The 130,010-nt window shown below is 45.4% G+C and overlaps 8 protein-coding genes across 9 annotated transcripts; 2 read left to right on the forward strand and 6 right to left on the reverse strand.

Moving 5' to 3' along the window:
• Positions 1 to 5,459: 5,459 nt before the first annotated feature.
• Positions 5,460 to 11,216, reverse strand: ints15 (integrator complex subunit 15). Its single transcript, XM_076020739.1, has 8 exons — positions 11,108 to 11,216; positions 10,082 to 10,282; positions 9,779 to 10,000; positions 8,803 to 8,968; positions 8,433 to 8,710; positions 8,096 to 8,333; positions 7,290 to 7,329; positions 5,460 to 5,896 (listed from the first exon to the last, which is right to left on the reverse strand). Exons 2-8 carry the CDS (start codon positions 10,274 to 10,276, stop codon positions 5,671 to 5,673), a joined length of 1,365 nt encoding a protein of 454 aa, XP_075876854.1. The 5' UTR covers positions 10,277 to 10,282; positions 11,108 to 11,216; the 3' UTR covers positions 5,460 to 5,670.
• Positions 11,217 to 11,305: 89 nt separating this feature from the next.
• Positions 11,306 to 21,549, forward strand: rgs11 (regulator of G protein signaling 11). Its single transcript, XM_076020738.1, has 17 exons — positions 11,306 to 11,954; positions 12,216 to 12,312; positions 12,589 to 12,639; positions 13,511 to 13,617; positions 13,800 to 13,851; positions 13,984 to 14,042; positions 14,178 to 14,254; positions 14,328 to 14,409; positions 15,544 to 15,612; positions 16,078 to 16,101; positions 16,842 to 16,903; positions 17,229 to 17,342; positions 17,431 to 17,546; positions 18,219 to 18,306; positions 18,460 to 18,598; positions 20,228 to 20,310; positions 20,409 to 21,549. Exons 1-17 carry the CDS (start codon positions 11,793 to 11,795, stop codon positions 20,545 to 20,547), a joined length of 1,521 nt encoding a protein of 506 aa, XP_075876853.1. The 5' UTR covers positions 11,306 to 11,792; the 3' UTR covers positions 20,548 to 21,549.
• Positions 21,550 to 22,609: 1,060 nt separating this feature from the next.
• pgap6 (post-glycosylphosphatidylinositol attachment to proteins 6) lies at positions 22,610 to 30,285 on the reverse strand. Its single transcript, XM_076020740.1, has 13 exons — positions 30,074 to 30,285; positions 29,216 to 29,399; positions 28,925 to 29,126; positions 28,251 to 28,378; positions 27,921 to 28,177; positions 27,173 to 27,504; positions 26,991 to 27,087; positions 26,647 to 26,761; positions 26,345 to 26,487; positions 25,785 to 25,963; positions 25,395 to 25,541; positions 25,144 to 25,260; positions 22,610 to 24,606 (listed from the first exon to the last, which is right to left on the reverse strand). Exons 1-13 carry the CDS (start codon positions 30,135 to 30,137, stop codon positions 24,289 to 24,291), a joined length of 2,283 nt encoding a protein of 760 aa, XP_075876855.1. The 5' UTR covers positions 30,138 to 30,285; the 3' UTR covers positions 22,610 to 24,288.
• Positions 30,286 to 34,461: 4,176 nt separating this feature from the next.
• Positions 34,462 to 37,486, reverse strand: LOC142884821 (uncharacterized). The gene is made up of 3 exons (XM_076020741.1): positions 37,022 to 37,486; positions 36,344 to 36,528; positions 34,462 to 35,413 (listed from the first exon to the last, which is right to left on the reverse strand). The coding sequence occupies exons 1-3, from the start codon at positions 37,229 to 37,231 to the stop codon at positions 34,948 to 34,950; spliced, it is 861 nt and encodes a 286-aa protein (XP_075876856.1). The 5' UTR covers positions 37,232 to 37,486; the 3' UTR covers positions 34,462 to 34,947.
• A 16,125-nt stretch (positions 37,487 to 53,611) lies between these two features.
• On the reverse strand, positions 53,612 to 63,916 carry LOC142884822 (phospholipid phosphatase 3-like). 2 transcript variants are annotated; one of them, XM_076020742.1, is made up of 6 exons: positions 63,418 to 63,916; positions 58,395 to 58,552; positions 55,411 to 55,691; positions 55,268 to 55,325; positions 55,003 to 55,179; positions 53,612 to 54,879 (listed from the first exon to the last, which is right to left on the reverse strand). In XM_076020742.1, the coding sequence occupies exons 1-6, from the start codon at positions 63,554 to 63,556 to the stop codon at positions 54,751 to 54,753; spliced, it is 942 nt and encodes a 313-aa protein (XP_075876857.1). In that variant the 5' UTR covers positions 63,557 to 63,916; the 3' UTR covers positions 53,612 to 54,750. The 2 variants fall into 2 exon arrangements, with proteins under 2 accessions (XP_075876857.1, XP_075876858.1); XM_076020743.1 differs by lacking the exon at positions 58,395 to 58,552 and adding an exon at positions 58,920 to 59,074 and having other exon boundaries at positions 63,418 to 63,909.
• Positions 63,917 to 65,184: 1,268 nt separating this feature from the next.
• LOC142884280 (uncharacterized) lies at positions 65,185 to 72,822 on the reverse strand. The gene is made up of 19 exons (XM_076019793.1): positions 72,575 to 72,822; positions 71,174 to 72,098; positions 70,590 to 70,784; positions 69,962 to 70,478; positions 69,738 to 69,853; positions 69,616 to 69,639; positions 69,404 to 69,479; positions 69,244 to 69,294; positions 68,982 to 69,114; positions 68,350 to 68,509; positions 67,946 to 68,069; positions 67,824 to 67,855; positions 67,391 to 67,454; positions 67,252 to 67,289; positions 66,930 to 66,993; positions 66,372 to 66,470; positions 66,216 to 66,229; positions 65,927 to 65,960; positions 65,185 to 65,643 (listed from the first exon to the last, which is right to left on the reverse strand). The coding sequence occupies exons 1-19, from the start codon at positions 72,581 to 72,583 to the stop codon at positions 65,574 to 65,576; spliced, it is 2,745 nt and encodes a 914-aa protein (XP_075875908.1). The 5' UTR covers positions 72,584 to 72,822; the 3' UTR covers positions 65,185 to 65,573.
• Positions 72,823 to 73,647: 825 nt separating this feature from the next.
• On the forward strand, positions 73,648 to 78,218 carry c8a (complement component 8, alpha polypeptide). The gene is made up of 11 exons (XM_076020744.1): positions 73,648 to 73,827; positions 73,957 to 74,059; positions 74,572 to 74,719; positions 74,801 to 74,948; positions 75,222 to 75,411; positions 75,488 to 75,670; positions 75,790 to 76,030; positions 76,105 to 76,236; positions 76,970 to 77,127; positions 77,209 to 77,434; positions 77,926 to 78,218. Exons 1-11 carry the CDS (start codon positions 73,718 to 73,720, stop codon positions 78,072 to 78,074), a joined length of 1,788 nt encoding a protein of 595 aa, XP_075876859.1. The 5' UTR covers positions 73,648 to 73,717; the 3' UTR covers positions 78,075 to 78,218.
• A 429-nt stretch (positions 78,219 to 78,647) lies between these two features.
• Positions 78,648 to 114,915, reverse strand: c8b (complement component 8, beta polypeptide). The gene is made up of 25 exons (XM_076019795.1): positions 114,831 to 114,915; positions 107,007 to 107,146; positions 102,460 to 102,558; positions 100,010 to 100,141; positions 99,523 to 99,642; positions 98,414 to 98,452; positions 96,232 to 96,297; positions 94,146 to 94,205; positions 92,471 to 92,518; positions 92,155 to 92,272; positions 90,317 to 90,961; positions 88,891 to 89,018; positions 88,001 to 88,088; positions 84,391 to 84,529; positions 83,996 to 84,146; positions 82,859 to 83,006; positions 82,247 to 82,388; positions 82,010 to 82,142; positions 81,613 to 81,810; positions 80,870 to 81,110; positions 80,573 to 80,701; positions 80,299 to 80,462; positions 79,711 to 79,864; positions 79,045 to 79,116; positions 78,648 to 78,917 (listed from the first exon to the last, which is right to left on the reverse strand). The coding sequence occupies exons 1-25, from the start codon at positions 114,898 to 114,900 to the stop codon at positions 78,763 to 78,765; spliced, it is 3,579 nt and encodes a 1,192-aa protein (XP_075875910.1). The 5' UTR covers positions 114,901 to 114,915; the 3' UTR covers positions 78,648 to 78,762.
• Between the last annotated feature and the right edge of the window lie 15,095 nt (positions 114,916 to 130,010).

A 130,010-nucleotide genomic window follows, 5' to 3' on the forward strand; every position in this document is an offset into this window, starting at 1 on the left:
TCACCTTGGATGACCCTCCACAGCGTCAAACCCACGTTTATCTGCCACTTGGTCGTATCCTTCACCTTGAATGAAGAACAGACAGAGCACCATTGTGCTCAAGGCTGTGAAAATGTCAGACCTCACTTTGCATTTTCTTTTTTAATACACGATGCAGCTGTATAAATATCGGTTTAAGGCTAAGGAAAGGAAGCACAGGCTTATTGAGTCTGGTCACCGGTGTGCTGACTAAGTCAGGCAGTGATTCTTTTTTTCCAGGACCAGTTTGGCTTCTTCCTTTCGCAGTGCAAAGTTGAAGAGCTGGAAGGCCTTTGGCAATATCAAATTAAAGTAAAATATTGACCATTTGGTGACAATATTCTGCAATGTTTTTTTTTTGTCCAGACATGACAGATAAACTCTACCACATGATTGGACATCTGTGGTGGGCAGCAGCACAGCAGTCGCCACTGATGGTCAATTATTTGCAGAGTGTCGGCAAATGTCTCGCATTTATGGATTTTCCTTTTGATAAGACAGTTTTCCCATTTATTTACCACCTGTCCTAGTATTTACCGTGTAAGCAAAACAGGCGTTATTGTACCCTATAATTACTCTTTTGGGTGTCCTCACTGATTACATGTTTATGTCTATCACCAGGTTGTCAACATATATTTTGTGCAAAGAGGTCATTATTGGATAAGAGCTCAGGTCTTAATACTTCTCACACAAGATTGTTTTCCCACATCTTGGGCCATTTGCCAACATCCCACTGACATTTTTTAGGAACCTATGTCAGATGAGAGAAAAAGTCACGACTTGCACGAGGGGCGGCATCTAAGAATGTACGTCTAATGGTTTTGTACTGTATATCTCCTGTGGACAATGCTGGAGACAGGATGGGGAATCATTTCTGCCCCCTTTTGTAAAGAGCATTGTCGCAGTCAAGAATTTAATGTTTATAAAGTTCAGCACCATTCGTTCCCGTAGTTTCATGTTGTTATAGGCCAAGAATTCAAAGTCACTGCAGAGACTGTCTGCAGATTTAAACGTCTGGGTTTTTTTTTTTTCTTCCTCACTCGGCAGGATCATTCCAAGACTGCCAACCAGTCGCTTCCATGGCCATGCTGTTGTGAGGCAACACACGGTAATCTCTCAGCCATGTGATCTCCTGGTTAAAATGTTGTTCTTGGGGTCAAATGTATTGGAGGTGAGCGGCACGGCCAGTTAACAGGTTCCCACGGTGTAACATCCCTCCAAGGTTGCAAAAGCAATAGATTAAATGTTTTTGCAGAGAATAATGTGAAATGTTATGAAGCGGTGGGGGTCAAACACTGCAGAGTTGTACATGTACAAGGAAATCATAACCGTTTTCAGTTGTGTGAGCACACACACACACAGAGGCAAGACCAGACCACTATGTTGAAAGACACAGTGGTTTTTATGTTGTTAAGAAAGTCCCCCTGCAACATTTTGTGTTTTTTTTTTTTTTAAGTTAGATCCTTCTTAAGTAATGAAATGTTGTCGAGTTAATAGAATAACGCATTCATTGTTCAGAATTATTAACTGAACTTGTGTTTGTGTGAAAGCTTATAAAGTGAAGCTCGGTTAGAACGTGATTAAAACAACTTCACGGAAGCAAAAAGGCATAAAGCCTGTTTCACTCGGTGTTGACACATGACTGAGACATCAGATCATCATCCATGAAGAAGTTCAAATGTTAAATTTAAACTCCTTCAAGGAAATGTTTAGGACTTCCTCCTCCTCCTTTGTGTGGTAGCTGCAAATGACTTCAGGGCAGAGCTGTGCCCAACAAACAATTGAACCAGTGGAAATAGATAAGTGCAGTGCTCCCTGCATTCTCTTTTAAATTCTTGACCTTCAGAAGATGAACTCTACTCTCGGTTGACTTAACTAAACATATCTGACTTTAAAAGTGCACTTTATCGTTGTTGTCATGCTCCAGGTTTCTGCAGTCAACAAAATGTAGCAGCGTATTTAGAATATAGTCATCTGAACTGTTTATGATCCACGCAAAAAACATTGGTTTGATACCTAAAGGACAATTAAATGATCCTCCACCTGCAGCCGCTCTGTGTGTGACTGAGGTTGAGGCTGAAGTGCAGCTTAGCGTGCATCAACACTGCTGCAAAGCCAACACCAGCCACGTCTATGTTCTGTGTGCCTACATCGAGCTTCAAAAGACAAGGGATAAATGCTGTTTGCTTTGCTTATTGCATATCGGGTCATAAACCCTTAATCATTACACTGGCGGCACACAGAGCTTTTGCCTTTACAGAAGAATACCGTCCTTAGCATCCCACCATGCTGAGAAAGCCGGTTAGGTAAAGAAAAATGAAAAAATTACCAACACACACATCTGTTTTGTGTCTCTGTGAAGTCAATTACACCACCAGGCTTTACAGGATGTCAACTCGACACTGTGTTTTTTTTGTTTGACTAAAGCCAATGAGGCCACTCTGGGTGAAACCACAGCCGGATTTAAGAGGTTTTGCAGGTAAAGTCCTCTGTTGTCCGCTCTGACAAAACAAGTTCTTCATAATGATACCTTACGCTGTGTGTGTCGCATTAACAGTATTTAATCAACTTGAGAGTCACAGGATAATGAAAGCTGCTCTCATTCATTGGCCCTTCACTTTCAAGGACACGGGTGTTTGGTTTTTTGATTCTGAAACTTCACGAAATGTCAGTGACAAAAAGAGAAGAAGGTAAACCGCCAAACACCTGCAGCCACCCAAAACACATAGAGGGGACATTGTTTCTGCTTTTATGTTTTGGTAGGCATTACTCAGTTTTGCCAGTTTAGTCAATTCTTGCATTTCTTGCTTTGAAACCAAAAGTAACATTCTGAGTTGATCTTTATTTCCACCTACTTTACTTTACTTTCTAGTTTATGGCTAGCTCTGCAAAATGGTTTCTTTGTAATTCTCTTTGGGTGTTTGACCTTGTGAGTTTCTCTTTTTTTCTGTGGAGGAATTCGGCAGCTGCTGACACAAAAAGTCCCACAAAACCGCAGCACACCTGCAGATGTGGAGCTACGTCCTCCAAAAGAAACATACATTTCTAGGGTTCTAACTAGTCGGTTTTGCACAAACGGTACCTGCAAAACCATGAGGGGAAAATTGGAGATTTGACATAATAAATACACCCACCATTGTAGATTCTGAAACTGCTGGTGTCTGGAAGCCTGATTGCATCCAGATAATTAGCCAAAGCCTTGAACACGCATCGGTTCACGCACACTTTCGGCTCCAACCAGCCATTTCAATTGAATATTATCTGCCGGGACCTTCCTGCAGGCTAACAGTAACTCACCGCTGCCCCAGAACAGATACCCTTATCGCTGTCCCACCCATGAGCTCAGCAGTGAGGAGCACCACTGACACGATGATATGACCTGCAGCTGAGCAAAAACAGAACAATGAGCTCTCAGCTCACTTGGAGACAGCGAGAGGACGGCGGCTGAAATCCAAAGATGCCGCAAGACCAGGTGCCTCGTCCGAGCTCACCCTGGCAGTTGGTGTTCCAAGATGTTTCCAATTACATCCGCACCACTGAAATATTGCACATCAAAACAGAAGCATGGGGAAGTTAGTCCCGCGTACACTTAATGCACATAGAATCTGGCTTTTGTACTTTGAATCTTGACATAATGGACTGGATTGGTGTCGGGGCTCCACCGAAAGGATGATGCAATAGCCCTCCTGGACGAGGACAGCTGGAGTTGCGGGGAGTGCCAAAAAAAAAATTCTGCCGCGTTGCAGATGAGCGATAACACTTATCTGTCCTGAAACAGAGGCCCAGCATGCGCACAGAGGGCTTCGCTGCAACATCTTCAGTTACATAATGAGCCGAGGTGGTTGAAGACAGGGCCCTCAGTGAAGCTACTCCGCGGCGCCCTCTAACCCCCTCTCTCTGCAGCACAATTGGGTGATGACCGCCGCCTGAAATATTACAACAGGATAACAATTAAAAAAAAAAAAAAGAATCACATCACAACAGTGACATAAGAAGGATTTTTCCTGATGCTTGACCTCCGACGCGCAGAAGAGCCCCCCAAAAAAACATTTGGCTCACTTCAGCAAGTGACAAACACCTTTACTTATTTTTTTAGTTATTTGATGTGATATGATGTGATCACATACAAAGAAAAATTACATTAAGATTTTATTCTAACAAGAGCACGCAACATCCTTTGAACACAGACCACAAAGAGTCTCAGCGTCTTTCTTCAATCACCTTTTCCCAAAGAACTCTGACCACCAACACACCAAGCCAGAAATGTCCTTAGGTCAATTGGTGGAGCCAAACTACAGATCTGATGGAGAATCTTTGAGTGAAGCTTTGCTCGCCCTGTCACCGTCTCCGAAACACACAAGGCCTTCTTTTGTTATTGACGGTTTTGTATCTCACGGTTCACGAAATGTAAAAATGTCTTAATGTTTAAAAGAACTGCTACAAAACCACACCTGTTGATTCCTGAGAAAAGGTTGTCACCCTCCGATAACTCGAATGGCAACAACACAAGCCAGAAAACATTTAAATGTGAAAACGAACTTCACACCTTTTCCGGAGAAGTGCAGTGCCGCCATCTTCTCGGGAAGACAGGTGCGGCAGATTGGGTTGTGCAACAAATGTCCCATCTCTGTGAGGCGGCAGCGGCATTCAGCCCCAGAGCACCAAAAGCTGTTAACACACCCAATAAACCGTCAAGGTTTTATTTTAACAATGATATCCAACATAATACCTGTTCAGGTGACTGCTTAGTTATAAGTTTTGCTATTTAGCATTCATTCAAAGCAAAGTAAATGTGTTATTTTCAGTCAGAACACAAAGGGAGACGCCGTTGTATTACTTATTTACTTTCCTGAAGAGGGTGCTGGCGAGCAGTACCTCTCCAGCAGGTGGCACCCCAGGTGTCTGACTATCTATGCCAAGACCTACAGTAGTTCTTGTTGATAAGATACAGCTCCTAATTTGAGCCACTTTACTGATTAACTCAGGCATGGCCAAACTACGGCCCGCAGGCCACATCCAGCCTGCTGCGTGTCTCTGTCTGGCCCGTGTGAAGGCAGTCATAAACCCCCCCCCCCAACGCAATTTCCAACCAGCACCCCCACCCCCGTCAGCAAAACTTTCGTGGCCCGCCGAAACCACGCAGTTCTGTCATGTGTCCCATTGTAAATAAAGTTTGGCCACCCTGGATTAACTAATTCAAAATGAAGCAGCCCAGAGCACCATATTTGCACTTTGCGTTTTGTATCTCCTAATTTAATTTTCCCACATTTACATGTCGGATATCATCACCTCTGTTTTGTTCCATCAATAATTCATTTCTTATACAATACATTTCACCCTGTTAAAACATATTGAAATTGCATTCCCGCCGCACTGTACCTTCAGTAGGGAAGAGGGGCATAAGTGGCCTCATGTGGTCAAAATAAGGAACAACAACTAGGTTGAGGTAAAAAAATATTTATTGAACGGACCTCTCAGTCTCACAGTACTTGTAGCAAAAAGCAAATCAATCTTCTCAACATCACATCACATTACACACGTCCACCTGCACACACACACACACACACACACACACACACACACACACACACACACACACACACACACACACACACACACACACACACACACCCCTGCTGCCCCAAGTTTGTCTCAGTGGCTCGGGCGGAAAGGGAACGGCATCCCCGTCATGAACGGCTGAGCTGGGTACTGAGGGTGAGAGGCAGCGTGGGTGGCCAGAGGTGTGTGAGGGGTGTGCACTGGGTGTGTGGCGTGCGACGCGAGGGGGGAGTGAGCTGCATGTGGGCTGAAGGCCAGAGGAGGCGTGTGGATGTTGTTGTAGAACATGACAGGACCGGACAAGACCAACTGCAGCAGGCTAGAGACACAAAGGGTGGGGGAAAAAAAAGTTAATTATATTGTATGTGCATAGAACCAATTTAGACGTGTGCACGCTATCAAAGTGGTTTTCTGCATCACATTTGGGTAGTTGTTGGTTAGCTTTTCAACTTCCTGTTGGAAACAATTCTGAATTGCTACTTGCCCAAATTTCATACTTTTTAGCAGAATGCGAGGCTTGCAGTGTTGTTTTGATGTTTATGGTTCTAAAACTGTGACACTGTTCAACCATGTGAAAGACAAGGCTTTCATCTATGACACTAGTGCTATAGAACTAAAACCAATTTGTTATAAAAGTCCTTTGTATTATGCAAAACTTACCTTTGCATTTTTGTCTAATAATAATTTGTCTTTTAAGCTGCCAGTGAACCTCCCAGCGATGAGAGAAGTCTAACATTTATTCCTCTTGCTTTCCCCATTTTCTCACATGGGGAAAGGTTGGCGGTAGGGATGGGCGAAATGGACTAAAGATTTTATCATGATAATTTGTGCCATTTATTGCGATAACGATAAAAGTGACAATAAAAAATTTAAAACAATTCAACTCCATCTTTTGGGATTTTTTTTAAACCGCACTCGAAAAAACACGTGTATAACAGGATCAAATGTAAAACAGGATGTTTGCAAATCGTTTTCGTGGTGTTTATTTTCACTATGCACACAATCCATGATCGATTCTTGAGTGCAGTGGGTACGCTATCAGTCCCGTGCTTGTTATTGCGCAACACATGAGCTGCCGGCTGCCAGCAGCAAGTGCGTTGCGCACATATTTACGTCTTAGACAGGAGTCTATCGTTCTTACCGCGATATGACATATTCTAACCGCAGTGAATTTTTTTGACGATATATCGCGAACGCCGATATATCGCCCATCCCTAGTTGGCGGATCAAATCCCGCTCCATCCTAGTCCGTCGTTGTGTCCTTGGGCAAGACACTTAACCCTAAATTGCTCCCAATTGGCCTGGCAGCGCCTTGCATGGCAGCAGCCACCGATTGGTGTGTGAATGTGTGTGTGAATGGGTGAATGAGAGGCCTTTGTAAAGCGCTTTGGGGTACTGTGAAGGTGCTGGAAAAGCGCAATATAAATGCAGTCCATTTACCATTTACCATTTTTCAGAAACAGTGATCAATATTAACATCCCCTCCAAACATGTGGAAGCTCCACCAAACATCAGGGTTTTTTTTTGTTTTTTTTGAAAATCAGTCATGAACGCATATGATGAAAAATAAGGCTTCAATATGGGATCTTTCATGTGCTGATTCAGAGTATTTAACTGACAAGTTTATCTTCACATTGACACCTGTGGTTGCCACAGATGATAGCTGTGAAAAACAAAGACTAAAATAAGTGACATCAGCCGCTGGTTCTCACTTGTTGTGCGGGAGGCGGGAACAGATGGCTCGGAGGTCCTCTATGGGGACAGGAGAGAAAAGAATTACACATTTGACTGAATTAAACAGTACAAACGACTGGAAATAACACAAAACAATATAACTATATAAAAGGAGGACGGTGGGTCAACTTCAAGAATCTGGATTTGCTCTTATTACCTTCTGACATAAAGGAGTAAAGGAGGTGGGAAAGTGATTGCGCAATAATTAAACAACGTGCCAGGTGGGCGAATGTAATAAAATTGTCTAAAACTCATCTGGTGTACTTGGAGGTTAATTCATTTGGAAAAAATAAAATAAAGTATACCAAATCAATTGGGGTTTTATAAATGAATAAATAGATTTTTTTTATATAACTCAGTTTTCACCAAGCAAGAAAAACAAACAAACTGACAGGTCAATTGCAGTCACTAGAAACATGTGAAGATCTTGAAAGGTTGCATTTTTGGAGAGAGAAAAATACTTTTCTGTCGGGAAAAGTCGCATGTGAAAACACCTGGTGGAAATTTGACAGCTAGGGTGATGGTGTTGTGTGAACCCGGCGTGTAGCCAAGTAGGAAGTGAGTTGAGCAAAATGAGCTAAACATGTGTAATGTGCGAGCTGCAGCAGTGTGTCATTTACAGTCATTCCCTGTTTCGCTTGGTCTCGCATGGCTACCGTTAGGACAGCATGTGAAAACGCTACTATTTTTCTTAGATGGCAATTTACAGGGATTGTAATGAAAACATGGCTTATGAGAACTCAGCTTTAGGTAATCATGGTGTGTTCACCTTTCACCAGCTTACCTCTGGAGCACAGCAGGGCTCCGTTGGCCATGGCCACCTGCAGGGCCTGTGCCAGTCGGTCCAGGGTCAGCTGGGACAGCGTCTGTGTGTCGGCGGACGACTTGTGTGTCTGTTTGTCTGCCAAGTCTAATAGTCTGGAAAGTTCAGAAGTCAGAGTGGCCAGAGAGTCCATCTGCAGAAGCGACAGGCGACCAAACAGCCCCTTCTCATTCAGAATGGTCGGCAGCAGCAAGAAGACCTGGACGTGGAAGGAAAGGAACAACGCCAGTGGTATCTTTGCTTTGCATGTCGACAGGAGTTTGGGGGACACACACACTCCTATAGGAAGCAGACATACCTGAAGAACACTGAGGTGGAGCGTAGAGAAAAGAGGCCCCACTTCCGACTCACTCTCGGTGGCGCCGTTGGTCAAAGCCAACTTTTTGTCTCCCCTGTAGGCCAGCGGCGCTTTTACACACCAGCGCACCAAACCACCTAGTGGCGTGACATCAAGGGAGTTGATGGGCTGGTTGCCGGAGAGGGGCGTGTTCAGGAAGGTGATGAGGACGAGGCGGAGGTCATCTTGGATCCACGACACGATGATCTGGAGCAGCTCTAATGGAGGAGTCAGTTCCTCTAAAAGAAAGAAACTGTTCAGGTTACTTTCAGCCCATTACATTTATTTTATTCGCAGACTAATCCGACATCACGCTGGTCCTAAAACACACCTGTGCTGAGGTCATACAGGGTGGTGACGGCAGTGATGAACTGGCAACAGAAGCGTGGGCTGGCGCTGTGGATGTTCTGCAGGGTGGAAACTGACCCTGGCACCATGCTGCAGTAGTCGTCCACCAGCACCTGCGCCAGGCGCACACAGTACACACGGTGGGTTCTCTGCAGGGACACATACACACCCAGATACAAACGTTTAGTGCACTGCACCACATGTAAACATTTTGAAATACAAGCCGAAACCCAAAGCAGGGCTGTACGCTTACTTTTTAAAGTGGTAGCAGCAGTGCTAGCAAGTTGAAAATATTAGTAGCACAAAGAAAAATTCAGTAGCACATCCAGGTGGAGTTAGTTAACATTTTTATTGTGAAATTAATTTGAACCAGAAAATGTAGTTCTTAAATAGTTGAATTGAGACAGATAGTATACACGGAGAACTACGACTACACCTCCCATGGAGCAGTTTTCCCACTTCATGATCATGTTCATGATGCCTGCCTGCGCAAGTCATTCACACATGTGCGAGTGGATACACATTTCTCTCGGCACAGGATGATTTTTATTTGCAAATGCGACGAAAACTGCCGCACTGTACAGCCCTGCAAAGGCACATATGAATAAATGAAAAAAAATTAAAAATGAAATAAAATAACAAAAAAACAATCTACCGAACTCCAGTAAATATAGTGAGGTGTGTTGGACATTCTGCGTGCTGGTTAAGGCACAAAAACCAAGCTCAGGTGTTGTAATTGGATGAGTGAGGCAACAGTGTGTTATCTATGCTCTCTGTGACATCACAGAGGGTTGGCCTCTTGAACTGTGTGCTTCAGCAAGGAAAAACACTAAACAAAGGACTTTTTTCACTAACGGGTGTTCACTGACATGCTGGAGATTCAGATTATTGTTAGAAAACATTAGTGAAGTGTGTACTGTATAATAAGATACATTTAAGCAGAAACAGTTTTACTCCACCTGCAACCAGGTTGCAGCACATTCCAAGATAGGAACCCTGCCCACAGCGATCGCCATGGACACCAGCTTGCTCAACAGAGACATGCGACTTTCATCCGCCTGGTTGCGTTGGAGACTGAAGAGGGCGGAGAACATGAGCTGGCGGACAGCGTCCCGACTCTGCTCCTGGAAGCAGCTGCACATGATCTCCAACAGCTGGAGCTCCTGAAGAGCACTCATCCTCTGTCAGACACACAAACACATCACTGGTTGCACTCATTTTAACAGAGCGTGCGCACAAAAGCCTTCTATGGCACGCCATACCCTTGATGGCGTGTTTCTGTCTTTAGGCGAGTGCAGAATGAACTCCTCCACCAGCTCCAGGGTTTTGCCGTCAACCTGAGGTGGCTGCCTCCCGGACTGCACCAGGTTACAGATGTAGATGTCCAGGTGGTACAACAGCTCCTTAGCTGCACTAAGCACATCGCGAGGCAGCAGCGACTGACGGATGTCACCCATCTCCTCCTGCCAGGAGATAAAAAAGATTTTTTTTTTTTTAGAGAAAATCAGCAAAGCCATCAGATGTTAATCTCAAGTGGCCAAGTGATATGAGCCAAATATTATGACTACATTTGATAACAATGCTTTCAGTAAGTTTTAACTTTATAATAATGACGTAGAACACTTCAAGCATTTATATTGTTAGGAGAATTCATGATATGAGGAGCTAGAGTCCAAAGCAAGAATAATTAACAAGAAAGAACATTTTGTATCAGATGGATTCAATAGATTTTCAATGTATATATATATTTTTATATTATCATTATTTTTCGGCAGATGGCGCCACTATATTTGAATGAATGATGTTTCGTGTCAATTAAAAATGTATTGATAAGGAAGAGATTGTCGAATAATTCGAATTGATTAATATATATATATATATATATATATATATATATATATATATATATATATATATATATATATACATATATATATATATATAAAAACTTCGCCGCATCTGAATCTTACGTTCACATTTTCTAGCGATATACATGAAAAAAAAGAAAAAGAAAAAAAAGGAAGCGACGCATATTTTACTTAAGACCGTGGTTCCGAACAGCTTAAACGTTATAGCGTTTCTTCATCACAACCCTGATGTAGCCTGTATATTTACAGACCCAAATAACACTTTCCAGGTGGACCAAAGCGCCCTGCTGATTCGGTCATCGCCAGAGCTACAGCTAGTTAGCATGGTTGTCGATAGGGCTATTTAATACTACCCAGTAAAATAAGTTACTCGCAGGACCTATGTTTAAGATAAAACTATTTATTTAAGCGCATTCCTACCTTTGAAAAAGCCCCAATAATCACTAAACAAGGTTGTGCTCAGACCAGTGAATGATCGCTTAGCATTGATGAAACACTTCCGGGTACTACGGAAGCCAGTGTGGGATAAAGTTGACATTTGTCGTGATGCATGTGCCCTGTTGCAAACGTAAACAAATTTTAGTTTAGATATACCCGGCAAGCATTTAGCGATTGTGAACCCAATAGCAGAATGACCTGGCAGTAATGTTAAATTAAGAAACAAAAGAGAGATAGAAAACAGAACGACAATTTTTTTTTTCTTTGAGGAATTAATCAAATTCCTGAAGAAAACATACTAATTGTATCCCCTACGGCCGTAACGACACTGGAAACATCTTTACAATATGAAATAAATTATTTAACGGAAAAAAGATGCCGTGTGTCTTTTTTTCCGTTCATTGAACGGTTCGTTGAACGGTTCGTTGAATAACCCTATCAAGAAGATCTGATTAAGCGGTTTAAAATAAATACAGCATATATATGTAAGAAACCGTAACGTCAAAATGTGTGCACATTTTTTTTTTTATATGGTATTTTTTTATTTGAATATCATGATTAATCCTTTCAGATATGTAAAGTATAAACTCGCCTCACCCAGACACATTGTATCCGGCATAAATCACTTTGGCAACGCCTTCCTTGGTTACGCACGGGGGCGCGCCTCATGCCAACAGCGGTGCACTCCTCTCTGCTGGCGCGCTCCCGATATCACTCCGCTTTTGCACTTTGCCGTCCCGTCGTGAGATCTCGAGTAGCCCGCAACATGACCATCAACTCGCTGGCCAAAGGTGGCTGGAACCGGGAACAAATGACATGCTTTCGAAAAGTAAGAGCGAAACAACGCGTTTTTTTTTTAATCTTATTTTTAAATAAATACAAATTAAAAAAAAAAAAAATGTTTGCCATTGCGATCATGGACCACGGAATGATTGCATTGCATTAATCTGTACAAAATATATTAATATACGAAAAGGACCCCAAAGTGTTAACATATATCTTTTTTTTTTCTTTTTTTTCCCCCAAACGGTGTTATTTGTGTGTGTGTGTGTGTGTGTGTGTGTGTGTGTGTGTGTGTGTGTGTGTGTAGATGGAGAAAGTGATTGTGGCCATGCAGGACCCCGACATGGGCATGAAGATGAGAAATCAAAGGCTCCTCATCACTGTCATCCCGCACGCAATGACAGGTGTGTGTGTGTGTGTGTGTGTGTGTGTGTGTGTGTGTGTGTGTGTGTGTGTGTGTGTATACAGTACATATATATTATATATATATAAATATAGATATTCCTTGTGTGCACGTGTAGGCGAGGCACTCCGCAGCCTAACTGGTTTTGTCCCTGTGCTCATGCATAATGCAGCAGTGAATTTTGTGCGCTTTGCAGAGCAGAGGAAGTTTGTCTTCTCTCTGTTTTATTCACTGGTAATATTTTTTGTGGTGGTGGGGGGGAATCCTTTCTCCCTAGGCCGTGACATCATCGACTGGCTGATCCAGAAGTACAGCATCTGCGAAGAGGGTGAGCCTCACTTAATTCACTGTGTGCAAGAGAAATGTTGTCTAAGGTGGTTGAATATGACTGGCCTGCTGTGTGTTGTTGTGGCGTTTTCTTCCTTCAAGCAGATGTACTAGAGGTGTGTGTGCGTGCGTAAGTGCGTGTGTGTTGGGAGTTGCTGTTTCCAGTAAACAGGAACGGAGTGAGTCCCCAGAGAATCCAGGTGTAATTAACTCACCTGATGGCCTTGGTTTGATTAGTGCCCCAGCGATGGTTCTCCTCCCCAGGGGACCGTACCTTAAATTAGAGGCTGGAATAAAAGTAGCTCCGAGTTAGGTCCCATCATCCCCACAGCAGACTGAAGGAAGAGACAGCACCGTCAGCAAGGGAGGGAGAGACAGCTAAATAGGATGATCAAAATGCTTTGCACAGCTTTTTCAGCAGAAAGGAGGTTAGCTGTCAGTAAAAAGGTGCTTTTTATAATGAAACGGAGGAAGAATTAATGATGCATCACATCCGATGAATAACGGCTTGCTCTTTAGATGTACACGTCAAATGATAGAGCAAGGACAGCCTGCAGCAGTTTGCAATCAGTTCATGTTAAGCCCGTATGGAATTCTGCAATAGTAAAAAAATAGTAAATAATTGTATAGTTTCCTAATGTGGGTTCAATAAAGTACATCTATTCTAATTGAAACAGTAAAATTTAAAGAATTATTACAAGAATCTCATGTAAAAAAAAATGAAAACAGCACCCTTAGCTGGCCTGAGGCAAGACTACATCCCCTTTGGTTGCCTGGCCAGCGCCCTCCATTATCTTCTCTGACCTCTGCAGCATACAAACATAACAGTCAACTCAAGGAGCACTGATGTGTTTTTTTTCTTTCACCAACAGAAGCTCTGCACATTGGTGGCATGCTGGTGAAGTACGGGTACATTTACCCTCTGAAGGAGCCAAGGTCTCTGGTGCTGCGTCCCGATGAGTCACCCTACCGCTTCCAGGTGAGTGTCTTAAGTGCACTGGGTTCACGTCACGTCCAACCTTTCAGTACTTTTCCCCTTTTTCCTCTTGCTCCATTAGCACACCTCCTAATCCTCCGTCCATCTGTCGCCCTCTGCTGCCATTCATCATTTCCATTAGAAATGTTAAAAAGTGGGACATGTTCTTTCCCCCCCGCTCCCAGACACCGTATTTCTGGACCAGCACCCGGTGGCCTGCTTCCGAGCTGGACTACGGTAAGGTCAAAGACAAGGTGCATCTGTCAATGGATTAAAAATGCAAACATATAAGAATTTGTGTTTGCTTGCACGCCCACATCATATGTCCCGGCCTTGTCTTTGCCCCTTCTGTTTCCTGTGTCCAAATAGCAATCTATTTGGCCAAAAAGAACATCCGAAAACAAGGGGAACTGATGGAATATGAAAAGGTACAGAATGTGTCATTAATTATTCAGCTGTGAGTTTGTGGTATCAGCTCACATAACGTCTGTGCTACTTGTCTAAAACTCCAGTCACTTTTACAGTAACTCCTGCCTTCAGTCCTTGTTGTTGTCGTTTATTAGGAGAGGTACAGCATACTGCACAAAAGGATCAACCACACCTGGGACTTTGTGGTGATGCAAGCCAGAGAGCAACTCAGGTAAACGCCCCATCACCCCCACCCCGAAACACACAGGCACGTGCACACACTCACTGCCGTTTCCTGTGTTCAGAGCGTCCAAACAGAGGAGGAAGGCTGACCGGATTGTTCTGGAGTGTCAGGAGCAGGCGTACTGGCTCATCAACAGGCCCCCGGTACGACTCCATCACTGATACTAGCTGTGTGATACTGTATATTACATTTCTATGCAATTGAATTCTATGCAGATACGCTAATTTGAGTTATATATATATATATATATATATATATATATATGTATATATATATATATATATGCTATATGTATATATATATACATATAGCATGTATATATACATATATATATATGTATATACACACACACACACACACCTATATTCATATATATGTATGTAAATATACATATGTGTGTATACATATGTATATATGTACATATATAAATGTACACTTATTTAGACCATGCTGTGCTATATTGTTCTATGTCATTACCATTCCCACGCTAACCTTTATTATAATAACCGTCTATTTTAAACTACTGTCAACCTCATCATACTTTGCTATTTTCTGTATAGCATCTTTCTATGCTACACATGCTATTCTGTGCTATGATATATAGGAAAATTTGATTCTTTTCTCTGCTATGCTTTGCAATAGCTTTGAATTTACAGTAGAGTGACTGTGTTGATATTACTCACACTTCCCTCCGTCTCCTGCATGAAATATTTAGCCCGTCTGGCAAAAGCCTCAGCTGACAGCCAAGGGAGGAAGACAGTCAGAGAGGGAGACAGAGTGAAAGAGAGAGAGAGAGAGAGAGAGAGAGAGAGAGAGAGAGAGAGAGAGAGAGAGAGAGAGAGAGAGAGAGAGAGAGTAATGATAAAAGTGTATTAGCGTGTTTTCACTGCACTGCACGCGCAGGGAAGGAGGCGAAGGGTGGCAGGAAGTGGAAGTAGGAAGCAGGTGCTGAGAGGTGTGGAGACACAGTGAGGGAGGGTTGAAGATGAGGACAAGCGTTTGGAGGCGGGGCTCTATCTTATGAATTAGGGACGAGGACATGGAGAAAAAGAAAGGAACCTGAAAATAAAAGTCAGAGCGAGTGAAGTGGAAGGAAGGATAAGTGCCCACTCATCTCTCTCTCTTTCTCTCTCTCTCTCTCTCTCGCACACACACACACACACACACACACACACACACACGCACACACACACAGTTAGCCATTGACACATACCTTTCATTTCAATAACATCTATACTAGTAACAGTAATTGGTGTGCATATTAATATTTTTTGCAGCCTGGTGTGGCAAACGTGTTGGACATGGGTCTGGAGAGGCCAAATAGCTTCAGCTCCTGGATCACCCTGGTCAGTGAAGGCATCACATTGCTCCAATTCCTTGTTTCCATGTTTATTCCCCATGTGAGACTCTAGCGTGGCAACATGTCTGACAGCACTCATAACGTGTCCACCGTCCTGTTTCCCCCCGGTCGACTGCTTTCGCTGCCTCTTGCTGCTGGGCTCGTTTCCAAGTAAGTACTCTGAGTAAAGCTGTTGAAATGCAAGCTTGGGATGCTATTTTGTTTTTTGTTTTTTTTTCCTTTCAAATTTTTGCAGCGCTTCAGTACAATTTCCAGACAGCAGTCCAGAAGATAATCTGTGTTGGTCTGTTATAATAGTTTGCGACCATAGACAAACTCTTTATTTGCAGCCAGCACGGCCTGTTTTGATTTTTAAAGCCACTGCATGAGAGAAATGACAAGCTTTGACTGTCAACATGAGTCTGTTTGCATATTTTGATTGGTAACACAGTGTTTCCTTTTCTAGAACCAGAACAGCGACTACTATAAAAGAGAGGTACATTGTATACGATATATTATATATATAATACACAGTAGTGGAAAAAAAGTTTTCGGACACCCTTAAAATTTTACTCAATCTCAATTATTATTAGAGAATTTTCTGAGTGCTTCAAAACAAAGGTGAAGAATAAAGCAAGGTTTGGCTGTATCAGAGGCACGCAAACAAACTGAAATGATTTTGTTGTTTGTTATTGATAAGACAAAATAAGAAAACTAAATTCTTGTAGTTCTTGTGCTCTTGCACTGTGGATGTGTTGCAAGGAACGTCACCTTGCTGAAACATCCAGTTCTGAGCTGGCCCGAACAGTGTTAGTGCATATGTATGTATATATATATATAGTGCATATATATATATATATATATATATATATATATATGTATATATATATATATATATACACACATATATATATATATATATATATATATATATATATATATATATATATATATATATATATATACATATATATATATATGTATGTATATATATACATATATATGTATATATATACATATATATATATATATATATATATATATATATATATATATATATATATATATATATATATATATATATATTATATAGTGCATATATATATATATATTTATATCGGGCCAGCTCAGACGTGCATGACGTGTCCAAAAACCCTTTTTCCACCACTGTAATATGATAATATGATCTTTTACAGTTTCTTAGCATTAACAGGATTTTTACACTTTTATTTTTAGATCGATACCAGCAGAAGGGCCCTTGGAAGGAACCGTGTAAAGTCATCCATTTGCCTTGAAAGGTATGTCGCAGTATAATGACACTCGCCGACATGCACACACACACACACACACACACACACACGCATGCACAAGGACTAATGGACTTGATGGTGCCCTGAACGAACTCTGTGGTGTTTCGTCTTTACACGCACATAAGGCTTAATGCTCGGGCAGCAAGGCTCACTAATGGATTCTTCCTGAGGGGAGCTGGAATTAAGGGCCATTAACTCTTATGATCTGCAGCACTAATACAATAATGCCGTGTGTGTGTCTGTGTGTGTGTGTGTGTGTGTGTGTGTGTGTGTGTGTGTGTGTGTGTGTGCACGCGCGTGCGTGCAAGTGCAGTTTTGTGAAATTCAGCGAGCAGTACTTGTACCACGATCCCATCATGCAAGGCTGCCTTCCCAGTAACCCCTGGATCTCCGACGACACGGCACACTGGACCATGAACGCGGAGAGGTGAGAGAAGCGACACGCAGATGGTCCAGAGTTCGCACAAGTACAGGTGTGCTCAGTGTGCCTTTGTGTGTGTGTGGTTGCGCCGCAGTGTACCCACACCGACGCGCCTCCGGGTGGAGTGCTGGAGCTTCAGCTTCATGAGTCTTCTCAACGATGTCATGGGGAGGCGCGAGTTCATGACCTACCTGGAGAAAGAGTTCAGCGGTAAGAAAGTGCCACGGTGTTACACTGAACCTGCTCAAAAGGTCCCATAATATGGGAAAAAAAACACTGTCTCTACTCATTACTACCCCATTCCTGGAAAAAACTAAAAGTCCATCCTTTACTTCTTCTTCAAGCTCAGGTGAGGAAAACAGCCCTTTGTGATGTCACACAGGGCACTGACACCTCTCAGAGGATGATGATAACGCTCCTCATCTTATAGGCTCCTCTTAACCAAAATTTCAGTTTTAGAAGGTGGCTAAAAGCCACCCTTTTTCTGCAGGAGGCTGTGAACAGAGGGCTAAATATACTTGTTTTGGATGAGTCTGGTCCAAGGCCAATCTAAAAAAAAATACAGACGTAATAAGGGCAGACTATCAGATCTTTTAATATTTCACAATTTGACCATAAGAAAGAAAACCATCTTAGACTCTTTAGTGCTTAATGGTGTTTTTGACGTTTTTTGAATGTAAAACATTGCTCCTATTAGAATTTCACGGCCATCCCTAATAAAAGTCTCTCTTTGCCACCATGATGAAAATGAAATGGCTGATGTTACTCAAATGATTTCATTAACTTCCTGTCGTAACTGGTGAGGAAGTGAAAAAAAGTCAGTCAGGATAAAAACAACAAGGTCTGACCTTTATTCCTCGCCATGCTCTGCCTCTCCTCCAGCGGAGAACCTGTGTTTCTGGCAGGCCTGTGAGGATATTCGACATGGAGAAAGTTCCAGGATTGTGGAGAAGGTGGAGGAGATCTATAAGTACGTGCAAAGTCCTTTGACGCACCAGCAGAAGCGCACAGACTCACATGCGTGCACGATACCCAGACAAGTTAGCATGGCAACACTTTGTATTTTGTGTTTGTGTGTGTGTGTGTGTGTGTGTGTGTGTGTGTGTGTGTGCGTGTGTCTCAGAAACTTCCTGGCTCCCGGAGCTGCCCGCTGGGTCAACATCGACAGTAAGACGATGGATAAAACCCTGGAGGGGATCAGGCGCCCGCATCGCTTTGTCATGGATGACGCCCAGCTGCACATCTACTTTCTCATGAAGAAGGTTGGAAGAATAGCAGTTTACCAGAAACCTGCTCCTGCACTTCAGAAAGACTAAATTACAGTCACGGGTTTGAAAATGTGGCTTTGGAGTGTAAATGTGAATCAAAAGGGTTGAAAGTGACTCGAGAACAGAGTTGGCAAAAGTATTCACATTGTGTACTTAAGTAAAAGTACAGAGACGTGAGTAAAAAAAATGCTGTAGTAAAAAAAGAAAAATATTGATTAGACTCCTTTACTCAAGTAAAAGTAAGAAGATACAGGTTCTGAAATTTATTTAAGTTAAAATATATTTTGTAATTAATGAAACAATACTTTTTTTTTGACAATTTTCCAAAAATGAAAAAGTACTCTCAATTCTAGCAATATGATCTGAAATAATTATGACCACTGAGCCATTATTGAATGTACACACTTATAATAACAATAACCAATGTTGTTTTGTACATTTTTATTTGTCCTTGTACTGAAAACACACTGAACAGTGACTAAGTAGAGATACTCTAAAATAATAAGTAAAGTAGCGATACCTGAAGAATCTACTTGAGTACAGTAACAAAGTAATAATAATAATGATAATAGTAATAATAATGATAATAATGCTTTTCATTTATAAGGCGCCTTTCAAAGCACTCAAGGTCGCCGAACAACAGTTAAAAAACAATTAAATAAAAGTCAACATGATAAAACAGTACAAAACAGAGCAAAACACTGACAATCAGGTATATGCCTGCCTGAAAAGGTGGGTCTGGAGGAGGGATTTAAATATGGAGATGGAGTCTAAGTTTCTGATGTCGGGAGGGAGAGAGTTCCAGAGGTGGGGGGCAGAGTGGCTGAAGGCTGTAGCCCCCATGGTGGACAGACGGAAAGAGGGAATGGAGAGGTTGATAGTGGAGGCAGACCTGAGAGACCGAGAGGCAATACTGCTGTGGAGAAGGTCGGAGAAGTATGGGGGGCCTGGGGGGCGGGGGGCGGAGGCGGTTAATGTTACGAAGGTGGAAGTAGGCAGACTTGATGGTGTTGTTAATGTGGGTTTGGAATGATAAGGTGCTGTCGAGGACGACACCCAGAATCTTGACCTGAGAGGCAGGTGAAACAGAGGAGTTGTCTACTGTATAGTAAGGGTGAGGCTGGGATGCTTGTTGAGTAAAGATTTGGACGAGATGAGGACTGCTTCAGTTTTACCGCTGTTCCGTTTGAGGAAGTTAGAGGAGAACCAGGATCCGTACTTTGTTACTTCGCACCTCTGCTTGAGACACAATTTGATCTGCAGTCAGTCAAGCAGCTGGGGATTCGGTAGCTCCGTCTGGCAAAGGTGGTGGCTCTGGTGTCTTGTTAGGATGTTCAACTTCAGGGTGTCTAGGTCAGATCTCTCAGGCTGGGAATCGGATTTGCCTGTGCATCATTAGCACAACTGACATGCATGTCAACGTTTTGCGTGCCGAGAAGCCTTTGCATCCTGAGTAGCAGTGCACCAGGCACTGACCCCAGGGGAACGCCAAAAGTAATTCAACATGTCAACTCGAGCTCAGCACTCCAGACTTAGGAAATAATAATTGGCCGACTATGGCTATGACATTGGATCTTTCCGGTGTTACGCCAGTGACTCTTGACTCTCCACCTCTTTTTACAGGACTCTTACCCAAGATATCTGAAGTCGGACCTCTACAAGAACATGTTGGCCAAAGCTATCGTCCCTCAGGAGACAAAGAAAAGGTACCATTCAACACGAGCCGCTTGGTAAATCTTTTGTTTTACCGTCTCCTGACATCGGTGGAGTGATCCCTTGACCTCTCGGTTATTTTCTCTCTCAGCGTTTTCCCCTTTATGAGACGCCAGCGACACGCCAGCCCCTCACCTGCGCAGGCCACAGCCCATCCTGCAGAGGAGGAAGGACAAGCCAAGGGCGCCAAGAAGGCGGGAACCAACTCTTCGGTCCACTCCAACGCCTGATGTCCAGATCAGTTGTCTCGGACTCGCCTTGTCAAAGTCTTTCCCATCCACAACCTGTCCGCTTTCCCCTCTGAGCCTCAGAGGAGCGCCGCTTCACAACTTTAGTTTTCCTCAGCACTTCACACTGTGCATCTAGAACTAAAACTGTTGTGTTCTGTACTTCTCTTTCTTAACACAAAAACAAGGAGTCGGCAGATTGGTCTCATTGCTTTTCACTGACGCTCCAACCTGAACTAGATATATACAAAACAATGATGTCATCTCTCATTTAAATATACAACCAAAAATAATAGTAGCAATGATAGTAATAGTCTGCTCAATACAATACAGCTCCTCCCTGTGTAGACACAAAGTGATGGCAAAAGAAAACTCTTGTCACCTCAGACAACATGTAAATAAATCTCTCTTTTTTTACACCAACTATATACAGTACTATTTACAGTACTGAGATACTTTCTGTCACCGACACTGGCTTGCCCTTTGACCTGGAATTTCCCAGTAAAGCAGAGCAGTCCGTCATTCGCAGAGCAATAGAAATGTCAGCTAATATGTGCAAGCTAGTCAAACTGTTTCCTCAGTGCATCTGTGGTCGTTCCGAGGTTCCCTTGTTTTGTGCCATGAGGTTCTCACGCTGTATCCTGTTTCCTCATGTTCCGTGTGCTGCTTTGACATGTTTGCACCTGAATAATTATAATAATAAAATAATAATAAAATAAATAATAAAAATAATGAATAAAAAAAGATGCCATCAGCACCTCATGTAACGTTCCTCACTCCGCCTGCCGAGTGACTGAAGTGTGTGTAGCTGCATCACTGTTTGTCACCTTGGCCCAGTGATGCGACAACCTCTCGTATTGTTTCCCAGTCTGTTCTTGTACTTCCGCCGCCTGGTGGTCTTTGTGTCTATTTTTGGCTCAGAGCCATCTCAGGGCTATTTTTAACTGATAAATATTGAGCAGCTACTACTACAGCTGAGGGACCAAAGCATTGCAAGCGAGACAAAAAAAAAAAACTATGCTGTAGTATACATATATATATATATACATATATATATACAATATCAGATATATTAAGTTTGTCCTGTTATTACATAGAATGGATATCCCTCTACTGGCCTTATGAGGTCATACCGCTGGGACACAGCTGAGCAAATTGTATTCAATGCTCAAATTAAAAGGATTATCTAGCGTTCTAGTATTATCTATTTTGAAGAAAAAGAAGCAAGCTTTTTTTTTTTTTTGAAGAATTCTTGCAATCTTGCAGCCTTGTTTACTTAAGAACTACCTAGTTTATGTCAGAGCAGCCTGGCCCAGGGGGTCCTGATCTCCAGAGGGAATTACACTTCTAAATATAGCACATAAACCAAATGTCCCAAGGGACGATTACTGCCGGATCACATTATCTGCAGTTTCTGCAACAAGTGTGATGCCGTTCTGCAGATTAGGACTCACAAGATCATCTGTTGGCTGTTGCACTGGAACTTCATTATGCCCACGTTAAGAGCAGCAAGAGTGGACTTGACTTGAAATAATGACTTACAGTTTTGCATACCCTGATTTAGTAATGCCAAATCAAAATTTTGAGGTGTTAAGTTAGCACTGCAAGGTTTCTTAATATATGCAGATTAATTTAAAGATTAGATTTAATAATATCATTTTTTTCTATTACTTTATTCTGGCAGTAGTGGGAATAGGCTTTCTTATTGTTACAAGACAAAAACTGGATGAGGACAATAGAGAAGGGGTAGACTACGGGAAATGCAGCAAATTGGGAAATAAACTGGAGTGGTTTGAATTTCTCAGTATTTGTTGTTTTCACAGGAAAACTAGAGGCAGCAAAGCCTGATGTTACGCTCTATTGCACTGATCTGTGTCGAAACCCATCAAATTTACTAATGGAAGGGAAGGCCTCTCTCTCTCTCTCTCATGCACGCACACACGCACACACTTCGTCCCTGCAAGCACTTCCTATATTCTGCAGGATTACGGTAATCCGTCCGCTTCTATTCCCATCCTCCAGATGAAAGACACACAATGTGAGAGCACAAAAGAAAACAAACCACTCTTTTTATAGAATAAGTTTATTTTTGGTCAGGTAAATGCTCTCTGACTGGGCTTAATGTACAGTACACATGATGGCTGAAGTCCTTTACGACACAATAAAGTGGTGTGTTTGAAGGTTCCAAAAAAGGACAAAGGAAGGCTAAACAAATGCCATAAGTGCAAAGGAACAATCATTCAAAATGGACATTAACTTTAATGTTAAATTACACTTGGTGCCACTGGAGAATTCGGTAAGGTGTGGAACATATTAAGTGGTGTATATACACACACACACACACACCAGGAGGCACTGAAACAAATACACATTCATTAAATAAAGTGCCTGTCCATACGCACGTGGGCGATGACTATCATAAAGCAGCGTGCTGTGTTTATGCTGGCCGCTGCTGTGGAGGAAACGGAATGTTGGATGACAGAGCGGGGCAGGGTGGCCAGTGGTGGGTGACAGGAAAATAAATCAAGTCACCTGATGTGAGTTCAGGTTGCACGTTTAAACGTCGGTGCTCGAGCGTGATGTCCCTCCGTGCAGTGCAGGACTGTGCTGTGCTAGTGAGAGGCTGAGCAGCACTGGCCCCAGTCACTCGACTGACGACTGAAAAAATAAAATAAAATCATCTTCTTCTTTGACTATAAGTGGTTAAATTGAATCTATGATAAATAAAAACCAGATCACAACTAGCTGCTGTAGCTCGGAGCACTCGGGGCTAACGAGCCGATATCCCTGTCAGCTAATGCGGTAAGCAAACGCCTTCAGACCCATTTCACTATGTCACCAATGCTCAGCGATCATTGGGACCGTTTATATGCTTATTGTCAACGCATACTGGACATTTATGCACGCAAAATATCTAGTTTATAACACAGAACTATGCAATCTGGAACACATCTCATTTGTTTGCGTCCTCAGATGTGAGGAGGCATTCAGTCAATTTTCCACCAAAATGAAGTTGGCCGTAAAGTTTGAGAGTGATTATGCCTGCAGTAAATTCTGGGAAGACATCAGAACAGCTTAGTGCATTTCATGGGGTTAAATCTATTACCAGTAGTCAGACGCTCTTGACAACTCTTTTTGGCATTCGGGGCAACATTTTGCAGGTAAACAGCTGATTGTTCAGCCAGAAAGTTGTCATCCGGTCGCCACTGAGCGTTAACAGGTAAAAAGTGTCACACGTGGAAAAAAATAGAATATTATAGTCTGTAAATATGAGGAGCGATTATATTGAGTCTAAATGTAGCTTACTTTATCACAAAGTGCAAATTGCCATTAATATTTCCAACATTTATGTTCTAGACGAGGTAAATATGAACACACACACAATATGTACAGACTTCTGGTCATGAGGTCAAAGGTCAGTCGACGTGATACCTGAAGTTTTTTGTGAGCTCTCACGCGAGCTGGTGCGGCTAGTGGACCACCACCTCGGAGGTTTCAGCAGGTTGGATTTGTGTTGAAACAAAACAAAACAAAAATACAAAAAAACAAAACCCAAAACAAAGAGAAAAAGAGGTGTTTCCTTCTTTACAAGTAAAATTGTTTCACCAAGAACCAGAAATTGAAACCATGAGAACGCAGAAATTTTCTTGTTTTTGATTTATGAAGTTGATTTCTTTCACACTCTCAATCTTTTTTACCTCGGGGGGGAAAAGTCACTGCTTCATTACAGCGTCCAGGTTGTTCTCAGGAGACGGTGTAGAGTTCGTCTGTGCCGCTCTCGCACAGCGTGTAGCCGCACACCCGCGGCCTCCAGCTCCAGCTCCAGCCTCGGCTCCAGCCCAGCGCCTCGCGCTTCCTCTCCTTGGGTGGCAGCAGGAAGACCACGCAGGTGGCCACCAGGATGTGCCACAGCGAGTGCGTGTAGAAGTAGTTGCTTTCCGTCTCGGCAAAAATGTACAGGCACACGCCGATCAGGGCGCACAGCGCTCCGGGCACCAGGTAGAGCACCCAGCGCTTCCACGACGGCGGGTAGCAGTGGCGCCGCTGCACACCTCGCCGCACCTGTTGGCAGTGTTGCAAAGATGACTTTGGTTGCAATTACAAGTCGCACTGTTGAAAAGGTAATAGTCATGAAACTATTTCATGACTTTATCAAGGTAATGTAACAAACAACTTAGTATGAAACCTTGGTCTTGAGGGAAACATAAAAGGACGGTGCTCATGCCAAGCCAGTGCACGAGAAAACCATGCTATGCTGTTGCTTTAAAAATAAAATGATTAAATATAAAGTCTTTTTTGAAAAAATAGTTCAGACGCAATTGAAATTGTAATCATGAATAATTACACAAATAACTTTAATTTAATTACACATTTTTTCCAGTACTGTAACTGATGACAATTATCTTTATTTTGCGAACATAACATAAAATAAAATAAAGACGCCACATGTAACTGGTTAGCGGTTAGGGTTACTGCCTAACACTGCCTGTTGGCACAGAGAGCAGCCAGAGGGGGGTCTGGATGACTGGAGTAGCAGCAGGTGTTCCCTTTAAGACGCGGCTCCTACAGGTACACAGATTAGTGGGGACCTGCACTCACCCAGGTGGAGACCATGAGCAGTATGGCAAAGAGGACAGGACCCAGCAGGTTCCACAGGCCTTTCCGGTCCAGCTGCATGGACATGGCTATCAACAGAGCTCCGAGCATAAACAGGGTCTGCACGCACACGCGCACGCGCACACGCACAAACACACACACAAACAATTATGTGGGAGTAATACACACCTCCTTAGGTCCTCCTTATTAACGGCAACAATTAGTGGGTTCAGGGTTCATAGTCGCCGCCTTACGTATTTGTAGATGTCGCTGATGCGAGCCATACACAGGATGGTCACCCAGATGGAACAGACGGAACCCAGGAAGTCACAGTACTGCAGCGTATCGTAGTCCATGATGCACAAGACAGCCTGACCTGGCTGGTCACAGGCGTGGTAGAACTGCGGACGCAAGAAGGAAAAAATTCTGATTCATCAGTGGCGGGAAATCACAAAAAGCCATCAGTGAAGCCATTTACGATAAGGAAGGCTGGTCGTCCTCGTCTGGCTGGCGGGCCCCTCCGCTAGTACACACTCACTCACACAGCATCGCAGAAGCAACCCAAGGCTACTTTTTGCATTGAGCTGCTACGTCATCGAGGCCCGTCAGCGTGTATGCCGAGTCCTCAGTCGCGGCTGTCTTACCGTGGAGAAGAACATTGTGAAGGCGTAGACGGAGGCCTCGGTGATGTAGCAGCGCGTGGCGGCCACCACGATGGCGGGCAGGAAGGCCAAGTTACTGAGCGTGAGCAGCAGCGTCGCCAACACCTGCCGGCCGTACGACTGAGCGTTGGAGTCATCGGTGCAGCCCCAACCGCTCCACCCTGCGCGCGCGCACACACACACACACACACACACACACACACACACACACACACACACACTTATACATCTCACATTTCGCAGGTAAGGAAGAGCCCAACTTCTAGTGTTCCTTTACCCCATTCAAAAAAATGATGTTTTTTTTAAAATCCAACACTTAGCTCTGATCATCATCATCATCATCATCTCACAAATCTCATCAAGTCTCTTGCAAATCACGACATTGCACAATTTCCAATTTTTGGAACAGTCACCAGGAACTTGAGCTTGCTGGCTACTAAACAACTGTTTCTGATGTTAAAGGCTGTTTGGCATGAATCCTCTAAAGTCCAGTGTAATGTTTAATTGAAGTATTTCAGGCGTGCGGTTGTCATTGGTCTTACCAGCCTTGCAGACGCAGGCAGAGTACAGGTAGCTGTAGGATCTGAGGAGTCGACACTCTCCATACGGGCCGCAATCCTCCACACAGGCGCTGACAAACAGCTCTGGCAGCACGGACACCACTGACGTGTTGCCACATTCACTGCTGCAGAAAAGACACAAACACGCACATTTTAAAAACAGAGCGAACGGAGCAGAATCAGAGTTCATTCGCAGGGATTTTTTCTTTAAATTTGAACAAAGACCCAGGTTCCTATTCTGACGGTGTTTCATGTGGAAAAACTTGCAAACACGCACAACCAACCTGTTACAGACCAGCTGCAGGGTGAGGTACCAAGTTGCTGATGGGGGAAACGGCAGCCGGATGACGGCTTTAGGAACGCTGGTGTTCACCTGGAGGCCGAACCCTCCGAACAAAGCTGCAGACAGACAGACATTAACATCCACTCAAGAGAGAGGAAACAACAAAAGAGAAATTTGTCGCAGCTGCTTCGTGCACCCGCTGTGCCACAACTTGCATTTAGTATGAAGGAACTTTTTATTGTATAGCCATTTGAGTCTTTTCTGAAAAGGGAAAGTTCTGTTGAACTAACTTCATCCAAGCATTAGCGTCTATAAAGCCAAAGTGCGTGCAGTCTGCTGTCCTACCTGTGCCACAGGGTTGTGAGTGGTTGAGTTGGAGCACTGGAGCCCGGGGAGTGAGACAGGCCACCACGCGACTGCTGTTCCCCAAAGTAACGTTAGTCTGTGGACACACACACGCGGTCAATTCAAAGCTCAGGTCCCCGACTAGAGAACATGTACAGGCGCCATGCTGAGAGCTTCCTCACAGTGTTGAGTGTGAGCTGCAGGTTTAGGGTCCCGCCAGTGGCCTGCACATGCAGCGGGTACGCCAGCAGGGTGGGGTGCGTGTCCACCACGCTGACGTTGGGTCCGTTGACAGGGCTGAACCGGTTGGACAGCACGTCCAGCTCTTCGTACAGCACCGGGACGTTCCACACGCACGCCGACGGAGACATCGACGTCGTCGTCAGCGGTGAAGCCGAGCCGTTGGCCGCTGACGAGTTCACCGTGGGAGTGGAGTTTGTGAGGCTGCTGTTGCCGCGGAGCCTTCTGAAGTCTTCGTCCGCTGCAAGGCCCACGCTGGCTGGCTTACACCCCACTGAGGCAAGCCATGAAAGTCAAGAGGTAGAAAGTTCAGGTCAGTTTCAGCAGGAAGCCGAGACAAAGTGTTTTCGCATTAGGCTGTAAACACAGGGATAAATATACCCTTGCATTGTTTGAAATTCCAGGGGCTTTTTTTGGCATAATTAATCATGTGAGGCTGCTGCACTGGAACCTGAATTTTAAAAAAAATGTGAAAAAAATATTTTTCTACAATATCTATTAATGGACTCAAATATTATTCATCTAATGTGAAGGTAAAACGCAGTTCAGAAAAAGCTGCTCACAATGGATTATACCGAGTCAAAATATCAACAAAGAGATTATGGTTATTTACTGTGTTAAAAAAAAGCAACAAGGAAGCATCCGGTTTTATTCACGTGAACGGGATTTGTCTCATGTTTCTGTGTTCACCTGTGTAGTTTGAAACGATACTGAAGGAAACGGTTTGATTGTCTCGGCTGCTCTCCACCTCGACACGCAGCCAGGCGTCCCACGGAGGGTTCAGCAGCGCTGCGGAGCAGCCGCTCCCTGAGCAGTTGACGGTGTGCGGACCGCGCTGCAGAGAGTTGGAGCCGATCCTGAGCACGAGCGAGCAGTCCGCGCCTTCAACCGACAAACAGTTGGCCACGGAGATGGACAACGAAGAGGCAAACTCTGGAACATACAGCCTGCAGTGGTAACAAAAGATTTCAGTCGCAATCCCTCAGTTATGTAGGACACACAACACAGGATGCTTCTTACTTAAGGCGTGCAGGTTTGTCAGGGGCTGCGGCCTGCTGCAGGAGCACTCCCTGCTGCATGGTGGGTGTGTCCACTGATCTCCTGATTGATAACTGAGGCTGGAAGAAGTAGGAGCAGGACGGGAAGCCCTGAAAGACAAAGGCAAAGCCCGTTCAAAATGTCTCACAGGTGGCTGATAATAAACAAGGCCATAATGAAACGTCCCCTAAAGGTCAGCCCTGGCTGCACCACAGGTTCTAATCCTGCTGCATTCAGCAGCAGCCAAGAGGAAGGAGAAGCACAGGAATGTGGCTGAGCTGCTTAGGAGACAAGCCAGCGAGTGGCTGCTCTGGTAGAACAAGTTGAAGCTATTCACCTGTGAGCATATAACTGAAACCTTTCAGCTTTAGCCAAGAGGTGCATGGCGATGGCTAAATTACAAGCGTCTAACGATTTGAATAAGCAGTCTCCAGTTTAAATGACGACAGCCACTAAAATAAACCCAAGCACTCACAGCAGCAATACAGGCAGTAAAAGCTCAGCTATGGAATGAGCCACAGGGTTTTCTTCCTGCAGCACGCTTACTTTAAGGAAGAAATGTAGCATTATATGTAAAAGCGATACCATTTTTGGTTCTATCTGTAAACGGATTAGCGTGTGGGGGAAGCTTACTCGCTTGCGCCTGCCACACTGACCTTCTGCTCTATGCGTCCGTCGTCTTCAGGCAGGTGGGCAGCAATGAACCAATCGCCAGCAGCAGGGTTGGTGAGGTTGAAGGTTGTGTAGCTCTGCGACGTCACCGGCAGGGTCAGCGACAGGCTGGGACTCCAGAGTGTCGCGTTGGGGAACGACGCCCCTGTTGGGTTTATAACAGGAGGGGCTCCCCATCGCATGTGGCTGCATAATTACATTTTAAAAAAGGAGAGGCGCTTTGGTGTAAAGTGGCAGTGCATGGGGGAAAGATGTGCCCGGGTGCGGATATTTACATGGTGACGTTGTGCTGGCCGCAGTGGAAAGTGTGACCCTTGGTGACGGAGAAGAGCCAGCGGGCGACCGCCGTGTCCTCCGGGATGTGGAACTTCTGCAGCCTCACGCTGCCGTACCAGCCGTACTTTGACAGCTTTTGAGCCGGTTTGGATGACAGCTCTGACACAAACACCGCTTGTCCATCTGCGTGGAAAAACATTTGATTTCAAACAACCGGACATACACAGGCCTTCATTACTTGATGGGTATGTATGTACGAGTCATACAGACAGAGCTCAACCTTATGAGGTTATGCTAGCGGTGGTTTATTACCAAATCGTTTTCATTTCCTTAATTGATGTTGAGCAACACTGTCATGTGTTGATGAAGCGAAGGTGGATCGTGTCGCGACAGGAGAGAATGTTTTTGTCAAGAGAATCTAATGAAATATTCCCATAGTCAGAACATGTTTCCTTAACATGTGTCTTCCATTACTGCGTTAAGGGTGGCGAAGAAGCAAACAGTGCATTAACACGGCACAACACCTGCTCTGGCACTAACGCTGCTTAACAATGATTCAAATGTAGACATCTGTATACGCCAAAGCAGCTAACCAAAGTGAAATAAACAGTTTTATGGAATTGATAATGCGCCAGAAATAGATGCGTAGTGGTAGCAAATGTCGTTCGAATGGCTGACAAAATGTTTCTACAAAAAATTGCGCAGGACCAAAGATCGACCTCTGGTTTACTACCTGCAAAAGTTGCCCGAGCTGGCTAGCATAGGGCAGCTAGCCAACATGCTAGCCACCGGCTGCCTGACGCATCCCTCAAGAGTCACATTAAAAACAATAATAATAAAAAATAATAACCACTTGCCGTCTCCAAACGTCGGAGCTGTCAGCGCCACGAGAAGGAGACAACGGAGAAAATACAATTCCATATTGCCTTGGCGGCGCACCGGTACATCACATCGTCTTTTCTCAATTTGTGTTTTCACCCGTCGGGAAATGTGACGGAGACCAGACGCTGGGCTTCCTACCGCTGTACCTGCGCAACACTTCCGGGTGGCAGTGTGGCGTCATCAGAGTAGCACCACGGGTGGCAAAACAAAACAAAACAAAACGTAACAAACAGCAGTCAGTAAACTACAGAAGCGTATTGCATTCACTTGACAAATAAAAATAATTTCTGTTTTTCAGTGTAATTTTTTCTGTTGTTCGTGCTATTTTCCCCCCAGCCCAGTTTTTCGTGCTATTTTCTTTTCTGCCCAGTTTTTCGTGTAAACTTTTTTCCACCCTGTTTTTTTTTTTTTTTTTTTTTTGAAATCCCGCGAGAAAACAGTAGACAGGTGACTCTACGGCATGGATGTGCTCTACGGTGGTGACACATGTCACCACGTAACCAGTCTGATTGCACTTCAAATGCATAATTTCGTATCCATGGAGCATGCCATATTTATCCAATTGATCCCGGAGAAACATTGCGATGTCAAGAATATCTGAATGGGCTTTCCTTCGGAACAACCGCAAAGTCCTCAGATGCCTACGTAAAGTTGATAAACTGATTGTAATGCCATCTATGTCACTTAAAGACAGGACTATTTCCCAGTGTTTTAAACCCATGTCAAAATATAATTTGATTGAACTGAACAAGCTGGCCATGTTTGCTTCCATTATATCTAGCTCTCAATGAAAGAATGGATGCGATTGTTTCCGATGCTCTCTAAACTCGGGAAAATAGGGCGGGAAAAAAATAGAACGAAAAACAGGGCTGGAAAACGAAATAGCACGAAAAACAGACATAATTACAAAATTACAAAAACAGATATTTTTTTTAATTTGCCAAGTGAAAGCAATACGCTTCTGTACTTTTCCAATTGTTTGCGCCAATTGCAAACAAAATGCGTTCGAAACAAAGAATACACACTCAAGAGATCAATTTAAATGCGTAAATGCTTAAATACTTTTTTTTTTTTTTTATTTCACGTCTGAAATGAAGTATGAGGAAGTACGCACCTTTACAATCCTTCATTCTTTCATTATCAAGCTATATTTGATTTCCATAGGCAGAGTATTTCACGGATTGATTGTTTTTAATTTCATCTGATTCATTACCTAAGGTTAAAAAACAAACAAACATTGTTTATATGATAATATTGTAATTTCATCGATAAAGCTTTATTTACTGATCCACCTAGATGGCGATTTCAACATAAATGGTTGCAGGATGAGGAGCTTGTCAGTTATATAGGGAAGCAAATAGACAAGTTATTTTTTTTTCCAGACAAAAACTAATCAAACATCAGCATTGTTGACAAAGGCCAGAGAATAGTTAATCCAAAAGATACCAATGATGCCTTTAGGGAATTACTATCAGAAACTATATGAAGCTGAGAAGAATTGTAGCTTATAGGACATTTATGTTGTGTTAAACATGCAGGCTAAATAGCTTCGTCATTCCAGAAGATGTCAAAGAAGACTTAAAATTATAAAAAAGTAAAGAGGAAATAGCAGAAGCCATTGATGGAATGAAATCAGGGAAACAGGAAATAGATATTTATATAAAAAAAAAGGTAAGGATAAGTTATTAATGCCACTTTTTGACAGGTTTAAAGAAACTTTTAGAAAGGTGGCACTTCCCAAAACCTTAAATCAAGCATTAATCCTTCTCCTTCCAGAATGTAAGGTGGGTATTAAATGTCCTTTACTATAAAAAAGGAGGGGAAAAATACGTCTCTCCTGGTGCTAGATGCTGAAAAGGCCTTCGATCATGTTGAAGGGCCCTATCTTTTTAAGGTTCCTGAGAAATTTGGGATGGGAAACAATTTCATAAAATGGGTTAAGATACTTTATAGAAAGCCTCCAGTAGAACTTTTAACAAACCCTGTTCCACAAAAAACACATTTTAATTTCAAAGTAAATGAACAATTTGAATATTTATGAATACAGAGTGCCAAATTTAGAGCAGACTGTTAAAATTGATTATGAAAAAATAAAAGGGGAAATGAATAACTCAATTGACAGATGGCTGAAGTTGCCTATATCTGTGATGGGAAGAGTTAATGTTCTCAAAATGACCATGCTACCAAAGCTGTTGTACAGTATGTATTCCAAAATATTCCTTTGCCTCCCCCTCCTGATTTGTTTAAATGGATTAAAAAAAGAAAGAAGTTGAAACCAGTTTTATTTGGAACAATGGTAAACCAAAACTCTGTCTCTCCCACCTTTACTTGCCATTTGATCGAGGGGGTTTAAAATGGCCGACTTTGCTCACTGGTATTTTATTTTTCAGAAAGAAATTAATCCACATTAGGTGTTTCAAAGCCTTGCAGGAAGTGTGCTGAGAAACTGGTTAAACTCACATTGTGGGCAAGATGTCAGTTAAAAACTTACAACAATAAAGCTCGCAGAAGAAGTGGAGGAGATTAAGAAATCTCTCAACTTTATGTCGGAGGAAATCAGCAAGATGGTTAAACAACAGGCCACACTCACAGGCCTCAAGGGGGAACAGCGTGAGCTGAGAACCATGATAGAACAAAGAGACCAGAAGATTGAGCTGCTGGAGCAAAGAGTGAAGGATTTGGAGCAGTATATTCGTGCTGGAGATATTACAACTACAGGATTGGAAACCAAACATCGCAGCTACGCTCCGGCTACAGTCCCAGAGACTGCAGGTGAGGATGCACCACCTGAAGAATTACAGACACTGGAGGATCAAGTTTTGGCATTTTTGAACAATAAAAACATCATGATAGAGAAGAAACATATTTCAGCTTGTCACACACTTTCAAACAAGGATAAAGTGAAACCCACACTGGTGGTCTACTTTTCAAACCGAAAGCCTAAAGTGGAAGTGTTGAAACAAACAAGAAAGCTAAAGGGTACTGGAGTCTACATCAATCATTTAACAAAGAAAAATGCAGAAATTGCCAGACAGAGCCGTATACTCAGAACCACAATTGATCATATTGTTTTGCAGCAAAAACTAGCCATACCCATAATGAATAAAGCTGGATGTTATGATCATACTAATTCATTCTTTTTAAATTCTCATGTTTTGAAGTTTAGAGACTTGGTTTATACAGAACAATGCAAATCATGTTTAAAGCAAAAACAAACAAAAACAAAAACAAACAAAAAAACCATTACCAGGCAGTGTGCAGAGGTTCTTCATTGTGTCTGAGGGTAAATATCAGTTGAGAGACGGATGCAAGTTTGTGCTACCTAAAGTTAAGAGAAGATGTATTTCTTTTAAAGGGGTTCAGCTGTGGAATAGTACTGATCTCAAACTTAAGCATTGTGCTTCCTTTGTTGTGTTCAAAAAATCATTCCCATGTACAATAGGAACATACCAAACATATGTATTAAATGTGACTTAAAAGGTACGTTAATACACTGCATGTGGGAATGCAGTCAAATAAAAACTTTTTGGGTTGAAGTGAAAAACTTAATTGAAAAGATAATTTTAGAGCAGATTACGTTGGATTCCAAACTATTCATAATGGCTTTATATCCACACAAACAACTTAAGTAAAGCAGAAAGTATTTTTATTGATTTCAGCTCATCGATAGCAAAAAGATGTATGCTTTAAACTGGAAAAATATGAATGGACTTGGCGTCTCCCAATGGTTAAAACAGATGTTGTATAGCTAACCCTTGGAAAGAATAACATATAGACATAAGTCAAAGCAAAATCAACTTGAAAAGATTTGGGGGCCCTTTGTTGAATTTATTAAGGATGTTAATGTTTCTGATGTCTTGAATCATACTGTACTGTACTGTACTGTATCTTGAGATGATTTAACTCCTAAACTCCAAATGAGAAGCTCTGTTCTTGAAAGGTTCATGTGTTATTCTCATGCTTATTTTATTTATTTTATTTCATTTTTTCTGTTATTGCTTTCGTTTCTATAATTAAATTTGTTCTCTATATTTGTATAAAACATGTGATACTGAAGTACGAGTATAATTGAAAATTGTATCACTAAAAAAAAAAAGAAATAGGCAGAATATCCCCACATAAATTGTGACAAAAAAAAACCAATAAGAGCAACATTTGTTATATGAGGCACTTTACACATCCTAACCCTTATTTCAAAGATTCCATTCATTCATTATGTTTTTTTGAAAGAGTTTCTTGCCTTTTCAAACATAGTCACTATGCTAACACATATTCAGAAACCATGTAAATATGCCTCACAAAGAGCCGTCCTCAACAAACCTGAAGGCTGTAATGATGAATGTAGGGGAGGGGTTGGTTAATACCTAATGTGGAGCAACTCATAACAAGGACAGGTTTATGAATAGTCACAAAATTGACCTCTAAGATCACAAGTAAGATATTGTGTAACATTTGTGTTTGTGCTGTTTACTCATTTGAGAGGCTTTGTCTCGACATAATCACAGGCATTTTGCTGAGGCAAATATCAAAAACAGCTAAAACTGTAATTGTGAAATAAATTTAAAAAAATCCAGTATAATTTCTGAAATTGTCACTTTTTAATGCTGCTTTGTATGCTATACACAACACAGTTAAGAGTGAAACCAAAAAAGGTGATTAACTGCTATTCTTTCCTTGTCAATGTTACAACAGTGACATAAGATTTGGCACGTCAAGTGAAACTAAACAAAGTTTATTATAAAAAACAAAACAAAAAAGAAAAAACTTTTACCTCCATCTGTATGTTCGATCTTCATCCCTGAAAGGTCACAGTTCAGAAAAGTTTCGAAGTGGCTCCTGAATCCCCAAATCACAGAAAGGTGACGTCGTCTTGTGACTCCACCCAGCACCACTGGGCGTCGTAGGCCAGCAGACTGGTGTCCTTCTCGCTGGTCCCAAGCTCTTCCTTTCCTGAGGAGTTCTGACTTGGCGGACCTTTCCGCTCTGCCTCCTTCTCATCTTTGGCCGGGGAGAAAAGTTGCTCCACCGTCACCTTTCTTCTGATCCTGCTGGACCTGAGCAGAGCTCTTGTGATGGTTTTTGCATTGGTTTTGATGTAGGGACTGACCGTGCAGTCATCTGATGTCGGTGAGTGACCACCGGCCAGACGGCTGTCGCCTGTGTGGGGTGAATCCTGAGTGGGTGTGCTGTGTGTGGGAGGAGCACTTTCAGAACCAGAGCATTCTGCTGCAGCATGGAGGTTTGACTCAGTTTCAGGGAGCTTGTCATTATCTTCTGTTTCCTCGCCGGTGGTGTCAGTTGGATTCGGACTCTCTCTGCGGAGGTAGAGGAGGAACTACTCAGTATGCACCTGAGGCCTTAAATTCAACATGCAGCGGTACCAGCGTTCCTAAACTGAGCACTGTGCAGCAGCAACTTTGGTTCAGAGCTCAACATAATACAGACGTTTGGGTCTTGTTTTTGTATTGGTTATCTGAAAAGGAAACACCTATACATCTCCATGAAACAGCATGTTTAGCATTCTGTTAACAGCCCTTTTGCTAAAAAACAGTGCTTTGTTGGACCTTTTTATTGTTCAAATGGGTGCAGCAGGGCAGAGCAAACCTGTTACATACAGCCTAATCAGTTGTCTGAGCTTTGAGGGAGTCACAATGTTTATTTTTGAAATACTTTTGGAGAACCAGTAGCAACAAGATGCAACCGACAACCGATGCAATATTCTCAGAGGTTCCATCCAGTTCAGAGCTTTATTTTTCTCATTTGGATACCAGCGGAGCAGTCTTACTCCATTCCTACTCCTGAAACACTTTCCAGCTCCAGAATGCAGAATATTTAGCCTGCTGTTTACAGCCAAATGTTAAAATACAATGTTTGTTGGCCCTTCCACTTGCTTGAAAGGTGAACAAGCTGGCAGTAACCTGTATCAGTGAGGTATCAGGGCCCTGCCTGACATCACAAAGGGATCACCGATCTATCCATTTTCAATACCCGCTTATTCCTGTACTCAGGGCTCCAGGGGTCTGCTGGAGCCTATCCCGGCTGTCATAGGGCGAAGGCAAGTCGCCAGTTCATCACAGGGCCACATAGAGACGAACAAAGACAAACAACCATTCACACTCACACAGACACACCTACGGTCAATTCAGACTTCCCAAGTCACCTCACACCCGTGTTTTTTGGACTGTGGGAAGAAGCCGGAAACCCGGAGACACAGGGAAAACATACACAGGAAAAACATGATGTACCTGAATGGGGACATGGAGAGTCCGTGTCCCTCCAAGGCCACCAGGCTGCTCAGGCTGCTGGTCAGGCTGCTGCTGTGACTGGTTGAGGCGTCACGCTCCTCCATCAGCCACCTCATGGCCTCGATACCATCGTGCACGGCCACCAGCTGCCGCAGGATCCTCACATCAGCCGAACGCAGGCAGCTCTGCAGGGAGAAAGGTGGAGTTGGACACTTGGATCGGTGACCCCTGACCAGTGGGGTAAAAGTGAGTATAGTCTTTCATCCCCTTTTTCGTAAAGCAACATTGAGAAGTGGGTCTAGTCAATGCTGACTGAAAAATATGTGGGTGTATCTGTGTATACCCTGCACTACACCACTGCCCCCTGACTCCCATTTAGCTGCAACTTCAGGGTAAGAGGCGATGAAAAGTGAAAACAGTGAGCAGAGCTTGTGTTCAGCTGCCAGGTGAGGGGTGTGACGTGACGGTGACAGTGGCTGTCATCAGGCAGGGTCGCAACAAAATGCGCTGACATTTCTCGTGGAGACGAAAAAAAAAACAACCAAACACAACAAAAACAGACAGGCATAGCTGTCAGCGCTGAAACGAGTTGCACCGGTTGAAGGATGCGCCGCAAATATCCAGGAAGGACGAGCAGGGAGACCTGCTGAGAAGAAGAGCGCAGGGGCAAAACTTTACCATCTCCTGTCTCAACATCCTGATCTTGTCGGAGAGGTCTCGGTCCAGCGCGAAGCCGCAGTCTCCCTCCGCATCCGAGCTCCGAGCCGCGTCCTGGCGCTCCGCAGCATCCCGCATCCACATCAGGAGACTCGGCGGCGTCTTTCTGCCGACCTTGTTCTCCAGTTCCCTCAGACAAGGCAGGGAGTCGCCGAGCTGCTCCTCTTCCATCTCGAAGCTCGTGGGCGCCCGCGCGCACACAGACACACACACACACGCAAGGCGACGAGTCCCCTCCAAACTTTGTTAGTTGGCCATATTCCTGAAGCCTCCACGCATGAAGCGACGCGGGCGCACAGCTCGCCGTGAAAGGACTGGAAATGTGCGCGCGCAGCCTGCTGACTGGCTCACCATTGACGCCACACACACACACACACACACACACACACACACACACACACACACACACACACACACACACAGGTATTGCTGGTATGCAGCCGCGCGATGCTGGAAAGAAGAGGCGCGCTTTTGCGTCGGCGACCGCAAACACTGGGCTCAGGTTCCGCGTCAAGCGGCCACGTGTTAGGTGAGGGCTGTGGAGAGGGTGGGTGGGTAGATACACCTGTGCGCGCTCTTGCACGGTGCGAAGCTTCTTGCAGATCGGCGCAACTTTTGCGATCCCGCGTCTCTTCAGCGTTGAAAAACTAACCCTATCCTTCATGGAGGTGTGTATGCAGACACAGAATTTCAGAAAATTGCGATATAGCATTTCACAGTAAAGCTCCAAAATGAAGATTTGTCTGTTCAATAATCTTGAATTCAGATTAAAGTTGGTATATCAGAATTTTCTAAAAATCAGTGAGGCCCTTCCTGGGGTGATGCACTACCACCCTGAAGTGGAATGATGAACTGACAATCAACAATTCTCCAGAAATATTCATCTGAAATAAGGAATATTAAACAGAAAAATCTTAATTTTTGAAGTTTAATTTGAATTTTAAATTTTGCTTCAGAATTCTTTGAATTTGAATGAGGGGCTTCCTCGGGTGATGCACTACCACCATGAAGTGGAATGATGGACCGACAATCAGGAATTTCCACGAAATATTATGTGTGTAGGAACTGCTTTTCACTCTGTTTAAAACAAAACAAGACCTAACAAGCCTCCAGAAAACAGTTTTTTTTTTTTTTTTTTTTTTTTTTAAATACAGCAGCCTGCTAAAACGCTTGGTTTAAGCTTGCTGCTAAAACTATTGTATGTTATTGCTAGAAAACCCTGGTAAAGATTTTGTTGCAACTAAATGGGACCTTAAATGTCACAACTTTATGACATAACTTATCTTGAGATGAATAACATGAAAGATGTGTGTGCAGTAGCTGCTGTGTAAAGTGCTGGGTGGCTGGTGTTGAATTAATAGTACTGCGATGTGCAAATGTGCTTTAAGGTCATAAAAAAAATGAGCCAGACTTGCCAGACCTCTGAGAGCAGAAGTGTGTCACAGTTTCCACCGAGTTGAGAAATCAGGCCTGTGCAGCTGCAGCGAAGCCCACTTTCAGACACAGAAACAGTCCAAAATAAGCACAGAGAAAGTTGACATTTGCCACCCATAGATGATTCATTTTCATTCGTATTGCTCGTATTAATCCCAGCAACCCCCTGCTGCCACCGCGTTATTGAGGTTGAGGTTTTTCCAAACATGGTTTGAGGAGCGGCGGCAGCAGCAGCGGCAGCAGTCAGGGAAAAAGTGAAGAACTGAGAATTAACTGGGTCTCGGCCAGTCTACAGTAAACCTCAACCTCAACAGTAAAGTCTATTTATACAGAAAAGGACAGACTGTGAACGGAAGCATAATGATATACCACAGTCTGCCGCCAGAGGGAGACAAACGTCCAACGCAGGGTGGTGAGGAGGCCTCAAACGTCTGGGGGGAGATGTAAAAATAGAGATGTAAGTGGGTAGCAGAAGCAAATGATGCGAACACAGCCGCACACACACACACACACACACACACACACACACACACACACACACACACACACACACACACACACACACACACACACACTCGTCGGGGCTGGTACAAGAGGGGAAGCTGCAACATTTACATACAAGTGGGTGGAATCTTATTTGAAGGAAAGACTGCAGAATCTCAGGCATGTTGTGATTTAGAAGAGTGACGTGTCAGCGGCCTGCAGCTCTGCCTCCCTCGGCGGCTTCCTCCAAGTGTTAACAGCCTCGTAAAGTTCTCCTCAATCTCAGCGGAGCCTTGGGGTTTCTGTTAGCGGTGCTGCGCTGCGGACAACAGTAAATAACCAAATGGTTAGAGTGGGCAGCTCCCAGGTGGAAATGTGAGGTGCAGCTTTGGGAGCTATGCTGAATTGCACATTTTTATCTTTTCAGTTCAAAATTAAACACCCTGAAGATTTTAAATTAAGTGCACTTTTTTCAGAAAATCCAGGTTTATCGACTATATATGATTATTTATATAGTCACTATAGATCATCATTGGCAATGGCAAACAGCTCCTATGTGTGTTGACAGGTCAAACTTTATTGACCTTTGATGCAGCAAACAAAGAGGATAATATACTGTAAAAGAGTAATCATGGGAACGATAATTAAGTCATGCAGCATTAAAATCAAACTTTGAGATGGTTTTCCACAGAAACAATAGATGATAATAATTTGCTTTGTGCAAACTGAATTCAAATGTATGAACAAAATGTATAAAATACCATGAAAACATCTCCAGCAATTGACCTCCAGTCAACATGAAGCAGCAAACCTTCACAGGATTCTTGGAGAAATTGGTTTAATATAGTGTTAGATTGTGACTTGAAACAGCTCCTTCATGCATCCTCATGTAACACTTGAAACAGGTTCTCCGTTTGCTTTTTCGCAACGTTTTCCTCAGAAATATTTCCCCCCGGCACACTATCTCCGGGCTGCAGCAGGAGAATCCTCGTTAGTCAGAGCAGTGCTCGGCACACGGGCTCAGGCAGCCGAGCTCTCTTGCCGAAACACGCCGCTTCCTCTGATGTGATCTAGTAATTGATGTTTTCTGGAGAGAACGTGCGACAACCGCATTTAAATTGCTGCGCTCCATCGTCGGGGACCTCTAGGTGGCAGCAGACCTTCACATATTTTCTTTTTGTTTTCCTGAACGAAATGCCTGGGTAGTGGGTACAGTTTGCTGTTGCTTTGTACAGCTTGATGTTTGCACCTCTGGGAACTCATTCATCAGGCTGGTGTGCAGGTACAGTTTCACCGATGAGATCAACACTGAGGTCACTGCATCTGCTCAATGATCATTTGGGAAAAAAAGTAGAAAAAACGTTTTTTCTCAAATTTTATGGAAGAGTCTTGCTGTTAATTGTCCAGATTTCTTCACAAAACTCAGAAAATACTGAGACTCATACAAAACGTATAAGGAAAATTAGGAGGTGCACAGCCACAAAGTACATTCAGTGTGTCACACTGAAGAAGACTGTCAAAACTCTGTGTAGCGCCTACCAGTGAAAATTAAAAGTAATTTCCAGAAGGACACTAGCGTTGCTGGCCTTTTCTTGGTGTACAAAAACAGGTGTGCCCGTCCACTGCAAAATGGCCTCATGACTTCATCACGACACAAAAGCAAATTCATCATCTGTGTGACAAAACATTCCAGTGATTTCTGGGAGAGGGAGAAACAAATGGTAAGTTTAAATAATGAGTGGTGATTTGATTTTTTTTTTTTCTAAATCAGGTTAGTGCAGAGCTAGTGGGAAGGAGGGGGGGCCTCCCCCTGTTAGCAAGTGTTTTCAGGTGTTCTGAGCTAAACGTGACCCTGGACCTCAGCATTACAGGAGGTACAGCGAAGCCATAAAAAGTCTTACACACAGGCAGCATTATGTTTTTCACCGGGACAGGGGGCGGGGGGGGGGGCTCACTTCCAGTTTCAGGGAAATCATAAACTTATACAAACACGGCCATGTAGGCGAAACGCTGATGTCACAAAAAGGCCGGCGTTATGAGCAGATAGGGTTTTACAGCATCTGTTAGCATGATTTAATGCCAGCTGTAAAGAGGATGTGGGTTTTTAAATTAGGGGCGGAGCTTTAGGGTCTGCGGAACCACCTGGGAAGTAAAGAGGAAGAACTGGTCACAGCAGCTGGCAATGAGCCCACAAAAAGAGTTTGCAAAGTGGGAGCAAAACATCTTGTTTTGTCTCGTATTCAAGCTGCACGTCACAAACAAAATGGTTTAAAGTCTGGCCAATCAGAGTGGGGCGCAAAGCGATAAACATGCTGTAAAGTGAGGAAAGCCTTCAAAGCTGTTTTTTGGTCTTCTTTCAACAATGGGATGTGGTCCAGTTCTGAACAAACTGCCTCCAAACTTGCTTTTATGCCAATCTTGAGGAAAAAGCAGGGTTTGCAGCCACTTCCTTCTTCTTTATCTTCCTCAGGAGTTTTTTGAGGCAAGCAGGCAGCAGTCAGGTCAGCCCAAAGTTCCCAGCCACCAAAAGTTCCCAGAATCCCATGTCCCCAGATTAACACAGTAGATAATGGGAATATGATGAAATGGTCATGGGCCCTACATTACCAAGTTGTGGGTGCCCATTATTTCAAGTCCCTGTGTTGCTGTCTTACAGTAGATGGTGGAATCATGTCATTGATGATTCCTGGTCCCTACATTCCCAAATGCTGGGATTATTTGATTCCAGAGGCCAAATCCCCATTGCCCTACGTGCCCAGAGTTAGCATTAGAGTCACAGGGACCATCCAAACTTGGGTTCATAGGCAGGGAAAGCATACAGTAGATACCCTGCTGTCGCGGCTGTTTCTTGGCTTTTGTCACCACTGAACCACTGAGAGGAAGATTGACAATGGAATCCTGAAACGCTCTCTGGTGGAGTTTGGCAAAATGGATGAGTACTGAGGTTACAAAATTGTAGGAAGAGCAGATAAAGATAAAACAGGAATGCACACACACACACACACACACACACACACACACACACACGCACATATAGTGATGTAGGCCATCGCAAAGGCTTGTGTGTGCGCACAGGGAGGATGAGGACGTGGAAAAGAGGACATCCTCGCTGTTCAGTTTTAAATCCCCCCAGTGAATAAGCCTGAAACGTGGCGTGTGTGTTTGCCTCCAGTCAGGGGTCAGGAAAACAGCATTACAAACCGAGACCACTGCACCAGGAAATCCCCGAGGTTCACAAGGTCTGTGGAAAGCACATGCAAACAAAGATCATCAGGGGAGCTGCGCGCACTCCCAGCAAGATTATAGGCCATAAAACGAGGGGTGGCGGGGGAGGGGTGGTGGTGGGGTGTAAATAGAGTGCGCTCAAGTTTCCGTGAGATAAATGAGCTTCTCAAGAGTGGGGAAATCTTTACGCACAGATGACACCGCTCATTTTACATTGCAAAACCTGAGCGGCGAAATTCTGGGATTCTGGCACAGACACAGTTTTCCCCTCATGCCAAGTAATAGTCTGGCGCCTAATTGCCAGTTTTACAGTCTAGCATCATACTTGTATGGATTAAACAAACAGGATGCGCCATGTTCATTAGCGAAGCGATAAGGTTGCCGCTGCACGGCCCAGCTTTTCCTTCCAGCTCCGGCGAGGCCGAGCTGTTACTGAGTGTTTATGCAAAGTGAACGAAACGCTGCAGGCACCGGCTTTACATCTCCTGATAAAACGGTGGCGTAAATCTTCTCGGCTGACTCGCAGCAAAAACAAATTAGCAAGTGCATTCTCCAATATGTCAAACAGTTCCTCCAAGGATCCCACTGACATATTTACAACCTAGATTTATACAGGGAAGGGGGTGAAAAGAAATGAAGAACGAAAACCACAGCAGCTACGAGTAAAAGAGGAACACTTTGCAAAGTCTCTGCTCATGAATTCTTAGCTGGATGATCACGCTGTTCCGGGCGCATCTGTTACCATTTAGGAACCTGCAGAGAGATTAAACGAGTGTGCCGAAGTAATAGACCTCATATGGTATGGAGAGGCCCACTTACATCCTGTAATTGTGCCGTATTTATTCAAACCGTGACAACGGAGCACAGATGCTGAAAGCTGAAAGGACACATAAATACAGTTGTTTACGGTGCATGAGAGCAGCGGCGAGAAGTCCATGAATTTCCACCGGGGGGCAGTGAGTATTACAATACGTCATCGTCCACGGCGCGAGCGTCAGATTGAAAAGGGAAATGCACAAACAGTGATGCACATCTGGGCCAGTGTGTGTGTGTGTGTGTGTGTGTACGCTGACTGCAGGGGTCATCAATACATCCCCACGGTGGCACCGGAGATCTCGTGCTGTGCCTGATCAGACGCCCGATAAGGAAAAGCCCGTGTCAGAGGCCACAGGGGCCACTAGATTCTAAGCACATTAACATTCCTGAATAAATAACCCCGGGGAATGTTATTGTGGAGACGTTAAACAGGATTTTCCTCCCAGAGCCCAGGAGAGCGGCCAGGCATCACTCTGGCATCTCCGTCGCCCCGGGTGAGGAGGACGACGGAGAACTCTGTGCCAAAAAGCAGGAGAGCTTCTCAAAGCCCCTCTTATCCCATCCTTAGGAATTATTGAAGTCACCCAGAATTGCAGCAAATTGCAGCACATGAAAGAGCTCCCTGCTGCTTCTGTTCCAGCGTCACCACCACAGCCCCGCAGGTTTCTTTTTTCTCTCGCGTACATCTCTGTCTGTTCAACGTCGGCGTGCACAGAAATCCGGCGAACCAGCGCTGATATTCTCCAAGACAAGAAACACCACAGATACATTTAGGTCGGTTGAAATTTTCATCGCCTGGCTCATCAGTTGCTAACCTTGTCTTGCAACTGCGACGTTCAGACTTCTTCTGCGATCGTCCTGTCCCTGCTTTTCCAGCTGCTCTTAAATGTTCTGCAGAATCCTGAACCAGCTCGCTTTTATTCAGGCATTCTCTGGAAAAACAAAAACAAGCAAACAAAAACAACAACAACAACAACAACAACAACACAAAAGCAGCTTCACCTGCTAATAGATATACTAGCATAAACACTGCACTAGCGACAGTTTTATCATAACTTGGTGCCATTTTCACAATAAACAACACAAAAAAAGCATGGAAGGCTTTTATCAGCAAGGTTTGACTTTACCGGCAACTCTGGAAGTGCTGGTGAGGTTTACACTAAATGCTGCAATTGTAATACCACGCAATAGCAGCTAGCCACAAGTTGGTGTTATCTGTCCGCTCCTCAAATACTCAAAAATGCTCACAAACTGCTTGAATTTGACCGATGTTTTGCTGTATCATTTCCAGTTTAGTCATGCTTTCTATGAGCTTGTTGCCAGACAGAGATACCGGCTAAATCTAAAGGGCTCAGGTTCAATCTGCTGTACCAGGTTAGCGAACTGCAACATATGTGACATGTTTCATCCGCAGCCTTTGTGGAGGTTAAGCGCAGCGATGGACATCCAAAATCTGTGACATTATCCACAACACTGCATTCAAGATCCCATTGTGTCTTTGACTGAATCCTTGAAGATCAAGTGTTTGCTGGGCAATTTTTTTACTCACACGGTGACATTTGGAATATGTCGCTGACCCCGACGGCATCAGACAGCCTCTCGTGTGTGATACGGCAGCAAAGAAACACGGCGGTGCAGCGAGGCTGAAAGGGACGTCGGTCCTTCAGACAGAATAAACCTTCATGTTAAAACAAGTTGGGCCGTACTGGGTTGCATTGAAATTAACAGGGGAGACGTTTTCAATATTCTTAACATTGATATGAGATGGATGGACACTGGCGTCATTGCCCAACCACACGCTTTAAATGCAGCATTTCATTTCAATATTCATGCACTCACTGTGCGTAAGATGGGACCGTTAACAAAAAGCCAAGCCAAAGTTGCACCTCATTTCATGGGACAGCAATGAGTGTATTTTTGACCAACGCATTGGTCAATATTCCTTTACAACACTTTTTTGTAAAGAAGCTTTCTTTCATCTTATCATTTATTGACTGCTTATTTGAATTTTTATTTGTACTACTATCTTGGGATGTTAAAGGTTTAGCATATTGCCCAAAAACACTGAACCAAAGAAGACTTGAGCTCCTGAGCTGCGAGCAAACACAATGACTGAAACAGATGGAGACCATTTATAGCGCCAAGTTTCCCTAAATGACCTACACATACAAGGCAGTCATCCCTTTATGACATCAACTATAAAGTCCACAGCTGGAGCTCCCAGCAGTGGGAGTGTGAAAAATGTCAATTAAATACTAAGCAGGAAAATTGTTTTGTTTGTTGAGCACTATTTGCAGCAGCAACACTGCACATGAGTGAACTCTGGAACGCTGCCCATGTGCACACGAGGACGGTATTTTTTTTGAAAACAACCATTTTCTGAATTGCTCTCCAAAAAAAAAAAAAAAATCTTCGTACTGGCAAAATCACCTCCAAACGTGATTGAAAACAACTGAAACCACTGCAGAACTTCCGCCGGGCCTTATGTGGCACTGTAGGAAGAAAACCTGGGACATGCACGTCAGTTGGCATGCTCAGACTAAAATATTCTTGTTACCAAAAACTGCATGGGGCCGCGTTTTCAAACATTTCCCGCTCTGGAACCTGGTTTGAAAAATTTCCAGTTTCAGGCTCTGAAAACTGCCTCCATTAAGACGGAAAGTCTAGATGATGGACAACCTGGCACAATGCCATCTGTACAACAGCCTACATAGAGAACCATGGGCGAGTTGGGGGAGCCATTTAATGATAAAAAAAGAAAAAACTGGTAGGTGACTGTTTCTTTCATACGAGCCAGTCAGATTTCCCTGCTGCCATTACTGCCACTACGCGGTGACAGCTGACCGCTTCCTGTTTGTAGATTCTTGCTTGACTGGTCCCACCCAAACTAAGCGAAAACCAGATTCACATCCAAGGTTCTTTTCAGAATGGATCTGTAAGATTTCAAAGAAATTAGCGAGACCAAGTAAGAAGCTTCAGGCCAGGCTAACATCCCCCAGGCCGCTAACTGTGTTGTTTTCTGCTCTCCATGAAATGTCAAGCAGCCGCACAATCTATCGCGCCCATCACCACTCAGCTGAGCTGTTCTTGTCAAACTCTCGACAACCTCTGACCTCTCTGTTTTGGTTTCAGACCTGCTCATGGTGTGTTGGCCTGAAGCTGTTGTGGTGCAGCACGTAGCTGCCCAGATATGAGGTAGGAGCCCCCCCCCGCCAGTGAATCACACATTCCACGAGTCGGTATTCAGCATCCAGGGACGACTTCAAGCCTCCAGACAGGTTGATGATGATGATGCGTGAAAAATAGCCGGCCTTGATTGGGCAATTTTTCTCCCAAAATCCCGGCAAAGGCATTCTGAAAAGCGATCCTTCCCCAGAGACAGCTTTTCATTGCCTGAAAGGTCGCAGGCAAGCGCCTGCCGAGCGACATGAGAGTTGAAGAGAGCGGGAGAGCCAGAGGTCAAAGAGCCAGCGGGCCAGCTGCCAAAGGAAACACGGCGCTCAGGGAGAATGAGTGCGGCACCTGAGATTGAAAGTTAATCACAGGGGAAAAGTTATACTCCCCCTTCTTTCCTCGACCGTTCCTCTGCCTGCCATGCTGTTCCTCAGGTTTCTGAAAACAGACCGACGGAGGCCCCGTGGGAAGGGGGTGGGGGCCTCATCTCGGATTTTATTTTCTATTTTTTTCCCCCATCGTACATGCGAAACACTCGCGCTTTTTGACAGAGGCAGCTCTCGTCTTATCTCCAGGTCGGCTTATCGCTCGAGAAGCCCCGCACGAAGCGCAAACACTCCTCCAATGAGGTAACGCTGATAAGTTACCTCATTGGCGATAGCGAAAGAGCGTGACCGACTTCCATCCTCTTTCCTCCTCAGCTCAGACACGGGACAACATGGGGCGATAAGGAACCTGGTGGGTGTCGGCCAAGAGTCACAAGCACCAGGTGGGTACGGGCGGAGTCGTAGAAACTGATGGAGTCCGTGCTTGGACACATCTTCTTCTTCTTCTTCTTCTTCTTCTTCTTCTTCTTCTTCTTCTTCTTCTTCTCCTTCACAGGGATTTTAATGTGGAGGTGCACTTGAAGTCAAGTTCCAGCCGAAGCTGTTTGTGTGAGAGTCGCCTGCTGGTCGGATGAAAACCTGCTGGTCACTTTAGCCATAAAACTATCACAGGGTTGGGTTCATACCCAACGACAGAAGGCCTTTAACACTGTGGTTTAGTGGTCAAAGGTGTCAGTAAACATCCTTGTGCTCCGCGCAGGCTGCCACACAAATGAAGAATCCATGGACCCACCCGTTGTGCTACATGGATCCTGCCGACAACGCCAGAATGTGGCAAGGTGCAGAGGGCCCGGGCGGGCTTCGAACCCCAGACTCCTGGGTAATAGCCATGCGCGCTTAACCATTCGGCCAAAGGGAAATCCCCTTGGCCAAGTGGCCAGGGCGCATGATCAATTGGAGGCATAGTGACAGGACCGCCACTGTCACGCAGAGATTTGGGGGATTTTTTTTGTCTTCATTCAATTGAAAAAATAAAAACGCCAAACTGAAAATAGGCAAAAGGATATGAAACATCAGGGGCTAAAACACAAAAGAAGCAGCGGGAAAAAAAACTGTTGAGTAATCAGTCTTTGTCCCTTTGGGGAGGATGATTAAAAACAGGAGGTCTGTTGCAACTCCATTGATTGTGCTGCACAACGGAGAAAAGTGTGACGTAAACCCGGTCAGATGAAGAGGCCGGGAGATGTGTCAGACTGCCAGCTGTCCGAACGCAATGCAAAACAAACTCGCCTGGACAAAGGAGTGTCCAAAGCGAACGCTGTTTCCCCATGGGAGGAAGGAACGGGCCAAATAAGATCCCTGCCAAACACACAACCCAAGTATTAGAAATTCTCCGTCCACTGCCGTTGAGTCTTAAAAACGAGATCCAGCTCTGGCTAATGCGAGCTGACTGAGGTCTGACGCTGGTACAGAACCAAAAGATGTTGGAGGACCACAACAAAGGTGGTACCAGCGACTGCCCCCTCCACAACCACCCCCCACAGCCGGTGTCGGGACGCTTCTCGACCTGTCAAAGGTCCAGCTGACGTCGGTCGCCCCCAAAGTCCTTTGTCATGAGCCATAAAAGAGGATTCACAGAGTTTTAAGGGTGAGCGCAGGGCAAAGCAGTTGATGTTAAACAGGGAGAACCTCTACTTTGGCCCCAAACTGTCAACAACATGTTTAGAATCTGCGTACATTAGCCTGCTCGGACTCCATATCGGCGACTCAGAAAGGTTGAGATTTGACTTTGCTCTCGCTGTTTACATTCTCCAGACACAAGGGAGGATGATGGGGGGAAAGACGGAACCGGAGAGGGAGTGTGGGGGGGACGGAGATGGAGACGGGAGGAATTATTTCCAGCTGCGGCGCCTCAACTCACAGTCCTGCAGGACTTGAGGGCCTCTGGCCCCCAGAGACAGCCTAATAGGAACTAAGTTCAGGGCCCCCGAGAAGATGTGTGCACCTTGTGGGTGGATGAGGCCAGGCCGAGATAAAGGAGACTTACGTGACACGTTTAAAGTCCGGCTGTCATCGCCCTGCTTTTGTTTCAAGTTCCTCTCCGACTGGAAATTCACAGGGGGCAGAGTGGTTCCTCAAAACAAGTAACGCTGCAGGATTGAAGATTTGAGCTGCGCGTTTCTTGGCTGTGATCCGACGTGTGCGCCAAGCTGGGGGGAGGGAACTTGAGTCGTCGGGGAGGCTGGTGTGGATGGAGTAGCTGAGGTCTCCCGGGGAGACGGCCGTCATCGCGGTGCCCCCTGACTGAGAGCAGCGTGCCCAGTGGAAGCGTAATGAGGTCGCTTATCAGTCAGGGCGCTGGGAGGGTTCGCCTTGCTTCCTCTCAGCAGCTCTCTGTCAGCCAGCGGGAGGACCAGTGACCTTTACACCAACTGCCAATAATGTCATGTGCCATCACAATCTATGACTGACAATCTCAAACTTCCGGGAGTGGAGCCACAACTGAAGCAGATTTTGTTGTTGTTGTTCTCACCCGTTTTAAAAGGGGGCCCATTGTGGCCATTTCTACATTTGATAAATTCAATTTGGTGGTCTACTTCCAACAATAATCAAGGTCTCTTTGGTTAGAAATATTCAGGTCTTGCAACAATCAGCTTGAAGAGGCTGTGTTGGCTCTCTTCCCCTCGCCCCCACCTGCTCTATCTGTGGCTCCACCATGGAACAGCTCACACCCTTCTGATTCGCCAGCCGCTAACTGCCAGTGTTAGCTAGCGGGTAAGATCACTACTAGCAAAGCTGGCTACTAGTCTCCTCATTTAAAAATAAAAGACCCTGCAGAGACTTTACTGTGAAAATAAGCTGGACCTGTGATGTAGAAAGTTGAGCAAAATCCAAACAGCTTGCTTCAGCGCAGTAACACGGAAAAAGCCTGTGCAGCTAGAAATGCACAAGTTGTAATTTTTTGTACTTTGTGTGTCTGTTTAAATGCCAGTAATGCTAAAAGACATGTTAAAGGTTTTCATAATAGGACCACTTTAAAAGTAAATGCTTGGACTTCAGGATAACAGACTTTGTCATGTTACAGAAAGAGTATTGATAATAGCGGGTAGGAATTGATGTCACAGCATCCCGTGTGTGCATGTGTGTGTTTGAGTATTGCTCTCCGGTTCCTTGTTTATTGGCTGGATCCACCGCCTGTTTACATCAGTGCTGGTGAACAACCAAAAGTGTAGGTTTTTTCAACCTTAAAAGCACGTCAGTAAACAACAAACAGCAGTCAACAGACACTGCTAGACGCTAATGATAACCTAGAATGCTAACATGGTAGCCTAGACCACAATTTACAGGAAAAACAAAGCAATAGAGTGAAAACACCACGAAGGAAGGTCTTGGTTGCTCAGTGCTGCTGCACCACTGAGGACCCGCAGGGAGCAGGTTTGTTCTGGTTAGTGTGGTGAAATGATGTTGCATATAGCCTCCTGACACATTTTGCACAAGCTAGTTGTGGGCAAAAAATTAGCTTTTACAAAATCCAGTGGCAGTTATGATGGTAGTATAAATCAATAAACTGTGACTGTAATTCTGATTTTTTTTTGCAATCACAAATTCTAGTTTATAAATAGAAAAGCAAAAAAATCAACCTGAGCTGTCTGCAGGTACGAACAAAGGCCGCAGACCTGATGCTGCCGGCTCAGGCTCTGTGCTCTCACACCTTGATAAACTAGAACAATAAAGGTGCCAGCGCTCCTGTAAACATATCAGTTCAGCCACTTTGTGTGACAACGATCTCGTGGGGGTGGCGGTGCTTTAACTGTGTGTTTGGGGGGTAAACAAGAACGATAATGAGTCCGCAGTTCAGAGCGACCACAACAAGGCCACAGAGTGCGTGAAAAGAATGTGTAAACCCCAGTAGGGTAATTACTTGAAAAATAATTGGGGTTAAATAGCAGTGGGGGGAAAAAAACAACAACACAAGACTTTTTTTTCTCCCCTCTCAAATCACATGAAAAGGATTCCACCATTTGACTGCTAAGGCAGAAAGAGTCTTTGAAACACCACCAGGAAAGTGGGTCCAGCTAAAAACGTGACCGTGCCTCGTGTGGGTCGGGTTAATGGTACTAAAAATATACGAGGATCAGATCCAGCAACAGCCCGAGGAAATCTTGGAGGAAAATCTCGCGGCGCTGATGGTTTACCGGTGTGGGCCAGGCCTGGTTCTCCAAGATAAACCCGAGGCCGAGAGTTCGGCACCGACATGTTGAAGGATTAATAGGTGGTGCCGTTTTTGGTGAAAAGCAGATGAGACAACACCTCAGATCACAAGTGTTTGGGTTCGGAGGGGTGGAGGGAGATGGATGGAAATGAAGCGCTTACAGGAAAAAACAAACCTTTCTGCCAACATTAACAATCACCTAAAGAGCTTTGGAACCTACTAGAACGCTGTAGAGCTGCAAACTATACTACTTGGGCAGACAAAGTGATGTTTCAAGTTTTAGTTTCTATAAAACATCTGACACTGTGAGGAAAACAGACTTAAATGGAATTAGATTCAGAAAGCTAGCGTGTTTATACGTTAAATCAGCGCTCCCAAACCTTTTTTGCACCATGGCCCAGTTCAAAGCGAGACAACATTTTCACGGACCGGCATGAAAACTGTGGTATTTTCTAAATATGATAATAGACGTGAATCCACTGTGTACCTGTTTGGAATTTTATTGGCATCTTCTTCCTCATCCTCTTAACATGGCGACAACAAAATAACACGAGCAACAAATACATTTTTCTATCTCGACACTCCAAAGGCTGCTGGTCTTTTAATGCAGGGTGCTTGGTCTCTGAGCAGCGAAGCAGTTTTGAAGGCTTCATTGCCTCATTGCCGGTCGCCGCATGTTAAGCAGAGTGGGCTTGTTGTGTAGGAATCTTCTTTCGAGACAAAATCCCTGTTAGTGGAAGGACTCCTTCTATTGTCGATTAAACATTGCTTTCTTTTTCTTGGAAGTCGTGGGCTCTTCCGTCTCCTCACTGGCCCTCATCCTCTTTCCCAAGACGTTCTCATGTTGCTAGCTAGCTTGCTGGCTCGTGGGTTTAATCTAGTGCTCACGTATCATGTGACCGAGACAAGCGCCTTGACATGCATGGCATCAAGACTTGAGCCATTGATGGATGTAACAGAGAGAATCCGGTAATTTTTCAAAATAAAATTGTTCAGACTCGCATAATAAACAAAACAGAATTGATTTAAAGGAAGTTAATAATTCCTTCTGTGTGGCCCGGTACCAAATGACCTACGGACCGGAACAAGTCCGCGACTTGGAGGTCAGGGACCGCTGTGTTAAATGTCCTGTCCTGTACAAGCAAGGTAGTATCTTACTGTATACATTTGCAAGTATTTGTAAGTACTGTTTATATTGATTACTTATCCTACCAAAGTTAGTCAAAAATCCAAAGAGATCTGTGGAAGCCGGCGTGATAAAAACGAGTCTATTCACTTTATCATGAGACATTTAACAAGAATTTTACCATAATGTTTGTCAATTTTTTTTCAATGGAAATCAGCTGGACAAATGTTAAGATGAACACTTTTCAACGAACATTCTAAACCTTTGAACCAAAATCTCCATCAGTGTTTTGAAGAATTTGGTAAAAATGTGGAGACATGGCGGGAAGAGACTGTAAAAAACACAATTTGGAACTGCAGCACAATAGTATCATTTCCGATGTTGTGAACAAAGCACATTTGGCAGCTTATTAGTCCAATCAACCTAATCTCCTTCTGGGCAGCGTGCCTGATCCGCGATGAACATGCCGGCCTAGAAACTAAATCAAGATATGGCGGCACACGCACAGGCACGGTTAAACGGTTCAACCTGTTGGCCGGTTTGCTGGGGGGTTAGCGCGGCTAACACGGCTAGCACAGCCTAAAAGCAGAAGACAAGGCTCCAAAGACAAACTGTGAGGGTTCCTAAAGCTTTCTCACATGTGAACACAGTCACGCCACCCCGGCATGTTTTCTATATGGAGGCCATATTATTCCAGGAAGCCGTTGGGGAGTGGGGTTAAAGCCTGGAATGCGCACTATTTCCCAACAGGAAGCCGAGCGCAGAGGTCCACCATCGCCCCACGCCCAGATGTCTCCGTGGCCAGTACAGTCGGCGGTTTCAACTACGCCGAGGGAAACGCAGGAATTCTTCAAAAGGCAGCGGACACAAGCATTTTTTTTGGGGCATTTTTATTAAAGACATTTTCATCTTTGATATGTCTTACAGTTATATTATAAAAAAAAATAATGTTACAAAAATATTGAAAGGCACTTTTTTTTTTTTTTTAAATACAAAGGCGTTCTAGAGCAGTCTGACTGGAGAGCTTTGTTTTGGTTTTCTACTCCGTTTTAAAAAAACAAAAAAAACAAACAACTTTATTATTCACAAGCTGTCAGCTTTACTGGGTGATATCTGCCGAGCATTTTGCCTCTCTGGAGCAGCACGTTTGGACATTTACACAGGTCTCGACACAAAGTCGTAGTGGGCGTTTCTCACGTTATAAACAAGTACATAAACAGGTTGACTTACAGATATTTACAGTTTATGGTTGAAACACAAGTTTGTCTACATGCCTCAGATGAGAGTTTGTCTCGGTCAACTGAGATTGAATGACGTTTCCATTCAGTGGTTTTTCAAAAAATCTACAATGATGATTAATAATAACTGCCTGCGTTACATGGTTTCACACAGACGTGGCGAGTTTTTGGCACAATACAGAGCCTCATCTTCACACACACTTTGAGCATTTTCTTCTCTCCAGTGGAGCAGCATGGTACTATTTATACCCCCTCCAAAAAAACCCTCTAAAAATATTGACAACACAACATGTTTAGCCCTCTGTTTACAGTCTCCCACTGAAACCAAGGTTTTTTTGGGACCTTTCACATGTTTGGAAGGAGACAAAAGCAAGGCAGTCTCCGAGGGTCATGCCAACATGAGAATGGCAGGTATCAGTACCCTTTGTGACATCACACAGGGCTGATTTACAGAGCGGTGCATGTTTAACGCAGCCGGACAGGCCAAAGAGGTAAAAGATGGACTTGTATCTTAGGGTAGGGTTCAATGTCACTGAAGCCGATTTAGCACAATATGGGACCCTTAATAAGAAAAGTAATGAGATTTTTGGTGCCACCTAAAGACTTCCGTGCACACGCTCGCTGGCTCGGTAGCGACAGTAAATCACAGGGTTTTCAGCAGTGCACAACATGCAGTGATGCATTCAGTCTGCAGGAGAGTTTGTCTGAAGAGGCCACACACACACACACACACACACACACACACACACACACACACACACACACACACACACACACACACACACACACACACACACACACACACACACACACACACACACACACACACACACACACACACACACACACACACACACACACACACACACACACAGTTATTATTTCATTAAATGGCTCAATGGGGTCTCGTCCTGCCCAGCAGAAAGAGGCCCACGTCCCACACATATGGTTTCACTGTAACACACATACTCACTCACACACACGCTACTGTAACTTATGTGCACCATTTGAGAAACACTACATTGTGAACATAATAAAAAAGGCAAAAAGTCTTTACAAAGCTTTTTCAAAAGCTTCACTTCAGGTCATTCAAGTGGCGAAAACCAGTACTGGGCTTCAGCTAGATTAGTGCTAATAGTCACACACACTCTACATAGTTAAAACCAAATAAAAACAAGTCATCCTTCGTCCAACTGAGGATTTTGTTTTTTGTCGCGAGGAGTCGTTTGAATTCGTCACACTGAGCGAATGGCAGGAATATTATTTGCTTCCGTTAAAGGAAGTGGCGAGGAAATGGGAGGAAGGCACCAGAGCCCCACCTAGCGGGCCGCTGCCTTTGATTTCCAGACTTGCTGGTGGAGCGGCCTTGACGGAGGAGACATGTTGCAGATCTTCTGAAGAAGAGGAACAAAAGAGCTCCTTTCTATTTTTCCACGTTCGAACCCTCGTGCGACAGTGAGTGGGGGAAGAAACGGGGAATGTTTTTTTCCATCCAGAAAGCAAAAATGTTGCCGGACTTGTTTTCCATCGACTCCTCTCCGGTGGCCGAGCCTCCGCAGTTCGTGCGCATCCAGGAGCTCGCCCAGAGTTTAGCTAGGATCCAGTTTGGACCGCGGTGGCGATCTGGACGGCAGAGCTCCGCGTGACGGCCGCCACTACGCCATGATGAGAGGGTTGTTGCGCTCCCTGATGTCTGCAGGGGGAGCGAGGTCTTTCTTCACAGGGGTTGCGGAGAGAGTCGAACGCCTCCCTTTGGTCCTGAACAAGTCGGACACGTAGAAAACCTGGAAAGAAAAAAAATGGAGAAAGGAAGAGAAAACAAAAACCCTGAGTGACAAACATCGGCAGTGACTTGGAGTTCGAACCATCAGCGCGTGGGGAGCGATTGGGCAGTGCAGTCCACTCACTATGCAGTAGGCCACCAGGGCGCCCTGGATGAAACCCGCTAGCACGTCGGTGGGATGGTGCTTGTGGTCGGACACCCGGGACAGGCCAGTGTAGAAGGACATCATGATGAGGGTGAACTGGGTGAGAGGGCGCAGCAGCCGGGCGCCGTGCCAGGTGAAGCGGGACTGAAGGTAAAACTGAGACAAAGAGGTCGAGTTTGTCAAGCGTTCTCAGGATCGATGGAGGACACGTGGAAAGGGAAGTTTCTAAACGCCAGCAACTCACCACCAGATAGAGCATGGTGTACATGGAGAACGAGGCGTGTCCGGAGAAGAAAGACTTCCTGAGAGGGACCAACACAAGTGTTTGATGTAGAAACGCATAATATATCAAAGAAAACGTGAACATGTCCCAGACTTGCGGCTCACCTGGCCTCCTGCACTTTGCTCTCGGGCCCCTGGCACTGGTAGTCGGTGATGTAGCCCAGGGAGCAGTTGATGGTGGAGAAGTCTGGCTTGCACACGTCCAGGAAGTGCGGGCGCATGCGGCCCACCGACACTTTGGCGATGTCGGTGAACGACTGGCTGATGGCGCAGCCGAAGATGAACACGCCCACCTGCTTGTAGAGGGCCGAGATGTAGGGGTTGCCCACAAAAGACTTGGAGCCCTCGTTCAGGAAGTAGATCCTGTAGCTCTCACCGATGATGATCTGAAAGAGACGTCGGCGTCAGTGACAGCTCTGGGGGCGGCAAGGCACAGGAGTGAGGACATTTAGTGAGAGACAGCAAGGAGAAACAAGTCTTACTCATTTAGTGTGGGGTTAGGGTTTCAGAAGGGCGGAAGGTTTTGCATAGCTTTTCTAATTAACTTTTATTTATTTTCGAAATCCTACCAGTTTAATCTTGTTTGATTTAGTTTTTTTCAGAATAAAAAAGTTTTCATCCCCACCCAGCGGCCTTGAGGGGCTCACTTCTGGGCGCCGTGAACCTCTGTGAACCTGATGGAAATGTGTGCGAGACTGTGTGATTCACGGAGGGTGGATATTCGGGGCGGACTACGACGGTCAGACTTAAGTCATGGGTGCAACTGAAATAACATCTCTGTGGACGGAGGTGTTATTACGAGCAGCTGAAATAGAAGACGGCGATGCTTCCTGAAGTGGCTCTCTCAAGCACTTGGACGGAGGTGTTTACCTGTGCCATTACACTGCGGGGACAAAAAGATTGAGACGTCGTGGGAGGCGAGTCGGCCCTGCGTCTGCTCCGGCTACTTTTCTCCAAGAGGGTAAATAAACCAGCGAGCGAAAAACGGAATGGTTTGCCGTGCGAGGCACTCGCAGCGAGGGCGACGGCCTCATTTAAGTCCCTGCAGCTGTTGGAGCTGCTGAAAAGCCTCCCCAACCCCCGTCGTGCCCTGCTGTCAGGAAAAGAAGACGAAAGAAAGACAGCAGAGGGATGGAAGGTGACAGAGACCCAGCAGAATGCTGAAGAGCAGGAGGAGGAGGAGGAGGAGGAGGGAGAACCGAGGAGGAATGAGGAGTGGGAGGGGGAAGCACTGCTGGTTCTAATCAGCAGAAACGCTGAGCTAGGTCTGATTTCTGGTGGCCAGACATCTCCAGCGCGCACATCGGGGGCCCCGTTTGTTTTTCAGCGCGGGGGCCGACTCTCCGCAGCGGCTCACATTTCACAAGGGCACGTCTGGCTGTTTTGCACGTCGCAGATCTCGGCCTCAAACGACATTCTTTCAAGGGGCTCCGGGGGAAAAAAAAAAAAAAAAAAAAAGTCTCATTCTGGGAAACACGCTCTCCAGAAGATGTGAGGGGCGGGGGGTGGGGCTTTGTGGAGATCTGATGGGCTGAAGGCAGCGTGGGGTATCCACCACCATCCAGGCCTTTGGAGCCGAGCTGACAAAGGCCGGCAGCTTTCACGAAGCTGAGACCTCAGCAGAAAGCCACAAAGAGCAAGATGTTGATTTGTGGCCGATGTTAAATGTCTTGCGTGTCCACAGAGACGGTGTGGTGTTTTCATTTCTTTGGAGGGGAAAAAACGTCTCCGTCTGCGTTGTAAAGACGGAGGCCTCGAGTGTTTGTCAGCTCCACTCTGTGGGAAATGAGGCACTTAATCGCCCAAACATTTTGTGTTCTCCAGCTCACGCACGGCTCATATGAAGTCTCGTTTGGCGAGGGCAAAACGGGACATGTGGCACAGTCTCCTTGTTTGGGGCCGTCGCCACAAATCCGACCCCGTCAATTACAGAATTTCACCAAACAACCATTGCGTCAACCATAATTATATGGGTCCAGTACAACTTCTCACCATGAAAACCATTGCTGCCCCGAGGTCAAAGAGAAGTCTACACTTGAGTAAAAGAGCACTGCGGTTCCCCAGGAGACCCGATGCGGTATCCAGGGCCCGGGCATCGCTTTCTGTGAGCCAATCACGACATCCGTCGCATTTTCAACACCCAAGGGGCTCTCGGTCGGCTGCTAAATATTTGCTCAGCTATTAAGTTTTATATTGTGGCAGCCAGTTGTTAGCTAAATAGTTGCTCAGGTGCTGGATTCAATTTGCTGATTGGATTAAGTCACGACAGACAGAAACAAATAGACACTACTTTAAGTGTCACTTTGCTGTAGTCAAACATAATCATCCATAATTATAATAATTTGGAAAATGGGGTTAAACTGGGCCGCAGACGGGCTCATGTGTGAAGGCAAACAATTAGATGGAGGGAGATGTAAGGGGGCACATTTTTTTCTTCTTTTCCTTTTTTGTAACCAAGTACATTAGACTGATTTTTACGTTGCTGTTCCAATTTTGTGGAAATGCAGGATAGTCATTTTTAAATAGTTTGGGTGGAAAATATTCCCCTCACTTGCCTAATATTCATTACAAAATACAAGGACATTTTTTTTTCTCTTAACATGATAATCTTTAGTGATTATGTGCGTATGTTTAAATATGGCAAACAAAGAACAATAAGCTCAGTTTTAGTGCGACAACATTTTGGGAATATCCATTAATGCAAAACCCAACACTAACTTGCTTTTAACTGTTAAATAAGATTTTAAACCAAGAAAAGAAAGAAAGAAGGGAAAAAGAGTGAGTTGAACTGAGATCAGGAGTAACGTTTTGGATCGTTTCAGCTGCTAAGACAGTTTCATTTCATTTAAGGGAATGTGCATGGATCCTGAAGAATGTATTTTCCCCCTGTAATCAAATACAGTAGTTTTACAGTGCGATTGTTTCATAGTGTTTAAAGCCACGAGAGAAGTCTGGGGGGCACCAAAATGTCCCGTTGATTAGAAATCAGGGTCAAAGCACAGTGTGAGGTGTGAGTGGGTGCTGCTAGTATCGGCGGAGGCTTCACAGGGCGTGAAGATGACATTAGTGATCAAGGTGAGGTGACTTACAGACAGGATGGTGATAAGAATGCCAGCGGCGCTAAGCACACCGTCGCTAATGGTGTCTCCGTTTTTGGCCGGGTACTTGATGGACTCATCGTCGCAGTAAAACCCTCTGCGGTAAGGCTGAACAGCGCTGGTCTCAATGACCAAGAAAGGCAGGCCGGCTAGTGTGGTGAAGCAGTGAGCGAGAGAGACAGGGGGTGGGGGGGTGGGGAGGGAGAAGGCGGGTGGTGGGTTAATGATACACACACAACAAGAGGTCGCAGGTACAAGCCAGAGCCAGCAGGGGAGCATCTGGGAGCGGCTCGGTCCGTTCTGAGGATGTCGCTGCTGCAAGTCTGCTGAACACTCCACTAATTGGAGAGCTACGGCGACAGCCTGGCGGTGCTTACCGGTTCAGCTTGCTCTCTGTGTTTGTCTGACTTCATGTTGAAATAAGGAAATATTCAGATTTCCAACTACTGCTAAACGGACCGAGTGCGTCCCGGCAGATGCTCTCCTGTCGCCTTGCAGTACCTGAGCAGAACTTACTGAGACCACGGGCACAGTGACGCCCATGGCTGTGAGCACCGTGTTGGACACTGTGCTGCCCTTATAGCTCAGCCTGATGCTGTTGTCGTTGCAGAAGAATCCTCTGTGGTAAGGCGGGAAGGGAGACTTGTGCAAGGACACGGCGACAAGCATCACTGCATGGTCGCACACACATTGTCATCATCAGTGGATATTTGTAAACAGGAAAAGCAAACAGAGAAGCACATCAACAGAGTCAATCTGAAGACAAAACCTCCACATCAAACAGGCACTCAACACATACATTGCATCCGGTTTGTGCTTCCATCAGCAGCAAAAATAAAAGGTGACATAACATTCTGACAGAGGTGCAACAAATCAAAGCGGCCTCATTATTTTTTTTTTTTTTAACTTGAATGAACCTTTAGTGCTTAGAATAACACAGACAGATCTGAACAGGATGGGCTGCTGCTAAAAGGGTTTGGTGAGTCATGTTCGGAGAGACCATTGTTGCTAAATGACAAATAGAAAAAAAGAAAAGCACCCACCACAAATGCTATCGGAGCTCCCATTTCATCTAGACGTTGCTTTCAAGTGCACTTGGAAAGGGCCCATTTTAAAATGCCTCCGGTTGGGGGGGGGGGGGGGGGTCTGAGCAATTCTGCATTTATCGTCACTTAAAAGTGTCCAGAAAAAAGAAATCTTGTTTATCTCCTGACAACAAATGTAGAGTGGGTGTTGATGTACACACCCCTCCCTCCCCCTTTCCGCCTCCACTTTACCATTAAGTCTGAATGCAGAGCTTTGAAACTGGAGCGTGACCATGGAACCCCGAGAGACGCCTCAAAAAGCGCCCAGAGAATTCGGAAAACACGCTTTAAATCACTTCAAAGTGGCGTTTGACTAACGGCACGGCTTTCAAGTCGCCCTTTGAATAATTCTGCGATGTGCCGACAAGAGAAAGCAAACACCAGCTCGCCGTCACTCACACGTTCCCCTGCCTTGGCTCTGCATCCCGAGAACCCAACAGCATCGGGGTGCAGAGGTCAGGCAGGCTGACGGTGCCGCGGCTGTGTCTGTGTGTGTGTGATTTCCCAAAGCAAATGTCAACACACCAAGACCCCATTAAATCCTCCGCACCCCCCCCCCCCCTCAGCCCTGGACAGCTGACTCCGGCCCTTTCTAAAGTCCAGCTGGGCGGTGCTCAGGTTACAGCCCGAGCTCCGCCGCCCGGTGGGAACTCCAGAACGACGGCCTTCCCTCAGCGCTCAGAGGGGATTCACGCTATTGACATTTCTCGTTTGGTTCCCGCTCTCCAAACAAACGGCCGAACGGCAACAACGGCGATTTGGGTGGCGAGAGAAAGACCCGAAAGCTCTCTTGACTGCACAAATACACAGAACCTCAAGTGTTAAATCCTCACGGTGGGACCCCTCTCAGTCAGCCCGGCCTGGGAGCAGAAATGAGCCTTCCAGACGCTCCAACAACAACAATATCTAGATGAAGGGAAAGTACTGGATCTGTAATCCAGAGACCTGACCCTGCAAAGGGGATCCAGAGGCCCGAGCAGGGACACAGACAAATAGCTGTCAGATGGAATTAAGTATCTACATGAGCGGCTGATTGGAAATAAAGAACAAGGCTGCAGTCAGACACTTCTGTTTTCCAGACATTTCTCCACCTTCCATTGCCTCCCATCCATCCATCCAAATGGTGCACCATCAGCACTCAGCCAGGATTTTCCCCTCCTTTCCCTGCTCTGACAGCAAGCGGAGGAGAAGGACAAGGAGGAGAGGGAGGAAGAGGAGGTGGGGGTCCAGGTCTTGCCAACAACAACAACATGGGTCAGCAGGATTGTGTACCTCTTTCGCATTAGCTTGACACCGACCCAAAGACAACAGAACACAAAAAAAATGATGCAGTTCCCTTTCGCGGTGTGTTTTCACATCTATTCTGCAGTCTGCTTATAGTGTGGAGACACTTCAAGCCAGGATCACCGTTCCAGCGCACAACCGAGGCGCTGAGGCACATCCCCACACAGGGAAAACTTACTACGAAGGCACACTTGTTGAGTTGTTGCCGGTTCCCCTTTCCCCCAGTTCAGGACCGGCGGGTCCGTGAAGCTGCAGCTTGTGGAAAGTAGAATCACTGTCTAATGCCGCAAAGAAACCCCCACCGTGTTTTGGAGACTTTTTGCCAAAACGCCAGGCGTAACTACTTTAAATAAACAGACACACATTTTCCATTCGTGGCGATCCGTCTCTGTCTGGAGGTCGTTGTAGTGCGTGCAGAGCCATGTTTTTTGCTCTCACTAGCCCTCCACCTCCCCTCCCAACACACCCCTTCACTCTGCCTCGAGTGTGTCTGTCTGTCCATCAATCACTCAATGTAGCTCGCTGCTGAAAACTTGGTCCAAAGTTCTACAACGAGGGAGGAAGCAGTTCTGACTGTAGGTGAGCATCGACACGGCATGAATGGTGGCTACAACTGTTGCTTTTTGACAGCAATTCATTATTTTAAAAAGGAACAGAGCTATTGCAAAGCAGCGTATTGCAAAAATATTCTTCCTATACTACATAATAAATACAAGTTCCACAATGTAAACCATGCCTGACAGATTCAAGCTTAAAAAGCCTGTATTTACAAAACCCAAACTCTACACTCTGAACTCTATTACACATAAAAAACACATGACATTAAAAGAATGACAGACTTGAGAAATTACGCCAGCAGTCAAAAACATAATGTCAAGTCAATTAAATCTGATCCACTTCTCAGAGGCTGACAGAAACAAAACAGGTGGCCTTTGCTTTTCTTTGCATTCGATTCATTTCCTGTCAGGATTCAGTTGGATGGCCACTTAACTGGCCCCGCAGTCGGGCCATGACGGTCTACTGTGGCCTGCAAGGGTTCACGTGCATGTGAGGAGAAATAGAGACATTTTCTTCAACGCAGAAATACAAGAGCAGCAATCAGCGTGGAAGAATGGCGGTGGCAGACCCACGATTTCCTCTCTGTGGCTGCGCTCTGCAGACCACATCTTTAGGCAGAAAAACACTGCTGGTTTGTTGACAAGCATCTCTGTGGGCGACATGTACATAGAGACCATGGTGGGGATTTTACCCACCATGGAGACAAAAATCTAAGTAGCTAGACTAAATATAGCTCAGTGGGAGAAGGAAAAACTGTTTAGCTTGGGATCTTTCATGGGGCTTTGTTTTATCACAATAGCTTTGTGGGGGCTTTTCCCATGCGGTTGCTGACAATTTATTCTATAGCTTTACGCTAGTTTCCTGTTTGCAAATCACACATCACAGAACATACTGGAAACATTACTGACAGACAAGACAAAATAATGACAATGATAAAAACAAGATAATTAGTTAATGGCCAAAGGTCTAGACAATGTACAGTTGCCAAAGTCTTTGCAAGACCAGTGAGTTTTTAACTCCACTGGGGAAAAACTCTCAACCTTAAGGGCCTTTGAGTGGTTTCTGATTCAAAATACACTGGACCAGTGCTTGGTCAGACTATTGGAAGTCTCTAGCCTGTCAGTGAACATCCTAGAGATGAGAAAAGTCCATCATTTTTGTTACCACAAAAGATAGCCAAAGTTTCCAGGACAGTCACAGGGGCCACGGCCAGGCATCGACTTCTGGCCATTTCATTTTTGCTTCCTTCCAAACATGTTGAAAGCAAAGCTTGAACAGAAGGGTTTTAGACCATCCATCGTGTGAAGCTACCCCACTGGGGTCCAAAGTCAAGATCTGAAACATCCCACATTTAAGCAAAAGTCTATTGCACATCACAGGACCCGAGCTGCTGGCCTCTCAGGAATGACCGTCACACCACTTCCCTTCATTACAGCAAACACACACACACATTAGGCCAGATGTTAAGATCAAGAGAATTCCTGGCCGTGTGGAATGTGAGCCATTACGGAAAATATAATGAGTCCAGTGCGCAGACCCCCACCAGTGCAGGTGTGAAGGAACCACAGGACCGTTCCTCCAGGAACCACACATCACTCCCTCCGTTCGGCAGCAAAAACAAAAATCTTTGGATAAGAAAAGTGTTATCCTAGCTGCGAAAATGAACTCGAACTTCATCTCAACGACAACGGCTGGTTAGTTCGGCACTACTTGTTGCTCTTGACTCGTGACAAGTTGGTAACTGAAACGGTTAAAAGCGAACGGCTATTTCTCAGTGTTAAACTGCGAACAGGGTTAGGGCGAATAGAAAAACAACAACAATACTTTCTACAGACACCTTTATCAATTGTCGAAAAACAGAGGCTACAATGACTTACCACGACATTCGACATGCAATTAACAAACTGTGCTCAACATCAATTTAACGTCAGTTGAAACTGCGTCAACGGGCGAGCCAATTAAATTCGAAACTGCATCCTGACGAAGACGGAGGAATTACGACAGGCACGTGATTCATTTTTACGCTGGACACAGAAATGAGTGACTCAATAAAACAAAAGCAGTAAGGATTGGAGTGTGACTCTTACCTAGGAAGAGGCAGAAGAGATCCACGCCGACCAGCAACTTTCTCCGACTGTGGTCTTTGCCATTATTGTTGTTGAGCGAACTCCCGCCGTTCCTCGCTTCGGCTGCCATAGTCTTCTCATATATCAGACAGCGTTGCATTTAAACCGTCTTACGTTGCTCAAGAATTAAAAAAAAAAAAAAGAAAGAAAGAAAAGAAAAGGATATTAAAACGAGCTATCTATGATTAGCTACGAGAGCGGGCAGATCCTCCTTCAACGAAGCGGAGGAACGGTCATGCGAAAGTGTGCGACTCTACGGAAAGTGCTGGAGCTCTAAAGTCCGACCACTACTTCCTGTCTCTGCCTGCCTGCCCCTCAAGCTCCTCACCATCCTTCGCTCCTGGCTTTGGAGGGGCGGTGGGAGTCCTTGTAAAAGGCCCTCCAGGGAAACCACTCCTCCGGCCCCTCCCCCTTTAATTAGAGCCATAAGTTATGCAAGGCGATCCATTCCCACAGTGTATGTGTGTGTGTGTGTGTGTGTGTGTGTGTGTGTGTGTGTGTGTGTGTGTGTGTGTGTGTGTAGAGGGGGGCTCGCTGCCTCACAGCTGCAACATGGGGCTGGTGTGTGTGTGTGTGTGTGTGTGGCGACATTACAAGTTAATTTCAGCTGAGGCGGGAGGTGGTGGGGAGGGGAGGGGACTTCTGGGAAAGGGCAAAGCTTGTGCAGCCACAACCTTTGCCATGCGGCGAGAACTCTGTTACTCACTTAATATGACAAATTAGCTAAAAATGTACATGTGTTAGTTGTCACAAGCAGCAACAGAGTGCAGTTTGTGTTGACTCCTGAAATAGATATGGATTGCTGGAAACTCCAATAGCGCAATCCTGTGCGTACATCTTAACATACATTTGGTCCAAGCTGATTGGCTGTCGTCATGGTCTTACGAACAAAGAGACTCGATGAGACATCATGGCTGTCAAATGTGGGATGAACATCTCAGTGGAACTGCTGCTGCTGCATAACCACATACATTGAAACTAGTGTAAATGAAGATGACACATGGATGCAAGGACTGTTAGATGTTGTAGGCTACAATTTAGTTTCGTGTTTACATCATGCAATTTTCACGTTAACATCCATCTAGAAACAGTTCATTAAAGCCATGTTTACAAAAACTGTACAGTGTCATGAGACTGAGCTCAATCAGTCATACCAAGGAACCAATTAGCTTGCTTATAGCTGCGGCCAGAGTCAGAGGTGCCTGCAGCAAGATGACCTTTAAAACTACAGAAGAACAAGAAGAGTAGCATAGTATGGATTCTGCAATGAAGCAGTTTCCGCATTAAATGAAGAGAAAAAAAAAAAAAAAGCACTCCAAGCCTTTCTCTACTTGCGGCTGGTTTCAGCCATAGTTTAATTAAACGCAGTGTGCACATCACAGCTCGCCACAGGGATGTCACCACCGAGTGTCGCCTTGAGCTGTTGCCCACTGGCATTACTGGCAATAAAACAACCCAATTGTCTACTTTGAAGGGCCATCACTTCATCTAAAACCCTCTTTGTGATTTCTCTTCAATTCCTAAACTATTTTCTTAAGCCTCTTTCTCACATGGGTGCATAAAGAAATCTAAGAAACAACTCATTTTGGAAACATTCCATTGTGTCAGGTTAGGATGGTACCACTATGTGTCGATATTTTAGGATTATTTTACACAATGTGGGCATATAAAAAACCTTTCTTTTTTTTTTCAAATGCCAGATTAAAAAGGTATTTTAAAAAGGCACAATTCCATGGAAGACATTTATTCAATGTAGCAGAGAAAACAAAAAAATCCATATAATACACTTGTAAATAAATCCTTAAAGTTAAGCTCTCTACTTTTCCGTCATTATTATTTACTTTCGAGTGCGTGCAAGGTTCTCAATAGTGCCCCATTAACAGTCAAGGAGAAAATGTGAAGATGTGATGAAAGGTAACAGAAAAAGGTGATATCATATCTTATCTATAGTTACATCAGCAACTCCATGATTTCCCTCCCTGAGAGAACACAGTAAAGACTCATAATCTCCCAACTATTTGGTCCTGTGACAATATTATTGATATAAAATCCTGCCAAAATGAACAGTACAATTCCTGAGTGCACAAGGATATCTCCAGTTTTCTGCAGTGTTGTGATTAGAAGGTGTCAGCGTATAGTGGTGGGGGAGGAAGAAGCTCCAGGTCTGTGAAATCAATGTCTTGCTCACTGGGACACACACACACACACACACACACACACACACACACACACACACACACACACACACACACACACACACACACACACACACACACACACACACACACACACACACACACACACACACACGAAAAAGGGACATCACAACTCTGAACAGAACATCGAAGACTGCAAGATGCTGTATGTGATTTCTTTAGCCAATTTCTATGCGTTTCCATCCGTAGGGATAGAAACAGAGATCAGAGTCTGGCTCCACTTGCCGATTAGAAAGAAAACCAACAACACTTACGGATACGGAGGCTCCTCGACAGCACACAAGAAGTCTGGGAAGAGACGAGCAGATAACATCAAGATAACTTTGAGGCGTCTCTGCAGCCTGTCCTGCACATGTCTCCATGTCTCAGGTATCAGATAAAAAACAACTCCACTTGCTATTTTCCATTCGGAGCGGGCTGCTACAGTCAGGACTGCCGCCGTGTCTTAAATGGAGATTTGTGAGCACCCTCCTCTTAGCCACACCGTTATCAGTGACAGTGACAAGTGATGAGAAAGCAGAGACATGGAAAGAGTGAACTTACTTGGAGGATCAGCACTTTACATTGGGGAGAATAGATTGAAAAAAAAATAATAATAATAAAATTCAGTTCATGTCTTTGACAATTGTTAAGTAAAACTTAAAACGCTGTATATTCACATTGGATAATGAAAATAACACTTAAATCAAACTACGGTACTTTGTAGGTGTTGCTCCTCCACTCTCAGAGATGTCACCAAATTCCTCTTGGTTGTGTTGGAAGAAGATTGCAAGCTTCTGCAGGGCCTCATGTCTGGTCCTAAATCATGAAAAACTAATAAAGACTGGTCTGAATAACACACATATAACCTCTAACACTCTTCATGGATCTCAAAAAGTCAGACAAGAAGCTGTTGTTAAATAAAAATAAAATATTCCTAAAAATATTTAGCATGAGCAGAGTACTCAACCTGACACACACAATACGGGTGTTGGTATTGTGAACACCCGTTCACAAATTGGTATTGTGACCTATAAAATGAATGTAATCCACACTATGCCAGTGATGTTATTCAAGCCTGATGTCAGCAGGAATGAGATCTCCACACATTTTTTCCCCCCACATTCAATATTTAGTTCTTCCTCTCCGTCTCGCTCTCACTCTCTCACTCTCTCACACACAAACACACACACACACGCACGCACACAACCTTAAAGCAGATTTCTGAGGACGTCAACCGGTGAAGTGTGCCAATCCTCTGTGACACATGACACTCACTGTGTGTGTAGCTCCTCCAGGTTGGCATCGCTCAGAGTGTGCTGGGCGCTCACATGTCCACACGCTGTCAGGGCGAAGACGTGCCGGATGGGAGGAGGGCGAGGGATAATAGTGGAAAAACATGCAGGGAAAGAGGTAAGACAGCGGCGAGCGGCAGGGAGAAAACGTTGGAAGGGCACATCAAAGGGAGGTTACACTCTGCAGTATGTCAATGCTGGGGAGAAGAAAAAGAGCACTGAGGCAGAGCTCTGAGGGATGGAAAGAAATGTGTGTTCCCATGTTTTCACTTCAAAAGGACTCGCTGGACATGAAATGTACTCACACGTCTCGGGGATTGAGGCCGTCTGGCGGGAGAAGTTGCTTGATGGAAACACGGGGACAGGAAATAATTACACATTCCGACAGCCAGATAAAAATCACACGTTGGGTGAAGCCGTGCCACGGCAAAGCGTCAGTCTTACTGGCTCTCGTTGGACAGCGACAGGGTCTCGTCTTCACAGGCCCACTCCTCGCTGTCATCGGTGACTGTGGGGATACAAAATCGGTTGGATGAAGCTTTGGTTGCCGGCTAATGGTCGGCGTTTGGCAGGCCGGAAACAAGAGAGAAACCCTCTGGGCGTACACGGAATTCCTTTACAATCACAGAATAACACGTCAGTCGTGAAGCAGGCCAGGTAACTCAGCCCAGGCGTTGCGTTTGTGTGAGTGTGGGGCAGGCTGCTTGGCAACCGCGGTGCATCTGTTCTCTGTCCGTCACCAAGTCTGTACATTAAAGCCTACGAGCCGAGTGCGACCCATCTCCAACGAACCACAGTAACGTTTGAAAAAACACATTGCAATAGTAACGACGCAGCCGGCCAAGCACGTGTGAATGTGTCACGGTGCGATACCTACAGCTGCTTGTTAGCACAGGGTGGCTCGAAGATCTGTGAAAACAGAGAACGTGTGAGAAACTGCCGGCAATGACGCGGTGCTGCAAGTACATTAGCTGATAGCAGAGAGATTATTTACATTACCTGCTCCCGATGCTGATGGTATCTCCCTCTGCGTTGGCCCCTCGTCCCACAGCTTTGGCCTTCTTGCCGAGCTCCAGCATCTCCTTTATGTTGAGTTCTACATTCATAACTGAAATGTAACCGTCTGCAAATATGCAGTGCAGAGTGTTGTTAATCCAAATTTGACTATTTGAAGCATTTCTGAGTAAAAAAAACAAAACAAAACGTTTTTTTCCCCAGTTTTCCTACTGCAAACCTGTCTTTACATTCCCCGGCTGAAGGGGGCAATGTTTGTTCATGAATAAAGTGGCACTAAAATGTACCCAGGACAAAAGATACAAACATGATAAAGCCTCACAGAAGTCCAAATTGCAAACGCTATCACAGCCACCCAAGTAAAAACTGAAGTTAACGGCTGAACTCACACTTGTTGTTGCCGTCTCGGGCCAACCATTTGCCTTTGGGGCAGCTGGCGGTGCGAATGATGCCGACTGTGTCTCCACTCTTTACGGGCAGGTCGTTCTTGCGAACCTTCCTGGTCACCACCACCTTGGCGTGGTACATGGGTTCCTCTTCACCCGTCACCTGGTATAAAACCTCAGCCATGAGAAGACTGCCATGATAGCAAGATGAGGAACTACCGGCATTTCAACGTTTGAGCCACTTTAAACTGCTTTATCCTGGCCGTCATCGTGGGGCTGTTGAAACTGATTACATGCATTGTGCACACTTTAAGGTTTATTGTTGTACTTTTAAGAAACTAAATTATGACAATTCCAAATTCACGTTAAAGTGGAGCAGCCTCACAATTATGCATGTTTTAGAAAAGTGTGGTGCAAGAAAAGTAAATAAAAGTTGGACTTTTTCTCACTTCGGGGGATGGAGACAGAACAAACATAAGAAAGCTGAGCGATGCATAATGCAGGACCTTTAAACAAGTCAATTGCTCCCAACAAAGCAGAGTAAAGAAATTGAAGTTACTTTTCATCGAAAGAGATCAATAATTTATCTCCACCGAAAGAAATACATTGAACAAGGGTGACTTTGAAGAACATACCTTAAACTTCTTTCTCATTTCATTGTCCTTCCTTTCCCTTTCTTTTTGCTCTTTTTTCTCCCTCTCCAGACGCTGCTTCTCCCTTTTCTTCTGCTCCTTATATTCTGCAGTGTTGGGACTTTGCCTGTCTTTACTAATAAAAAAAAAAAAAAAAAAAAAACAGTGACTACTGGGAAGAAAGCAGTTTATGACTTTTGAGGAATAAAAAGAAACAGAATACATTTTGACAAACAGAGTGAAAGAGGGGAGGTGTGTGAAATACCCGAGGACGTGGATATGCACTGGGTGAGCATATTCTCCTGCTGCACTGCTCCTGCATTTTAATTGTGGAGGTAATGGGTTAACAAGAGGAAAAAAAAAACATATCACCGTCTTCGCATTTGGCCAAAGCCTCTGATAAAATACAGAACTCAGTTACGTACCATGGATTCCGATGCCACCTATGACCCCCCTCCTCCTTCTTTAAAGACAACAGTTTAAATATGCAGTTTATTATTTCTCAACAAAGCAAAGCAAAACAATGTGTCAACGTATATATGACCATTCAAACACTGCTTAACTGCAGTATCTTATATTAATTTATTCATTTAGATTTTTCTTAAATTTTAAGAAAAATGCCTTACTGTTGGGTGGCTATCGTGGCTGTCAGCGTACGGGTCTGGAAAAAGAAAGGGGAAAAAAAGGAGTTTGCTCGACAAGAAAACAAATTCCTCGCACATGACATGCAAAAGCCAACAGAAAAAAAATCTCCCTTACTTTTCAGTCCACCTTTACGTTTTCGGGAGTTCTGGCTTGGAATCATTTTGTTGAGGTTTTCAACATCCTCGTACACATTATCACAGGCCTCGTAGTAACTGTCCTGCTGGTGCAAACTGGATGGCAAGAACAACAGATTGCATTAACGAACTAGATAAAATTGAGTGCGTACGTAAGTAAATCAATAGATGATGCAGTATTACTACAGGTGCAACAATATTTGCCTTGAATGTGTCTGAGCCCCATCATCCAATGATACATGGTTACTGCTGTCCATTTCCTGCACGGAGGAGTGAAAAAGGGTTCCCAGATCAGCCTCGTCAGCTTGAGGGTTCGTCTGGGGGTCCAAGCTCACCTCCTCACTCTGGAACCACTGTTCTGCTGCAGGTGGCGGTGGGAACTCTGAAATATTTATTGGTTCAGAAAAGCCCACTAGCTCAAGGGATACTGGGTTCTCAAGGTTCAGATCTTGTATGGTGGTATTCATAAGGGGCTCCCCAGGATCACACAAAGGCAGGGCAGGCAGTGGATCCTCAAAGCCTGCCACTCCACAGCCACCTGGTGCAGGAAGTTCACTGCTGACCAAGTCCAGGGCCTCCAGGTTCAGTGTAGCAAGGTCAACGGCTTCTGTTTCCAACTCTGGATTATCAAAGTCTGGAAACGCTGGAGCGTCGAGCACAGGTGATGTCTGCTCAGACTCAGGCTCTTCACTTGGCGTTTGGCTGTTTGGTGGCGAACCCCCTATGATTCAAAGTAATGAATGTATCAGTTGGCATTTGATGTGTGACCAGCACCACCACAACGAAATCTAATGGAAACTGCAGCAAAAACTTAGGGACTAACTTTACAAACCATTGACAGATGCCAGGTGGTAACAGCTGAGGTCGACCGCAGGAGGTCTGGGGGGCTTTGAGGGAGCTGGTCTCATCCATGTGGATTCAGGTAGAGGCTTCTTTGGAGGAACAGAGGGTGCATGAGGATGAGCCGCTGCCTTGGAGGGAATGCGTTTACCTTTCCCCTTTCCAAAGTGTTTTTCCAATGCTGATTCTAGACAACGAAAATAAACAGAAAGACAGGGTCGTCCAGGCTATTTATGTTATCATATTAATAATTATTGGCTGGATTTTTAGATCGCTGACAATTCCTTCCAATGTGAACTGCTGTAGTAAAGTAAACATAATAATTTCCACATGCATTCAGAAAATGTCAGTTTTTTTGTGGTCACTTTTGTTTGAAGTCATCTTTTGCTTGTTGTGCTAGTTTGTATGACTTAATCTTCTAAAGCAAGAGTGGGAAACAGAGCAACATTTTTTTGTATTATTTGTAGACTTTTGTTTAATTACAATATTCATGCTTTGCAGATTGAGGCTGAATATAATTTTAATATCAACAAACAATTCCTCAATGTCCAATATCTGATGTGGAATTGAACTTACTGGTTGCAGAGCTGTCTGCTTTGAAGAAAGGCCGGGCTGAAATGCAGGCCAGGTGTGGAAGACCTACTGGTGAGGGTGTAGGTGCCTTAGGTTCACTGTCAATATTCTTTGGCGGTGAAAGAAAAATCTTGTCCCTCGAGGCGTAGTCTGGAGAACGCAAGCCCTTAGGTTTGGCAGAAATCAGCATGTGCTTGTATGAAAACTTTTTCTTGGCCCTCTCTAAGGTGCTCATAATCTTGTTGTCCGAGTGAGTGGGAGGAGAGGTGATTGAGAACTCTGGGCTGGCGAGGGCTACCTCGCCTGCGGACTGGTCACTCTGAAGAGACGCCCCATCCTCTGTACTTTGCGTTTCCCCAGAGGGTAAATCAGCGGGGGCGCTGGAAGGTCTGATGGTCAAATCAACATACGTTGGATCGTCTCCATTCTCTGCACTGCCTTTTGTTGCTTTTGATGACTTGAAAGGAAGCAGCAATCCTTTCTTCTTGACTTTAGTTTGTGGCACTGCTTCACTCCCTGGCTCCGGCTCCGGTTTGTGCTCCTTTCTGAGGGGAAGCTCAGCTCTCTGCTCTTTAACAGGCGGAACAGGAAGCACCAGAGGCATGTGTCTGTCTACGAGGGACTGCCTGGCTGTGCAGTTCTCATGACGGCGGTGGCATGTGGGGGAGGTTCGCTGGGGCTGCGGTGGAAAGGAAATTGGCCGCTTGCCCCCAGATGCCCGCAGCCCATCTCGGAAGATGACCCGGGGAACCACGGCTGTCTTGTTTACCACGGCGATGTTAATACTGCTCACCACAGAGCTGCAGTGACCTCCAGAGGGAGTGAGGTGTTTGGGTTTCTCGGCGACAGCTGGCCTCCCAGTTTTGGCCTGCGCAAGAAGGGCCTCTTCCTGAAACTTGGCCCTCAGGGCTTTGAAGTTGATTGATCCCTCATAGGACAAAAAAAGAAATTGTGCATCATTATTGGTCAGACCGTAACTTAGTTTCTCTTTCTTAGAAATATTTTACGTTAATAAATACAACAACACAATCAATGTGTTGATCTACTTATTAGAAATAGTCTTTCAAACTCCTCATTTCCTTCTAGTGATACTCAGGCTCTGACCTTTTTGATCCCTGATAGATAATAATAATAATAATAATAATAATAATAATAATAATAATAATAATAATAATAATACAAATGCTGGAGGACGACACTTCTGAAAACGTTCATTATCATTTTAAAATGCAAAGGTTAACTGACAACAAATACATAATATTATTAAAAGCATGTACAACGAGAACTCCCAGTCAAATTATCAATGACGAGGGTAGCTGGCGCAGCCGCCGTGGTTGGCCCGAGCGACCCTGACGTTAAGCTAATGACAAACAAACGAAGCTAATATGAACGTGACCGAGTTACTTCTTCCATGGCGGGTGTGCTTGATCATCACAACGGAGGTTGAAACGTTCGGAAGGCGCCGACACCAACGCGGAGGCCAACTGGACGGACGCCGGAAAGCGCAGCGACACCAGCCCGACATGCCCGCACCGCCGCGGTGCTGCACCATTTGAAAACGCCGCCGCGCTGCGGCGTGCACGTGACCCAGCGGACGCACACGTGACTCACTCGTCTTTGATTGACAGCTCCTGTGGCGCGATTCTCGCCCCCATGTTGACGACCCCCCCCCCCCCAAAAAAAGGCATCCAAACCATTGTTAGATTAAAGTTAAATCAAAATCGCTAAAATTATGTCTGACAACCTGACATCTTAAAAACAATATGGCATTGTCGCAAAAAGATCTGTGATTGGAGAAAAGTTTTATTTCCTCATCATCATTTGAAAAACAGTCTGTGAAACAGTCAAGTTTAATGACTGTACCAAACCTCAACCACTCCATAAAAAGCTCTAACGATTTTATTCCAACTTCAATGAATTTGTCTGACAGCTCTTGAAAAGCCATTAAGCTTTGGGGCAGCCTGAAGAGAGCAGAAGGCCACTGCTGGAGCAAATTGTAGATGAAGAGATGCCGAAGCAACTGGGAGCCAAGTCGCTGCTGAAGACATTCTGTCACAGTAACATCCGCTGTTAATCAGGCCTCAATGGCGTTATCAGGTTTCAATAAGACCAAAGAACGACTCTGTAGATGTTTCCACATTACTCTATGTCTGTGTCTGGACTTTGACATGTTTGCTTCTCCACCAATAGGAAGCCATACGCTGTTGCTTGTTTCTTCAACTCTTAGGGGGGGAAAAAATGAAGATCCAGATTATCAAGTATAACAAATTTTCGCAACAAACAATTCATGTGTGTCAAGTTTGCGGTGTTCCTGAAATTGTTGAGGGTGTTGAAAAAAAACATTTTTTTTTGTCAATTTAAGGAAGACAGTCCCTGAACATAAAAAAACTTTCAAACTGTTGTAACAGCATGTGTTTACTTTCCATTAATCATTCACTGCACCGCTGTTGGTCAAGATCTGTATTGGCCAATCTTCCCGTGCAGAATCACAACAGCCGTTTTGTGATGATGCATTTTAATGTTGAACGCTAGCCACTGGTCTGCATCATGGGAATATTCATTAATGTACCCCTGATTTTGTGCGCACTATGTTTGTGTGTTGGATTTAGCTCCCTTGCTGTTTCATCAAGAAGGCCATGGACAGCAGAAAATAAAAGGTGCAGTATCCCTTACTTCTCTAACCTCACTCTCAAAATTGTGATCTTGGGTGTTTAATCACAACGTGCATACATTGTTGGTACTACAAGAAAAACAGAGACTATTTCTAACGTTTTCTGTGTGGTTAGTTTGGCAAGGAGTACCAGAGCTGTACAGAGACCCACATCAATCAACTGTCAGCTGGGGAGATGGTCCTCTTGGACACCATGTGATGAGTGCACGGACAAAAAGGTAGGTAGGGCATTTAGTGTGTTTAGTTATTTATTTAGTGTATTAAACAGTATTTTATGTATGTCACATTAAAATATGATTAAACCCTTCCTTGTGACAGTACTAAAAGTATTGTTTAGTAAAATCTTTTTCACTCAAATCAATTTTTTATGGATGGAGTAATCAATAGGAGCAAAGGGAACTCTGAGCAACCAGCAAATGAGCTCCAGGAGGGTTACAAAAATGGCTGTATTTTCAGAATGTTCCCGACATTTATGACTGTCGATAAATATAACCAACTGATGGGTAATACCACATTGCCTTAAATTACAGTAATGTTGATAATGAACTTTACTGGTATGGTACCTTTCAACCAAGTTATTCAGTTCCAAGAGATTTACAGTATCATTTTTAATACCTTACCTGGTATCATTTCATAGACTTTGATTGTCTCATATTAAACGGGAGGCAATGTGCACTAGTGTAGTGCACAGATGTAAAGTTTGATTCCCATCTTGTTTTTGATTTCTTAGTTCCGTTTCCGCTACCTGGAGAGGCCATCGCAGTTTGGTGGGAGCATGTGCTACGAATCACTGTGGGACAAGCTGGCGTGTCCAACAGCAACCAAACAGTGCATGGTGCCCGATTATTGCGGGGAGAGCTTCACCTGCAGCCAATCAGGCCAGTGCCATTGACGGCCAGCGGTTGTAAGCCATGAAAAAGAACACACTGAAGTTTGAACAGCTGTGACTATTTTAACAGGGCGATGCATCAGTCAGTCCCTTCACTGCAACGGAGAGCCAGACTGTGAAGATTTCTCGGATGAAGACGACTGTCAAAGCGTCAATCAGAGGGATGACAAGTGCTCCACCCTAATGTCCATTCCTGGTGCGACTCATGGCGTTCAAGGGTGAATACCCTACAATTTTACAAAATTTTTTAGAGCCTTTTCATGCATTGGGACAGCTTTGCACAATTAATTTTCAGGTGGGGGATCACAGACACCTGTGATCCCCCACAAACAAACCCATCCCATTATCCCTGTGTTAACAGCCTCCTGCCAAAGCTGAATCTTTGTCAGAACTTCCACATATATCTGGGAGGTCCAACGACAGGTCACATTGTTTTACTTGGTCCATGTCTGATAATGTTTAATGACAAATGTGAAACGTTCTCTGCGTAGCTACAACGCCCTAACTGGAGAGTTTGTTGATCGTGTGCTGGACCCAGCGTACTTCGGAGGACTGTGTGAATATGTCTACAATGGGGAATGGAGAAAGTTCACCTACGAAGCATTCTGTGAGAGCCTACAGTACCGAGACGATGAAAAAAACTACAGGAAACCCTACAACTACCACACCTACCAATTTATGGTGCGGCTCGCTACTGCCTTGTATGACTTACCGTCGGGACAGGCATGTTTTTGACATAATCTTTGACCCGTCACAGGCGGAAGCCACGTCTCAAGGCTCTCATGAGTACTATGATAACGTTATGGACCTCCTGAATGCGAGGAAAGAGTCAAGCTCATCCAATGCAGGGGTGACAGTTGGGGTCTTTTATGTGGAAGCGGGACTCAAAGCAAGTCGTGAGAATGAGTTTCTCCAGAACATCACAAAGCATTCGGACGAGGTTAGTTGTGTTGATCCACAAGTTCACCCACTCTCATGTTGTGAAATTGTCATTTGCGCCTCTGACACAAGGATTAATACATGAATGCTTCAAAAAGCTGCCTTTTTTTCTGTCCACAGAACCTTGGGTTTGTTCGCCTTTGGTCCAAAGTGCAGACAGCTCACTTCAAAATTAGAACTGATAAAATGATGCTTCATGAGGATTTCTATGTCACGCTCATGGATCTCCCTGAGGAGTACGACTTTGGGATGTACTCCAGCTTCATTAACACTTTTGGCACCCACTATGTCACAGAGGGAACTATGGGCGGGACCCTGGAATATGTGCTGGTTCTCAACAAAACATCCATGGCTAATTCAAGTACTGTTGACTAAAACTTGCTAATATCTACTTGCAGGTGAATTGTGAATTATATTTGATTATTTCCCTGACAGACATTAGAGGTGAAGAAGCTGGCCGATGCTTTGGTGCCTCTATTGGTCTAAACTATCCTGTCAGCAATGAGGTAACAGCGGGTTTCCATGTTGGCGGAAACGGTTGCACAAAGGATGGATCATTGAATCGCAGTAAGTCATCAAATCTATATGCAGTCCCATACAGCTTTATATGTTTCGTTTAATTTAATAGAATGCATAAAAGTTGTGTGGGGAAAAATGCAGCTTTCAAATTTGTAAGAATAGAAACAAAAAAGGAAAGATTTAGTTCTGCTGAGGAAAAAAGCAGAATGGTGCAATATCAGCAGAATGGCGCAAGTCCCACCGGTCAAACAGCACGAACAACGATAAAACATCAATAGATTTCTCTAGTCCAGTCAAATCAATAGACTACATCATGGACGGGAAATGAGGCATCACATAGAGAAATAGAGAGAATTACAAGAATTGATACACATACATACATATTTAAGGTGTGATTGTTTTATTTGGTGACACGGTGGCGCAGTGGTTGTCGCTGCTGCCTCACAGAAAGAAGGCCATGGGTTTGATTCCGAGCCTGGGACCTTTCTGTGTGGAGTTTGCATGTTTCTCCTGTGACTGCGTGGGTTCTCTCCAGGTTCTCCGGCTTCCTCCCAAGGTCCAAAAACATGCATGTGAGGTCAATTGGAAATTCTAAACTGTCCCTAGGTGTGTTTGTGAGTGTGAATGGTTGTTTGTCTCTATGTGGCCCTGCGATGAACTGGCGACTTGTCTGTTTGTCACCCTGTCTTTGCCCTATGACAGCTGGGATAGGCTCCAGCAGACCCCCGTGACTGAGTGGGTATTGAAAACGGATGGATCTATGTCTTCTTTTGAAACGCAGATGCCGACTCCAGTTCGGTTATGATTGAGGACATCCATACTCTGGTGAAAGGGGGAGTTGTGGAGAGCAGCACCGGCTTGGCGGCTATCAGAAATCCTGACACCTACAGGCGCTGGGGAGCCTCCCTTAAATACAACCCGACACTCATCGAGTACGAGGTGAAACGCAGGAAGAATCTGCCACATTGTGTCGTTCATCGTTTATCTACCAGCTGACTTTTCCCTCTGATGACGTTGCAGACCATGCCAATTTACGAGCTAGTGCGCTTCAGCACAGCCGTCGGACATGCTGGTCCCAGACTGGCCAATCTGCAGAGGGCCTGGGATGAGTATATGCAGCAGTTTGACCCCTGCCGCTGCGCCCCCTGCAGACACAATGGGATCCCCTTCTTCAGTGGCACCTCCTGTAGATGCCTCTGTAAGGAGGGCTACCGCGGAGAGGCCTGCGAAGAGACTCTCAGGAGTGGTGAGAGCGCGTCATTTCATCAAATACAGGAATTATTTTCAATGCTTCCAAGCCACCCATTTTGAGTTTTTTTTGTCAGATATTCTGTATCAGCAAATTATCATAAACAAAACAAATTTTTCACTAAGTCTAACTCCAGTGAAACTGAAACATTACTTTCTGGCTTCTATTTCTCACGGGAAGTTTTTGTGTCTCTCTCCCCTTGATCTGAAACTGTCTGAAATATCTGCCTTTGACCTTTATTTCTATTATAAAAGTGGTCATGTGATCGGAGGGCACGATTGACTAAATAAGAAAGAGCTACATGTGCACACACATGCACAATTGCACTTATTAATTAATTAATTTGACCTGTTTTATGTGCTTACACGTGATGATGTTTTTAATGTGTTTTATTTGAGCTGCTGGATACAACAACTTTCCTACTGGGATAAATAAATGATCTATAATCATTATTATTAACTCAATGCATCCGTACATTTTCCTCGCAGACACCAGGACAGACGGATCGTGGTCCTGCTGGGGGGCGTGGTCATCTTGTTTGTCTGGGAGAAAGACCCGCTCCAGATCCTGCAACAATCCTGCACCCGATGGGGGAGGACCCTGCCTTGGCTCCTCCTCTCAAACTCTCCACTGCTAATGCTGTAAACGCTCTTTACAAGGAGCGTTTACACCCAAGAATAGTTCACACAAATCCCTTTTCTGAAATAAAAATATCAGTGTGGATGACTGTGTGACATACTCGCTCTTGAAGTATGAATAAAACATAAGCCTCTGAATTGTGTGCTTGAGTGTGAGTGTTTTTTTTTTGTCTGCTACATAGGAGCCTAATGAACTTCTTTTGGGTTGGCAGGACTGATTATCCACTAGCGAGTAATCAGTGAGGTTGCGAGGGTGAGCCCAGGCCTGGGGCCTTTTGCTGTGGAGTTTGCATGTTCTTCCTGGGTCTGTGTGGGTTTTTCTCAGGTTCTCCAGTTTCTTCCCACCATCCAAAAACTGAGCTCTAGATTGGCTGCAGGAGTGAGTGCGAGTACGAGTGCCAATGGTTATCTCTCTATGTGGTCCTGTGATAAAGTTGCGGCTTGGGTGTAACCCCACGTTTGCCTGTGGATATATTAAATTGGCTCCAGCACCCCTGGTGACCTTGAGTGCAGGAGAAGCGATGATGGAAAATAGATGGATGATCAAATGATTGGAAAAAGACAATCCCACCTCAAATTTTAGTGTTTTTTATTTCAATGGTGTCAGTGCAAACAACAAAAGACAAACACACTACAGACAGATTATTGCATGGGAATCCTTACATGTCTTTTCTTTTATTTTGACATTCAAAAGCAGTCTGTAGACTCCTGCTGCAGCCCCCTGCACTCCATGCCTCCGTTGCTGGGCAGCGGGTTGTTGCACTGTCGTGTCCTGGTCTTCTTCCTGCCACTGCAGGAGGACCACGTGGCCCAGCAGCTCCAGCTGCCGTCAATGGCGATGGCTGCTGGGCAGAGCCGCACATTAGGTCATTTATGGCAATGTGTCTGACCTTTCAGATTCCCCAAAAATTCAAGGGAGATGACGTCATGAGGCGTGTGCAGTGGTGTGGATGGATGGTGAGTGCGAACCTTTGCGCCTCTGAGTCACCTCGCAGGCCCGCCCACTGTAGCCGATAGGACACACGCAGTCACACCTGGTGCCTGGAGGGAGAGACTGGATGAGCGGATGAACCTTCTCTCCGTAAGATTCAACTCAAATGAAGTCACTGTCACTTTAGTAGTGTTTTTCCCACCAAGAAAATCATCCTCGCTATTTATTTGAATGTGAAAACATTATTGAGTGATCTCATTTGCATCAGCGGAGTTATGTGAAATAGTGATAATGGGATATGTGCGACAGTGTTAAAGGGACTTGGTGCCCCTTCTGTTTACGTGAAATATGTGTTGTTGCATGCATGTTTTTTTTTATTGTGTGTTTTTATACAGTCATAGAATGATGTTATTTGCAATTTTGCAGTTTTATGTGTGGCTGTATGGCTATAATCTCTCTCGTGTTTACATGTTAATGTTCAATAATACAATGTGTCCCATTTTAAAATTCAATCAATCAATCGATCAATCAATTAATCAATGGTGAGTGAAATGATCTGGCAGTGGTGTGACATTACTCGTAATGATCATTAGCATTAAACTGTTTCCTCGAGTTTAGTAACAAAACAGACCAGAGGCAAACAGACAGTGAACCGCATCAGCAACATTCTTCCCAACGATTGGCCCCGCACGCCAGTGTGTTACCTCTTAGAACAGCCACTCCGTTGTTGTGACAGGGAGCACACCGACATGAATTGGCCTCCTCCAGGTACTCGGACAGGGCTCGCTTCAAATTCCGCTTCAGGGTCCCGTCGTGGGTGAAGTCTCTGGAGGTCACCAGCTCATAGATGGGCTTTGTCTGGTGAGAAATACTTTTCACAATAAAAAAAAAACAAAAAACAAAAAACAGAAAAACAGGAGATGTAGTTTTCCTATCTTTTATTTTTCCATTTGTCCAATTTGTGTTCTGCTGGGAACTGTTTGGGGACAGAGCCAACTGGATAGTGGGAAGTCTATAACTTGACAAGTAGCCTATTTTTGTTGGCAGGCTAGTGTTGTTGGGCAAATTATACTGTTTGTTGTTGAACTTGATCAATGCTGCCGCTGCACTTTGCCTCCCTGCCAGTGTGCCAATCCTGGTGGCACTGTGACAAACCCTTTCGTAAATGTTCTTTCCAAAAAACAGTAATTCCCCCAGCTGGGAGTGCAGGAAAGACAGCGCAAGACAGTGAATGTGAATGAAAGTGTGACACACGAGAAGACAGACGTGCGACAAAACACGAGCGGACTCACCGTGGTGCGGATGAAGTCGGGGTTGAAACTCACGGCGTCACCCCACAGGTTCATCAGCTCAGGGGTGGGAAGCTTTTTAGCCACCAGAGCAGTGACGGATTCACTGCTGCCGCCCTTCACCACGGCGAAAAAGTCCTCCACCATGCTGCCGCTCACTGTTTTCTCTGCGGAAAGACAGACTGGCTTCACACCTTCCGCCTCAGCCACCGCCATCACTCCCTCCCATCCCATTCCATCCTCCCAGGCCCTCCAATTCAAATGAGTGAAAGCTCACCTCCTAACTCATTCAGCAGGCCATTGCAGGATCCACCTTCAAAGCCTGCTGACACGTAAACGCCTTGTATGTTGGCCCCGATCTTCAGGCCTGCCTGCGTACAGCGCTTGTAGTCTTCCAAGCTATAAGCTAGAAAAAAAACAAAACCCCTGTCAGGTGGATTTTTTTTAATTGCATATGAATGGATTGTTTCAGTGTCTAATTCCAAACCCCTTGGTTTTTATCCTCTTTAAATTTTTCTTTATTGGTAAAACTATGAAGTTGTAAAGAGGTCGACAGGGCTGTCCGTCCTGGTACCAGAGTTCTCCAGACGCTCCTTGTTCAGGATGATGGTGTAATCATATTGTCCTCCCAGCACTGCCTCCGTGATATAGTGGGTGCCATAGTCCCTGTAGATCTGCCGGTACTCCCCGTACACGTAGGCCTGCGGCAGGGCGCGCAGGCGCTGCAGGAACTCTGGGTGAAGCATCAAACCGTCGGACTTCAGCATGTACTGGGCCAACTCCAACTCTGATTTGGCCCTGACGAAGCTGTTCGTCTGATCAGGATGCAACAGGAAGAGGATTTTCACCGTTTCGCCCACAAAAGTTTTTGCGATTTTAGCGCGAGAGATTGCAAAGAGCAAAGTGATTTCGTCGAAAAGGTTTTTTTTTTCTTTTCTTTTTTTTTTTTTTTACTTTTGGACTGCAAGCAAATACATAATCCAACCATTAACAGTTCCGTAGAACAGATGTGAGGACTCCCATAATAAAAACAATCAATCGTACAAAACTCATGATCGGCACTAAAGACGTCATTTGTAAAAAGCACAACATTCAAGGCAGCATATGAGTATGAGCTGCGCGAGTGGTGACATGGCTCCTGTTCTGTCTCCTCACGTGAGAATGACTTAAAAGTGCTGTTAATTTTTGCACTTCCCAGCTCAAGATTATGCATTAATAAGATGTATTGACAAATGGCCACTGCAATCTTCATCCTAAAGATTATGAGAGCATTTAAATGCCATGAGGGAAAAACATAAAGAAAAAAAAGAATCTCACCGTGCCAGAAGCGCGGCGAATCTTTTTGACTGACTTGCTATATCTGGAATCATCGAAGTTGAAACCAAACTCTGCCACGCCTGGAATGGCAAAGCCAAAGGAAATGGTTGTTCTGCTGGTGCGCTCCTTCAAGGTGTAGTCAATGTAGTCGGAGTAGGACTCAAAGGACTGCAACACGAAATCAAAGGAGCTCTTTGTCTGCAATGTGAAGTAAAGCAGATCTTCATTTAAACTTTGGAGTTTCACAAGGTTGTTGTTACTGACCAGATGGAAAGTTTTAAAGGTTATGGATAAATTTGCTCTTCAGGAGGGACAGCTGATCTCCTACTATTGAACCATACAAACACAAGAGTAAAAGAATAAAACTTCTTGTTTTTAAATCCATGCTCAGTGTCACCTGCAGGGTGTACTGCTGCAGGTTGTGTGGCTTCCGAAAGCGGACATCCTGGATGTAGGTAGGCAGACAGCTGCCTCCGTAGTATCTGTTGTCCAGCACTACTCCCTCCAGGTTGCTGTTCAAGACGTTGATCCTGAAAGAGCAGCAGCAGCAGGGTGACTCAACAGGCAGGCCAGCATGTTAACAAATCCTCTGAAGCATCTCAGGCTCCAGAGGAATGCAAATGCCACTGCTCACCCTTTGGCCAGGTTCTCGATTCCCCAGTACTCCTCAGCCTCCTCCCTGCAGGGCGGCGAAGTCCTCCTGCAGCCGACCTCGTCTGACATGTCGCCGCAGTCGTCCTCCCCGCTGCACTGCAGAGTTCTATGAATGCAGCGACCTGGTTGGAAAGAGGAAGAATGGTGGACGGCCTGGTTTTTTAACTTAAATGAAACTGGAATCACTTTACAGGTTTTTTTGGTGAAGTGCAGGCTCACAGATACAGTTCAGTACAGTTAAACAAGGGCACAAAATGGCTGCTTATTGCGTGGAGTTGTCAATGGGGTGGGTTGTAAATGAACCATTTATACACACAGTTTTGCTTTCATGAGGGCTGCCATGTTCCTACAGAAGCTCAGACAGGACAAACAGAGGAATACCCTCATGCTGAAAAAGCATAATATCAAGATCATTTTTAAATGACTAAACCATTGAAAGTATTTGAAATCTCAGCTGTCTGTCAACCGTCATTGATGATTATTAAGCCATTACTTCTGCTGACTTAAATATGTAAGCATCCCAACACGCCTGACGCATCGTGGTTGTGAATCACAGAATCATCCGGAACGAGTGACTGCCTCCCTCAGATACCTGTGTGGGTGCAGAGGAAGCCCTGGCACAGTGGGACGTTGTCACAGGTGTAGCGGCTTGAGATGGTGCACTCCTCCTCCTCTCTGCCAACGAAATTGCATTGCTGGCCCCCGAACTGAGCTGGCTGCTCCAGTTTAGCGTAGCGATACTGTTTTTTTTTTTTGTTTTTTTTCCAGACGGGTGAGAAAGACACAAGACGGTCAGAGAGTGAAGTCACAGAGGAGAGACGGCACCGCTCAATAAATGTGGTGGAGGAGTCGCCTGAGGGGACTATAAGAGCCATAATCCCATTAGAGGGCTGTTTCCACTTTGTCATGTCAAGGTTATTAATCCCCCGTCTTGGAAAGTGGATGTGATAAAGCACTGCACTTATGTCTGGAGAGACCCTTGTTAGCTTAACATAAAAACTGCCTTTTGCTGAGGAAAGTGTTCTTGTTTCAATTTTTATTTTCAGTAAAAGTCAAGTGAAAAGGTGTTATTTGAAAATCAAATCAACATTTTAGGTAAATCAGGCATTCAAGTGTAGTGAAAAGACTGTTGAAGGATGATGCTATGGCCTAAAGCTAACTTAGCTTAAGCCAGAGATTTAAAAAGAAGGCAAAATGGCTGGTGGTCCACAGGATTCAGACCGTCCCCCAGTACAGTAATAAATTAATGTTTTGTGGAATGATTTTTGAGATGCATGATCCTCACTCAAAGACTAAGATGTTTATCATCACATTGTTCATCATTATGAAGATAAACAAAGACTTCAAAAAACTAAAGTCAGAAACTAAATACATTTAAATTAGCATATCTTTGTCAACAGTTTTTAGTCATGAATTGCAATTGCAGCAAACTGGTGACATCAATCCAATAAAGTTCACTTGTGGCTGCAGCCATTATAATCACCAAACACCTACTGAACTGCAGTGTTCATGCTAATTGAACCCACTGCAGCAGTTGACTGTGCTGTTATTGTGCTGCATTTGCCAGGAATGCGGCAGTTGTTCTTGTTTAGCCTTTGGACGGAAGTTTCAAGTTGCAGGAAAATATTTACTACTCATAATAACGAGCAATCTGGGCACCAGAGTGGGTAAAAACACATTGGCATGTGGACGACGAGACCTTTCCCCCGACCGTTGCCAGCACACTCACTCTCTTTTTCTGACAGGTGTCACAGCGTGACCAGGCGCTCCATTCGGACAGAACGCAGTCCACTGGGTGGGCGAGCGCCTGCTGACCTGCTGCCCGAGCCTGTCGGACTGAGGGCTCCTCCTCATCGCTGGCTGCTGTGTTGCCCACAGCGCTGTGATGAGGAGATGATGATGATGAGGATGGAATTAAAACCATGAACACACAGTGGGTGGTCTGTAGCATAGAGCTGCTAGTTGTTTGTAGAGATTTGACATGAGTAGAACGACATTGTTCACTGTCACATCAACATCCAGCCATTTTCTATACCTGCTTCCTCCGGCACTCAAGGATGCAGGGGTCTGCATGCAATTATGACTTAAAAAAAAGTAACAAACATAAAAAAACAGCCCTCTTACCACAGCAGCAGGAGGTTCAAAGACAGGTGCAGCAGGCGGCTGTGCACACTGTGCACAATCACTCGTGTCCCCATGCAGGCGAGCATGCTAGCGCTGTGTTGGGTCTGACTGGGGACAACTCTGTGACACGGCTCAGCTCACTCTGCAAACAGCGGCTGATCAATACTCGCCAGGATATGGACTCAGCGCTGCCACTCAGGCCTGGAGCTGAATACGCAACGCCGCAGAGTACAGCAGGGACTTACTGTGTTTTGTTTTCTTGTTTGCTGTCATGCTGATATGATACGCAGCTTCTGTTTATAATGAAAGACATTTATATCTGAAGGCAAGGGAAGCAATTTATTTATTTATTTACTTTGAGAAGTCATCCGTCTGGAGCAGCGGAGAGGCCTTGTGATGATGTCAATTCCCGTAAATTCGCAGACCGGTTGGTGTTTGTGTGCACAGATGTGAATCATGTTTGTGTACTGCCGACCTTTGAGCTTTGTTTACCTTCATTTGGAACTTCACAGGGTGACACAATCGGCTGAATCACCTGGATCAGTGGGACAATTTCAAAATAAACCAACATCAGGGAGTCTGTTTTGTGCAACGCTTAGTATATTTGCTCGATAACTCACTTGTACGGAAACATGTTTGGTATTTTCAGATCCAGATATTTTCAGTCCAGACTGCAGTAAAGCAGGGATACCTGGTTTACTATTAAAACAACAACAACAACAACAGAAAAGCAACAAAAAACAAACAAGAAAAGTTCATATTTAGCCCACTGTTTACAGTCTCCTGCTAAAACTGATGCTTTGGCGCACCTCTCACATGGCAACAATCTGGGAGAGTTATCCCTGCCCTTTATGACATCACAAAGCCGGTTTGGTTGGTTTCCAGAGCTGCGTGCCACTTTTGTGTTCAAAGAGGCAGAGTGAGTAATGAAGGGAAAAATGGACTCTTATGTGTGGAGTTCACTGCAGGATACACACACACACACATTTTGTAAGAAATTTTTTGGGGAAATTTTTCTATCTATTTCAGTTGGAAACAAGCTAATTAGCATTTGTTATAACAAATGCTCGAATTTGCTTGTAAAATGTTTTAAAAGAACATGAAGTCAAATAAAATTAAAGTTATGTGTAAATAGTTGTTTTATAGGTTGGATTCTAGATCAACCCGTGCAGCAACCTTGATTTAACTTTAACTGAATTCACTCTTAATTTGAAAACTGTCTTCTATTATCATTGTGTGAATTGAAATAAGTTCCTCTGTTTCGATTTGAACAGTTGTCCTCAGGAAAAGAAAGGCACCAAATGATGAAGCAAATATTACATGCAGAGTCTGGCCAACTGGCAGCAGATGTGAAGAGTGAGTGGTTTGTGTGAAGAGAGCAGCCTCTGTTGGCTGGTCGAGCAAGGAAAGAAAAGGAGAAAAGGCAGGAGAAGTGGGAATCACATGATATTTAATTTGTGACGAAACAGTGGCGAGGGTACAGTGTGTGGGGTGGGGGAGTCGTAGACGTAGAAAAGTCCTTTTTTAAATCCTCTTTTCGTGACATTTCTTAGTTCCATAAATAAAATTTACAAAATATTTTGGACTATTTCTCAGTTTTTCTTTCACAAGCAGGGCGGAATGCGGGGGAGGAAAGGTTTACCATTGTTATTGTTATAAGTGAAGAAGTTAATAGTGATGATCTCTATTCTTCATGTTACATAAACGCCTTTTTCTTTTAAAAAACTGTTTTGTTTTGGGTGGTTCAAACCTATGACACGCCCAAGTGCTTTCTTACAACAATGACCTGTTCACTGTATACAAATGACCAGACGAGAAGAACAATGACTGGACAACCCAAGAGAGAAAACTAAAATAATACACCTGATAAGGCATTAAAAAAAATGCACCCTACTGTCTCTGAGCTTATTAAGCTGTGTCTCCTATAGGGTATAGGTTCATTTTTAGACAGATTTTTTTCTTTCTTTTTTCCTTCTAAGAAACAAAACAGAAAACAATGACTCTAAGGAGCAACTTGTAAACAATTTGACCTCAGCTGGATGCAGAATATGAAGAAACATAGAAAAAAACCTACCCTCTGACTGATATAAAAAGTGTATACTCTTTAGGAAGTTGTAAGACAAATTTTGTTCCTTCCAGTCTGTGGCAATGAAGTGAGACAGCTTCCTTTTAAATGAGCAGATAGCACAGATTCACAGTTCTTATCTCACCAGCAAAAACAAAAAAACAAAGACTTATTTTTTGTGAAAAATAAATGGCATCAGAAGAAAAATAGTGAAATAAAGAAGGGAGGTGCTGGTAGGCGTTGGTTGAGGGGGATCACAGGAAGTTGGTAGCACAGAGCCATGTTTGGCACACAGGCTCAGGTTGTGTTGGGGAGGAGGACTGGGAGAATCTTATTTACAAAATAGATGATTTGGCAAAACTTTATCGTTATTATTATTTTTTTTGTGACGTTGGAGCCATAAAGTCACGGCGGCACGTCCGAGTGACTCTGCTTTGTCTTCAGTGAGAGCACTCACAGCTTTAGAAAATAGGAAAACAACCTTTTTTCTGTTTTGATTTTGTTTGTTTTTCTCAGTGCAGGAGGAAGCTGCAGACAGACAGTTTGGCTCACAGCTGAAGTCCGCTGAATCTAAATTTAGCCTGCTCATGCAAATGTATGGACCGGTGGAACGATGCAACGAGAGTATTTGGCAAATCCGGCTGCTGCTGCTGCTGCTCACAGTCTTGGCTGGTGGCGCCCGGCCAGCTGTGTGCAGCGGGAACTCGGCTCCTCCTTCAATAAGGTTCCACACTATTGTTTTGCATCATCATCATCATCAGCAGCAGCACTGCGTGCACGCACCCTCGCAGGCACAAACCCCTGGCTGACACATCACATCGCCTCCCGGTGCAGGTTTCGCCCAACGGGGAGAGGTCAAAGGTCACTTCCTGGTCCAGGGCTTATTCTATTGGATGACGAGGGCAAAGTCTGGCGACCATGCTGAGGGGTGCAGCGGTGTCTGAGGCCCTCTGCAGGAAAAAATGATCCAGGGACTGCCGGCCTGGTTGCAGGGCTGCCAAAATATCGCGTCAAGGTTCTTTCAAAAAAAAATAAAATAAAATAAAGGAAAAAAATAAAGGCAGAACGAGTCTAACAAGTAAAATCCAGCTGTGTGAGACGCTGCTGATCCCAGTCTCTTGTCTCCTCCGTCTGTCTCAGGAGCTTCGGTCTTGGCCTTGAGAGCTTCCATCCCCTCTGAAACACACGCACACACAGGGCATACGGCTGAATTCACGCACTCATGTCTCCGACCACAAGGTGGCAACATTGAGCCTTCTCCCACCCTCATTTTGGATAATGCGGGGAGGAATAATGAATTGAACAGAAACCAGGGCTCTAATCCAACTGGCAGCCGACCAGCGCGGCATCCACAAGCAGGGAGAGACAAACACGCGGACAAACACAAAATAAAGCCAATACAGGAGCAGCGTGATGAGGAAAATGAGACCGCAGGGAGTTGTTGCAAATTGGAGATGAGAGGCACAGAAAAAAATGATAAACAAATAAAAAATGTGGCCTGGGAGGGACCGTGAGATACCCACTCAGAGTGTGTTGATCTCTAGCTGTCTTCCTGCGGACAGGTTTGATCCTGCGGAGGATCAGAGGCTCCGGTGGGCACAGGAGAGATCGACCTGGCTCCTCCGGCACAGTCCTGTTAGAGAGAGGGGGGGAGGGAGGGACGCAGGGACGGAGGTAGGGAGAGAGGGAAGCTGTGAAATGGTGTGCAAAGTGTGTGTGAAAAAAAACACCTTCCCTTTCATGTCTTTCTCGCACATGTGGCCGATAAAACCATCAGCGCCGAGGCAAATGATCGAGCGTGCGGAGAGAGGCGGATCGATTTCAGGGCTGAAATCTGCCTCGTCTATCTTTAAAAGCTCCGCGAGAAAAGCATTTTCGATCGGCGATCTTAAATTTTTATGGATTACAATCTGTAATCCCTTGTGAGCAGCACGACGGAAGAGAAAGTAAGAGGCCGAGTTGTAATGAAGCCAAGGAAGCAACTCCTGTCCTGTTAGCCGTCCTTCAAAAAGCCCCCGAAGACAAAGGCAGACGATCTGGCAGCGGCGGCTTCATGAGAACTCGATGGCTTTTTAGATTGAAAGAACAGAATTGATTCTATAAGAGTAGTTTCCCCCTTTCAAAGTGCTCCTGTGGGCCCTTTAACAAATCCATCCATCCATCAAATCCACAGGATTTTAAAATGCTGGTTGCCACGTTAGAAAAAAAAAAAATTATAAATGTCGTGGATTTTTTAATTTTGACAAATTACAGTGATTACATACGATATAATAAAGAGACCTAAATCATGGGTGACCTTTAACGCTCAATCGACTCGATATTTTTCTGGGGCTTAAATCAACCTGACACGCTGTGTGACTGCGCGTCGTTCAGTGGAGAGGACTGATGATGAGCGACGGGTTGAACATTATTGACACAGCTGCGACGGAGCTCACCGATTGGTCCTCCCCCTTGGCACCGCCCGGCTGGCCTTCCAGGTCGGGGGAGTGGTCTGTGGGAGCTTCGCTGGCCTGGGAGTGGGGGCAGTCCGAGGACGAGGTCTGCTGTGGTGCTGGCGTGGATGCTGCAGCAAGAGGGAGGAAGAGGAGGAGCGGCGTGAGCGTGGCGATGCCTGAACTCAGGGGCAGCGCGCATCTAAATCCAGATCCTGACCTTTATTACATGTCGCCTCCGCTCGACTCTTGCTGCCTATAATACCTGACATCCTGCATCGTGTAAAGATGTGTATAATGTATAAAGCAGAACTTCCCAACGCCCTCTTCGCAGCCGTCCGATGTCCTTGAACCTGATGTTCCATCTTGCGTATTCTGCTCTACAGGCGCAGCTGCCGTCGGTTTCCAGACTTATTAGGATGCCGGCAGAAGGCAGGAACTTTTATTATCCACCCGCTTCCCCTGAAAACACTTCTCTTCTTGGTTGGAGACTCCAAACTTAGAGTTTCCAATATTACACCCATCTTCAGATCTTTTTTTAAGCAGGGCAGCTTTGCACAGGTAATTATTCCCAAAACACAAAAGATCTCCTCGATATATATATATATATATATATATACATATATATATATGTATATATATATATACATATACATATATACATATATATATATATATACATATATATACATGTATATATATATATATACATATATATATATATACATATACATATATATATATATATATATATATACATATATATATATATATGTATATATATACATATATACATACATATATATATATACGTATATATATGTATATATATATATATATGTATACATACATATATATATATATATATATATATATACATATATATATATATATATACATATATATATATGTATATATATATGTATATATATATATGTATATGTATATATATATATATATATACATATATATATATATGTATATATATATATATATATATATATATATATATATATATGTATGTATACATATATATATATATATATACATATATATACGTATATATATATATGTATATATACATATATATATATATATATGTATACACACATACAGTATATGGAAACAAGACAAGAACAAGGCGGTCTCAGAGGGCAGAACTGTGTATTTTAACAAGTGGAGCAGGCAAAACAGGATTTAATTTAGCAAACCAGTTTCCATAAAACACTTTGCATTACACAGCACTTTGTTCTCTCTAATGAAAACTTCCTTAAGCTACCTTTATTACGGATCACAGTAAACACTTTGGAATTATACTGTTTCCATAAAATGTCTCACTCAAATTCTTATTCGCAGCATTAAAAGGTTTAATGGGCACGCGCCGAGCGAGCCGTGCGCTCTACTCTTGACAATTTGTGGCAGCACTTACGTGATTCAGTTGATGGTGACGTGGACGTGCCGGGGCTCAATGTCATCCGGGAGAGATCCAGGTCGCTGCAGCTCCCTTCCTCTTCCTGGCTCACAGCCGCTGCAGGGGGGAGCAGCTGACAGCAGACCAGCGTGTCCGGCACACCCATGAGGCCCGGGGTCCCGCACCTGCTTGCCGCCGCCGATACCATGCCGGACCCCATACCTGCGGCCGCCGCCGCCATGGAGGGTCCCTCGCCTGCGTCCGAGTCCAGGCCGAGGCCGTCCTTGCCCAGGCTGAGCTGCCTCTGCAGCAGGGCCGGGTCGGCCGTGTGCTGCGGGCTGGTGATGGCGGACGACGGGGCCGAGAGGTCGCAGGCCTGCGGGCACACGGTGGTGATGGGTACCAGGCCTTGCAGCATGGCCGCCGGGATGGCGTGCCCGCCCACGCCCACCGTCTGCGCCGGCATGTAGGCCGCCATGGCCGCCCACTGCTGCTGAGTGGCGGGGAAAATGTTGGCCTGGCTCCAGATGAGCGGCTGACCTCCGGGGAGGACCTGGGCCACCTGCAGTGGCCCCTGCACGGGGAAGGCCAGGGTCTGAGCCTGTGCAGGGAACGGCTGCTGCGCCCACTGGGCCGCCTGCACCGGGCCCATGGTCATGTAACCTGCAGGCAGGAGACACGGCGCAGAGATAAGTTATCGCCACAGATTTATTCATCCTAGCTGCTGGAGCCAGTGGCAGCTGCTGTGGGGTGAAGGTGAGGTTGCACCACGGAAAAGTCACCAACCAACCAAAAGGAAAACACAGTTGCCAATTCGGCAAACGTCCTCGCTTCTCTGGATTGCGGGAGAGGACGGTGGGCAGGTCGTTCTAAAGTTGCAGAGCCAAAGCTGTTGTGTGAAGTCGCAGATTATCACCTCTCTACTCCCACAAATGATGGTCCAGCTTTCCGAGGAAGAGCCCCTGTACCACATCTGTGCAGTGGCGTGCTGAGCATTTTGCGTCTAGACCTTCAGTGACTTTGTGCTTAGTCCAAATTAAATTAATACAACTCTTGATACCATCAACTCAAACTCAAAAATAAATGGCAATTTTAAGACATGATTTGACAAAAACTTAATTAGCCCAGGTGAAAGTAAAGCAATGTGAGCTTGAACGTTGGCCAACCACTGCCACCACCAACAAGATATAATAAACAATTGAGAGAAATAAATACTGTGGATTATTTGCATTTCTTTTTGAGAATATGCAAAACAATTGAACAAGAACATAACACGTATTCACATTATAAATTTCAGATGATTCTGCAATATACCCTCTCTTCCTTTAGCCTTCACATCTCTGGGGTTAGTGAACTCTGCCTGGCTCTCACGAGTGCTTATCCAGTCACAATTCAGTGCAAGGTCTAAAGCCAGCAAGTGACTTAATAGTATGACATGAAGAAAACAGACTATGAACAGTAACTTTATTATCATATTTACAGGAAAAAAGTAACTTTTCCAAGTATGTGTATGCATCGCCGTCAGTGAGCAAGAATGTCGGCACAGAATGCAGTTGTTACATCAGAAACAAACCAGTGGAGAACCTCTACGGTACAATGCTGGTTGTTTCAATTTAAAACAGCTAAAAAACCCTCAAATGATCACTAGTGAAACGAGATAACAGCAACTCTGTGCTTTCCAGCTTGATCCACTCGCTGCGGCTCTCTTACACATGAAGCCCTCATTAAGCAGAGACAGATCCACTTCCTGCCAGACGCTGACAGGGGCTTTCGCAACAGGGCGCATCAAAGAGAAAAAACTACTTTCTGCCAGCACTTTGTTCCCCCCCCTGTTTCCCTCAGTCCGGTGCAGCTACCTGATGGAACCGAGGTGGGGCTGAAGGGGGCGTACATCTCGGCAGGATTGTGCTGCTGCTGCTGCTGCTGGCGGCTGCTCCTGCTTGGGTCCAGCGTGTTGGCAGGTGACGGCGGCATCTGTGGAGCGGAGGAACTACCGTCAAAGTCGGCTGAAAGTCACCCGGCTGCAGGTCGCTGTTATGCAGTCTGATGTTTAGAGTGTTTTTTTTTGTTCTTGTTTTCTTAATAGCCAGGCCTCCTCTGTCTTGTTTTTTTTCCCTCGCATCTCGCATCAATTGGGCTCCTGCATGTGTGCACGTGTGTGTCGTGGCTCACCGAGGGAGGAGTGGACATGTCGCCGAAAAGGTCAAAGTGGTTGATGTTCTGCCGGTGTCGAGCGAGGCGGGGGGAGAAAGGGGAGACAAGGGGGAGAGAGAGAGAGCAGTGACACATCACAATAATGAGTCAATAATGAGTGAACACTCACCCTACCTACTACAAGACAAAAAAAAAAAGAAAAAAAATCTGACTCCAGATGGGTGGGAAGGTGTGTGTGTGTGTGTGTGTGTATGTGTATGGGGCAAAATCTATTCATGAAAACGGGGCCGTTTGTGCTGCGGATGGCAAGAAACAACCATCGTCTCCTTTCGTTATCAGAAAATGGATCTAAAATGAATCTTTCATGGCTCGCCGTAATTGAGTGGGTAAAAGGCTATTCAGTCCTATAAAACAGACTCTGATTAGATATTCTTATGTCTGCCAATCAGGAAGGGGGCGAGGCGGGAGGGTGGTAGTGGGAGGGGCAAAAATCCCGACCACGACGGCATCACCACCGACCGACGGGGAGGAGAGGAAAAGAAAGTATGGGATGGCCAAGTTGCATGAAATGTCTCTCCAGGTGGGGGAGGGGAAGCCATGCACAAGCAGACAGTGAGTCACCAGAAAAGATAAAAAAAAACAACAACCCAGCAATGAACAAAAGCACAGACCACACGGGATTTGCATGCAGTAAATAAACAGATACACAAACAGAGAAAGGAATTTGAACAGTAAACCATAGAGGGGAGGGGGCGGGGCCAAAGCAACCAGTGTTGCTGCTCTGTGACAAGCCCGGGTTTTCCCCGGGATGGTTGTCCCAAAATATTTATAACAAAAATAATTGAAATAAAGAGGGGAGGGGGAGGGTGTGCAGAGGTCTCACTCTCTGGCAGACACACACCCACAGCAGGCGGCTGACGAGTGTCTCAAAAAAAAGCTCCAACTGAATGAACAGACAAGCAGTAACACTCGGACACATGGAAGGTCGCCGGCTGCGTGGCCACGACGCGATGTGCCGAGCAGCCAGCGCTAATGAGAAGGGGGCGGGCGGAGTTTGGGACGTTTTCAAAAGGTGACCAGGTTCAAGGTGACCTGAGTGAGACTGAGATGAGATGAAGCACAGTGAAAATAAAGAAAAATAAATGCGTTTCTCTTTTTTGCGAATCGACTCTGCAGAACAACGCTCTGTGGTTTCATCGGGCTGACTCGGTGACATCACAGGTTGCATGAAGCCGTGGCTACACTTGCATGCAGCTCAACCCGGACACCCCCGTAACTGCCGCCACCACCTACAAACCTCTCGTTCTCATCCCCTGAGGAAGATGGAACAGCCGACCCCCTTGTTCAACATGCCCAGGAACAGATTTCTCAGGTCGTGCACCAGGTTTTGGGACCCAAATCCTGCCTGCCTGCCTCCCTATGGCCCCGTAGTCAGTGCTGCAACATCATCATCATCATCATTTGAGATGTAAGCAACCATTTCCCTCAGTGGCTCAGCGAGTTGCTTTTAGGAGATTTTAGGATGCCTGATTTGAGGACAAACATGGGTAGAAATCAGTGGGAGGGGGTGAGGCTTTGACCGCCTCCCCCAGAGAAGATGGCAGCGAGAGGTTTGCACGTAGGAGCAGAAGAAAAGAAACAAATAATACAGAAATAAACAAAAGAACAAAAACAAACAAAAGAAAACACCTACAGTCATGAAATGGCGTTTTGGGACATCATAGATCCCTTCCTTCTGCTGACTGGTTGGGACCTGCATTGGATTGGAGGTCAATTGTTGTAATTAAATGGAATTAACAGAGCAGCATTAAAAAAACAAACAAAAAAAAAACAAAGGAAGGCTGGTAAGCTTTGACAACTGACACAAGACTGCTGTGGGAAAAATAACACTGTCCACGTCATATTTGTTTTCCCTCCCTCAGTAACGTCTGTAAAAAGATGCTGTTTTTTTCCTCTATTGGAGTGATGGGATTATGCAAATTCGACAGCTGTTTTTTTCCTTCTCCTCTGAATCAATTCTGCTTAAATCAATATTGACTGCAAACAACGCTTGCATAGGCCGCGCGCCACTCGCCAAGCCTATTGTTATTCTGTGATAGTTTGTCGCCGCCGTTTCATCCGCCGCCTTCGGCACAAGAGCCTCGTTTGGGAACGTCGCCGCGTATCCGCTGCCCGCCGCCACCTCCACGTCTCCGACGGCTCGACTCCGACCCGTTAACTTTTGGTTATGGGCTCTCCCCGCGTCTATTGATCTGGTTTTTTCGTTTGCGAGATCAAATGGGATGGCGGGTGATTAATCTCTCTCTGCATCTTTCATCTTCAGAGGAGCACGAGATGCAGGGAGGCAAAGAGAAGAAGAGGAGGAGGAGGAAGAAGAAGGAGGGGAGGAGGGGGAAGAAAGGCAGCGAGGGTGGCTGTCGGGATTAAACCGTGTGACCGCTCCCTGGGGTCCTCGCTGCTCGTTCAGATGGTCTGAAGCCAAAAGGTCAAAGCGCTGGATGCATTAGAGGAGGAGGCTCCTGCAGAACTCTCCACACTGAACTGACCTTGACTCCTTCGGCAGCTGTTTCCACGGAGCGCCAGGCATACATTTCAACGTAAAGCCGCTTCCATTATTTGTCCTGCGTGTTTAAGGCTCCAATTCTTTCAGATTTCCATAAATATTAATGCATTGTGAATTGCATATTATTATTTTATTTATTTTTTCATCCTGGTGCTGGCAAGCCAATACATTTGTATTATTTAAATCAGCCCACAGCAAATGTTATTTGTTTTTGCAATGATGGATTCAACTTGGAGTGCGAACGCAGAGTCAATGTATTTTTATTTACGTCAGTTCTAGTGTAGTTAGTTTGTTTGTTAGTTTTTATCAGCCATGCTGACGTAGATTCGATTGAGCGCTGGGTATTGTATTAGTAACCCAACTAGAATTCTACAGTCAGTCTTTCAAGTTAAAAGTCACATATTCAAATGAACCAGTATTTATTCATCTATCTAGATTTTGTCCCTGTCCCAACAAACTAACAATAAAACAGAACCTCAAGACCTACTGGACCATCCACAAGTTTGGAGGGAGAAAAAACAATGAGGTCGCGCATGGCAGAGGAATCAGTGCCCCTTGTGACATCATAAATGGCTGACTGGACTGACTTCTTTGTGATTGATCAAAGATTGGTCATGTGAAATTTTTCCCAATATGGGACTTTTAGGATTAATCTGCCAGCATTTTTTTTTTTGTTACAAATAAAAACACAAACTACAAAGGAACATAAAACAGTGGTAAAATAGTCTATAAAAACTAAATTTCCGTTTCTTCCCAGTAATTTTAACTTGACCGCACAATTAACATTTCGATCCCATTGCTCTTGATTTTGGATTTTTTTTTTTTTTTTTTCGGATTGTTGCTACTTCACTGCTATCCTTCCATTAAAAGTAACGACCAGATTAAACAGGACTGAAATCTAATACATTTTAACTTTAATATGAACAGAACCCAAATGTATTTATTTATTACTGAACCTCACAGCTTCAATTTGGTCCTCGGCTCAGCGGCTTTGAGTCTGCAGCCTAATTAAAGAAACATAAACCTTGGTTTGATCTCAGCCTGTATCCTCAGAAAATCCTTTTCCTCAAGAAGAATCTGCACTTTGTAGTACTTTTCACACAGAGCCTTGTTGTCAGTGCTGTTTCTATCATCATCTATCATAGGGTATGAAGAGGGGAGGAACAAAAAAAGAAAAAAAAGATATAAAAAAGAGGGGCAAGGCTTGCTTTGGTACCTGATAAACGCTCTCCTCTGACTGGGGGCCACGGAGGGGTTCGTGTCCAGCCTCAAACACTATGTACTACAGAACAGAAGTAGTTGGTGTAGAGGTGCAGAGGATAATGAGATGTGAAGACAAAAGAAATAAAAACAATGGCGTGTAAAACATAGACAGGACCGGTGTAAGGTGGAGGGTGGAGAAGTGGGGGGGGTGCATGAGGAAAATAAATGTGAAACACGGGAAGGAAGCGACGGTGGCGTGGAGTGGAACCAGGAGGAGCATAAGGGGCATTAAAAACAAACAAACAAAGAGGAGGAGTCATGGGGAGAGGGGAGTGAGGAAGATGAGGAGAGAAAGAAGAAAAAAAGAACAACAACAAAAGGACGTGAGGTTGGAAGAAACAGCACAAGTTTAAAAAGATCCGGCAGTCGTTTACAGGCACTGTGTGTCAGGGCGTCGGCTTGAGGTTGGTGGGCGGAGTCTGCCAGTGTCTCCTCACAGGACCCGCCCTCCTGAATGACTCGAATAGGAGCCATACAATTTTAAGGAATCTTTTGACATTTTGGCGAATGTGCTCACCTACTGTGTTGCCAAATAAATAAATTGATATATATTTTATACTTATTCTTCTTCTAATATACTTATTCTTAGGGGGAATATATATTTGCCTACAGCAGCTTCAGATCTGCAATTCATCCTCATTTAAAACAGGACTTTGAAGCAAGTGAAGTGATAAAAAAAGCATCTTCATACACGGTTGATAACCAGGGGAAAACTAGACAACTACGTGATTCAGTGAAGGTTCAACTTGCTTTCACACTCCTAATGGTGCCGCTATACTGAAAATCATCATAGATTATACCAGCGGGATGACGATCAGTATAACAGCAAGAGTGTGACACAGGCTAGTTCACTGTGTTTAAAGAAAGACAATAATTTTTTTGTTTCTTAGTTTGTTTGTTTATTTGCACTGTTGTCTGCCTCCACTAACATAAACATCTCTGCAGCAGACTGATAACACTGCTGATTAGAAAAAACAGACCATTAAATCAGGTGCTGAGGCAAAGCCCCCCTCCCCCCTGCTTTTTAATGAGACCCCTGTGGTTCAGCAGTCAGTGCTGAAAACTGTCACCGACTTTGTCTTTGGTTTGTTTCTGTTCGAACTCTGTGTTAGAAAGTCGACCATTCAAAATGTTTGATCAGAACAAGCTTCTGTGTGAAGGCGGTTGATTCGTTGTTTGTTTTTGGCAGTGTTTGGGCAGTGTTAGTGTTTGAACTGGGAAAGTGGTCATCTAAATGTTCCTCTTGATTAGCGCAAAAAAGGGTGAGATGTGAATCCCAAAATAAACCAGATAATCAATGATTTGTGAAAGATCTAAAACTGATTCGTACAAAACTACAAATGGGAAATAAATAAGTAAAGGAGACTAAGCGCATTTTCCAAAATGTCAGCAAGCTCCTTTTAAAGTTCTGGAGTTTTGTCAACCAACATCAACAAGAGTCGAGAAGCTGCAAATGAAATGACTCAATGCAAAAAAACAACAACAACAAAACAAAACAAAAAAAACAAACAACTTCAATAGCAAATAGAAAAGAGGTGGTCAGAGAGGGTGGCTGGACGTACCACTGAACATAGCATTCAGAGTCAGAGTTAGTGTTGTCTGTATTCAGTGTGAGCAAAACACGGAGAGAAATAATAATAGTAATAATAATAATAATAATAATAATAATAATAATAATAATAATAATAATAATAATAAAGAAATCATGTTCAGCCAAATAAATGCACAGGGTGGGGTTAACAACCAGTCAGAGGGGGGAGGGGCAGATACGGGACGAGGGGGGAGGGGCATGTCTTTGGAGTAAACTCAGACCAGCGACACAGATCAACACAAACAAAACATGGATTTACAACATTGCACTGGCACATGGGTGTTGAATGGTTGAACAAAACTGCCCACTAGGATGATCTACTGAGCGTTACTAGAGCAGTGGCGCATCATGGACCTTTAATTCAGGCTGATCAGGAAGGAAATTTAGCTTAAAGTTGTATGTACATTTATATGGATCATTTTAAACATTTATCATTAATAATATTAGAAGGTGTCAGTGTGAAAACAGCAGCGCTGAGGCCAGAATAGCATCTTGGAGTCGGCGGTGATTTCGTGTCGAGCGCCATGTTTTCCGATGGACCTACCTGGTAAACGGGGTCGTCCACTTCATCCTCCAGGATGGTCTGTGCAGGCGGCGGGACGGACAGAGGGCAGAGACGACACGTTTTGTTTCACATCAGCAAACACAGTGCAGGAGATTTCATGTCGGCAGCAAAAGGAAACGGATGCAGGAAGAGGCCGACACATTAAAGCTCAGATTGAAAATGTTCATTCTGTCTTCGTTGCTAGATATACTCTCGGTTAACCAAGAAAGCATTAAAGCTCACATCATCAGACAGTCTTTTCCATCTGAACTGTGGTCTCTAGCAGAGCAGGCACACACACGATCAGTCATCCACAAAAAAAAGATTTCCGATAAACAGTGTATTTAGCCCTCTGTTTGCAGCCTCCTTTACCAGCCAAGCCTGGAAAAACTCTGGGTTTTGGCTTCCTGTTAGAACTGATTAGATCTGGCAGACTCTGCGCATCTCTGGTCCCAGAGGTTGGGACCAACACCTGAATGGGCGTCTCGTCGCCAATATGGGAGAAATATCAGTGCCCTTTGTGATATCACAACGGGCTGGTTTCCGCTTCTGCTGGATTGAGCCTGAACCCTCTAAAAAAACCTGAAGCTCGTAAGAAGAGGAGGAACTTCTTCGATGAGCGAGGTGCTGACAGCATAGAAACACAGATTACTGTATTAGGGGCTTTAAGCATTAAGATGAAAGAAAAAATGGCTGCAGGTGTCACGGCCACAGAACCATTAGGAAATAAAAATGCAACTAGTAAAAATAGAAAGAAAAAAATGCTACAATCTCAGTGGGAAAATTGATGTAAGATTGTTGCACAAAGACTTGAAAATATTGCTCTGTTTAGTGTTTAGATTTTGTTCAAAGCCCTGTTTCATACATAACTTTTGCTTAAAAATAAATAAATAAATAAATACAACACAAAAATAAATGACCAAACCTTTTGCTTCCTCTGAGAACCTCATCAAGAAGTGACTGAGTGTTGTGGATAAAGGCCGTCTGTGATGCACTCAGAGGAAGTGGGAAGAGTGTTGCAGACGACTGCGACTGAAACGCCGGCTGAGTAATAATGAGCCATCTCACCCGGCGGGGCTGGAAAATGTGAATGTGAAGAGTTTCCCTACCTGGTAGACGGCCTGCTCACACTGCTTGTCCTTCTGGGCCTTCTTTTCAAGCTCCTCGCGCTGCTTTATGTCGTAGATGAGCGTGAAGAGGTCGCGCAGGTCGATGATGAGAGGCTCCGCCTGGGACAGGGACGAAGACGAAGGTGTGGGGAATAAATAAGAGAGGTGACATGGGTCAGAGGAGCCAATAGGATAAGAAGGCCTGTGAGAAAAGGGCCAATTTCAGGAGACTGAAAACAAGGTAGGTGCAGCTGCAAAATCACAGAACCAAAGAATTTATTTAGCTTAGTTAACGTGACTCAAAAACGAGAAGAGAGGCGGAGCCAACAACTTGCTGGGGGTGTGGTCACTAACATGTGCGTATGTGACATCACAAAGAGCTGACTTCCACAAGCGCTACTGCAAAGAATCAAAAAGGACGACCTTGTCTCATTTTGCTCACGGCGCCACAACACCGCCCCCTGCTGGACGGGCAGAACTAACTCACCGACTGTGCGGTCTTGATGGCCACAAACTTGTGGTGGCCTTCCTTCCCGCAGACGTAGCCGAAGGCCCGGTGGTCCCTGGTGTCCTTGGCGATGTAGCTGATCTCGTGGACCGAGTGGTGATGCAGCAGAACCTACATTTGGCCGCATTTGGAGGAAAACATTGTTGTCACAACAACAACGACGACAACAACAACAACCACTCTGCGGCTGCATCTTCAGTGTTTTCGGGGGTGGGGCGGGGGGGGGTCTGCCCGCTTTATATAACACTCGGCGAGCCGCGCCGCAGTGTACATTGTGTTGGCTCTGAAAGTGGGTCAAACCCTCTTTAAACATGTTTTGCATATCGTTGGGCTGAACTCAACGAACCAACACAGATTGAGCCTGAAAGTGTCTGACGGAGGCAGGAGGGATTCAAGGCCGCACAAATCTCTGCTAGACAGTATTTATAGATGCTACGTAGGATTTAATTTTGTGCTGTAATCTGGTTTATAGCGTCACATCGGGAAGTCTCTGCGTTCTTTTTTTCTCCCCCCCACGCATCCGCATCAAGCCGCCATTCGACAGACACTCTTTAAGAGGATGTGACTGCGGTGAATACGAAAATGCTAAAGTCGGGATGCGCAATCCGGCTTTTTTTTTTATTTATAGATAAAATCTCCCATCAGGTTTTCCAACAGGAAACCGTGAAATACTTTGCTGTCAAAGTCGGCGGAGACACACATTGATAAACACAGAGCAGTTTGGTTGTCACTCACCCACCTGCTGCTCCGCTATTAGCACTGAGAAGCTCAGGCGGCAGGGAGGAGCTTTGCTAGCGATATTAGCGGCGAGTGTAACGCTTGGTAACGCCTCAGATTAACAGAGGGAGGGAAAAAAATACTAAACTAATATGACGAGTGCTCCCGATTCAGCGGAGAATCATGTCAGCTTTGCACAAAGTCTTTCTACATAAATGCCGGCTGATGCCGCCTGCGCTGGGTTGATCCCGGCGTTCCCCGCCGTAATAACTCAAGTGGGATATTATGGGCGGAGGGTTATTTACTGCCAGTAATCAGTAAATAAAATGAGAGGCATTACGCGGCACGATTTCCCAAACAGCAAATGAGCTTGTCAGAGGCTGGCGAGGTCTGGGCGGGAGGTTTAAAGGGATGGTTCAACATTTTGGCTAATTCACCCATTATCCCCATATAGTCGTGTAAACACTAGGTACTAGGTGCATTCCCTCTAATTGTTGGTGCCTGTTGTATAATAAAGTATAAAAAATTACGACAAATATTGGAAACTACTGTCTTGAGTGAGTGGAGAGACAGAGCTGAGACCTTTGATGGTTGCTGGCTTAGTTTTAGGCTCAAATAAAACAGGTCCGAGGTTGACAAGAACTCATCACTATTGTCCAACGCAAAGTCTGCCATGATCAGACATCAGCTTCCTCTCAGCAAACATGTCATTTTGATTTCGGGAGAAGCTACACTGAACATGCACTTTTGAGAATCACTATGTCTTGTAGGTACATCCAGAATGTAGTCTGGCCAAGCTTCTGCCTCGAAAAACAACTCTGTCTTGTCATTTTACATTGTAATTTCATCTTCAGTGTGGTGAATGTGCGTGTCACGTATGGTCCCCCAGAGAGTTTTGTTACATTGTGTATTTGATCAGGTTTGAGGGAGTGAAACCAGTACCGTTGACTGACCTACCCACATCCCAAAACAATAGCCGCAAATAATTAAAGTGAAGATATCAACTCATGTGACTACAGGGATCATGGCCATAAAATGTTGAACTATCCCTTTAATGTGAAACCACTATCAGCTGCTGGGCTGACTCTAGTTTGTTGGGGAGGGGGAGATGGAAAAGTTGGCGGTCAGGTGGGGGGTCTGCAGCCAGCGGGACAGATACACCCGCATAATTATCAGTTTAGCGCTAACGACAGCTGAGGTGGAGCGGCGGTGCAATTAGCATTAGCCGCAAATGATCATTAAGGGGTGGAACTGAACGCTAATTATGGGTAAGGGCTTGATGAGCAGAGTGGGCCCATCCAGCCAACTGCTCAGCGCCCCAGGACGTCGGAGAGCCCGAGACGCTCCATCATCCTGTTATAAAACCGCAGCAGGCTTGTGAGCCGGCCGGGTGAAGAGACGCTGAGTGAGTGAGTGCATGGCAGTGCGGCCGTTAGCGGGCCCTACGATCTGAAGGTCCTGCAGCAGCGTTGGCCCCAATATCACCCGACTACAGCGTGTGTGGAATATCCATTTCCCTCAAGTTCAACTAAAGGCCAAACTGCCTCGCTCAGACTCAGAGCCTGTCCTGGACTTCCTCTTGAGCTCATTTCTCTTAAAATGATGCAAAAATACAAATGACTGAAAAAAGTGCATTTTTATTCCTCTTCAACTGGGATCTTGTGGCCAGCCGGGCTCACAAGATGGCAGCCCGACTGAAGCCACTCACTCACCCCCGATCTCTCGCAGTAGATCTTGATCCCGCCGAAGGAGACCGTCAGGAAGACCCGCTGCTTGTGCTCGCCTTTGGAGCGCGCCGAGGAAGCCATTCCCTGCAGGAAGATTAGAAAGGAACACAACGCGGGGAGATGAAAGGGCTGCACTAGCACCGCATGAGAGGCGCCGAGGCGTCTTTTCCCTGCCACTCAGGTGAGCGTGTGACAGCGGGAGATTGCGGGGGAGAGATCTGGGGCAGAAGAGTGTTGTTGGGGGTGGAGGGGAGGCTGAGGTGACGGGAGTTATGTAAGGTGCGTGAGGACAAGATGTTCTCCCTCTGATGCTTCTCGTCACTCTCACAGGAATTCACACATCACATTGTTATTATTATCATCATTATTTTTTATTATTATTAGGGATGCACCGATACAATACCAGTATCAGGTACCGGGGTTGAGTAGTTCTATTCCTGCTCATAAGACAGGTGCCGATACCATGACACCGGTACCAGTTGTATATGCTTGTATTTGACAATTTAGTTTAATTTGTGTTGGTTCTGCAGTGATACTTGTGACAGTCACCCATGGTGTAGATGAACATGCGGTATGTCACACACTGTCATTATGCACAACTGCAATGGATATTATTTATACACAGATATATTCAGTAAGTTTTATTTACTATGGTTAAGCTCTTTGAGATCTATCTGTCTACCTATTGAAATGCAAGTACTCGTACTCTTCTCATTCTGTAAGAAAGTGGTATCAGTGTATCCATTATTGTTATTATTATTATTATTATCATTATTATTATTATTATTATTATTGTTATTATTATTATTATTATTATTATTATTATTATTATTGTTATTATTATCATTGCTGCCGTGGTGACTTTTTTCTCCCCTTTCTTCCCCTCCAGCTCGACTTTCACTTTCTCACTTTCTCCTTCCTCCCTTGTCTCAGAGTTGGTCTGTTGTGCCTCAATGAGACATGCGCTTTCGCTCGCTAACAACAACAACAACAACAACAACAACAACAACAACAAAAAGGGGATATTTGCTGACAGAACAGCCGGCGCTGCTGACCGAACCTGCCGCTGACGGGACGGTCGGCTTTTGAAGTGAGTCTTTCCCAGGCATCCCAGCAGCTCCCCTTTTCTTTTCCTTTTTTCTTCTTCTCTCACATATTCTCGCCGATAAAAAAAAGCGAACAATTAACATTTGCACTGCGTTCCATTCAACGTGACCCCCGTGTGCTTGACATGTCTTTCATGGGACACAAAACCCACGACGAGAGAGAAGAGAGAGGCGGGGGGAAGAAAGGGAGGGAGATAACAGGAGAAGAAAGACTGCACTAATATGCTGAATATGTCTGAAGAAAGAAAGAAAGAAAATGATAGAACCGTGGATGGCTTCCTCTGTACGTCAGCACGTCTTCACCTATTGGCCCTTCCTTCTAAATGCTCTAATGTTGTTGTTGTTTTTTTGCAGGTTTATAAACTTTATTAATGTTGCTTCTTGGTTGGACAGATTGTTTTTCCTTTTTTTTCCCCCAAATTTGTTTTTTTTGAGAAATGCGATTGTGCAGTTGTAGCCAGGAGCATGCTAGTTTCAAACTGTCCCATCCATCAGTAGTCGTGATGATCATTTTTTATCCACCATTATTCATATGTTTTACGGTCGTCTTATTTTCATTTGACATTGATTCACTTTTTTTTCCAACTGAATTTTGCAACCTCTTCTCTCTTTGGCCAGTGATGCACATTACTAATCTGCTCTATGCACTGACACTCCCACAGTCATCACTGTCCTGGCCACCACCACATCACCATCATTCCACATAGTTTCCCGACTGCTGGCTGCTTTGAGTGTATTTCCTCAGTCTGAACAAGCTCTGCGCACCACATTAAGTGTCTCGTGGACGTTTGCAATTTGGATCATGCGATGAAGAGGAAGAAAAAAAAGATGCTGAAGGAACAAAATGGGGAATTGCACAAGCGGCTTTGTCCAGCCGGGGCCCTGAGGAGCGGCGGAGCGACAGTGATAAAGGAGAAAACGAGCAGCGGGGATGAGGAGGGGATGAACTAAGTGAGGGAGGGAGGCGGGCAGGCTGGCCCAGTCAATGGATGTTGTCAATCAGCCATCGGCTTCTCCATTTGCCGGATTAGTCCTCGAGCCGGCAAGAGGCAGCTCAATAGAGACGCCGCCCCCGTCCCCTCCGTCCCCCTCGTCCCCCCCGTCCCCCCTTCCAGATAATAAAAAGGTCTGCATCTAGCGCCGCCGCTGACTGCGGACGGCTGATGGCGGCGAAGAACTGGAGTCCAGCGGCAGGCCGCCGCTGCCGTTGCTCAGATGTCACAGGGAGGCAGGACGGCAGGGCGGGGGAGGGGGGGGGGGTAGATATGCCTGATGAGAGGCTTTTCCTTCTGGCTATTAAACGGCTCTGCTCGGGGGGCTTCCCAGATATCTGAGCTGCTGCAAAGTCTGTGAGAAGATACTTTCTTTCTTCTTTTTCTCCTCCATCCTTCCCCCAAGCCAGTGCTCATATATACGTCCCCCGTTTGGAGGAGGATTTACTTGGTAGCCACCTACAGAACTTCAAAGATGCTTATGTGCTTCCTTTATTCCCCCCCTCTTTCCACTCCCTCCAACAAAGGCAGTGAAATATTTCCTGCCGCCTGCTTTAGAGGCAGTAAACACAGCTGACATTTAAGAAGATATAGAATAAACTCTGGGGAAGAGGCAGCGTGCTGCTTCTTAGTAAGTCGCCGCTATAGATAATGACACTCACACACTGCGACGCCTGGCAGGACTAAAAGATTTGTCCACATGTTGCTGAGGCTTTTATAAACTTTTCAGAGTATTTTATTTCAACCGCAAAATATGCATCAGCGGGAATGTTGGGAAGTGCATTTAAAGCAATAATGGCTGCTGACAATGGCACTGTAGCAAGCACAACTTTCCACAGGTCACTTCTAAAAGGTTTGGTGAATTTTTATGGTTTCAGTTCATTACATGTCATTTTTATTTTAAAAAGTTCCATCAACAATCAGCGCATTTATGGGTCGAATGCAGTTTAACTTCTAATATAAACTTGAGACTCATCAGACACGAAGAAACCTTTTATAATGTATTATTAATGGACTTACAGTTTAGGTCCATCTACACTGTTTTCCAGTGGGAAAGAAAGAAAGAAAGGTTTGGGCAAGAGAACATTGCATAAGAAAGTGTGTGGAAGCAACAAAATTCAGAAACCCCCCCACAAACAACTGTCCCTAATTTACTACGAGTTCACAAACAGAGCTAAAACACTTTATTCTCCCTGCAGCCGATGGGTTTGTTAAAAGAGCTCTTAGTGTTTTTAGGTAATTAATCTGACTTGTTTATTGATTTATAAGAGAATTTACTATTCACTGTCCTGTTGACTGCCAGACAAATTGCTTAGGAATAATAAAGGAGTATTGATTTCGATCCTGTTTTTTTTATAAAATGATCTGAAAGAATAATTTTAGAGTAATTAGCTCATTAGGTAGCCAGCTGCAGCTGTGCACTGGATTTGTGTCCTCAACCATCAAAAATAATCTTTGCTGTGGAGAATTTTTGCTCATTAACACTGTTTGTACTTACTTACATTCTGTGCGATAAAAAAGATGAGAGAACATTACAACAAAACCACAATTACTACTGTATTATGACAATGTGCTCACGGGGGTTGAGAGGCTAATTTACAAGTACCTACAAATATGCAAAAAAACACAAAATCAAGTTGCCCCAAAAAAATGAGCAAACCAAAAAACAAGAAGCTCCTTTCATCTGAGATGCACGCACGCAGACTTGCTAAACGTGCTCCCTCAGCCTACTGTAGGGCTCGACGTGACCTCGTTTTAATTCGCAGCGTTCCGTAAAGAACTCTGCTGAAAAATATTATCTGGGTCATGTTATCGCCGTTTGCATATGTGCCAGCAAGTGGAGGAGCACGGGACTGTGTTTGTGAGGCCGTGACTGACAGCAGAGTCGCTGCAGGTTAAGTTCAGGGGAGTCAAGAGTGCAATGTAAAAAATAAATAAATAAAAAGAAGAAGGAGAAGAAGAAGAAGAAGAAGAAGAAGAAGAAGAAGAAGAAGAAGAAGAAGAAGAAGAAGAAGAAGAAGACGAAGTGAAAATTACCTACTTTAGGTGACACACTGATCTAAGCTTCTCCCAAACACGGCGCCAGTTTGCCTCCCAGCCAACGGAGCTGCATTAATAAGCATTGGAGAGCTTTGAGCGACGCTAAAAATACAGGCTCCCATTGGAGGGGAAATAAAGCACAGTGCTGCTTCTGGTTTTGTAAAAAAAAAAAAAAAGAATGCTACAAACGTGTTTGGTGAAGACAAAGCGCCGGCGAATAATGCGGCCGGACTTTTTGTTCGGTCCATCTGGCCGGAACACAGGACGAGTCAGGCAGGCCATGACTCACTCAGTGGAGGACTCATAGCCGTGGACTCGCCCGGTGAAGGGTGATGGGTGATGTCGCACGCGCACACACACACACACACACACACACACATGCAGAAGTCGGCACCTTCAGCTTCATCATGGAGTCTTGGCACAGCTTGTCCCCACGCGCCGCCATCACCTCATCAGTCCCGATCAGCTTGGCCTTGTAGCGCACGCCATCTCCACGGAAACGCTTAATAAGCCCCGTCTCGCTGCGGTCCTGACCTGAGGCAGGAGGAAGAGAGAGGGACAGAAAGAGAGAGTGAGAGAGAGAGAGAGAGAGAGACAGAGAGAGACAGAGAGTGAGAGAGAGAGAGAGAGAGAGAGAGAGAGAGAGAGAAATAAACGGACAGGAAATAAGAGCGAGCAAATGAAAGAGGGAGAGTGTTTACAGGAAACACAACCGGATCCGCCGACTTTAGCATCGCAGCTCTGCTGGGTGTGTGTGTGTGTGTGTGTGTGTGTGTGTGTGTGTGTGTGTGTGTGTGTGTGTGTGTGTGTGTGTGTGTGTGTGTGTGCGTGTTGGCTTGGCCATAAATATTTATGGAATACGAAATAGAGGCTGAATAACAAATTAGTAGCGGCAAGCAAGACTGAAGGAAAATTGAACCTGAAATTGAAAATGAAGTTGAACAGAAGCCGCTGGACCGAATGAGAAAACGAGTGGAAAATTGAGAGGTGCACAGGTTTTTTTTTCGTTCCCCCTCCCATCACCAATGCGCTCATGAGGCAGAGAGTTGGCGGGTCGACGGTGGGTGGGGAGGTGGGTGGCTCCGCCCACGCCCCGATGTTCCCATGGGTGCTATTGGTGGTGACCAACCTACTCCTGAATGGCAGCTATTGAGGGGGATCATCTCGGTCCAGCGCTCACCCACAATGCACCGGGCCCTCCGCGGGTGATGGATGTTGGTCGGCGGTGGTGTGATGCAAGGGGGGTGTCAGGAAGGCCTGGAGCTTCCTCTCCCTCTCCTCCCCTGTCTGTTCTCACCCATGATTATTCTGTCCCGGTCCGGCCGGCTGACGCCACCTTGACACCGACGCCTCTCGCCTGCATTTTCACCCCCCTCCTCTCTCGTTGCCCGAACAGCATTTTGATCAGGAGGAGGACGCCGCCCGGGGCGTTATCGCGTGTCTACGATGTCAAAAAAAAGAAAAAAGAAATCTGTCCGCCCTTCATAAGCAGGCAAAACGCAGACTCCCTCCTCCGCCTGCATTAGCACATCAAGATAGCGGGATTCCAAATCAAGGTCAGCGGCACCTTGGAGACTTTCACAGTTCTCAGCCTCCCCGTTTCGCTCCATTCTGGGTCACGAGCCAATCAGTTAGCGGCTCGCTCTGCTGGCCGGTTGAGGTGAAAGAGGCCGGACGTGCGCTGAAAGGACGATCAGGCGGAAATCAGAACACCAAACTGAGGCGCAATCGCAAGCAAATACCAAACAGAAGACGCACAATTTCTCAGTTTCCAAACGCCAAAAAGGAATTTGGGAAGGAGGAAATTTTTAGAAAGGAGGAGAAGCAGGGGATTGGTTGAAAGGCAGGGAAAAATTAATTGGCTTGCTCATGCGGAGGGGGGTTGAGGGGGGAAAAAAAGCAGGCCGAGTTCAGAGGCAGGCTCTTGTCTTGGCCACGCACACCCGCTCACTAATTCATGAGGGCACAATTCTCAGAAGAGGAGGCGGGTAGCGGGATCCTCGACGCTTAAGTCATTAAAGTCTCTAAAGTAGGGAAACGTCAAATCTGGGTCTAATTCTTGCTCCGTTCTCTGCCAGAGGACGATTATGATGTAGCCGCCGCTTCATGACATCGTCCAGGACGGAGCCGTGCAGGAGGAGCTTGTGTTGTCTTATTTATTTATATATTGATTCATTTCAGTTTCCTACAACATGAAGGCTCCAGCAGGGCTGAGGAGCGAGGGCTGGTCCACCAAGAGCGGCCATCATGAAGAGCTCCCCTCACGTAGCAGCATCCAGCCCGTTCAGACATTATCATGCGTCCCGTCCTGATTTCACTGACTCATACACTCTGTAATGTCATGCAAAATGCATGCTGCTCCAGTTGCATTTTAAAAACGTCGCTGGTCTGCGTTCAGCCTCTCCGACGAGCTCTGAGCAGATGTTCTGCGCCGTTTGTTTCTTTACGTGCCGCCTGCAATTTCACCCTAATAATACTCTGGGACTGAGATTACATGCGCAGAAAAAAAGGGGAAAAAAAGGAAGGATAAGACGTATGTAGGCCTCGCATACCGAATGAGAGTCTTGACGGCACGGCGCACAACTCGTGCGCTTGTACGTGCGCTGGGTCCAGATGCGGACGTGCCAGGAGTGTGTTTGAAACTAAAGTGCTGTGGGCTGAGCTGTTTCATGTCGTTACACACTGTGAGAAAGGAGACGAGGCTGCGTGTGCATGCGTGTGTGTGTGCGCAGGAGGAAGAAGAAGAGGAGGAGGAAGACGAAGAAGGGGGTTGACACATTTACTCTGGCTTTCTGGATTTAACAATTTACCTAAGGTTGAATAGTCCTCACAATATTTCAGGCTTGTGACTGGGATGCTGGTAATTGTTGTGACAGCGGGCGGCCCGCGGCGTCGTCTGCCTCGCTGTATCCTGCACGCGGGGAAAACACGCTTGCCATTTGAGAGTTGCTGCGGCCGCCTCAGTCTGTCGTATCGCTGTGACCTCCTCCTCCCCTCCTCACAAATACCCTGCCGCCCCTTTTTTCTTAATCATCTCACGGGGGGGCTATTAGAGGGATAAGTCACCCAAAAACTGACTCCTGACTGTTGCTCTGACGGACGGCAATTTTCTCATCCACGTAACCATTCATGAGTTTCACAGACGGATGGAAATCCCCCGAGCGGATGCCTACTGCAGCCTCCATTGACTAAACACGGTCTTTGAAAAACAAAACGCACACCTTTAGTGCTTGTGTGATGTCACCTGAGTGTGTGGAAGACTCGGCACACACTTTGTGTTTGTCTTTAAATGACAATGCCAAGGTAATTAGAGTGTTTGATTAGAAAGCCCTCCTCTATCAAGGCTGTTGAATCTCAGCTCACTTTAGTTTTCTTTGGCATCCACTGAATATCCACATTGTGAAGTTTGACAGCAGATAAATGAGAATTCTCCCCAGTTGCAAATGATGGTGGCTATGGACTTAAATGTGCAAAGGAAAGAAAAAGGCAAAGACTCAAAACAGCGATGCTGTAAATTTTCTTTGAGAAAAAAAAAAATCACGGTAATGCGCCAACTTGACGGGTTAACGTTTGCTCTTGTACGTGTGGTGGCTGTCGTGTATATGACAATTTTCTCAGCAGCTGCAGTGGTGTCCGCATCACTGTTGCTCTCGTTGCAGAAACATTTCTGACATCATCCGTGCAGTATGGTGGCACATTGTTTTCTGTTATTTTTCTTCATTTGAGCGGATGGTTGCCGTGGCTCCAGGAGAATTTTCTCTACCTTGAAACTCTGGAGCGGTTACTCGGATGACAAAACGTCAGCGGTGAGCAGCAAGTGTGTTGAAAGTTTTCACCTAATTTGAGTTTGAGCTGTCCCTTGCAAATACAAACAATTCCACTCAGGAGGCACGCATTAAAAATCAAAGACAGCAGATCACCACCATACACACACAGAGAACAATTACTGCTCCCACTGTGCTGCGCTGTCTCCGACTGCGACGTTTGCATCCTTCCCTCCTCCCCTCCCTCCTCCTCCTCCTCCTCCTCCTCCGGCACCTCCTCAGCCTCCTCCTCCTCTCCCCCCGCCCTCTTCCTCCTCGCCACGCTAGAATGGGGACAGCGCGGGGACAGATGGCAGCAGATGGAGAGTCAGAAGTGACCCTCCAGATATGAGGGTTTGGCAGGAGGAAACTTTTTGTTGGGGATCTGGGCATCGGAGCAGCTTAACCTTTGAACCTTCCCCCACTGTGTGTCTCTGTCTGCTTGTCGCTTTCGGCGCCTCCTTCCTGTGTGCCAGGAGGTCACGTCTAATACGGCAGCGGCGACGTCTTCATATCCGAGCGGGCGTGGGTGCTCGTCTTTGTGTCCACCCTCAAAGCGCTTGACGCTGTTGGTGTCGTGCACCTCTGCGTGGGGCTGTTCTCAGCGCGGGGAGTGAAAAAAGGTGCGTCCCATCAGCGCTGCAGGGGGTGTGAGGACTTTAAACAGCAGCGGCGATGGAAAGAGGTGGTCTGAGCGAAGGAAAATCTGTCCCTGCCATCTGCCCGTCTCGCTCCGTGTGCACAGAGTAACTTTCACAAGGCTCGAGACGCATTTGTCATCCGCAGCATGCAACCCCCTTCACCCCCCCCTCCACAACCCCACCCACTCCCCTCCAACTCAAAATCATCCAGAACCTATCTAAGCACTGAATGGATGGTTCACACTTCCAACCAGCTTTGATTCTCTAGCACACCAACAGTATGAAACAACAAAAATATTTGTTCAATTTTTTTCTCCTCAGTCTTTTCTGGTCCTGGTCGAAAATAATCTCATGTCAAATGAGACATTTTACATCACCAGAGGAGATTTAGACCTTCCTGGTTCAAGAGCTAAGGCTAGTGACTGAGGGACAGTGAAGCGACGTTACATGAGCAGCACGGAGATATTTCTTCTGTCTTGTTATCCTTTCCTGATTACATCCGCTGAGTGAGATTCTTCCCCTCTGTGAAACTCAGCAACGGTTGTTTGGATTGAAAACGTCACCAGAGCCTCCGTCCACATCTGGGCCAGTAGGAAAATGGGTGGAATTCATTTTTTTTTGACTCCAAGTCCGAAAAGCAATAAAAAAAGGATTTGTTTTTTGGTGATCGTTAAAGCATTTAACTGGGTTAATGAGGGGCGGCGTGCACGCCCTCTGTGTCATGTCGCGCAGAGGCCATTGACTCGGAGTGAGGACACTGGGATACATGCTGCTATTGATCCTGTGCGATCCGCTCGACTGTTATCACATTTATTGTGCGGCTGCATGACGAGTGGTGGGAGAAGCGGCAAACTGGCAAAGGGCTGGTGTGAGATGTGGGGAACGGTGGCGCGAGCAGGCGTTTCGGCTGCAGAGCAAAAAATATAAAATACAGGCCGCTGCTGCATCACAGTCCTCGTCTCCTCCATCTCTGCCCTCCACTCCCCGTCTCCCCCTTTTCAAATGAAGCTCTCTCTCTCGCTCTCTACCTCCCTCTCTCTCCTTTGCCTTTTTTGCCACACAGATTAAAGTGGAAGAGCAACAGTTGCTATGGAGATAGAGTAATGTCACGCATGTAAAGCAATCCTGCTGATGGATAGAATGGAGCTGTGGCTTTACCGCGCCACTCAGGGTTTGCTGCAGTGAGGATTTAAATTTTTTTTTTTTTAATCTATTTTTCATTCCAATTGGAAAATGTTACCTTCAAACGAGAAGGCTGCAGCCGTGCTCTGCATCACCACAAAGTGGGTTGACACACCAATTCCCTTGGTCAACTGGTCTTTAACACAGTGAGACGATTTAAAGACCCGGCGATTGAGATTTAGCGACATCTAATGGTGAGAAAGAACTGTTTTCTGACATCCCTTGCTTGACCTCGAATATTGTGAATCCTTGTGAAGATCCAGCTCAGGGCCACTGCAGAAACACAACAAGGCAAGTGGACCTCCCCTGTGTCTAAATATAAATGCTCATTATTAGCAAACTAAGAAATCCTCTAACTACATGCATTTTTTTTTCATTTCATTTCATGCTTTTTTAATTGTTGCACACAGGACGGGGCCTTAATACTCGCTGCCTTTCCTGTAGAACATAACCCACTCGCATTAATATCCTATAATGCAATGCAACAGTGGAAGCGACAACATCAAAGGGAACTCTAGTTTTATGTTTATGTAAAAAATGTGAGACTTGGAAGTCACGTGTAGCAGGTGGTGATTGTGGGTGGGGTGAGTTATTACGTATTATCCTGTGGGATTGCATTAATGCAACTACATAGCAACAAGCATAATAATAATAATAATAATAATAATAATAATAATAATAATAATAATAATAATAATAATAATAATAACCTATGTTGGCCCAAACATGTTTTGCTCCGGGTTGAGCTCAGAAACTTTCATCTATTTATTTTTACTATATTTGCAGTGATTACGTACCTGAAAGTTGTGAAATTACAAATAGGATTCACAAAAATGCCAATGGGAGCGCATTACTGCGATGTACTGCAATTCCTGTTCCGGTCCGTACATACTGCATGTACATAGTGATGAGCAATAACATGTCATTTGTACGGCTTATCTCGAGTGCCTGTAAATGCCCATTTTGTATGTAGTCAGGCAAGGGCGTTTTTTTGTATTTGCTGTACACAGCAGAGTATGACTCTTATATTCAACGTGATACGAAAATCATCAAAAATCATTTTTAAAAAAGACAGTAAAATGCAGGGATACAAGGGTGTGGAGTAATACTGTGTGTATGTATTTATTATTAGTTGTGTTCCAAGAAAAAAAAGAGGGACTGTGAATGCTGAATGAATGCAAGTGCAAGTCCATTTTTTCAACTGTATATTGAAAAAAGAAAAAGGTGTAAAATGTCATTGTGTGAGGCCAGAACAGGTTTTGAGCCTGATCCTGATTGGTGTCCTTCAGTGGGCTTTAGCCTGCTGCTCACAGCTGCCGGTGGCCGCACTGTGCCACAGTCACAGTCATGCGCCGACTCTGCCCCATTTCCATTTATATGGCTCTAAACAGCGTCTTTGCTGATTGTGACACCGTCCCCTGCAGCACATGTGATTAACACGGTGAAGTCAGGGGGGCAGAGAGCCTCGCTCTGATGAACCTGGTGGCTGCCAGTGTAATGGCATCCCCTCCATACGTAACTTAAATCAATGACCACCCCCCTGCCTCCACCCACCACCCCCCCACTTCCTCCCTCGTCTGGCTATTCATCTGAAGCCCGGTGAAGCGGCCACAGAGGACCTGGACCCTCCTTACAGTGGGTCCAATGGAGGAAGGCAGATTTACTGGATGGACTGGAGTGGCTTTTATTCACGGATGGGAAAAAAAACAGGGAGGCAGGAAGGGCAAGCGGACTTCCTCCCACCTTTTTTTTTGACTCACCTCAAACCCTCTCTCCTCCTCTCGGCCAATTCAATCCCATTTCAATCTCCCAGTGAACGTTTCGGAAAATGCCCCGTCCTATTACATCACTTATGCTGTTCATCAAAGCGACAGGGTGTGAATTACCCTGTCCATGACACCTAAATCATGGCGCCAGCCCAAAGGCCCCCAGGCGACGTCCAATAGCGCTACATCTGGATCGCCGGAACGAGGCGGGGGGAAGCTCTCCCAGGGGCCGTGACTGAGTGGAACTTCTTCCCGCGTCGTCTGGCATTTACAACTTCTGTTCGAACATGACAGAAGGTGACGCTCGCTGCCGGCCAAACAAGAGGAAGCCGGTTCAATTTTCGCTTCCTTTATGGATGTTTTTGTGGTCGTCTGCTAACCTGACGGACAAGGTGGAATGTTTCCTCAGTCTTCTGAACATATTGTCCATCTAGTGATGAGCCCGCAGAAAGTGTTTATGGAGAGGGGAATAAAACCTGGAATCCGAATCTGCTAACCTTTTGTTTAAGTTTCGAGAAGACACATTTTGTTGCTGCTTAAGCATTTTTGTAAAATATTGAGGCTCTCCATTGGTGCAAAGGGCTCTGTTAGCTGCACGCTAGCTTTACACTGTATTATTTAACTGAACTCTTGCAGAAACCAGTTGCACAGAGGGTGAAAACATTATTGTCTTTAGCGTTGTTTTTTGTTCTTCATGAAAGTGAAAGTATTTTTTTAACTTGTGTTGCATTGTTGTCCTTTTTGCATGAAAGTGTCTTGTCCTTCAACTTACATTTTTACATTTGACTTCAATTTTTTGTACTTTTACACTGAATAGTCCACGTACCTTTGATCCTCCTGGACTCCCTTCGCTGGTTGGTTTTGACACCCGACTGGATCTCGGCCTCCGCTGACATCCTCCACCGCTGAGTCCCTCGTCCTGCTCACAGCAGATCCACCATGGGTTTGAGCAGCACACTCACAAATCTGCCCCGCACTCGCTCTCCCTCTCACTGCCGCTCTGTGACTGAGAAGATCCCTTTCAAATCCATGGTCACTGGTGGCCCATAGTGCTGGAGTGCTGGCCAACAACACATGGGATGATGAGTGAATTAACGGCCGGGTGATCCTCTCAAGGGTGGGATTCAGATCAGATCTGACATCTTCTGGAGTGCACCTGAGTTCTCTCCATAAAGGTCAAGCATCACATGGTCCGACGTTGCTCTTTTCCGGAGGTCCACCTATTACTCTGGAGTAATTCCACCCTGGGGGGCGATCACGAGAAGCTGGATGCACCGGGTGTTGTTCTTCAGAGTAGGTCAGCAGCGGACGCTGTTCTTTGGCGGAAACACTTCAGAAGCAGAGCGGTGGCCCATCACAGTGTCTCGGTACGAACTCTGCAAGACAAGACGGCAAGGGCCGTTACATAAAACCTCCATCCCATATCATAACGTTAAAGTTAAAAGAAGGAAAAACACTGGTAGGCAGTGTTTCAAATTTTCAACAATGCCATCATTTCCTCTGGGCCTTTAAATTGTAATGAGGGTGCGGCCGTTACCATGGCGAGAACATTCAACACTCTTGTTTTTCTTTTTCTTTGTACACACTTCCTGCTTGTAAATATAAAGCAACAAAGCACAAGCGAGGCTTCTGTGCGTGCGAGGCGTTCAAAGATTTCAGAAGGCATGAGTGGAAACAGCGATGCCGAGGGCAAAACCTGCAGAGATCTTGGCAAAGACGCCGGTGAAGCAGACCACCATTACCAACTGATGCCCGCCCCTCTACCAGCCCCCCTCCCAGCCCCTCCCACACTGAGTCTTAACGTCCTTGAACCGACCGCCGCTGACACTCCGAGCCTGGCCAAGCTGGCATCATGGCTGGCGCGGCTTGGGTTGGCATGGAGACGGTTCATTGTCGGGGAGGGAGAGAGGCCTTCAGCAGACCCTGGGCGGAGAAGAGCCGCCGCACATCCAGCACCGGGGACACTTTATCCTGCGTGACACCGCGTGACATTACGAGTGTGTGTTTGTGTGTGTGTATTTGTGTGAATGCAGGTGTGATACTCGTGTCACCTTTTATGTGTTTCTGGAAGTTCTTTGGTTTTTCACATTTTCCTGAAAACGGCCTTTGTCAACAGGACCTACATTAAGCAAAACTTACAGTATTTTCCCCAATGTTTTTATTTTTATGTTTATGCTAGCTCTGCTTTGAAGCAAGGGTATGCTAAAGCACTAAGTTCTGGATATTGGCCAGTTGTGATGTAACAAAGGGCCCTGATAGCACTCCAATGTTGTGACCATACCCCTAGCCAGGCCTAGGCTCCACCCCCTGAGCCCACCTCGTTTTGGCTCCCACCAAATGTGTTTAAGCTCCAACAAAGAATCAGTTTTAGCAGGAACCTAAGAAACCAAGTTTCAGCTTTTAGCTTGGCGTGTGACCTCACAGTGCTCCGCTCCAGTCAAAAAACATTCCAATGCCAACATATTTTCCAATTCCAACCAAGCCAAAACACCAAATTAATATAATTGCTAACCAGAACTGGTGCTATTTCACATTTCCAACAATAGTCTGTTGAAACTGGAAAGAAGCAGCTATTGGAAAAACAACAACAACAACAACAAACTATTTGAAGATTGAATTTGGTCTATCACATTCAAAGCAGTAAGCCATGAGCTTAGCCACTTAGTACCAAGTGGAGGTCTCCTATTGGTGCGGGCTTAGCATTTGCCAAAACCAGTCCAGACCCTTTAGTTCTACTCTTTCTTACGCTTTTATCGTGAAAATACCATCCAGTCCTCATTGAACGTTTGCTACTGCAGCATCCACGCTAATCTCTTCAGCAGCGGTGGCGGCTAAGCTCACAATCGCCTTCTTCTTTGTCCCTTCTGTTGTTTTAAGGGCACCTTTCTGCCGTCTCTTCCTTACTTTGTACCAACTTGCAGAGACTTTGCTTGCAAACGCTTTATTCTGGAGCCAATCCAAAGAAATCAAAGATTATCGAAAGGCCTAAAATGCTAAACTCTTTCGCTCAAGGGTGAATCAGCATTCGTGTTTTGCGTTGTGCTGCTCCCTCCCTCTTCCTCGCCCGCAGGCACGTCTGTCACCCTTCTCCGCCTTCATCAAGTATGATGCAAAGATGCATTTAGCCTCCTCGTACAACAGGTCGCGGTGACAGCCTCGTCACCCCCCCCCCCCCCCCCCCCTCCGCCTTGTGTGCCCAGCTGTCGGGGGCCTGCGTGTCACCTCGCGTGCCTCCTCGTCGGGCAGATAATGTCACGCCGGTCAGGGTGGAAAAGAAAAAGGAGCGGTCCCCAGACAGAGGCTCGTTGAGTCGGGGGGCACGGGAGTATTTCCCAGTGTCACAAAAGCACCTTATCGGGATGTAATTTTCATTACCAGTGAGGGAAAATGTGCCTCTTTGTATTAGATGGAGGAGCGATTTAACGTGATGTACGGCTGCTTGTCAAAAGCGATGCTATCTAGGTCAACCCGGCTCCCCAATCTGCTCTGTGTTTTAGCAGCTCCCAGTGTCTCTTATGATTTGGGTCAGAGTTAACGAGCATCACTGGTTTCTCCAGCTACGCCCGACCGCTGAGGGGATGTCAGAAGCCCCTGACAAAAGCCAGACTTTATTTATTAATTTGTTCTTCTTACTCGCACCTCTCTCAGGCACAAAAAGGGGTGTGTAGGGGAGGAGGGAGGGACTTCCTTGAGGGATGTCAGTTTTATTCCTGCTTGCGTTTCTTTGTTTCCTTCTTCTTCCTCCTCTGCCGTAGTTGAGCTCAGAACATTTTCTCCTGAGATGTTTCTGTGCGTCAGAATCTTTAACTCCCCCCCACCCCCAACCCCCAACACCCCCAGACTGGATTATTGGAAAAGTGTCGTGCAGCAAGAATACCTGATGTATGGCAACTCTCTCTTCCTTAACATTACCCATATCAATCAAAGCCATTGATTTTTTTTTCTTTACCCCATCGGTGTGAACACTGTGACAAGCGGGACCCCCCACGACTGCCGGTGTTGGAATGCAGCCTTCCTCTGCGCCGGTGGGAGATACGATCTGATGACGATCTTTTTCCGCCAAGACAATTATTTCTCCCCAGTCTGATCTTATCTGGAGAATGTGTGCAACAAATAATCCTGCGGTTACACTGTGACAATTCTTAATAAGCTTAAATTTAAATTAGGAAATGAGGTTCTTTTCTTTTCTTTCGGGTTTATTGTCAGGTAAATCGTCATGCTTTTTTTTCTTTGTTTTATCTCAAGAATAAAAGACTGAGCGTTTGATTCATTCCTGCTTAACAAAGAGTCTTAATTTCCCCGCAGTTCGGCTGACGCGTGATCAGAATTTCAGTCATGTTTACCGTCTCGGAGATATAATGGGCAATCACGCCGCACGCGTCGATTTTTAAATTAGGTCCTCCTTGAGATTTTTTTTTCCTTGCCCGCAAGCAGCATCCCACAAAGTGACTCTCCCTCCTGAGACTGGCTGGTGTAATAGAGTGCACAATCAACCTCACATTGTGCATCCCGCCGCCACCGATGAGTAACAAGGGGCTCAACAGCCATCCATCAGCGGATACGGCCAATTACACCCCCCATTCGCTGCCGTCCTGACCGAGTGGGGGCGGGGGTTGGGGAGGGGGTGTTCCTCTCCAGCCACCCTCTTCCCCGCCCCCCCTCCCCCACCCCACCCGACTGACCGTCTCCTGCTGTTCCCGGCCGCCGAGGCCTGGCACGGCCCGAGGCTGCTTCCACAGACCAGCTCTGGCACCTCGCGCCGGCCAACTTTGTTACAAAAAGGCCCCCCGGCTTATGGAGTGGGACACAACTGTCACAACCTGGACCCGGCCAGCCCTCCTCCCAACACGCCTGCTGCGTTTCCTTGTGTCACCTATGGCCCAAAATCTGTCCACGTCTCCTCCAACCCTGGGGCTTGAAATATGTTGTTGCGTTAATGTAGTTTTTTCTTTTTTTTTCTTTTTAATCAGCCTTTGTCAAGCCATTGCTACACATTCTGTGCCAGATCCACAAAGAATGGAACACATTGGTAAATTGCGATGCGTTTTGCGGCGACTTTGTGGCGGTAACCTCCGCCACCGTTGCATCGTATCCACAAAGGTTTTTGACCTGATGATATGCAGGCGCAAAAACGCCAGAAATGCGTCACCTGAGGAGTCAGAAGCGTAAATTGAATTTGAGTAACCTGACCGCGTGATAGATTGTCACATATTATAATATTGGTGCAGAAGTTGAATTTCTGACGGAATCCGTTATTTCTGTTGTTGTCAAATAACCTGCATACTGGCTTTCTCCCGAACTCACGCCAAGAAAGAGACAGTGGTCTCAGACACGTCCCTCCAAACATCCCCACAGCCCCAAGCACAGTACACACACCTTTCCGGGCTCTCTGTCGTCCTCTTAAAGGGGAAGTATAACGTGTCAGCAACACAAACATTAATAAAGAGTGGAACACATAGAAAACTGAACACACGTCAGGAATGCTACAATATGAATACGATTGTGGTTGATTGTGCGGCAAGAACGAACCCGAACCTTCAAATAATTTTAATTAGTCTGATTTCACAAAGAGAAACTCAGGCCTTCCTGTGCAGTTGGGCATTACGACCGCTGTCATGATCAGAAGACAGTCAAGGCGCGTCAGTATGTTTATATATATTTCACTGTATTATATATTTTACAGTAAACTTGTAACTTATCAATGTTTCGTGTTCTTAATAAATAAAGAAATAAAAGCATTGATTTTATATTTGATAAGATGTGTGTATGATATTTTTCTTTATACACACACCTCATCATCAGAGAAAGTCGTTCTGACGCCAGAAACACTTTGACCAAACTGCACCTGGTTTTGGCTGGTGCTGTTTACATCTGTCAAATTGCATTTTCTGCCACTTTTCACGGTTACGTCCGCTCTGTGGATAGGATGCACTGTTTTTGGTGCCATTTACACAGATTTTCTGGCACAGAAGCTGGGCAATCGCTTTGTGGATCTGGCCCTTTGTCTCTAATCGCAGACCACCAATCAGCAGCGAGGCTGCCCCATGTGGCCGTACACGATAGTGAGCCGATAGCCCCTTCAGATCTGAGATAAGGTTAATTTGCTTTCGTTGGATTAATCGGTTTTCTAACGGGCACACAGGTCTTTGGGGAGTTCTGTGTTGGTGGGGGGTGAGGGGGGTGGGGGGTTCACTGCAATCTATTAATTCAACTGACCATGTGATCCAATCATGTTAGACCCTGCTAGCAAACTGGAGGAGAGGGGTTACAATGGAAGGGGGAAAAGACGTTTTGAGAACTAAATTCTGACATGGAGGCGCTAACATGCACTGAGCATCAAGGTCCCATCTTCTCCAGCCAACCTGTTCAGCAACTGGGATAAAGGCAAAGGCAAAGCTGGCGTTTGGAGCTCAGAGTGATGTCCCAATGGGGTTGATGTACATTCTGAAAAGCCAAGATGGGGTCGTCTGTCGTTCTTGCTAGCATTCTTAGCCAACATTAGGCAGCTATATTTTGTGTCTGACAGCAGAGACATTTTCATGCCATGGGTGTTACTTTCGAATGAGTTTAAAAGTCGGCAGCGCAGATTTTACCCAGCGCTGATGAAGTGGGTGGGTGGGAGGAGCCAAATTTGGGAGATTTGCATAATTTTCTGAAGTCAGAAATTGCTACTTTTGAAGAGACTTCCAGGAAATTCTGAGGTCTAATGCGATGCACCACTAGGCAGAGCTGCTGATAAACCCTCATTACGATTCATCCTGAATGCATGTACCAGAAATTTCACGCCGTCTAATTGAATAATCTACAGGCTGGCGGTAGGGAAAGTCAAGAGGACCTTTCATCCTCCGAGGAACACAATTTCCTGGTTGGTTGAGATATTTTCCATCCGGACATTTTCATCCACACTGCAGCGCCGGCGCGGCTTTTTAGGAGGAACTTTGGGGCGTCTGGACTAAATGAAGTTGATTAGCATGTTTCCTTTCCGCTTGCACACATACGGGCAGTTACATAAAAAGAGGGAGCAGGAGGGGGAAAAAACAGGGACAGTTACAGCGTTCTTACAGCAGATTAAATCATTCCCTTTGATTCGTGCAACGATCCACCCGGAAACACGGCAGCCAAAGGAGGAAGAGGAGTCCTGTCTCCCGCCTTGTTCTTCCTCACTCTGCTCGTCCTCGGCTCCCCTGGCCGGCCGGCGGGGAGGAGGTGCCGAGAGCCCAGAGCTGTTCAGCCACGGGCCATTAGCTCGCCTCGTTCCGACAAGATGGAGGGCCTCTGACAACCCAACAGTCAAGTGTGCGAGAGGGCGAGGGGGTGGTGGTGGTGGGGGAGCAGTGTACACACTCCAAATAAATAAATAAATGAAATGAGTTGGCGCATTTGAAGTCCTCTCTCTTGGTTTCCGAGTGAACGGATGGAGGAGCGTTGTCGCCGCTCCCAGGTTGAGCAGCATCAGCTGGTAAACCATGGAGGTTACATCAGAACTGGATACTGGACTGGCAGCATTTCAAAAGAAACAGCTGTAAAATGGCTGACAGGATCTGAAACGCGGTTCATAACAAATCTTCCTGTTCCCATACTGAAGCCATGAACTTGTAATCGTCGAAAAAAGATTTTATTCCCAGCGTGACGTCACGGCGTATCCGGCCATACACGTTGCTGTGTCTCCGCTCGTTCTGATTGGCTGATGCGCCCTGACGCTTCAAGTGAGTTACAGATGCATGATGGGAAGTGACACTACTGCACATGCTCTATGTGTGGAAGTAACCCCGAAGCCATAAGGTTTTTCGGCGTGTAACTCCATTGAAATGAATGGGCTGCCACACTGGATCCCAGAGGCCTGCGGTAAACTAAGTCCGAGTCACCACAGTTGCTTCGTGATGCAGGTTACTGTCGGCTGAGGCCTCAGAACCAAAGTGTTGCCTCGGTGTGGCCAATCAGAGGAGAGCAACCGTCATTCTGCACCACCCATCTCCTTCTTTTTCTTCCCTTCTTCAACTGCAGGAGAACTGAGTGGAACCCAGCGTGGAAGCAGGCAGAGAGTCAAATGTGCGACGTGGCCCCTTCAAAGTCTGTCGGAAACCACCAATGCCGACGTCTCGGGACACTTTACAGGGAAACGTTGCCGCCTGCGCGTCTATAACAGACACATCCAGGCTAATGAAGTGTCACCGGCTCCCTGTGGCAACGGTAAACAATGGTGGGAAAACAAGACTCCCCGCTTCTTATTTATCTAATCCCGCCCACCACATTAAAAAAAGAAGAAAAAAGAAGCAACAAAGCAGAGGAGTGTGGAAGTGCCAGGCTCTCGTGGATCTGACTGGTGGAGTTGTCTCGTCCCTGAACGCCTCCTCTGACGCTTGATCGGCTGTTGAGACTAGCGTGTGAAAACAGAGAGAGAGAGAGAGGGAGAGAGGGAGAGCGAGAGAGAGAGAGAGAGGCCAGCTGACGGCCCGTCTCTTCCTCCTTCTGTCTCCCCTCAGCGTCTCACTGGCCGTCCATCCATCCTCCCCAATCTCCGCCGCCATCCATCTCGCACCCCTTTGTTTCTCTCCTGCTCTTCTCCCTGCCCTCCTTTTTCTTTGTCTCGTTCTTTCTCTTCCGGCCACGGACTGCTTGTGGGAGAAAAAGAAAAAGACTGCGGTCGGAAACACGTTCCGTTTGGCCGCCTCCTTGTTAGCGCATACAAAAGAGCGGTGGACACCTTGGTTTTTTTTGGTCATTATTTCGTGGGGAGAGTAATTAACAAGACAATTAGGAGTTTGTTTTTTTTCATTCACCGCTCTGTGTTCCCTTTGAACTAAACAAACAGCCGAAAGGAGTCGTCTGTAATTGCGCGGGGGTCACGGGTATAATTAAGAAACGCAAGAAGCCTCCCGTCACCAGTGAAGCAGCTCTCTGCGGAACCTGTTTGGGCTGCGTTCAAGTCTCAGGTGAGGCGGCTTTGATTCGTGGCCGGGCAGCGTGACAACACGCGTTGTGTGTATCAGAGATAAAATGTTGCGATCAAAACCAGCCGCCACAAAGGAGGAAAATAAAAAACATCAACTGCAGCGTGGCAGACGGCAATAATGAAGCAGGAGGGAAGGAAGCACCTTCACCACCGAGGAGATTTTATTTGATTTATTTTTTGCGTCACAGCGTCTTATCAATGTTGGCATGATGACACAAGCGAGCGCACACAGACAGACACACACAGACACACACACACAAGAGCGCGTTTCACTTGAGGAGAGGTTTCACTTAATGTGAATGTAAATCAGTGTGACACATTTTAAGCCGACAGTGCACTCGCCTCCTCGTCATTGTTGTCATTTTTCAGCGGGGGGAACGCAGGGTAGGCAGGTTTCCTCTGGTGGAAAGAGGCCTTTTAGTTATTTATTTTCCTCAAGTCGGAATTTAAAGCAGGTAGCAGTGTCAAAGTGTCCTCGTGGTAAGAAGGGAGAGGCAGACGGCTGCGGCCTTTGTTAGCGTTGTTAGCCGAAAAGAGCTGTGGAAGTATAAAGGTCTGGCAGAAAATAGACAGTATGTGAAATCAAGCACAATAAAGTAAAAATGTTCCACTCAATGTTGATAAACAGTGGGTTTACAGTTTCATGACCTGGAGTTCTTACTTTAGGTGGCGTTTCCTAAGGGCAATTTGAACACACCGTTAGCGCCCCAGTGTTTGCCAGCAACCTGCTACCATTGGAAAATGGTTCAGTTCAAAGGAGCTGCTCGATGCACATTTTCAATACATAACAGCTGAATGATATAGGAGCTGCTTCTTCTGCAGTTCTTACAAAAACACAAACCAATCAGCGAAGTGATTTTTGGCCCTTGCAGGTAATAATTCCAGGAGAGTGCTTTCAGCTGTTTCAGCTGAGACCCCTGGTGCAGCTCGGCACCCCAACAGGTGCCTCGTAAAAATGGGCTTTAAAGAAAACCACACACACACACACACACACACACACACACACACACACACACACACAGAGGCTTCAGTCCCGAGACAACACTATCGTATGTGTGGGTGTAATTAGTGAATCTCCCATCACACCTCAGCGTCTCTCATTAATCTCTCATGAATGATTAGCCCCCACCCTCCGCCTCCGCCTCCTCCTCCTCCTCTGCCACCACCACGTATGGAACCACGGCATGTGTGAAACTGGGTGTGAAAGTGTTGTTGCCTCATATGTTAGTGCACTCTGGGGAAAAGGGTCCCATCGGCAGCTAATTGCGCCACTAATGACAAGTGCAACTTGCGAACGCCTCGTCTGGGGGTGGCGCCGCTGCGAGGTCAAGCTCTGGCACTCGCCGCCACCGCCGTGCTCTCAAGTCGCCCGCGCTGTTTTGTGTAAACCCAGAAAGAGCCGGAGTCGGAGTGACACTCCCCCACTGAATGTGACACTTGACAGCTGATTAGAGTGAAACATCAGGGTGGTCTCCAGCTGCGGCGCTCTGATAGCGAGCGATCTGAAGGGGTCTCGACAGGGGGAAGTCACGCTGATGGCTGCAACGACGCCAGATGCTTCATACCCAAAGCGACGTAACAAAAAACAACAACAAAAACATGTTACAAAAAAAAAGATGAGTTCCCTGAAGGCACCGCAACAGTTGGAGTCCTCATTTTAATTAAAATAATGTTCGAAGACAGTTTGAGGCAAAGGTTTTTAGATCTTTCTTTCCCATTCCAGACGCCACAGGAGCTTGGCAACATTAATTATCAAAAAGCTCTATAGATCTTCCAAAAGCAGCATATTTAGCCTTCTGTTTGCAGCCTAATACACAAAACAAAAAAACAAACTGCATCTTCATTTTGCTGCTTTGTTACACCTCTCAAATAGAAGGAAACTAAAACAAGGCGGACTTAGAGGGCAGAGCCATAAACACTTAACGGATGGTGTCATTAACCTATTGGTACCCTTTGTGACATCAAACAGGGCTGATTTAAAAAAAAAAAAAAAAGCATCACATGTTCTATAAAGTGAGCAAGCAGAAGAAGCAGAGAAAAACTTTTCTAGGTAGTTGGCTGACTGCATAGAGACACAGATTACTGTCAGAAAACATCAGTAAAGTCAGTTTTGCATCATGAGAGAGCAATAGAGCACCAGGCATCATTTAGAATTAACTAACACTCATCTGTTTGGAGTCATACATCTAACTGGCAATTCCCCTACATGGCTTCAGACAACGGTTTTGGAGTTTAAGCTGAGCAAATGAGGGGTAATAAAGATCCATTAGCAAACCAAATCCTTCCTTCCTGAAGGTCAACCAGTAGCTAAACTCCCCACGGAGTTGATCGTCTGGATTATCGGTCAAAGTGACAGCAGCCAGCGAGGAGCCGCAGACGTTCGGGGACTTCCAGGTTAATTTGCATCACACTGGGAGGCCATGCAGTCTGAGGAGCGTTATCGTCCAAAAAGTGGGTAGAGAGGTTAACGACTAATGGACTTTTAATTTGGTGTTTTTATTTGGTGAACACCGACCCGAAGGACTCGGTTATCTGGACCGGGGCGGAGATGGTTGCTTTTTTCCCCCTCCTCTCTGAAAAAAATTAATCCACCGCCGTCACCGGATTAATTTTTCATCCATGAGATTCACATTAAAAAGAGCCAAGAAGTCACCAAAGCCTTAATTGGGAAAGTTTTTCCACCTGAATTTTGTCCTTTAAAAAAAACATTGACTGGCGCTCAGTCATTATGTTAATCTTATTGGTCTGAGTGGATTACAGTTTCGTTTTAACTGTTCCATTTAATGAAGGGAGGCTGATGCGTTTTCCAACAGCAGCGTTTGAGTGAGAGAGGAGGCACATTCAACACACTGGGGTGAATTTTGAAGGAAAACTTAAAGCCCCATAGTGGGAAAATCAAGCACCATCTAATGGTAGGAAAGGACCACAGCTTTCTGTCACCAGCTGTGACATCACGTTAAGAACCCTGAGCAGACCCTCATTCTGCCCTACTGGAGACACGTGGTAGCACAATGCAACATGTGGCTGCCTCCTCAAAAAAACGATAAACGTGTAAAATATACGTTTCAAAATAAAAAAAAAAAGATTTTATATGTGGGTCCTTTAAACAGCTAGCGCCATGTCTTTTATCTTATCGTTTGTAGCGTTGCGACTTAACAATAAATGGTCACGCGCTCATTAAAACGACAACGACACGGAAGTCAAATTTTAATTTTCGCCCCAGATAAAAACATAGCGCGCCGTGCTTGTTTTTAAAATTAGCAATTACCAACGCAGACGGCCGACGATGCTGTGCCTAATTGAAGAGCGACACGCTGGAGTGAACAGCTTCAACCTGCCGTTTAATGTCCGATCACTCCGCCGCCGCCCTTAACAGGAAGTGAGCGCCGTGCGCTAAACAGGAGGGGATGCATGGAGACGGCTGTATGTGAGGAATCGCGAGAGGATTGAGTTTGAAGGCTTCTCTTGTTATACTAAACATTTCAATTATCTCCGGCTGGGACGGCACTGCGGTAAGGAGCTGCGGCACTATTTAAAATCCACCGTCAGAGCGCTCAGGCTTATATTTGATTACATATTTTATGGAAAGGCAAATGCACAAGCGCTATTATAACCATCAGCCATGTAGAGTGAGTGGAGGAGTGGGAGAGTTGGAGAACGGCCTGGTGGGAAGAGAAGGAAGGAGCTCGTCCCTCCGAGGAGATGAATGTTGCTGCTGCTGCTGCTGCTCACGGAGCCTCCTGCAGTGCATCTGCGAGAGCAGATGAATGGGGAGGAGAGGCTGATAAAGTGGGTCACACGAACACAAGTAGCGTTTCTGGGTAATGCGGTGAGGAAAAAAAGAAGTAAAGCTGGAGGAGTGCAGTTGGGTGGCTGCACGTGTCTACAACTGGGGCAAGAGGCTTCCGATCCCCCCCCCCCCACACACACACACACACACCCCGTGAGTATCGCACTCCCACCGTCAGTGCAAAGTTGCGCTTTTTTTTTTATTTTGGCGGGATCAGCATTGCCTCTTCCAGTAGTGAAATCAGTAACATTTGATTACACATTTATATTCAGGGAGGCTTCTTTTAGTGATTTATTTTGCATTTAAGTATCTTCTCCCAGCTGCCACTAGTAGTATTTTTTATTTATAACCTACACTTTTATATGTTTTACCATCACCTTCTTACCTTTACTTGAGTGAAGGAGTTGAAACAGTACCTTTACTTTTGAGTCGTATTTTAAGTACTTTTCGGAACGTAAATGCTTTTTTTTCCTTATAAAACTGTGTACTTTCTTTTTTTTTATAGCCAAACCTTCTGTTGGCTGAACGGTTCAGCGTTTCGTCGTTGATCCACTTGAACTCCGTTGCAAAATGCACACGGACAAACAGGATTAGCGTCGAGCGGCAGAAACAACATCCCATTATGTATGCCGAAAGCGCATTTTATTTGTTAGCTTGCACATTTTAGCAGGCTTAGCTAATGGCTGCTTGGCTTGTGGGGTCACGGGTTGTCGTTGTGTGGTCGAGGTTGGATTTGATCTCGTCTCTCTAATTCTCTGTTTCCTCGTACGGTCGTCCGGTAACAAAACACAGGCCAACACACATTCATCTGTACGGGCTGCACTTCCCAACGCCTGAATATGTATCACTGGGCGAACACTCATCATCACGTGCCAGCGTGAACGTATGGACAGCATGTGCATGTTCCACATCGCTTCGCTTCACATCACGTCACATCACATCAGACCAGACGTCCAGAAGGCTGCTGCGCCTGCTGCCTGCGCTACTTTTCAGGGGTCCGTTATCTCTTTCACTCTAATTCCATTCATTTGGTGGTTCTTGGAGGAGGAGGGCTTGACGGGCTCTTTTACCTTGGCACAGACAACCAAGACAAACTGAGCCGCGGGGCGGATAGATCTTGTCGGCGACGGCGCACCAGCTCTTGGCAGGCGAGGGCGAGTCGATACGGAGCGTCCAGGCCGCCGCAGCCGCAGCTCACCTTCCAAAGATTTACAGTTTGCCGAGCGGCGCGGCCTCGCGCTGCAGTCAGGAGATGGATGAGCGTTTCGTCGCGAGCCAAGCAGGCGCAACGCGGGCCCGTCTGAAGGTCGGCGTGACTCGCTCCCGACTCGGGACCTGCACGACGAGGAAGCAGCTTCATCTTGAGGGTGGGGAGAGGGTGTGTGCGCGTGTGTGCGTCGGGGGGTGGGGAGGTGTCTCGGCCCAAGCGGAAACAAAGACGACTGCCAACGACGGCGGTTGAGAGTGCAGCAGCGGGGGGGAGGCGGGCGCAGATTGCAGAGAACCTGGAGGCACATGGCAGAGCGCCGCACGCCTCCCGGCTAATTGAGTCCTAATGAATCAGTGGCCTGGCGAGCGCTGCTGGTGTCGTCGAGGCATCGAGGACGCCAGTGACGGTCACCCGGGCGGGTGGCAGGCGGGGCCCGAAAACTGCCGTCTGGGCACGCACACGCCACTGAGCACCCCCCGCCCGCCCAACTCCGCCCCACCCCCACCCCACCCGAGGCTCTGCTCACTTACCAGATGTTAAAGGCCGTGGCAACGGGACTCACTCGCCAGCCGGCTCCAACACAATGGAAATAATTGTGTGATGGGTTGGCAGCGCCCGGCCCCGTTTGATTCCAGTGACACTCGCTGGATGTGGGTGGGCGGGAGAGGGGAGGGGTGGGGGAGAGAGGAGGTATCACCGCCTCACTCTCTGTTCGACAGCGAGGGCGGCAACTGTGAGGAAACACTGGAGGTCGGTGGTGCTTGACGGCTGCTGCTGCTGCTGCTGCCGCTGCTGCTGCCGCTGCTGCTGCCGCACGAGCGCGTGCGGCGACACAGTCGGATGAGGACCTTTGACTTGGAAACATGTTTACATTTTCTTTTTTGCGTTTTTGGAGAGGGGGATGTAATAAGCGCGGCCTGCTAAGGGGGATGTAGCACTCCCTAGTGGTGAGGAGTTGTATCGCTGCAATGCTAATTTTCTAAATCAATTTATTTTGACCTTTTCAAAACTTTAATTCCTACTGTTGTTTTGACTGTTCCAAGGTTGTAGTGGCAGCAATATTTGTGCATTGTCTGTGTCTGGAAGGTGTTTCTGCAACAATCACTCTCAATGTCTTCCAGCATCCCAGGATTACACAGTTTTGTTCTCAGGAGAAATTATAACAATGAATCGTAGACTGTGTCCACCAATGACCAGAGACTTTATTCTAGGAACCAAAAATCCCAATTTCAAGATTCAAGAGTTGGTCATCGCCGTGTTGCTTGGTAGTTTGCTAATTGGCTACCAGTCTGATTCTTGTGAGAATTTAGGAACTCAATGCTTGACTATCCTCACTCTTGCAATCTCTGATCGTAAATACTCAACGTGTTAAATATTCATGACCTTGACTAGGCTGTCCACCCCACAGAGCCCACCTGAATCCTTGGGAAAATGAGACCATCTTTGGTCTCATCCGAACCTCTGCTCGAGACAGGGACTCTAAAAGTCATTGTTTTTCTTACTGCAAAACCCAGTTCAATCACAACAATAATGCAAAGCAACACGATGCGGCTCCAGCACAGTTACGAAAGAAATAATCCAATTTTACTTGTACGATATCAAGACAGATATTGGAGAGAATTTAAATTATCCATACGCCAACATGAGAAGGAGTTTGAAATGAATGGCCTTATTAGATGAAGAAAAAAAAATTAAAGTTTAATGTACAATATAATATCTGCCCTGCTGCGGGAGCTGGGTTGTAAAAGAGTGGGACTGTTTTCGATTTCATTAGTGAAATGCTTCCAGCACCAGAAAATAGAAATGCTGGAATCAATATGTTTGTATATATTTTGCACAGTCGCATTCAGCACTAAGAAATAAGATCATAGTGAGGTGGCTCAACCCATCCTGAGGACAACACTAGCTAAACACTGGAGCAGAACTGCTGTGGAATATGTTTGACTCCTTTGGATAAAAAAAAAAAAAAAATCACTTAAATGTTGACCAGCAGAACACTTGTGATGTCAAGCCAAGTTTGACTTTAATATAGAATACGAGGCATTAAAGTGGA

This window comes from Nelusetta ayraudi, unplaced genomic scaffold, assembly GCF_046127955.1.
Source record: "Nelusetta ayraudi isolate G7.1 ecotype Tasmania unplaced genomic scaffold, CSIRO-AGI_Nayr_v1 ptg000011l, whole genome shotgun sequence".
In the NCBI taxonomy this organism is placed as follows: Eukaryota; Metazoa; Chordata; class Actinopteri; order Tetraodontiformes; family Monacanthidae; genus Nelusetta; species Nelusetta ayraudi.

Excerpts from the sequence above, each read along its gene's own strand:
- LOC142884280 (XM_076019793.1), bottom strand. Across the intron at positions 69,854-69,961 it reads GGGGCTCAGACACATTCAAG|TTTGCACCAGCAGGACAGTT; the intron begins GCAAATATTGTT and ends CTTGCCATCCAG. Across the intron at positions 67,455-67,823 it reads CCCTGTGCTAACAAGCAGCT|TCACCGATGACAGCGAGGAG; the intron begins GTAGGTATCGCA and ends GTATCCCCACAG.
- pgap6 (XM_076020740.1), bottom strand. The coding sequence starts at position 30,137 with ATGGAATTGTATTTTCTCCGTTGTCTCCTTCTCGTGGCGCTGACAGCT. Across the intron at positions 28,178-28,250 it reads GACAAACCTGCACGCCTTAA|GCTGTATGTTCCAGAGTTTG; the intron begins GTAAGAAGCATC and ends TTACCACTGCAG. Across the intron at positions 27,088-27,172 it reads TGCAGCTCACACTCAACACT|ACTAACGTTACTTTGGGGAA; the intron begins GTGAGGAAGCTC and ends GTGTGTCCACAG.
- LOC142884822 (XM_076020742.1), bottom strand. The coding sequence starts at position 63,556 with ATGCAACGCTGTCTGATATATGAGAAGACTATGGCAGCCGAAGCGAGG. Across the intron at positions 55,692-58,394 it reads TTCTTATCACCATCCTGTCT|ATCATCATCGGTGAGAGCTA; the intron begins GTAAGTCACCTC and ends CGTCTCTTTCAG. Across the intron at positions 54,880-55,002 it reads CCCTGGTGGCCTACTGCATA|GTTTTCTACGTGTCCGACTT; the intron begins GTGAGTGGACTG and ends TTTTCTTTCCAG.
- ints15 (XM_076020739.1), bottom strand. The coding sequence starts at position 10,276 with ATGGGTGACATCCGTCAGTCGCTGCTGCCTCGCGATGTGCTTAGTGCA. Across the intron at positions 8,711-8,802 it reads CCTGTATGACCTCAGCACAG|AGGAACTGACTCCTCCATTA; the intron begins GTGTGTTTTAGG and ends TCTTTCTTTTAG. Across the intron at positions 5,897-7,289 it reads TCCCGCCTCCCGCACAACAA|CCTGCTGCAGTTGGTCTTGT; the intron begins GTGAGAACCAGC and ends TTGTGTCTCTAG.
- LOC142884821 (XM_076020741.1), bottom strand. The coding sequence starts at position 37,231 with ATGGAAGAGGAGCAGCTCGGCGACTCCCTGCCTTGTCTGAGGGAACTG. Across the intron at positions 36,529-37,021 it reads GGATGTTGAGACAGGAGATG|AGCTGCCTGCGTTCGGCTGA; the intron begins GTAAAGTTTTGC and ends TTCTCCCTGCAG. Across the intron at positions 35,414-36,343 it reads CTCTCCATGTCCCCATTCAG|AGAGAGTCCGAATCCAACTG; the intron begins GTACATCATGTT and ends CTACCTCCGCAG.
- c8a (XM_076020744.1), top strand. The coding sequence starts at position 73,718 with ATGGGAATATTCATTAATGTACCCCTGATTTTGTGCGCACTATGTTTG. Across the intron at positions 73,828-73,956 it reads TGGACAGCAGAAAATAAAAG|TTTGGCAAGGAGTACCAGAG; the intron begins GTGCAGTATCCC and ends CTGTGTGGTTAG. Across the intron at positions 74,720-74,800 it reads CTTCACCTGCAGCCAATCAG|GGCGATGCATCAGTCAGTCC; the intron begins GCCAGTGCCATT and ends CTATTTTAACAG.
- rgs11 (XM_076020738.1), top strand. The coding sequence starts at position 11,793 with ATGCCAACAGCGGTGCACTCCTCTCTGCTGGCGCGCTCCCGATATCAC. Across the intron at positions 15,613-16,077 it reads TCAGCTCCTGGATCACCCTG|AACAGCGACTACTATAAAAG; the intron begins GTCAGTGAAGGC and ends TTCTAGAACCAG. Across the intron at positions 20,311-20,408 it reads CCTCAGGAGACAAAGAAAAG|CGTTTTCCCCTTTATGAGAC; the intron begins GTACCATTCAAC and ends TTTCTCTCTCAG.
- c8b (XM_076019795.1), bottom strand. The coding sequence starts at position 114,900 with ATGTCAGCGGAGGCCGAGATCCAGTCGGGTGTCAAAACCAACCAGCGA. Across the intron at positions 82,389-82,858 it reads CTTCCTCTGCACCCACACAG|GTCGCTGCATTCATAGAACT; the intron begins GTATCTGAGGGA and ends CTTTCCAACCAG. Across the intron at positions 79,865-80,298 it reads CCGACTTCATCCGCACCACG|ACAAAGCCCATCTATGAGCT; the intron begins GTGAGTCCGCTC and ends ATTTCTCACCAG.